Source organism: Acanthochromis polyacanthus, chromosome 1, assembly GCF_021347895.1.
Source record: "Acanthochromis polyacanthus isolate Apoly-LR-REF ecotype Palm Island chromosome 1, KAUST_Apoly_ChrSc, whole genome shotgun sequence".
NCBI lineage: Eukaryota > Metazoa > Chordata > Actinopteri > Pomacentridae > Acanthochromis > Acanthochromis polyacanthus.
The window spans coordinates 25,238,332-25,381,051 of record NC_067113.1 but is presented as its reverse complement, the minus strand read 5'-3'; the positions used below and the strand labels follow the sequence as shown (position 1 = coordinate 25,381,051).

General features: G+C 40.0%; 8 protein-coding genes, 1 long non-coding RNA gene and 1 pseudogene across 12 annotated transcripts in view; 4 read left to right on the top strand and 6 right to left on the bottom strand.

The window, feature by feature from the left end:
- LOC110962985 (interleukin-6 receptor subunit beta) overlaps positions 1-17,227 on the top strand; it is a 22,715-nt gene extending 5,488 nt beyond the window's left edge. Inside the window, exons 4-15 of one of the 3 annotated variants that reach the window (XM_022211138.2) lie at positions 1,447-1,610; positions 1,697-1,860; positions 2,104-2,269; positions 3,697-3,779; positions 4,143-4,374; positions 7,879-8,067; positions 8,217-8,321; positions 10,084-10,230; positions 11,747-11,878; positions 12,519-12,615; positions 12,780-12,861; positions 15,770-17,227. In XM_022211138.2, coding sequence (XP_022066830.1) covers positions 1,447-1,610; positions 1,697-1,860; positions 2,104-2,269; positions 3,697-3,779; positions 4,143-4,374; positions 7,879-8,067; positions 8,217-8,321; positions 10,084-10,230; positions 11,747-11,878; positions 12,519-12,615; positions 12,780-12,861; positions 15,770-16,390 — 2,182 coding nt within the window. In that variant the 3' untranslated portion in view covers positions 16,391-17,227. The remainder of the gene's footprint in view (positions 1-1,446; positions 1,611-1,696; positions 1,861-2,103; positions 2,270-3,696; positions 3,780-4,142; positions 4,375-7,878; positions 8,068-8,216; positions 8,322-10,083; positions 10,231-11,746; positions 11,879-12,518; positions 12,616-12,779; positions 12,862-15,769) is intronic. The other 2 variants (XM_022211139.2, XM_022211140.2) reach the window with 2 other exon arrangements.
- Positions 17,228-21,196: 3,969 nt separating this feature from the next.
- On the top strand, positions 21,197-43,317 carry plpp2a (phospholipid phosphatase 2a). The gene is made up of 6 exons (XM_022211147.2): positions 21,197-21,491; positions 38,259-38,410; positions 38,497-38,759; positions 39,768-39,825; positions 41,025-41,201; positions 42,091-43,317. The coding sequence occupies exons 1-6, from the start codon at positions 21,431-21,433 to the stop codon at positions 42,238-42,240; spliced, it is 861 nt and encodes a 286-aa protein (XP_022066839.1). The 5' UTR covers positions 21,197-21,430; the 3' UTR covers positions 42,241-43,317.
- Positions 43,318-50,586: 7,269 nt separating this feature from the next.
- On the bottom strand, positions 50,587-58,869 carry LOC110962979 (TLE family member 5-like; annotated as a pseudogene).
- A 2,377-nt stretch (positions 58,870-61,246) lies between these two features.
- gna11b (guanine nucleotide binding protein (G protein), alpha 11b (Gq class)) lies at positions 61,247-86,948 on the bottom strand. Of its 2 annotated transcripts, XM_022211149.2 has the most exons (8): positions 85,753-86,948; positions 75,332-75,516; positions 74,081-74,235; positions 72,471-72,599; positions 71,416-71,544; positions 68,949-69,078; positions 68,678-68,831; positions 61,247-66,205 (listed from the first exon to the last, which is right to left on the bottom strand). In XM_022211149.2, the coding sequence occupies exons 1-8, from the start codon at positions 85,886-85,888 to the stop codon at positions 66,015-66,017; spliced, it is 1,209 nt and encodes a 402-aa protein (XP_022066841.1). In that variant the 5' UTR covers positions 85,889-86,948; the 3' UTR covers positions 61,247-66,014. The 2 variants fall into 2 exon arrangements, with proteins under 2 accessions (XP_022066841.1, XP_022066840.1); XM_022211148.2 differs by lacking the exon at positions 72,471-72,599 and having other exon boundaries at positions 85,753-86,944.
- Positions 86,949-87,586: 638 nt separating this feature from the next.
- On the bottom strand, positions 87,587-93,634 carry LOC110962984 (uncharacterized). Its single transcript, XM_022211137.2, has 4 exons — positions 93,242-93,634; positions 90,822-91,370; positions 90,573-90,733; positions 87,587-89,671 (listed from the first exon to the last, which is right to left on the bottom strand). Exons 1-4 carry the CDS (start codon positions 93,404-93,406, stop codon positions 89,239-89,241), a joined length of 1,308 nt encoding a protein of 435 aa, XP_022066829.2. The 5' UTR covers positions 93,407-93,634; the 3' UTR covers positions 87,587-89,238.
- A 1,706-nt stretch (positions 93,635-95,340) lies between these two features.
- tpgs1 (tubulin polyglutamylase complex subunit 1) lies at positions 95,341-97,681 on the bottom strand. The gene is made up of 2 exons (XM_022211135.2): positions 97,235-97,681; positions 95,341-96,403 (listed from the first exon to the last, which is right to left on the bottom strand). Exons 1-2 carry the CDS (start codon positions 97,570-97,572, stop codon positions 95,746-95,748), a joined length of 996 nt encoding a protein of 331 aa, XP_022066827.1. The 5' UTR covers positions 97,573-97,681; the 3' UTR covers positions 95,341-95,745.
- Positions 97,682-97,874: 193 nt separating this feature from the next.
- On the top strand, positions 97,875-99,223 carry LOC127533650 (uncharacterized). The gene is made up of 2 exons (XR_007941419.1): positions 97,875-97,965; positions 98,690-99,223. It is a non-coding gene; the product is annotated as an uncharacterized LOC127533650 (long non-coding RNA).
- LOC110962981 (inositol-3-phosphate synthase 1-A) lies at positions 98,955-107,376 on the bottom strand. The gene is made up of 11 exons (XM_022211134.2): positions 107,198-107,376; positions 106,787-106,911; positions 106,092-106,253; positions 105,349-105,478; positions 104,865-105,058; positions 104,635-104,784; positions 103,791-104,006; positions 101,905-102,069; positions 101,700-101,813; positions 100,021-100,238; positions 98,955-99,865 (listed from the first exon to the last, which is right to left on the bottom strand). Exons 2-11 carry the CDS (start codon positions 106,898-106,900, stop codon positions 99,670-99,672), a joined length of 1,659 nt encoding a protein of 552 aa, XP_022066826.1. The 5' UTR covers positions 106,901-106,911; positions 107,198-107,376; the 3' UTR covers positions 98,955-99,669.
- Positions 107,377-110,831: 3,455 nt separating this feature from the next.
- LOC110951093 (programmed cell death protein 10) lies at positions 110,832-122,046 on the top strand. The gene is made up of 8 exons (XM_022194016.2): positions 110,832-110,975; positions 113,084-113,304; positions 113,956-114,009; positions 117,633-117,750; positions 117,974-118,100; positions 119,193-119,271; positions 119,382-119,464; positions 121,165-122,046. Exons 2-8 carry the CDS (start codon positions 113,215-113,217, stop codon positions 121,244-121,246), a joined length of 633 nt encoding a protein of 210 aa, XP_022049708.1. The 5' UTR covers positions 110,832-110,975; positions 113,084-113,214; the 3' UTR covers positions 121,247-122,046.
- Positions 122,047-124,099: 2,053 nt separating this feature from the next.
- LOC110951085 (uncharacterized) lies at positions 124,100-139,087 on the bottom strand. The gene is made up of 5 exons (XM_022194006.2): positions 138,826-139,087; positions 131,478-132,092; positions 129,602-129,932; positions 129,337-129,512; positions 124,100-128,836 (listed from the first exon to the last, which is right to left on the bottom strand). The coding sequence occupies exons 2-5, from the start codon at positions 132,071-132,073 to the stop codon at positions 128,605-128,607; spliced, it is 1,335 nt and encodes a 444-aa protein (XP_022049698.1). The 5' UTR covers positions 132,074-132,092; positions 138,826-139,087; the 3' UTR covers positions 124,100-128,604.
- Positions 139,088-142,720: the final 3,633 nt, after the last annotated feature.

Genomic DNA, 142,720 nt, shown 5'->3' with positions numbered 1-142,720 from the left:
TATATTCACATATATTAACCAAAAATTCTAATATTTTGTATGACCTCCTTTGGCCCTGATAACATCTCACTTTCTTTTATGTACCTTTCGGCAGTCTCTTTTGTTATAGTTTCTAGCTGTTCCCAGAGACTTGTTTCGGATTAAACTTATGTTCGATCTATTTTTGAATTCAGTAAATCCCAGATCTGTTCAATAGGATTCAAGTCTGGACTTTGACTTGGCCAGCCCATCACTTCCAGTCCTCCAGATTCCTTTTTCTTGGTCCAGTCATCTGTACAGCTTTGAAGTATGCTCATTGTCTTCTTGGCATATGAGCCCACAACTATTCAGGTTCAATCCAGAAGGGATTCCATGAAGCACCAAGATGCTGTGGTAGACCTTAGTGTTCATGATATCATCCATTTGAACTAATTTTCCCTTCCTGTTTCCACAAGTGGAACCTCACACCATAGTGGAATCTCCACCATGTTTTATGTTTGGGTTCAATGCATCTAATATCAAAACGTTCTCCAACTTTTCTGCATTCAGAGACTCAAAACTGAGCTAAAAGAACTTTCCTTAATCAGGAGACCAGAAACACACTTCCAAGCAAATTATACATTTGCTGCATGACTTCTGGGTTTTTACTGATGTTTTGTTTAAAACTTCTGCCCACTTTCAAGCGAGTGACAGAGAAACAAGTTCAGTTATTGCAAGTTTAATTTGCGTTATCAGTCTGTTTTATTATCAGTTAGATATTCTTCAGAGAGATGATGACAAACAGGTTTCATTTAGCCTTTTTGATCACAGTGAAATTCAACTTGAAGAGGCCTTTCGTAGTGCTGAAAAGAATTTTCCACTGAGCGGCTGCCGAACAGGAAACAGGCTGATACTGTCTTAGATGAGGGCAGTGATGGTTGGCACTGTCGCCTCACAGTGAGAAGAGTTCTGCAGGATGGCTGTTCTTTGTGCAGTTTGCACCACACTGTGCTCCTGTAGGTGTATTTGCAAGTTTGAGCTGGCATTATTATTTTTATTTTGTGTTTATCAGCTCTGAATCTACCACTGTGCAACGCCTTGACAGTGGTTTTGATGCAATTTAAAGATGAGAGCCACGCTGTCAGTTTTACAGACAACGCTGTGAGATGTTTCATTGCCCAACCCAAAATAAGCTGCCTCACAATGTTTTGAATGGAGATAACAATTCTAATATGTCTGCTTGCCATGTGTGTGTGTGTGTGTGTGTGTGTGTGTGTGTGTGTGTGTGTGTGTGTGTGTGTGTGTGTGTGTGTGTGTGTGTGTGTGTGTGTGTGTGTGTGTGTGTGTGTGTGTGGTCTTGTGATGTGCCTGCAAGGATATGTGTGCGTCTGAAACACGTGCATGACTGAACATGCATCTGTCTGGCTTGGTTGTTTTGTGCTGGTTATTTTTTACTCACTAATGAAGAGTGTTTCTGTGTTTGTGTAGAATCGGCTCTCCGAAGATGTTCACCTGCACCACGCGTGACACCAACTGCACCGTAGGACTCGGTAGCTCCACAGTGAGAATTATCTTCTGCATCACCATCACAGCACACAGTGGAGGTCGAAACATTTCATCCCTTCCTCGATGTCAGCCCGGCAGGACAGAAGGTGAGGCCGTCGTGCTTCCTCTGCTCATGCCATCGTCGTCCGTCTCATTCTTCTTCCTCACTTTTCTGCCCCCTTGTCTTCTTCAGTGATTTTGCCTCCAGCGATTTTGAACAGCGTAAAGCCTGTCCATGGCTCTTCTCAGTGTCTGAACATAAGCTGGAGCCGCAACTTGCTCGTCTTTCCCGTGTCTAAGTCCGAAATCAAAAACGGAAACCTGGATTCTCAAATCGAGTTCACTGTCCAGGGACAGGTGAGTCACTTCCTCAATATCCTCACATACAAAATCCCACACATGGGTGCCATTTTTCAAAGTTAATCAAAAAATTTCCAGTATTTAAACCCCAAGACATCCTTTTTCTCCTTCTTCTGGCTTTGTAGTACGTCACTTTTCTTGATATTGTAATGTTCCACGGATATTAAAATTTTCCTCAGCATTCTCAACAGGCAGAACAAATTAATCCTCACTGTGCTTCATCTTCTCCACCTTGTACAGCTTGACGTTCAGGTCAGAAATGTGACCGTGACGGATTACAGGATCCTGGTTTGTCTCTTCAGACCCGACACCTCATACATCGTCCGGCTTCGCCATCGTTACCAGGGCCCTGCCAGCCCGTGGAGCCCGTGGAGCAACGCACTTCAGGGAAGGACAGGAGAGGACGGTGAGCTGAGATGATACAGTCCTACATAATAATGAACCCAGTTCTGATTCATAGAAAGATGATAAAACAGAGAAGAGAAGGTGTGTGCATGTGATACTCATAATTTCTACAAGTTAAAAATAACACCTACATAAACATCTCATTCTTCTGTGCAGCATATTTTAGTCTAAAGAGAGCAGCTTCTTTAAGGAATACAATTGAAGCTGTCAATGTGTAAGCAAGACAGCAGAAAAGCAGCAGAAAACAAATAAGTCTGCACCTTTTTCCATCCAGTTTTGCTGTTTTGTCACTGTGTCACTGTTTTGCCGATGACATCCCACTTTATACCTAAAACAATCACCATTGTCACCAACTGCATCACAGAAATAAAGTCCTGGCTCCAAGAAACTTCCTCAAGCTAAATTGTGACAAGTCTGAAATCATCATAATCGGTCCAAAATCACCAAATCCATCTACAATATCTCCCTCAACACTGACAGTTCCCCTCACAACTCTACTCACGTCCCCTCACATCAGAAATTTCAGTGTCATCTTTGGCCAAACCCTAGCAAATCACTAAAACAACCTTCCTCCACTAAGATAAGATAAAATAAGATAAGATAAGATAAACTTTGATTCCTCAACAGGAAAATTCACATGTTACAGCAGTTGGATACAGATAAGGCAAGAAGAAGCATAAGAATTATGAAAGCAGTTATAAAAAAAAATAAAGCGGTAATTAAAAAGGTCTTGCAGAGTAGTAATAGGTAAATTTACATATGGATAAGTACAGTTATGGGATAGGCATGCATAGGGATAGGCACACATACGACAAGATGAACTGACATATTTTCAGGCATGGCATGGAGGATAATATACCCACAATTCTATTATTGCAGTCAAAAAACGTTCTTGGTGGAAAAGGCCATAGGTTAACATGATATTATTACACAGAGCTGTAAGAGAACAGTGCTTAAAGAAAGACCTGATCTATGACATAATGTATATAATCTTTGTTGCTCCATCTGAGTTGATAGAGACATGACAGGAAACAAGAAGGAAAAGAGAGAGCGTAGCTTGACAAACAACAAAAACACTTAGTACTATGAATATTTGTCCCCAAACCAAGAAAATCTGTGCCAGATTTGTTGATAATCCCGTGCCTGTTCCCTGATTCTGTCCCTGATATCCAGTCTTTTAGGAATCATACATCATCTATAAATAAACTGCAGCTTTTATAGCAGTCGTTATGAAATGCTGTCATGTTTCCCTCTTGTGTTTTTGGAGAAAGAGAAGCCTTAAGGGTAAAAACCACTGCAGCAGAAGGCAAATATGAATTATTTTCTTGTTTTCACAGCCGGAAGAAAGTGCCACTGTATTCCTTCCATGTCCTGGTGTGTCTCCTTTTATTTATTCTAATCATATTTTAATATGTTTCCACCTACCAGCTCCCTCTGCAGCACCAGTGTTCTGGAGACGAGTGAAACACACTAACAGAGATGGATGCAGGCTCATCACTTTGCTTTGGAAGGTGTGTGTTTGTGTGTTGAATCGTACGAGTCGTGAGTGCCGGTGTAATGTTTTCTGACTAGCGCTTCGAACTGTAGAGTTTACAGTTTAATAATCTTTGCGATTTGATTAGTTCTTAATCATCATCTCCCCAAATGCTGTCCCCTAATTTGTTTATGTGTCTCTCTTGGAACTACGCATTTATTGGATTGCTGTTTGATTCAGGTTGAGAGCAAAACATAGTCCACTAGAGAAAGAAAAAGAAAGAATAAACTCTCATAAGTCTGTGTTTATGCGCAGGATTTTCTGATTAAAATCTTCATCATATCACAGCACACTTACTTTAACTCTGTTTTTTTCTTTTCTTTGTGTTTTCACCATTCAGCCCTTGTCTCACTTTCTGGCCAACGGCAGAGTTCTCTCCTACAATGTGACTTGTTGGACAGAAGATGCTCAGGTTTTGAGCGATCACGGGAGTTGCAAAGATTTGCAGAGTTCAAGTACTTCCTGTAGCTTGTTACTACCTGCCAAACGTTGCTCCTGCACTCTGACGGCGTCCACCTCTGTAGGAACCTCACCACCAGCCCTAATGCTGCTCCCTGGAGCTTATGAGATAGGTAGGCCAGCAGTTGAACATTTGAGCACAGTCATGGCGGTCATTCCACCTCAATTCAAATACCCCATACCCTGATTTTTTTAAGTAGTGAATATTGTTTGAGTTGATCATATGTAGTCAAAGATAACATTAGTTTTTGAGCTAAAATTTTTTAAAGAGAGGTGGAATCCTGTTGATTTTGTGTGTCTTTTTTTTTGGCGTCCATCTGTAGAGCAGTTTTAAAGTGCCATAACTTTAGAAAAAAATGTAGCTACAGCCCTGAAAATGTTCAGGTTCATTGAAATGTACATGTGGTCCTTCATGGTGCAACCCTGCTTTGATAGAATAACACAAACCAATAATCTGATGTTGCAAATTTGTTAAAAAATGTCAATATTTCCGTCTACTTTGATATTCCACCAACCACAAAACCTTTATTTTCCATCCTATGAGGCAGATGTTTTTTTTTCTCCTGTGATTGGCACCAATAAGAGCTTTAAAATGTAGAATATGATGCCAGTCAGAGGCATACTTTATGAGAAAAAAGTATAAAAATTAGATGTTTTGCACTTATGGCCAACATCTGAACATGAATTTAGCAGGTATGATGGAGGAAACCAACTGGAAGAGTTACATTGTTCACTGGACTGACAGAAAAATATGGTTCCATCATTAAAGACCATGTCTACATGTTAATGTTCCTGAAAAATTTCAGGACTTTAGCTACATTTTTTCTCAAGCTATGACACTTTGAACATTGCTCCACAGATTGGCTCAAAGAAAACAATGCAAAAATCAGCATGACCCCATCTTTAGAAATTTTGAACTCAAAAACTAATATTTTCTGTGACCCCAGAATTACAATGTATGAGAAACAAACATCAGATGGTCAGGTGTAAACTTTAAAAAAAAAAAAACTGAGGTGGAAACACCTATGGATGCTAAACTGCATCAAGGGCAAAGACACATTGCAGAGTTACTAAACAGATTAGTTGAAATATTAGAAAATCCTTGACAGTCAAAGTGAATAGCATTGATTATATCATTACAGGGACACCTGTAGAGGGCGAGGATACAGTGAGCAACAAGTGTACAGTCAGACTGGGTCAGAATATTGCAATCTTATGGGTTATTCCTGGTATGCAGTAGATAGTGCCAACCAAAAGTGGTCCAAGGAAGGACAACTGGCGAACCAGCGAAGGGTATTCTATGGGATCCACTTCCTGTCCTGTCCTGCTGATGAACTAGTGTGTCAATGCTGACCCTCACAGAAAAATGGGCACATGAGCACCAGAACTGGACAACTGGGCAATGGAAGAAGATGGTCTGATCTAATGGACCACCTGGATGATGGCAGTTTGACAGTGATTGATTGTGTTTGCAATGTTCTGAGTCGAGAGTTCATGCTAGCAGTATTCCCTGTTGGCAGTTGTCATTTTTAGCAGGGTGATGCCCTCGGCCACACTACAGAAATAGACCGGGAATGATTTTGAGGCGTGTGACAAGGAGTCCAAAGTGTTGACTTGGCTTTCTAATTCCCTACATCTCAATACCATCATGCTTCTGTGAGATGAAAGCCAGCATTTCCAAGAAATATCATGCAGGTGGTTTTAATGTTGTGGCTGACTAGTGTAAATACACATCCGCACTTTTTGTTTGTGTCGTGATGAAAAACTGTAAACAATCAGTTGACCACAGGTATTGCAAAGATGTGTTAGTGCAGTAACAAGTCAAGTTAATTCATCAAAGTCTGCTTCACATACCTGTAGATATAAAGGTAAATTACACAACAATCACTTGGAACAATATATTAGCAACATTTTAGCTTAAGATTTCCCCCATTGCGCCTTTGTTAGCAAAAAGGTCATCATATAAAAGCGAAATGATTCATCATAATTCATTAAATCCCACCTGAGCAGTTATAATAATAAATCCTGTAATTACAAAGTGCTGACAGGTTACACTCCAGGGAGCAGCTGACAAATGCTTGTTACACGTCTGACAGAGAGGTTGATTTGTTTATGTTTAAGCAAACAATAACTGCTGCAAAACTTCTTAAACATATTTCCTCATTTGATGTGCAGCCGATGAAAGCAGTGAGCGTCCTTCATGATTACCAGTATAGCAGTTGTTAGAATGCCACTTCTTCTGAATTGTTACCTCCACAACTTTGTGCTGTTGGAACAAAAACTAGATACCTCTTAGACAAACTAATGTCCAACTTCTTTGTGTCTGACAACACGCCAATCAGGCTAGTGTTATGCGGCGATCATCCATGTTTGTGAGGCTCCTTCAAGGTCTCTGTCATTATTTTTCTGTTTTGTCCGACAATATGAATGGCTTCAAACAGAGACTGTCTGACACTGTGTGTTATGATCCCTGTTTGAAAGACGAGACAATACAGAAGAGAAGTGTGGTACAGTGCAAACAATGGAATGAAGAAACTTATTTATAAAACACATTTAACAAACAAGTGCTGGATAATAAAAACAGCAAACCATAAAACACAATGATGACAAGACAAACCTGAATAAAAAAGACAATGCAATAGTGAAGAATAAAAGATTCAGCACAATAAGACACGAAGTGCCAAGCTCCAAAGAGAAGAGTCTTTAGCTGCAACTTAAAAGTTTTTCACGTTTGACCAGTTTCTTACATGGAAGTACAAACTGCTCCAGACATCTCAGAACATCTGAGAGTTTCTAGTTGTTCCACCTCACTACTCCAACTTGATTGTGATCATGCAAGAGTTCTTCTAATTGTAATGGTGTCAACTCACTTAAAAACAACAAATAAAATCCTAAAATCCCTCCTGAACTGGACAGGAGGCCAATATTGGATGTTACATGAGATGACTGCTCTAGATTCACATACAAAACAATGAAATCATCTAACTGCGTGGTAGCAAAGGTAACTTTTCCAAAAGCTTAAAGTCCACCAAGCCAACCTGTCAATCACATTTCAAGGAGTTATCAAAAGTAGCAGTGCCTTCGGGGTCTTTCAAAGGGTCCAAATGACCAAAATCAAAGGTATCAGTATGATTTTCCTTAATATTGAGAAAGTTTAAACCCATCTAGACTTAAATATCTTTTCATTTCATTTCATTTTATTCTTTATTTCTTTCATTTGTAAAGTAAAAAGAGTGTTTTATGAAAATACAAACATTGTCTAACTAGAATGAAAGGGAGCAGAAAGAAGACATCTTTCAAAAAGCTCTACTGAGTCTTTGTAAAATAATGAACAAGTAGTATGAGAACCCTGTTCCCTGCTGTTTTATTAGCAGACAACAGTAAGAAGGTCCCATTATTGTAAGCATCGTTCAAAGTATTCTCTCACTAAGATTAAATTTCACCAAAAAGACCCACTAGTAATCCTACAGACCAACCAGGATACTTGAAAGTCTTGTACAATGTTTGTGGTGCAAACTTTATTTATATAATTAGTCATTTGCTCTGTATTTAGTTTGATTGATAGTTTGAATAATCATCCATTTGTAGCAACATCTTTCTCTTCTCCATCTCTTCAGAGCCTCCATCTCCGGGCCAAATCGCTGCAAGGCCGCTGGATGACGGCAGCATAGAAGTTAATTGGACGGCTCCCGTTAAGCAGCCAGTGAGCGGCTTTGTGGTGGAGTGGTTCGCCGTCACTGAGGAAAAAAGCAGCATCCTGCACTGGGAGAAAGTCAACAGCTCCTGCACAACGCTGGTCATCACAGGTAGTCAGGCAGTAACTGCAATTTGTGTTGTAATAGATGTTAGTAGTACTGAAATTACGAAGCAGTCGCCTCAGAACATCCTCATACTCAATTAAAAAGTTGCCAACTGATGTGCTGATCCCTTACAAGTGCTTTTCTTCTTGCTTTAGACGGAGTGAAGCCGATGGAGCGGTACGCTGTTTCTGTGAAAGCGCTATATGGTGAACAAGATGTTGGGAAAAACAAGACGATCCAGATTTACACAAGACAAGGAAGTGCGTTATCTTACGTCTCATGGCGAGCTTTTTGATTGTTGTTGGCCTTTTTTAGGATATTACTGAATTACTGTGTAAAAAGATCTCATGAAAACACCAAAGAGTCCATCCATCCATCCATCCATCCATCCATCATCTATACGCTGCATAATCCTCATTACAGTGCTGGAGTGTGTCCCAACTGACTTGTTTTTGGACTGTGGGAGAAAACCCACACATACACAAGGAAAACATGCAAACTCCACGCAGAAAGATCACAGGTCCAGGATGTGAACCAGGGATCTTCTAGCTGCGAGGCAACGGTGCTAACCAACGAGCACACCAAACAATGCATAGGTTGATTTGTTCAAAATGAAAGCTGACATAAATATAACAAAAAGAGGTCACAGATGTGTCATATCTTTTCATTTTTCCCCAAAAAGCTCTATAATTACCAAAAACATCTGCAGCACTGTTTTTATTTTAGCAAACATTACCCAAATGGCGCACTCATCAGGGACTATTTTCGGGTTTTTGTACTCCTGCGAGCATTTACATCAGCAGGATGATGTGTGTGGGTTTCATAAATAAACTCCAGAACAGCACTCGTGTTTCTCATAATGAACAAACATGTCACTCAGTGGAATTATTTTTCATTGGACTACAGTGGACATCGAAAAGGAAATATGAGTTTAGCTCTACTGGTGATAAAATACCAGTTTTATGTTGGTTTTAGTCATTTTTTGTTGGAATAGTTCAGAGTAAGAAAGAGAAGAAAGTATTGCAAAACTCTGCTGAAGATAAAAATCACAATGGTGTAATTTCAGCTGAAAATAGAAAGTATATGCTGAAAAAGTAATTTTAAAAAGGCCAAAAAGCAAAGATGCATTACTGATTGCACATTTTAAGATACTACTATTTGTTACTTCTTACTGTAATACTTTCCTGCTGGATTTACAAGAGTAGGAAAACATTTTCCTCCGTCCAACCACAGCTTTCATGAAGTGAACCTTTTAAAAGCTTCTTGTTAAGTGCTTTATAAATGGGATTTCATTCTCAACGGACCAAAATCGATTAAAGCTTGTTAGGCTGATATAAAAGCTGACGACTTCATGTGCACGTGATCGATCAGCTCATCACTGGTGAGCATGATGAGGCCAAATGTCAAAAATCTGGCCAGAAAAATAAGAATTTAAAGCTTTATAATTGATTCCAGATGCGGCTTTTGTAATACTTTTTGTTGGCTCAGTCATTGCTGCTAAGCTGACTAAGTCGTGACAATAATCCAGACCACAAGGAGGTGAGAAAAAAATAACCACAAACCAAAACTGTCTTCCTCTTCCCTTACAAACAAGGCAAACAGAGCTTAGTCAGATCTTACATTATTTGTAAGATTCTGCCTTTTAATGTGGGCCGTTGCTTTATTTGCTCAAATTATTTAATTACGCTGCAGGTCCTGACTGTCTGCTGTCACTGTGCACCTGCAGCCTGGAAAAACAAATAAATCAGTCTAATACTTGACTAATTTTTATCCTTTAGGCCAATTTAAATATTTAGGGTTGTCTTATTTTATTGTTTTGTTTGTTAATTTGTTTAAAATGTAAATGCTCCCATTACTTTAATTGTTATTGCTATTTTTTGGGCTAATTTTATTGCCTTATTTGTGTGCCCACATCTTTTATTCTCTTACTTGCTTGTATCGTAGAGAAAGCTGACATGTATTCAGAGTTTTTACAGATTTTAGCAGCATCACCAGCTCACTAAATGCTCTGTGTCCACGCAGCGCCATCAGCTGGTCCTGGTGTGAAAGTGCTGTGGATCGCCGGCAGCTCGGTGGAGCTCAGCTGGAGTGTTGTACCTGTGGAGCTGCTTCGCGGTTTCATCCGCAACTACAGTCTCAACTACACAACCAGAAACCAACCGGCAAGGAGTGAGTGATTCCAAACACTGAGGCACAGCAGGCCTACGCACAAATCCATTAAAAAGGCTGGCGGAAAGCGTCTATGTTAGGATATTTTAGTGTAATCTGAACATGAAACTGAAATATTTGGTTTAAAGTGACATTTCTCAGCTGCAATCAGATGGATTGCTGTCAGTAGTGGAAGAGATGTCTGAGTTGCACATGATGCTGAGGGTGGAAGAAGATTTAGATCAGCGCTGTCAAACTCATTTTAGTTCAGGGGCTACAGGCCAATTTGATCTTAAATGGGCTGGACCAGTAAAATCAGAGCAGAATAACTAAGAAATAACGACAACTCCAAATATTTCCCTTTGTTTTAGTGCAAAAAAAGTACAACTACATCCTGAAAATGTTCATATTGAATTTAATATCTTTTTGCAAAACATTATGAGCAACCTGAAATTTAAAAAAAAAAAGAAGTGCAATTTCAACAATATCATGCCTCAGTTTATCGTTTACACTTTTTGCAACTTACAGATCAGAGTGTATCTACAAAGGTACAAAACGTTTAGTGGCATTTGTCTGGAGGTGAACGATATAGTTTCTAATTTTATGATCAAAACATCTTGTCAAGATCTAGAGATTATTTTAAATTTGCATTCATTTCCACATCTCTGAACTGACACACCAAACAAACTATAGTTTTAAGGAAAAGGCTAAGTTACCCCCTTGCCCTGTAAATGTATGAAATTTATAGGTAAAAATTATACATAGAAGTTGTGGCGGTGCATGAACAATAAAGTTCCACCAAACCAAACTCTTTTGTACTGAAGCTGCTGACTGACCTTATATTGCACAATACCTTTAAATATTTTCACAGTAGGTATTCATTTTCACCTCTGTAATTTTTACACTGATTTAGTTTATTAACTAGCTGACTTAAAACACTGCTTCTTATTTGTCTTGTTGCATTTATTACCTATGACTGGCACCACTTTATAAAATCTGTATGTTACTGTTTTACTGTTACTCACTAAAACACCAAGTCACATTCCGTGTACGTAAAAACCCTACTTTGGCAATAAAACCTGATTCTGATTCTGAACGTGAAGGTACCAATATAGCATTGAAAAGTCCAGCTAAAATGAAAGCATTAGCAGCAAAATGTAGTTAAAGCCTTAAAGTAAAAACACCGCTTTGGTCCTTGTGAGCCTCTGGGATGAGAGTTGAAGCATCTATAAGAACTTAAAGAGAAGTTTAGTTGTTTTTTTTTACTGAAGTCTGTAGAATAAAAATGATCTGGATGACTGAGAATCTGCACAGATACACTACATTTTCCTAAAAACTGTGTCAAAGAAGGCAAGAATAAACAAGATTTTCTCATCTTTGAGTCCCTTTGAGGATAGCATTAACACTTAGAGCAAGAATACCTTTTAAAGGTTGTGAACATTTCTTGCAGTATTCAGTTTTCTGCCTATTTGTTCCATCTTGATGACTCTCTTACCTCATCATATTTTGTTAATTATGCCTGTTCTTGTTAATTCAGGTGTTTTTGTGCCTGGTCATGCTCACAGCTACACTCTGAAGAATCTGTCACCTGGTGACTACAAGATCTTCATGCGGGCCAACACTGACGCCGGCACCGGAGAAGCTGGGGCTTCGATTGACGTGCACATAGGTGACGTCTGGGGCACACATTCAAACAAACACTGTACCCTTAAATTTATACAAATATATGTATTGTTCTGTGTTTAACCCCTTAAACTTCAGTGTACTGCTGGCGGTACACCTACTAATTTGCATAGGAATTTCAAGAATGTCCGAAGGCTGCAAACGCGATTATACAAACACTATACACCGATGGAAAGCTTAGATTCTCATGAATCCGCAGGTATAAACCACTTTCAGATGCGATTACCACAGCGGGTGAGAAAAACACATTTGTCCGACAAAAACGAATATCCATCCATCCGTTCTCTATACACGGCTTCAACGGACACAGCGCAACTCACATTTCCGGGTTCATTATTACACACAGATGAAAATATTCCACAAAAAACGGCCATAATCCAACCTTTTACATCCGGACAACACAAGCCAGTAACATATTTTGTCCAAAACATGTCCTGAAGTCGGTATAAAATCCACGAATCGGTCGTTTTCAAGGAAATGCACCTCGCGATGCGCGTCCAATATTCCCTGTATTTTTCGTCATTTTTTTAAAATTTAAAAATAGAATATTAGCGATTTTTTTGTACTGAAAATGGCTGGAATTGACTGCCGCTTAAAGGGTTAACTCAACTTTTGTATGTGTGAAGGCTCTGAGGAAATCTCCATTTTGATGTATGTCGTCCTCCCACTCATGCTGACTTCGCTGGTGCTGGTGATGATGGCCTGTCTGGCGCAGAGTAAGATGTAAGATTTCTATCTCTGTGAAACAAACAGACACCAGAATGTACACAAAATCCTGCTTTTATGCTTCAGCCTTCTTTGCACAAAACAACATGGCTGAAAACTTTAGTTTGGAATGAGTTTTCTATTTCTTTTTATGTTTTTTTTTCTTTTTCTGTGATATTTAGAGTGAAACAGAAGCTGTGTCAAGACGTCCCCGATCCATCAAATAGCAGTTTGTCCCACTGGAATCCTAAAACTAATTTAGAGGTAATTTAAGTCTAGTTGTTTAACACTTTCTCTGTCCCGGAAAACCAAACATTTACTTAAAGGTCAAGTGTAGAGGATTTAGGAGGTTCTAAAAGCAGAAATGGAAAATACTATTCAATATTATGTTTTCTGTAGGGTATAATGACCTTAAAATGAGCCATTCAGCTCCTGTACCATCTACAGTAGCCCAGAATGGACAAACAAAGCACTGGTTCTAAGGAGGAACTTTTATGTTTTTACTTTAAAGCAACATCTAAAAAACTCTCTGCAAACTCTTCATAACATAGATGCCACTAAATCCCACACTAAATCACACACATTGGTCCTCTAAAGGAGTCTGCTCTTGGTGTTTTTTATTTTTTTGAAGAAATCACAAGAAAACTGACAGTGAATCGATCCCGCTCCTTTGTATTGTTTGTGTAGCTAAAGCCTTATATAAAGTCTCCTATTCCTGTCCGTCCTAGAGTTCCATGCTGTTCTAAAGAGCAAGCTGTTTTCGGAAATCAGCTATCTGTTTGTTTGGGGTTTTTTTTCTTTTTCTTTAAAGCTCGTGTCCGGAGTTTCCGTTTGTTTTCAATTTATGTATCATTGTTTAACAAAGCTTAAATGTGTTAGTCTAGTTCGATCCTATAATATAATGTTAGTATGACGCGATATGAAAATTTATTCATGAGCTCCGCCTTCCTCTCATAGGCCCCCATGTTATTCCAAAAAGCGCCGGTCGCTGCCGACCAATCAAGTTCGAGCTTCCGTTTGTCATGTTGTCAATCAACGGTTACGCGCACAGCAAGCAAGCCCATGCAGAGAGCTCAGTGAAGCTGACCCAGATCCCACAGCTGTGTGCGAGCTACGTACTACGCAACCGCGCGCACATTTGTTTTGCTTGTGGAGGAGAGAGCATCAGGGCTCAGCAACTTCCAGAAAAGTTACCGATCCCACGGCTTGTCAGGCCAAGAGACTGCAGGACGTTTTTTGGCTCGGGGTGCTCGCGTCGCTCCCCGACCACGGCCTCCATAGCCCGCTTGACGGCTTCGTTTTGATGCCCGACCTCTGGAGGAAGATGTTGGGGCGCCTGGGACATACTCTTCGTCAGAGGAGTCATGCAATTCTGAACTCTAGATAGAAATGAATAAACAATGTAACACATATACACGCATAAATGCACTAAGTTTGATAAACAACGTCATCGAGAGGGATACACGAGTGTAATCACATATTGAAACTTTACTCGTTCGTCCCAGCAGATTCATGTTATTCTGGTATTAGGACAAGTTAGACTCAATACAGAATTCTAACGTAATTCCTTTATTATTGACTAAATGTACTAAATGTAGAAGAGTGGAAAACAGCAAAACAGGCGAGATGCTGCAGCACTCCGGGCACTCCTCTCTCAGGTACTGTGCGCGTGCACAAATAAAGGGGCGAAATCAGAGGAAGGGAGGGTGGGACCACCAGTGTTTTGGGAGACGCTGCGATTCAAACTCCGGACACGAGCTTTAAGTGAAAGTATCTATTTGTGAGCCTTTCTTAAAGGTTCTGTCAGTAAAAAGTAGTGACCTGAGAAGTAAATTCTTGTGACTTGTCGATAATAAGGGAATACAACTAATTTGTCCATTAACTGTAGCACTTTGACACTAAAAGTAGGGATAGAAAAGCTAGTTTCTTTAATTAAAAATGCAGACAAGCTACAAGGAAGAGTCTCACCCCAGCATAGAATATCCAAACGAACAGAAAATATTAACAAGCAGTGAGAAAACTGATCTTTTACTGCTTTTATTCCTGTTGTTTCTTGTGTCTTAAAGTAAAAACTTAAACAGCATGAAGGATGGTTTGTAAAGTTAAGTTCAGTCTTAAGTGTGCAGTGTGGAACTTTTACCGCCCTCTTCTGGCATTTAGACTAATTACAACAATGGTACTGAAGCGCAGTTACGCCTCCGGTGGTTTTCCTTGATGTTGATTACTTTTGTTTTTAGACACAATTCCTCCACCTGAATGTCTGTTTTTAAATTAAAAAATTTTTTTATCTTGAGCATCATAAACTTTATTCTTAAGTTTTTCCACCATACTTCTTACGCCCGTCTTCAGCTGGAAAATCAACTACAGCTGACTGATGTGAAGCACAACAATTCTGATGCACCAGTGTAGAAACTTTGCTGCAGACACTAGATTTAAAGCATTTTATTTCTGTGAAATACAGACACATTATCTGGCACTGATGGACTTTATCAGCATTGATGTAAATACAACAAATGTTCATTTATACGTAAAGGTTCTGTACTCCAACTTTAGGTGTGACTGCACTCAAATTCTAAAATATTTGTGACTGTAATATTCTTTAAATAATTAAATACAAATCTTCAGCTTAGGCCCGATGTTTAAAATTATTCATAACCGTGCAAACCCTTTTCATAGAGGATCTCTGGTTCACCTTGGCAGTGGTAGTGCAGCTAGGACTAGAACAGAGCATCTACTAGAGGGGGTTTGTTATCTTAGTTCAGCATTTAGTCAGTCTGCTTTCTCAGTTAAACAGTGAAAAAGTGCAATTCCATCCCCATAAACATTACAGACTAAGGAAGATTTGCAATATATAAAACCAGCCTCAAGGTTTGACTGGAGTCACCACCAGTGATTACCTTTTATTTATTATCCTCCTCTTATTATCTCACTAATAGCTTTGCATTGTTTTATGAAATGCATTTATTGCTCTGTGGTTGCTCTCTCTCTGATGCAATTACTTTTAATCGTCCCTGCAAAAATGGATGAACAAACCAAACAAATTCTTCAACTTTTGCACAAAACGTCACCAACACTGGGTCACTAGATGGCAGCAATGGCATGATGTTTAGCCTGTGTGCTGGTACAGATTTAAAAACGGCTAAATTTCATGACTGTTTTCTTTTACTCTCAGAGTATGAAGCATCCCGTGGTGCCGGAGAAGCCTGAAATCAAATACTCGCAGTTGATTTTTCTTGGTGAGCTGCAGAACTCTGACCCGGATCAGGACCCCGCTTACCAGAGGGTCCAGACGTACTCCACCCTGAAATCTCCACTTCCAGTTGGAATATCAGAGAAGATGCTCACCAGAAGCTCAACCAAAACCAAGACGACCTCCGTCAAAGATCTCTCCACCTGTCCCTCCACCTACTCCAGCATCCTCCTCCCTCAGCATCCTCCTCCACCCTCCTACCGCAATCAGCCTGACTGGCAGCAAGCCTCCGTCAGCCGTAATAATGGAGTGACAGAGCCTCCCAGTTTACATTTAATTCCAACAGATGAACAGAGATCTCTCAGTCTTTGTCCCAAACAGCATCAAAACCCCTTTTCCTTCTTAAACTTTGACAAAGAGGTTGCTTCACCCAAACATCCTTTTACTCAAAGCAGCTTTAGCTCAGCGCTTTCTCTCCAACCCAACACCTTAACTCACCCTGATGACAGTTTTCCCGCGTCCTTTTCAAGTTTTCTTCCTTCTGTTTTTGTGGATATCTCCTATTGCCCTCTGGAGTGTGACCCTTACAGCCCTTCTGATTAGATTTTTTGGCTTTTAAGTTTTAAATATGCACAGTGGATGCTTATTCAGATGCAGATTTAGTGTTTTAATTCTTCTGTTTGATGGCTTCTTCAAATATAATCCGACTGTAATTGTAAGTTTCTAATTTGAGTGAGATTTTCCTTGAAGCTTATGTCTTAAATCAGCCAAAGTGGACTTTTAATTGTAAGAAAACATACACATAGATTGAACTGCAATTTGCTATTATTAGTTAATGTTGACTATTTTTCTGAGCTGTACAACGGATGCTTTCCATGTTGGACACTGGAATCTTTCTACAAATCTCCAACAATGTGAGCTGGCATCAGTAGGCATTTAAGAACTACTTCGATTTTTGGGGAAATAAATGCATTTATTTTCTTTCTGGCAGTAATTATCGAAAATATGATGCACTTTCGAGTGTGTACAGAAAAAAATTCACTAGATGAAATGTAAAATATATATTTTAGAGACACGGTTATTTGTGATTGATTGCTATATTTCTGAATGTGTTTGAGCCGTTATAAAGTTTGGAAAAATATTATTTTTGACATTTCACAGACACACATTTGATATATATATATGCACTGTATGTTTGAGCCAAAACTTAAATGCTGTGGAACGTACATAACACAATCTGCTACTTGCATAATTAACTTTGAGGATTCCTGTTTTATTTTTCTGCTTGAAGTGCACTGCCCTTTATGAATGTTGCTATTATACATCTGAAACCAACTCAAGATGCTACTAAAAGCTTTAATTTTGGGTTGTTGTTTGTGTGTGAATGTTCACCCGGCAGAAAAAAATATATAAATGGAGAACTTTTGATGTAACCTACAACCTGTCTGCATGTCTAATCTTCCTGTTTATTTCAGGTTATTTCTCTCCGCCAGCTGTTTCTGTTTGTTTGCACTTTTCTCCCTGATATATTACACATTTTTACACCCTTGCAGCTTTAATCTCTGGCTTCAGCAAGATGTGAAAACTCACAGACCTCTGAATCAGACCACTTTTGTACAGGTGGATGTCAAATTAAAGGAAAATCCAACATAAAGCATCTTAATACGGTGTTGAGCTACGACATGCTCCCATGCAGATTCAGTGCTGCCTTTTGTTTATTCTCCATGTCTCTGGAACTTTACTGGAGAGAAGACACAACATTCCTCAAGAAGATATTTCCTCATTAGATATTTTTATGATGCTGGTGGAAATCTGGCACGTTCATCCAAAAGTCTTTTATAGATGCTGAGTTTGGTTGAGATCTGATGGCTGCAAAAGTAAGAATCAGATGATTTCCATACTTCAAATCTTTCAGTGACCCCTTGTGCACTATGGATGGATCTTATCATTCTGTCAGTTCAGCTTTGTGTTGAGCCTTCCTTGTAAGTGGACCGATTTTTCTTTTAATTTGCGGCCCACCTATAGCGAAAACGCTGCTCACTGCTGGACTGTACAGCAAGACACCTTAACAGCAGTGCTTTTAAATGTGTTTACTTCAGAGCTGAAGTGGTGTTCGGCAGGGCCGGCCGCTGGCATAAAGGCTCTATGCCATTGTTTATAGCCACATCCACTAGAGGGGGCCACACCACAATAAGTGTGTGATTCGCATTTTGTCCCTGTCTTTATTCCAATAAAACATAAATTTGTTAATGCTGTTAATCATGTGCATGTGTGTTTTAACCCAATTACAAGCTGTGCACGTGATTTGGTAGTTGCCCTGTGCATGTTTTGGGGCCACAAAAAAATCTTGCTTTGGGCCACCAAAGTCCTAGGGCCGGCCCTGGTGTTCAGTTTGACATTCTTTGGACATTTAGGCATTAAAATATAATGTTTGAAACACCATTGTCACATGAAAACAGGGAATCTACCGTGTGATGATTCAGTGTTTGGACTTACTTCTTTTGTGTTTGAAGTTGCGTTTTCAGCCAAGCAGGTTATTTTTATTTATAGACCGGATCATTTAATCAGTATGTGTGCGAAAGATATTTTAACTTAGGCTTCAATTCAAGCGTCTCTGTAGAGCTGTAAACATGAACCTCAACCATTTTAATTTGATTATATGCGCCGGTGCTTTTCTTCCTTTCATATGCCAAAAATACAGTGCCTTGTGAAAGTATTCGGCCCCCTTGAACTTTTCAACCTTTCGCCACATTTCAGGCTTCAAACATAAAGATATAAAATTTTAATTTTTTGTCAAGAATCAACAACAATTGGGACATAATCGTGAAGTGGAATGAAATTTATTGGATATTTTATACTTTTTTAACAAATAAAAACCTGAAAAGTGGGGCGTGCAATATTATTCGGCCCCTTTACTTTCAGTGCAGCAAACTCACTCCAGAAGTTCAGTGAGGATCTCTGAATGATCCAATGTTGTCCTAAATGACTGATGATGATAAATAGAAACCACCTGTGTGTAATCAAGTCTCCATATAAATGCACCTGCTCTGTGATAGTCTCAGGGTTCTGTTTAAAGTGCAGAGAGCATCATGAAGACCAAGGAACACACCAGGCAGGTCCCAGATGCTGTTGTGGAGAAGTTTAAAGCCGGATTTGGATACAAAAAGATTTCCCAAGCTTTAAACATCTCAAGGAGCACTGTGCAAGCAATCATATTGAAATGGAAGGAGTATCAGACCACTGCAAATCTACCAAGACCCGGCCGTCCCTCTAAACTTTCACCTCAAACAAGGAGAAGACTGATCAGAGATGCAGCCAAGAGGCCCATGATCACTCTGGATGAACTGCAGAGATCTACAGCTGAGGTGGGAGAGTCTGTCCATAGGACAACAATCAGTCGTACACTGCACAAATCTGGCCTTTATGGAAGAGTGGCAAGAAGAAAGCCATTTCTCAAAGATATCCATAAAAAGTCTTGTTTAAAGTTTGCCACAAGCCACCTGGGAGACACAGCAAACATGTGGAAGAAGGTGCTCTGGTCAGATGAAAGCAAAATTGAACTTTTTGGCCACAATGCAAAACGATATGTTTGGCGTAAAAGCGACACAGCTCATCACCCTGAACACACCATCCCCACTGTCAAACATGGTGGTGGCAGCCTCATGGTTTGGGCCTGCTTTTCTTCAGCAGGGACAGGGAAGATGGTTCAAATTGATGGGGAAGATGAATGGAGCCAAATACAAGAGCATTCTGGAAGAAAACCTGTTGGAGTCTGCAAAAGACCTGAGACTGGGACGGAGATTTATCTTCCAACAGGACAATGATCCAAAACATAAAGCCAAATCTACAATGGAATGGTTCACAAATAAACGTATCCAGGTGTTAGAATGGCCAAGTCAACGTCCAGACCTGAATCCAATCGAGAATCTGTGGGCAGAGCTGAAGACTGCTGTTCACAAACGCTCTCCATCCAACCTCACTGAGCTCGAGCTGTTTTGCAAGGAAGAATGGGCAAGAATTTCAGTCTCTCGATGTGCAAAACCGATGGAGACATACCCCAAGCGACTTGCAGCTGTAATTGCAGCAAAAGGTGGTGCTACAAAGTATTAATGCAAGGGGGCCGAATAATTTTGCACGCCCCACTTTTCAGTTTTATATTTGTTAAAAAAGTTTAAAATTTCAAATAGATTTCATTCCACTTCACGATTGTGTCCCACTTGTTGTTGATTCTTGACAAAAAATTAAAATTTTATATCTTTATGTTTGAAGCCTGAAATGTGGCGAAAGGTTGAAAAGTTCAAGGGGGCCAAATACTTTCACAAGGCACTGTACATATCAAGGTTGAATGCTTTTTATAGGCATCGTAAATGTTGCAACAACTTTAAATATTGCTTTGAAGTCTTTGTTATAGCCAGTTCCAAGAAACACAAGCATGCCACTCCAGCTAAAGCCTCTTTATACTGGCCTCTAACATGTTTCAGGATTGATCATTAAAATTTTACAGATTACTTTTAAGGCATGAATTTGAAATCAGAAGAAATGAAATTGACTGAGTCGATTAGGTTTCTTTTAACTTCAGTTTAACAGATTTTATTAGGTTTTTTTTTGGTGTTGTTTCAAGTGTTTTTCAAAAAAAATTTGTTGGTTGTTGGCCTGTTGGTTTCATCCACCATGTTGTTGTTTTTTTAATCTGTATTTTAGACTTAAATTAAGCTGCTATTTCAGGACTTGTCTTGTTTTATTGTGCTGCACTGTGAAGCACTTTGTAACTGGTAAACAAGCCTTAAAAATAAAGATAATTATAATTACAATGATACTAATTATTATTGAATTATATACGTCATATATTAACCCTTAAAGTAACAATAGTTGGTCAATAAATGCAGGAGTAAAAAATGGAATATTTGAAACTTAAATGTAAGATAAATGCTTTAAACACAAATATTAACAAATTGTACTAAAGTAGCCTAAAGTACTTGAGTAACTGTACTTCTCAGCGTTGTAAATGGCTCTTAATCTGAAAAAAAGCATCCGTGTCATGGCGTTTTTATTAGTTGCCACAGTGGGAAATGTACGAATCAAATCATCCAAACAGGTTAGATCAGTTTTTGCTGTCACAGACTGAAAGCTTTATAATTAAAAATCAGCTGTCAGGTGTGTTGTTTATGTTGCGCCATAACTTTGACCAAAAAAATGCAATCACGTTGCACGATCGGAATTTCACAGCTTTGATTTGATTTATAGATTCGAAGCAGAGAAGGCGAAAGTAGAAATAAAGTTGTGGGAGGATTTTCCCGCAAGTCTAAAGGGAGACTTTGGGGGAAGCCAAATCCTCCTTCACCCTCTTGTAAATGTGCGGACAGACGCGCCCCCCTGTGCGTAAAAAGGGGGCAGGACAGACTGAAAGAGCGCGTCCTCTGCTGCTCACCTGAAACACGGCAGACACACACACAGACTGACTGACAGACAGACAGGAGGGCAGGTACTCGGAGGCGGAAGAAGGAGCAGGTCTATCTGATCTTCATAGTACTTTGTCCACCAGGTGTTTCTTAGATTCCAAAACTCCGCCGTGCGCTTTTCTTTCTACCTCCTTTCTAGAAAATCCAAAAAACGCGCTTTATTTATGAAAGACTCGGTGGAAACATGACGGAACACGGGAAGAAGCTGATTCTGATCGTGGTGGATATTCTTTGTGTCATTGCTGGTGAGTTTCTCCCCTTGTTCTCTGACAATATGGCTGAAAATATGGTTAGTTTCACTCTGTAGCTGATTCAATGTGAAACTTAACTCGAATAAATCAGTAACAAGACACAAAAAATGATTTTATGGAGACGTTTGTAAGTGAAGCACTAGGTTACCTAACAAGACTACATTCATAGACTCCAGATAATCCACATGTTGCTTCATGTCTCTCTGCAAGATTGGAACAAGTCCCTAACTAGTTTTGTGTCTTTTAAAAAAAAATAACTTAAATCATTTCCCGAGATCTTAAAGCTGACTTGCTCTCTCGCAAAAACAAGCAGATTTGGCAGTGATCTTAAAGTGTGCAACACTTTAAACTCCACAAGTCATCACCAGTGCCTATCTTGTTCAAACAAGCCGACCAGAATCTTTCACAACACTTACTAAGAATGCTGCTGGGACTTTTGCCTTTTTCTCTGGGTGTCACTGATTTCTCCACCTGAATCATTCGGGTTTAGATAGGACATGTGCATTCTTATCTCAGTGCCGTTGCCACAAAGTGCAGTTTTCTTCCATGTGTGTGCATCTCAAGGAAAAATGTCCACTCTCTGTGGATACATTCATACCTTTTGTCTTGTTTTTCTTCCTGCACTCAGTGGCCTCTTTTATTTTTTTTCTTTTTTAAAAGGTTTGGAGGAAGAGCAAAGATCATTGTCAATGAATTTCCCTCTCTGTGACAGTTTAAATCCTGTTTTGGAAATGCTAGGCCAGGTGTGTGTGTGTGTGTTTGTGTTGAGGGTGGGCTACAAAAACCGACTTGTTGTGACTTGCTCCGCACTCCGAAGTGGCATCTTCCATCAGTTAGTGTCACACCTTCAGACAAAGTGAGATTGCAGCAGAGACGATGAAAGATGAGAGGCAGACACTGATGCTGGATTCTCATTTGAGTTGATTTTTGTGCTTGTAGGTGGTAAAATATGGGGTTTAAAAGCAGAGGAATCCCTGTGAAAGCTCCAAAGACACTGATGGTTTCAGCGTTTGTCTTCTTTCTTTCTTTCTTTTTGCATCCAGTTGTGATCACATCTGGTGACTGACAGGAAGGAATGATAATGACCGCTCTGCTCTCTTCAAGTGTTCACCTTGGAGACCTCCACTGGCCCTGTTCTTATGCATTTTGTTGAGGAAAAAAGTAGAAGAACTCGGAGAATTTCTTATTTATTGGCCGATTTAATTTTTAAAAAAACATGACCCATTTTCACACCAACAGCTACAAGAGTCATCCCTCCCTCCGTGGATGAATGCAAACGTGTAGAAATAACTGCTGCTGATTCAACATTAAAGCACACATTTGTGAAATCAGAGATGAGGCATCATTTTTCAAGCGTTAATTATAATGACTAAGTTTCTCAGTTGACAAATCATTTGCGTGACTAATCATCTCACAATCCGATGTGAAAGTGAGACTTGTGTAAGGTGGCAGTCAGTCATATGGCTTTTTTGGAAGTGAAAGGGTTTGTTTTAAGATTCACCGGCGTTCTGGAGAAGTGTGACGATGATAGAAATCAGTCATGGTGGCTGTAGTCTGATCTCACTGTTGCAACATTTAGCAGGAAAGATGTACATTACCTGTAAATTCAGCTGCTGATAGATGAGATAATCAGAGAAAAATCCTTGTCTGTGCTGAAGGAAACACTTAAAACACAAATATGATTTATAATTCAAATTGAGGCTGCAAGCGATGTTGACATTGTTGACTAATCTATTAGTCAGTTTCTCAATTATCTGACCAGTTATTCGATCATTTTTCTGAGAAATGGGTGAAAAATGTCAATCAGTGTTTTCCAAAGCCCAAGATGACCTTCTCAAATGTCTTGCTTTGTCCACAACTCAAAGATTGTAAGTTTGCTTTCAGAGAGGAGGAAAGAAATCAGAAAAAAGCCACATTTAAGAAGGCTGCTTCAGAGATTTTAGACTTTTTTTCCTTGAGAAATGACTCCAATTCATGGATTAATTTTATAGTCAACAGCTAATTGATTAGGTATTGCAACTCTAATGGAATGACCGAATTACAGGTAAAACAATAAATCATTTAACTAATGAGCTGATTTAAAAGAAAACAAATCAACAACTGTTTTGAAGATCAGTTTGAGCTATGTTTATATCAAGAAAAATTGCTGGTTTCAGCTTCTCAATTGGTCAAATATGCTCTTTTTCCTTGTAGTTAATCTGGATTTTTGACTGTTGGTTTGTCAAAACTAGACTTCATTTGTCTCAGCACATTGGACTTGGGGAAATTGTGATTATTATTTTTCATATTATTCAAATGATGCTTAATAAGCTGAAAGGAAAGCATGTTGGTTGCAGCCATAAAACAGGATTTTGGATTCCAAGAGTCCTGACTGAAGTTGTCACACTATTTATTTCATTTGATCAACTGTCCCAAACTCCAAACGTTCAGCTTACTCTATATTCTACATGTAGTAAAGCAATAAATTGTCTTGTTTCAGAAATTTAAACTATCAAATGTGGGATGTTTTCACTGAAAAATGAGTAAAATGATTAAACGATAACTAAAATGGCTCTGAATTTAGTCAGCAATCTCGTGGATTAATTGAATAACTGGTTTGGTTTCACTAATTGGAGTGACAGAAAAAAAATAGCACATTAATACCAATATTAATCAATATATCTGTACTGTCATTGTGTATGGACAACACAAAACTGAAAGTGCAATCCTCATCTGTGAGAGAGCAATAAAAAAAGAGCTTATAAATAATGTGTATGAGATTAAGATGTCATGTAAATGTATTCTCCAGCTCTTCCTACGTGATTTATCCTCACATAAAGTTTACGAAAACAGACTTTTATTGCTGGAAAAAACAAACACTTTATCATCTGCATGTCTTTTTCTTCTCCATTGCTGTTTTTCGATTGCGCTAACCCTTCGCCCTCACAGCACTAATCTCCTGGTGCTCTGTGTGTTCCACTAAACTATCGTCAGGTTCGATCCTCCTCAGTTGCAGAAGTTGTGCGTGTGAGTGTGTGTATGTGTGTGTGAGATACGGCAGGAATGTGCTGAATGTCCACATTGTAACTTATCTGCAGTGGGTTTTATTCCTCTCTCTTCCTCCCTGCAGTCAAACCTCCATCCTGCCAGTATTTGTCACCACTGCACACAATAGATGGACATATATAACAACATATGCAAGTTGACAAAACAGTGACTTGTGCACTCGTGCAGAACCAGAAATCGAAGTTAGACGATATACAGTGTTTGCTCCATTTATGTACATCCTTTTTTTTTTTGTTTCACTTTCTGCATCTGTTCTTTTATATCTCTGGACTCTGACCTAAATATATATACCGTATATTCATGATATTTCCAACAACAAATCAGAGTTTTGCGTATCCTGCCAGGAATAGGTTAACATTTTTGGAGAAATACGCTTTGCCAAAAGTTAGACGAGAAGATCGATACGCTGATCACGTCTAAATAACAATCTATAGCCAGCAACGTGTCAGCTGAGTTTATTTTAGCTTAGCAAAGAACCTGGCAACCAGAAGGTTTCTTAAGAAAGAGCAATGCTTAAAAGGAAGAGTTTGACATTTTGGAAAGATGTTTATTCTAATTCTTGCCAAAAAGTAAATGAGAAAAACGGTACCACTCTCGCATGTGTACGGTGACGCTCAGCAAGTCTGGAAATGAAAGGAAACAGCCTGGATTTATGTAGAAATCTGCCCAACATCACCTCTAAAGCTCAGTTAAGATGTTAAATCTCAAGCTGTTGCAGAAACAGTGGTAGAGAAAGGCCGTTTTTCTTGGAGTCGTTCTCAGCTGTTGTGCAGAAATGACTAAGTGTTTATGAGAACTAAGCCGCCGTTTGCCAAGTTTCATATTTACAGCACAAATACAAGATAATCTGTGTAAAAAACCCTGAATGAATGTCTTTACAAAATGTCAAACTGCTTCTTCAAATGTTGCTCTTCTGTTTAGGACACGCTTGCGTTTCCATTTGTTGACCGCACAAACCTCAAGTAACCGCCTGAACTCACTGCTCTCAGCTTTGACGCCGTCTTGATGCTGTTTGTCTCATTTTTATTGCTGTTGGTGTGTAAAGAGAAACTGAAGAGCTTCATTTTATCCAGCTGTCTGTCAGCAAGAGCGAGTCCAGCTGTTGGGGCAGATTTTTAGCTCCGCAGAGGTCACTGAGGGTCACAGCTTCACCATCACTCTTTAATGACTGGACATGACTCTGGTTACTCCTTTTTGCTTTATCTGAAGAAGTGAACCAACGTTTTTTTAGATAAGCAGTTCAGAAACTGTTTTGGGAGCTTGGACGCTTCACTTCCACGTACATTTACACAACTGAGAGCGTTGTCATATCGGTAGTTAATCAAGAAGCCAATCTGTGAGAGAACACATTAAATATTTATTTGCTTTTAAGCTTAGGTGTTTTAATCCTCATAATATCTTTTAGTGTTAAAAATTTATGATTTTTAATCTTAGATTTGTTATCATATGAATTTTCTGAACTTGAAAACCTCTAAATACCATATGTTGCATTAATAATAAGGCATTACAAAAGAATTTTGAATAATTAAATTTACATTTTCAACTAAAATAAGATCTTACTGTAGGATAAAATTGGGTAAAGTGGTTAGAAATGTGAGTAAGTAGTGCAAAACATTGAAAAATGCTTTGTGAAAAATGAAGGATAAACATGATCAAATTCTATTTATGCTATTGGTTTGATTTTCTTATTTAAAATTATGAAATAAAAACAAAAAATCTTGTTTAAAATTCTGCATTTGGACATTTTATTGCAGATATTATATAATATTGTCTATCTAACAAGCTGTGACTTATGCTTATTTTCAATACTGACATTTATTTATTTGTTAATAATTGCTTTGTCCATAGGTAGTAAGAAAATGATTGGGAAAAAAATGCAGAAGCTGACAACTTATCACATCAAACAAAACCAAAATTTTAAACATATTCAATTTCCTGCCATAGAAATCTTGAAAACAGTTCATATTTATTTGACATTTTCTCTTGAAAACCTATTCTAATGATTAATCTGCAACATAATGGTTTCAGATTAACTTTCTGTTGACGGACTAACAGATTATTTCACTCACTGGATCTCCAAATGTGTGAAATGACACAGAAATGGCACAAAATTAACCTCCTGTCTTGGTGAAAACTAGCAAAAAGGAAGTGAAACTACGCATTGCTTGGGTCTTGTTTAAAGCGCTGTGAGAAGAAGTTTTGTGAGCGAACTGTCATGGAAAAGAGGCGACTGACAGCAGCTGTTGTTGTTTGTCTCTGCAGAATTTTATTTATGTGCCACTCTGACAATTTGCCGACATGTATGAGATGTTCCTCCAACTGTTCCCGACACATAAACGCTCACATACACTTTGTCTGCTTTTGCCAAATACGTGTCAGAGTTGAGTGGGAAGTGTTGACTTGTGCTCCTGACATTCCAGTGTGAAAATGGAAGAGAAACTTGGATGTGCATTGACATACGTCATACACACACTGGTTTTGTGTTGTGCAACTGAATTTATTGTAGTTTTAGAAGGTCAAATTGGTGCTGTGGCAGTTTTATTTGAGAGAGGAAGAATTATTTCAGTTTTTTTCTTTGTGCGCTGTAAAAACAAACCCAAAGAATCTACTTAATTACATTCACGCGGCAACACTCCTTTTGTTTGGGTAGACATTATGACAACTAATTACTTATAAAATTGGAGTCGTATTGCCTCATAATTGCAGGAGTGTGAAATGAGGGCATGTCTTTTGCAATATCACACACCTACTGCATGTTTCTAGCAATAATTGTAATAATGCAGTTAAAAAAAATGTAATGGCGATCTTCAAATTTCCTTTCAGAGCTTCTTTTTTTTAGCATCAGCAACCTTTTAGTTGCACCCTATACTGCACTCATGATCTCAAAGCTTCACTACTCTGAAATAAAGGTAGTGTGACCCACCGAATGTGGACATCAAGTATAAATCTACCATTTTTTTCACTGCACATGTCATGCAGTTTTTTTTACTTCCTCTTCTGCTATCTGCATGTAACAATTCTGAAAATTCCATTCAATATGGGAAACTTATAGAAACTTTCATGTTTTGCTATAGATTTGCATCAACAGAGCTCAACTGCCTTTGTGCAAATATTCTACCAAAACATTTCCTCGTTGCTATTTTGCAGGGGCACTGCTGCTGCATCCTGGGCTTAAATGGTTGTTATTGGTTTCCCCCCTATTGCAGAATGATAATGAGGTGCAGTCAGACCGTTCTCCAATAGATGCAAAACTATGAAGAATAGTCTGGCTGTCATATAAGCAAACAAGAAAAGCACTCAGAGAGTGCAGTATTCCCCCAAGAATGCTCAGTTATTGTATGATTTCTGATGTATGAAACCATAAAAAAGGGTGGTCCGCAAAAGTCGATTTGTAGTAAGATCGCAATCATGTGCTCCTAACTTGGAGTCTCAGTTACAGTGACACCATGCCGCTATCTCGCAATACTACATAAATAATTAACAAATCCAGACTATAAACTGCATCACTGCCAAAATCTTATCACTTGGTCCTTGTGTCATTTCTGACCTTCCCTGAAAATTTCATCTAAATCAGTTAATCCGTTTTTGAGTAATGCTGCTAACAGACAGAAAAACCAATGCAGATCATCACATAACTCTGTCGCTTTCCTTGGCGGAGTAATAAAAACAACAAAGAAACTGAACCATAAACAAAATGGAACAATGTAGAGCAACCCAGTAAACCTATATTCTTTGTTACAACTGACCTGAAAATCTCCTGACACACCTGTTCAGGCCCACAATACGCATCTACATAATCAGTATGACTCATTCAATTTTCTGATTCAGCGAATGTTTGTTTTGTCATAACACACAGGACATTATAATGGTTATTCCAATATGATGGGGTATATTTTCTGATATTTTTCTGTGTTTCAGACAACAAATGGGTGGTATAGGTAGAATTTACACATTATTATACATAGTAGTTCACTTATTGACAATGTTTTTTACTAATTGGGAATTGCTCAGGTGGTTAAGTGGGTCATCCACTAATTTTAAGGTTGGCGGTTCAATCCTGGCTCCTCCATGTGCTGAAGTGTCCTCAGGCGAGACACCAAACTAGAGAAGCAAATTTTGAACAATTTTCCAAAAACTGGCAACTGTACCAATCATAAGTCGATTAATTAGTAACAGAAAACTAACTAACTGGACAATATTCTGAGTCCTGATATGGTTATTTTGAATGCTATGGTCAATGCAGTGTTTAACTGTAAGAGTGTCCACCTGGTGGCAAAATCAGGTACTACAGCTAAAGTGCATGCAAGTTTAACTGCCCTAATGGTTAGCATGCTTTTCATATGTTTTTGTTCATTTAATTATTGATTGATCGATAATATCCCTGAACCAAACTCCAAGTAGCTTCCATTAGCGTATTTGTGTGAACACTTAGTAGAACGTTTAAGCTATTTACCTGCCTCCAAAAGCCTTTTTATAGTAAGTTTAATTAAAGGTCAAAGTCGCACTAATGCATAGTGTTAACTCACCCTCCATCTAAGCAGATAAGCACAAAAGAAGGCCATTGTTAAAAAAAGACCAGTCAATATCTGATGACACCTGGAATGACTCTATCAGGTATTATATTACAGGTTTTTATGTACATACAGTGTTTGCTTCATAAAGTCATTAGTGTTTTAGCTAATCGGAGCTCATAAAATTGACAATTTGCTGTTGTATATACAAGAAAAAGCCTCTTATCACTCATTGTTGTGTAGGAATTTCCCAGGGAAAATTCCCAGCCTCACAGGAAGCAATGCAGCAGCAGTTTTCCTGGATTTAGTAGAAGATGTTCCAGAAAGAACAAAAACTTTTTCAGCAAAACCTGTAACAGAAATCTCGACAGTGTTGCTTTCTTGCTGTTCTTTCTGAGGTCATTTCTGGGGAATGCAGTTTAGAGAAAAAAAAAACAGAAATGAGGATAAGAAAAGTTGCCAAAATAAACAAAAGAAGGCTTTCCGTAAGTCAAATATTGGTTTTCTGACCACCTCGGTGTGATGTGCAACACCAGTCACAAAACCCTGTTAGCCATCGAACTGCACAAATCTCACAGTCCACTGCTGACATTTGACATACAGGCCTCAGACAAATGTTCACACACATCGCCGTTACCCGTTTCTGATTCGGTTCCCAACAAAAGTCCCAGTTGTTCCATTTTTCCTCAAGTCGAGCGGCTCCTGGGAGTCCAACAGCGTGGCCCCCCCCGCAGCATGTGCTCATCTTGAGAGCTGAATAACAGGAACACTTCCCCCTTCCTGCTGGGTCAGAGGTCAAGGGGAAGTTGTACTTGTGTCTGATCCCAAATTCCATTGTGTTTATTTTCTCAAAGTGGAATCGGGGGTTTGCTCTTGCCAGAGGAGATTATGAAAGCGTAAAACAATACTTTCCCTTTTTCCTTTTTTATCTCTCCCGTGGACGTTTGTGTTACCGAAGACAAAAAGTCAGCAGAAACTCTGTGTGTGCGCGTCCGTCTTTCTTTGGAAACGAGGCGGGAGACCAATTATTACATTGTTTGCAGAGGTAAAGGTTTCTGGAGAAAGTAGAATTTGACGTGTAAAATGTCAGCAGGATGATGATGATGTTGCGGTCCACCAAAGTATTTCTGACAGTTTTGTCCAGCTGTGCTAAATACTTTACTCTAGTAGAAGTAATCTATATATCACATTACAAGCTAATACTGGAGTTTGGTGTCACTTTTGGGGATTTTTCCATTAGATAAAGAAGAAAAGGAAGGATCTGAGGAGGGACAGGGAAGGAAAGGAGTAATGAGGACGGAAAGAAAAAAAGAAGGGCGAAGGAAATCTTGTACAGGTTGATAACATTCTCTAAAACTTTCTAGATAAAGTTCAAAGTACAGTCTTTCAATAAGCTGCCAAAAGGATGTTTTGTGATTTCCTAAACATTTTGCACAAACAAGACTTTTTCTAATTCAAAAATCTGCCGTTTGAATTAGGTTCCAACTTGCAGATTGCCAGATAGCCGCTGCTGGTAAACCAGTTGCTGCGTAGATGACCTCTAAAGAGCAGAACTTGTGGTTTCAGAACGAGTGTGTTTCAATGTGTAGCATCTCCACTGGTTACCTAGCAACCTCGCTGCGTACGAACTGCATGCGACTTCCTCTAAAACCGCCTTTATACGTTTGTTTGTGTGGATTTCAGAGAATCAAGTGTTTTTCAGAGTTGTAAAGATGTCAGTAAGCAGATTTTTAAATTCTGTAGTCAGTCCACCTCTCGGCTCACTTAGAGTCATTAAGTCATCTTTAACCTCAATTTATTTGTCTGAGTTTGCTGATATTTTTAAATCACATTCGGAACTGTTTTAATTCGCATAAGCCTAAATGTTATCAGACCTTCATTCTCTTTTGTAAGCTTCAATGAGACCTCCTGGTTAAATGAATGGGGGGGAAAAAAACACAACACCAAAAAAACAGACATTTTCCCCTTAATGTCTCACAGATAAAGGTGGTTACTTCTCATTTACTTTTTACTTAAATGTCCAGAAAACATGTTGTCAAATCACAATGAGGAAGAGGAACTACAACTAGTACATTAAAAAAAAAGCAGTAATCAAGATTAAATGGACTAATAATGGAATTAAGCTACGCTGTTAAAAAATAGGATCCCATGAAAAATGCAACAGAAAACATTAGAACACTGTCAGATTCAAAAACACTTTTCAGAAATTGAGAGAATAAAGGTAAATATACATTATTTGCTGATTTAAATAGAGTATCAGTAATACAGTCTAATTTCATGGTCACACACTGTAAACGGGGGGGGGGGATTTTTGTTAAAGTATGTACTTTTTATGTGGACATTAATAGTTTTGGCCTGTAAATGTAAATTAATATATTTTTTGTGAATTTATTAGATATTATCTGTAAATTAACAAAACACAAAATCTGTAGAATAGCATTAAAAATATTAATCTTTCATATAAATAATTTTTCAATATTTTAAATGGACAATATTTTTTAAAATAATAATATTTTGCTGATTTAAATACAGTAAAAATAGTGTAATGTCCCACTCAAACACTGCAAAAGAACAAATTTTCACTTATAAAAAATACAGATTTTTGATGTGGACACTTAAAACAATAACAGATTAACATGTAAATTTATACTTTTTGCTATGATTTTTACTAGTTATCTGTAATTTTAGAAAACAGAGAGAAAATCTGTAAAACAACAGTATATTGTTCTAGATATTTTAAGCTAAAAACTGTTTTAAAAAAACATCTTATTTTACAGTACAAGCTAGACGAAGCATTGAAAACACATTTCTTCACACTGGCATTTTTTTGTATGTGATTATATCTCTTGGCTGTGATTCAGTAAATTTGAAAATAAATATCTCAAAGAAAGATGAGCTTTTTGCCGTTTATTAATTTTATCTTAGGAATATTATTGTTGGATTATCCCCTGGCCTCCTATCATTCTGAAATAGTGAGTATCCCTGCTCTACAGCATATTGAATTACTGAACTAAGTTGGGTAAATATATACTCAGTTATTTCCCATCGTATCTGTGTCAGAGCGCTGCAGTTGAACTTGTGGTCATTTCCTTCTCGTTTGATCAGAAAACATACAAACAGCCACATATGTAAAACATACATTGCATTCAATAATTAAGTTGTAATCTGCATTTGATAGAATTAAAAAAAAATAAAGTGAGTTGGTGACAAGAACTTAATAAAGAGGGAAATGCTGACATTCAGAAAAACAAAGTAGGAAGAATTTAAAATGTAAGTTTAAAGTGTATTTCGTTTAGGCATCCTTCAAGGAGAGATTTTTGGGTAAACTTGTGGAACGAATTCATCCTTTCAGCTTGACCCTGCCTCTGGTTTTGGAGGCCACCCCACCAGCTCAGTCCTACAACAACATACTAGACCTTCTGTAATAATGGAGCAGATAAAAACAGCCCGTCCTGCTCAGATAATAGAAACACTCCATGTTCTCAGCTCCCAGAGACTCCGAGTGCAGGTCTGATACCGAGGTGGGGGATGGACTTCCTCACTGGTTCTGCGGTTAAATAAGCTCAATGGTGGCTAACTTGTATGTTTTTGCCCAAATCCGTCCATTCACATCCCCGCCCTGGTGGTGTTCAGCCACTGGAGACTTGTGTCAAGCAAGCAGCCTCTTATCTAAATGTTATCCTTGCACCCTGCAGAATAAACACTGACTGGGCCTCACTTCAAAGAGGAGCTGAGAGCACGCTTGACCTGCTGGAATAATGAACTCTGAGATGTGAAGAATAAAGAGAGGGCTTCCTTTCATGATGAAATGAATTCTGTTTAATGAGGAAACTGCTTGTCATCAAAGATCATTAGCGGCGCTTGAAAAATATCGCATCAGCCATTAGATGTGTTTAAGTCTTCCTGTTAGAAAGAGCTGCACGTTCATCTTTATCTAGTACCATAAAGAGCGGGGTGCGGCTGACTGATCGGTGTTTAAAGACACAGTCAATGGAGAAAATATGTGCTTTTATGTTATGTCACAATGAAACACAATGCAGTGCTGCTCCCGAATCAGGTTTGACTGTTCGCAATGACGTTTCTTCTTTTGTTTTTAGTAGGAAGACCTCTGGTTTTACGCTGAGGGACTTGTGTGGCTTGTTAGCTGGTAACCTTTACCCACCAAAAAGTCCACAGTATGAAAACTGCGTCAACTGGGCCTTTATTTGCTTTTTGTAGGGCAGCAAACACATCATATATTAAATAGCTGTTAACCTTCTCAAAAATTGGAGGATAAATCTCGTCTTGGCTCTGAAAATCAATGCTCGGCCCTAAATATTTTGTAATGCGTGGTTCACAGATCCAGTGTTGAACCTCCTGACTTGCTTGCAGACTCATTTTGGCCGCCCCAGTTAACATCAGCCACATTCAACATTTAAAAGTTAAATCTGGATCATTACGATCATCATGCTACTGCTCGGAGCAGCAAGCAACACGAAAATAACTAACACTTGAGGCTAACTTAAGCTACAGATCTTAAAACTGAACACCAGTCCTTGCTGCCGGTGTTCACTGCATCTTCCTGACCATTTTCTCCCCTTGTTTAGCCCAACCACAAAGCATTATTAACTTTACAGCAAGTTGTTGCGCCACAGTCTCCATTTTGTTTACGTCTGCTTCATCATGAGGCGGTGCTGACTGCTGCCTCGGGTACAATTATCTAGATTACATCCTGTAGCGTGCGATGTGCCGTTATGTTCCAACCCTATCAACGTGCGTGTCTGTGATGTTTCTGTTGATGGTAAATGATGCAACTGGATTTCAAAACTTGTTAGTCTGAGCCTGGCATTAGGCCGATCGAGACACTTTATGGCTGAGTACAGAAACTTAATCCTCCCTTTTGGCAGCGATGTTTTGATCATGTCACTGCATCACATACAAACTCCCCACAAAGCCACGTTCCTTAAAGGCCAATAATACGAATATCACTCCACCTCAAGTCTTGTCGGTTGACCACATTATCATGTGGATAAACGAATGCTCGACTTGAAGAATCTGAATTGAATCAGAAATTTTCTGCTGCTGCTTCAAAGCTTCAACTTTATATTATTCAAAATTCCTTTTAAATAAATAATTCCATTAATTTGCTGAAAGTGTTTTTACTGTTTAGTAAACTCAGAACATTATGCAGAAAACACCGCAAAATGGAACCAGGGTCAATAAAAAGTGTAAAAGACTAGTAGATTTAGTAACTCAAAAAAATAGCTTCTCTTAAACAACCATGAGGAATGCATTCTCAGCTGAGATCATCAGATTTTGTTCAGTTGCATTTTATGGACAGCTAAAAGTGTATATTGACATATAGTAAACTGTTATCCCTCTTTGAATTTGTCATATGTACATGTCATGTGCTTGTATCTTTGGAGTGTATTCTCTTATAAATACACTTCACAGCTCACTAATTACTGTTAACTGCTCCTAACCAGTTTTCCAAACTTAATCATACATTACTGAGGGGTTAATCAACATTTACAAAGCTTAAATAAAAAAAAAAAAACTTAAACCTATATAGTTTACATCCATATTTTCTAGGTGGCATGCTTCTACTCTATATTCAACAAGAAAATAGCAGAATAATTGCTTACACATGAAAACGAAGATCCACTCATCGAAACACAACTGTTCAAAAACACCACAGGCTACATTTTAAAACAGTCTATAAACATACTGGGCTTTGCAAAAGTTCTGTTACACTCGGTTTCATGATCTTTAGAGATGTTTACATGTCGGAGTGAAAAATTCCATTAAACAAACTGAAAGTTCTACCTTATAGGCAGGTGTCCTTAATACAATTTTTTTCTCCGGTGAAGTTGTATCAAGATGGAAGTCAAAAGAGTTGAGATATCTGCTCTCCTTTGTGCTGAACATCAGCCGGATGACCGTCCACAGAGTCGCAGAGAGGCTAAAGAATGGTGAAGATCTTTCAGGTCTTCACCATTCTTGAAAGCTCACTGAAAGATCTTCACCTTTCTTGAGCCTCGCCACGACTCTGTGGACGGTCATCCGGCTGATGTTCAGCTGCTTGGCTCTGTCAGACTTGTTGTGGCCAGCATGAAGGAGAGCAGATATCTCAACTCTTTTGACTTCCATCTTGATACAACTTCACTGGAGAAAAAAATTGTATTAAGGACACCTGCCTATAAGGTAGAACTTTCAGTTTGTTTAATGGAATTTTTCACTCTGACATGTAAACGTCTCTAAAGATCATGAAACCGAGTGTAACAGAATTTTTGCAAAGCCCGGTATCTACACTAAAATTTATGTTAATGGTGCACTTTTAGCTTTTAACTATTTGAGCAAGCATCATTTAAAACCACGGAGCTTCATTTTAATCAGAAGTGATCAGAAAAAGATTCCAGATGTGGTGTTCAGAGTGAAATACTGATGCTCAAAAAGTCACTTGTACTACAATGTGCACACATTTTCACAAAATCTGCCTACAAATTAAGCATTAGTGTGAGCACAAATGCATCAAAAAAATATTATACATTGCCTATAAAAGAAATGATTCACCCCCTTTGTAAGTTTTCTCATTTTGTGGCATTTCAACATTGGATTCTTTTCAATAAAATGAGTGTTTTTAACAAACAAATTCACCAAAAGAGACTCTTTCGTGTCTAAGTGAAAACACATTTTTACAAAGTGGTGTCTATTAATTGAAATTAAATGTAAAATAAGTGACTGCATAATTATTCACCCCCTTCCAGTCGGTATTTAGCAAATGCACCACAATTACAGCATTGAGGCTGTGTGGATAGGTCTTAATCAGCCTCGCACATCTGGACAAAATAAACAATTCCCCCTCAGGAATCAAAAAAGTATTTCTGATTCTGAAATGTTGCCCCACTTTTCTTTGCAAAGCCCTTCAAACTCCATCAGGTTACACAGGGATCATGAGTAAACACCCCTTGTCAAGTCTGCTCAGTTTTTAAACTGCTCTTGGCAGCTTTATATGATTTATCTGAAATATTTCTTCCATTTCCTAATGATGAATTTAAGTGCACTCCCAAAGATATTCCGGAACTTGGGAATTTTCTTGTATCCATCCCATGATTTATGCTTTTCGGAAACTTTTCCGCTGAGCTGCTTGAAGTGTTCTTCTGTCTTCATGGTTGAATTATAACCAGGAGTACTGATTCACCAGTGGCTTGACCTTCCAGATGCAGGTTTCTTTATACTAAAATCACTTCAGACACATTCACTGCACTTAAATGATCTCAATTCAAGTAAGTGTGTGACGTCTAGCACCAATTGGCTGCACCTGTGTTGAATTAGGTGAGTCACTGTAAAGAGGGACGAATACTTATGCAATCACTTATTTTGCATTATATATTTTGAATTAACTGAATTTACTTTGTAGAAATCTGTTCTCATTTTGAAATGAAACAATCTTTTTGGAGTAAATTCCTCACAAAATGTCAGACAAAGCAATTAAAGGCAAAGACTTTTTTTTATTTCCACTGTGTACGTGACATATTCTAATAAAATGTGGAATGCTACTTTTTCTTGTAGTCTTTTATCGCCACAGTTTCTTTCTCGTACATAGCAGCGGAGAGGAAACACCGGCTGTAAATGATCACACCTGACACTCTGCCGCAGTGATCTCACACTTAATTTACGCTCTTAACCACAAGACATCCACACATGTTCACATGACATCAGTGGCCCAAAAATCACCTGTGTGGAACCTGTTTTTCTTTCTGTAGTTTCCCGTCTTCTCGTGCTTTCGTTCGGTCCTGCTCGTCACACTCTGGAGGAAGGAAGCAATCCGTATTTTGGAGGGCAGCTCTTGTGCCATTACACCAATAAATATACGGCTCCTGCTTGAGAAAACAAACCCCATCCATTTCTCGCTGTTATTGGCTTCAGTGGGTTCAGCGGGAAGCTCTTGAAAACAGGAAAACTATTTAAGGGTCGTAGTGTAGAGAGTTTCTGACATTCGCCCCGCAGATTGAACTATTGTCCCGCTCAGATTTAAGAGACAGCTTTATGTCATCCTGCTGCTGACTCTTCTGTTTGCACAGCAAGAAACTGCCTCAAGTTTTTACTGCCTGTCTCTCACTTTCACTTCACTGCCTGTCTTTCACAAAAACACCAGCCAGTTCTCATTACAGCCACATAAACACGAGCATTTCTGAAAACGTCTGCGTGTTAAAAACCCATCTTTATCTGTCAGGAGTGTGCGTATGAGCATGTTTGCATGAGTCCGGCTCCACTCTTCAGCTCCCAGGACCTTCAAAGTGCAAACAGTGCCCCGATGTCAAAGGTCACGGTTGTGGTGTCCCGTGCGTTGCCATGGTGGCAGGCAGTTCCTCTATAAAGAGCGAACATGACCTGAAGGGGTGAAGCTGTTGCCACTGATGACAAATTCATTCACTGTGCAGATTCTGGAGCCAAAAGACAAGTCGGTCAGTGTGTTTTTAGCTGTTTCCTGAGCCGCAGATCATTGTGCTGCGGTTTACTTCAAGATCAGGAACAATACAGTGTGGTTCCTAAAGGCTGCAGTATCACTGTTTCATCTCAGTGTTCAGTTTAAACAGAAAAACAATTTCTTGTGCCATGCATCACCTCCACACAGTTCCTAAATGCAGTTCTTGTTTAAGCGCTGCTTTTGCATCCATTTATTTTTGGTTGTTTTTTCAGTGCAAACCTCAGTCGCATTGTCTAGTAGCATATTGTATTATCTGTTGTATGTTTTCTTTGTGGTTTTATGTTGAACCACTTCTTTGTTTGTCTTGTGGACAGCGGGATAACTCAAAAACTAAACAAAATTTTAATCTGGTGGAAAAAGTGATTTGCTTTTGGTACAGATTAAGGGACAAAACGCTTTAATAAGTACAGTTTTTGCTTTTAATTTTCACTCTTCAGCAGTGCTTGGATTAGTTTGTAATTCAACCGCTTAACATCAACCCTTGAAATGGAATTTTAATATTTTGCCTACCAAAATCTAAAGCTTATAGCGATAAAACACATGCATTAGACTTTAGTTTCGGATAATGTGCTTGTTTAGCAGTGTGGCTACAACCAGCTCTAACAGGTCTCTGGCAACATGCTGGCTGTCAGGAAAGTTTGACTAGTATTGACTTGTAATATTCAAATTTCATCCTGTCTGTGCTCATGAAATCAACACACCGTCATCTCTTCTTCTTCTTTTTTTTTTCTCCAGCGGCTCTGCCCTCAGGCATTCTCACGCTGATGTTCAGTCCTTACCAGAGAGGAATCTACTGCGATGACAAGACCATCAGCTACCCCTACAGGAGAGACACCATCTCCCACGGAGCCATGGCAGCCGTCACCATCACCTGCTCCATAGTCATTGTGAGTCCTGAAGTCTCACCTGTCTGAGCCCATAAAGAAAAACGCAAAGATTCCTGTTGATTCAATCGTCTCCCTTCGCTTCTCAGATCACTACAGGAGAGGCGTATCTGGTCCACACCAAACGTCTGCACTCCAACTCCCACTTCAACCAGTACCTGTCGGCTCTCTACAAGGTGGTGGGGACCTACATGTTTGGAGCAGCCGTCAGCCAGTCGCTGACCGACCTGGCAAAGTTCACCATAGGTCGCCCTCGTCCGAACTTCTTATCCGTGTGCGCTCCGGTCAGCTGTACCGGATACATGCTGCAGATCAACTGTACCGGAAACCCACGCAATGTGACTGAATCCAGGTGGGCTGACAACACTGTACCTCTACCACCACTATAGACAGAGTAAAGGGAGGATGGGCTGAAAAATGTTGTCATGAACACCTAATATTTATCAGTTAAGTTCATATAAAGTGTATTAAACAGGAAGAACCTGAATCAAGTCAAAGGTACACTCATCTTCTAACTAGTTATCATTTAAAATCTTTCAGATTTGCTCTTTTAATACCAGATTTACCAGATATGTTTGACTTTAAAAAATGTACACATTTTGTGGATGATATAAGCCATTTAGAATAGTAACTAATGGTTTTTCTCATCATTTAATTCATATAAAAGTGATACAATATGGAAAAAATTAGGTTTTCTAAACCCCTTGTCATTTACCAACTGCTATTTTATAATTATTACATCAGATTCTCACATTTGACAGGCTGTTGTCTGCAAATATTCTGCATTTTTCTTCAATAAAAATTTTAAATAACCAGTCTCTTTCTAAATAATCCCTTCCACCATGCATGAATTGAGTGCCTATTGTGAGGATAAAGATGTTTTACGAGGTTTTATCAAATCTTGATGACTCCGATTGTAACTAAAATGAATGAAAATCAGTAACTGCTTTGGGCGTCATCTCCACATAAATTAAGTGATTAAATGTTAAAAACAATCACAGATGTCTATTGCAAGTTACCCAAAGCGATGATTTAAGATCTTTTACTTTTTACTTTCCTAAGAACATTCAGTCAATGGTGATGTCATGTAGAAAAAAATGGAAACTAAATCCTCTGAGGAAAAAAGATGATCATTTCATTGGTTTTGCTAATGCACAAGAGGTATTACATCAAAAATTCTTAGTATCAATTAGATTTTCGGTGTAGCTGGGTTCAAATGTACAGAGTGCATCTAATTGCAGGTTTGCAAACTGACAAATGTGTCGAACTCAAATCCTTACACATATGTATTATCCCCCCATATCGTATTAATCGAAGACTAAACTTTTTTCTGCATTAATGCTGCCGTTTTGCTCCTCAGGTTGTCCTTCTACTCCGGCCACTCGTCCTTCGGGATGTACTGCATGCTCTTTCTGTCGGTGAGTGCATCGTCGTTACGTGAGATTTGAAATGCTCTGAAATGCCTGTTTACCAAAAACACACAGGAGTGAGCAAAAACAGGAGAAGGTGGTCAACGCAGACACACGGCTCCGGTTTAAAAACACCATTGTTGTGAAACTACACACTGTACAATGGCCGGAAAGTGACAGATTTAATGTCAGAGTTTTCAGGGGTGAAATACCAAAAGACTGCTTCAGCTGCTTATGTGTTTATTATGTGAACTTCTTGCCACAGGAGGGAAGGATTCTGCATTGAAACAAGGCTGTATGCAGGCGTCCAGAAAGCTCAGCTGGCTGAGCGGGCGACCCATGAACAGGGGCTATAGTCCCAGTAACAGCGGTCTTGGGTTTAAGTCCATCCCATGACCATTTACTGCACGTCATTCCCCCACTCTGCTACCCACTGTTCATGTCTCTCTCACTGTCCACTGTCCTATATAATAAAGGCAAAAAGAAGAAAAAAACAAGGCTGTATGCATTTAGTACTGTTTGTATCTTGTAGTCGGTATTAAAATTAAGAGTGATGGTGATAAGAATATAATAGGGGTATTGGTCAAATATATATGTATTTCACTGTATTCAACCCTGTAAAACCCACTGCTGCAAAAATACATCAGCTTAGTTTTTTAAATTATTTTCTGTTATGTATGTATGTATTATTTTGGTTTATTCTTTCTCTATATATATATTTATATATATGTTTTGTTTGTATTTTTTATTTATTTTTTTCTATCTTTGGGTCTTACAGGGTTAAGGACATTTATTATGCAGAAAAGATTATTTTATGCCATCAAAAAAACCAAAAACAAGTGGAGGTTGTTTTTTTTCCTGACTAGATCCTTGCTTGTGTTCTATCTAGTCTCAGATGTACGTCAATTTGTATAAAATCAAATTGCAGAATTGTAAGTTGCAGGAAAGAACAAAACCCTGTGAAAAATGTTTAAAAACTATCATTTTTAAAACCCTTTTAGACTAATTTAAGCATCACATTGAAGTGAGATGTTCCTATATCAACAGTACAATAACTGAAAGTGAGAAATAATAGAAAACTTCAAATGGAAATAATCTGAAGTATGTGACATGTTTATGTGTGAGAGATTCCTGAAGACTGAAAACACATGTTTAAATGGCATTTTACAAATCCAAGCTGATTTAAAAGTCTCTATATTTGTGTGCAGCTCTACATCCAGGCCAGAATGCAGGGAAAGTGGACGAGGCTGGTGAGACCCACCATCCAGTTCTTCTTGGTGGCGTTTGCGGTGTATGTTGCCTACACGAGAGTTTCTGACTACAAACATCACTACAGTGACGTCCTGGTTGGGCTGCTGCAGGGAGCTCTCATCGCCGTGCTCACGGTGAGTTAATTCAAGACTCACCGGTTTGAAAAACACAGATTTTTAGATAGTTTTAGACAGTTTAAAAGCACCTATATGGCGTTAAAGATGAGGATATTTATGTAGTTATACTATCTCAATGTTTCAGCATGTAAAGTTCTGCTGTGATTTTTTTTTTTTCCATCATTCTTTGCTCCAATCAGAATCTAAAGTCCCTGCAGAACCTTCTCCTCTTCACCCTTAGATTAGACAAAACAGAAGTATAGTTTAGTTTTAGACAATATATTAGTTTTGGTGAACTTGTATTTAGGTGATTTTATTTTTTTTTGTCACGTTTTCAAGTTCAGGTTAATCATCAGGAAGTCACCAGACAGGAATAAACCCGTGTGAAACCAGGGTGTTTTCCACTACTCATACTACCGTACTGTAGTAGACCAGTAAAACAGTTTATTTTGTGCCAGGACACACTGTAGTATGTCAAATGCAATATGCCAAAACTACCTGGATGTCCTACTACACCTGGCTGCATTTTGCACAATGCAAGCTTGCATGTTTTTAACCAGTCTGACCCATAATCCTTTGCATAGTGGAAGAGGTCATAGTGTCCTACACTTGATACTTCAGAACGATACTTTAGAATGATACTTGATACTTTAGAATGATTTTAAATAATACATTTTAAAATAATTTTAAATGCCCTAATTTTGAATTTCTCCCTTCTTTTTTTGTCCTGGTGGTGATGTCTGGAAAAACTGCACATTTAACTGTTTCTTAAGTAGAGTATTCTTCCTTTTTATTCCTAGTGGTGATTTCAGGCAAAAACTGTAAACGAAAGTGTTTCTCAAGTAGCATTAACAGTGTCTTTTTGTCACTTTAAAGTTGAAATCCTCACTTGTTTTTGCTCTTCCAGGTCCGATATGTGTCTGATTTCTTCAAGCAGCGTCCTCCACGCTGCACGCGACCTGACGCAGCAGAGATCGAACACCTCGAATGCAAACCGAGGCCGCAGCCTTCAGACTCGCGGCAGGAAAACCATTACAACTGCTCTGGAACTGTATGAGCTCCTCACCACAGCTACTCTCACTGACCCGGGCCGACAGTCTCCTAACAGCAGCTCCGCTACCAAAGGACCTGTACAGAACAAATAAAAAAAAAAAGAAAAAACATACAGCGCAATCCACAACTATGAAAACTTGGGATTCCCAAAACCTGTTGGAACAGAAGCCCCACCGGCTGCATGTCTTTCAGTTTGGGTGTGTGTGTGTTACAAAAATATGCCTGATTTATGGTGTTTTTTTTTGTTTTGTGTTTTTATTTTGTATGCGCATGTTGGTTTGTGCAATGATCCTAACGATGTCTTTTTCTTAATTGTCTCCTGCCAGACGAGTGAAACAGATTTGTGTTGGACGATTCATGCTGTGAGTTGAGCTAAAAAGTGACTGACTGCTAAAGAAATCTGTCAAATTTCAAAAACTCCAATCACAGATTTTTCTGTCCTTCAGTGGAGAGACAAAAGCTTTCCACTTTGTTACAGTCCAATTAGACTGTTGCTATGTTATCTACACTGGAGCTAGATTGTATCTGCCTGTCCCTGACACTTATCTATCATGTTTTCTCTGCAGATATCTATATTTTACTGTCTTCAGAAGAAGTGTAACGACAAACTGCTTCCACTGACATTTAGTATACTTACACGATAATGTATAGTGCTAACATTTTTATTTTGTTTATAACTACTCTATCTAATAAATTGTGTAGCTTTTTAAGAATTTATTACCACTAATTTGCTGTGACATTACAGTGAAAGCTTCTGAGCTGACAACATTTTTCTGTCTGTTTTTATTTTGTCAAGACAAACTTTACTTTTTAAAGATCGGAAAAGGACAAACAGAGACATTACAGGGACAAAGTCATCCCATAAACTCAGTATTTTCAGTTTCCTTGCACCTCCAGTGCTTCTGGAACCATTTCAAGTTGAACGTAAAGTAAATACACCTTCATGAACCTCTTCCTTCCTTTATTATAACACTGTGTGTAATCCATTGTGAAACTGTACAGAATGTAATCATTTATTTCCTTCTGTCTGTCAGTTGTTGTTTTTTTTCGTCAGTACTTTTTCCATAAATACTAGCCAACATGCTCAGCGTCTATGTTCTTACTTCAAGAAATGTAAAGGAATCATTTTCTGTGACTGTCAGGAAGGGAATGCTTTAGTTTTGGGGGTTTTTTTGGATTCATGGAGCTATTCTCTGCTGTGTTCCTACTGAAAACAGTACGGCACGGTGACGCAGGGTTCAAGTCTGAACCTGCTGCTGACGGTTGTGGGATTCCTCACAGCCAGAGGAATGGGGCTGTTGGGCCACATGAGAAGTGTTTATCACAAAAGGTGGGAAGGTAAGTATTATTCTCATGACAGAAGGATTGTTCTTACAGAATCATGTCAAGCTCTACTGAAAATTAGATCAACTGACCCAAATTACAAAACAGTTCTTAGTTACCTTTACTAACAGGTCGTCCTTGTCTCATTTTCTGAAGTTTTCAAATCTTTTTCAAGAGAAGCAGCATTGTGACTCTGGATAGTCTGCAGAACACGCTATTGTTCGATCAGTCAAGCAGATAGTAACTCTGGCACAAGTCCAAAAAGATTCAATCTAGAGATGGAGTCCCTGGAAGCCAGTCCAGGGAATTACTTTTCAGTTAATTTCAGGGTTTGTACACATGTACATGGGAGTTTTTCAATCTTTTCACTCTTTTTTTCCACATGCAAACCCAGTTTTAGGTCCCTGAAAATTGACCTCTTGGAAAACTTTCAAAGTGAAGTTTGTGGTGTAGACTACAAGGACTGGATTTTTGGTTTGCGATATAATCTTTCATTTACTCGAGGACATTTGGATGTAGTGGTGGACTTGGTCAAAATAATCCCAATACTAAACTGGCTTTTAATATTGGGGACTTATCACGTTTGCACATTAATATAGAGTTAGTCTTGCACTGTATTGAGGAACAGATGTTTTGATGTGCTATTGTTGATAGCTTTCTGAAAAAAGAACAGTTGTGCAACCTTTTGATCAACCCCATCAGCCACAACATTAAAAACACTGATAACTGAAGTGAATAGCATTGCTCATTTGTGGAATTGGAATGTTCTTGGCCTTGGTGTTCATGTGGATGTTACTTTTGCACATAACACCCACTTAAACATTGTTAAAAATGGTAAATGGTTGTATTTATATAGCGCTTTTATCCAAAGCGCTTTACATGATACGTCACATTCACACACTCACACACTGATGGCGGAAGCTGCCATGCAAGGCACTAACCACGACCCACCAGGAGCAGTTAGGGGTTCGGTGTCTTGCTCAGGGACACCTTGACATGAGCTCAACGGGTCCAGTTACAAGACGGCCACTCTACCCACTTTAGCTTTAGCTTTAGCTTTAGCTGCACTTTCACCACTGATGGATCATTTTTATATTAAAATAGCTGCACTTCCTTTGTATATTTGGTTGTTTCTTATGTTGCTGCTGTTTCATTGCAATTATATTTTAATAATATCACTTTAAATACAGATAATTGAAAAGAAAAAAACTGGCTCTGAAATACTCAATGAACTGATACGTCATCTAGTGTTAAACTGAATAAGAATTCTTAATAATTTAAAATGTAACTGACTGAGCTGTATTAATTAAATCGAGATATTTCAAATTGAAAGAAACATTAACTGAAAGATTTCAGTCAATTAAACCTTAAATTCATTTACCTAAGAAAACCATCCTTTAATGTCTTACCTTAAAATGACCTACATTTTAAAAAAATATAGGTGTAAAGTAAAAGTTTCACACTACAGATGAATCACTGATGACCATTTAATGGCATTAACTCAATTGTTATGAGGAAACATATCCATTCCTAATGTTTCTATCAAATATGTTTGTCTATAAAATATACTGGACATCAATAAAAATGTCTGCATAGTAAAATATATGAAGTCCATCTGCATTTATACATCATATTGATGTTTAAATAATGGGAACTGCAGCCCACGTTCAGTCAAGTTAGCGGAATTACAGATAAACGTTTCCAGGGTTCTCTTACAAAATAAAAGCCGTGATTTGTTTAACGGAAAAATTACATGATTTCAAAAATGTGACTTTGAAAATGTAAATCAAACTGTAATAAGCGTTAGCTCGCTGCTCCACTTGCTCTGAATATTTTTGTTCTCGTCTTTGTCAAGCCCAAACGAAAAATTAATCCATATTCTGGCTACATTACTGACAACAGCATCCATGGAGTGACCGGAAGTTAGCCGACCTCGCGGAAGTGCTAATGAGGTCTGCTCTGGCAGGGATTATTACCGTCACACATGAAGCTTTGAAAATAAATCTTCTACAAGACACAGAGCTGTAGGTCCGTTTTAGTGTGAGGTCTAATGTTTCTCTGTGTGACTGTGTCTGACTTCCACTCATAAAATCCTCCTGTTTACTGCGAGCTGCAGCCATAGATGTATATCTATCTACTGATTCATATCTATGCACACTAGTCTGGTCCCATACAGTCTCGATGATGACGTTTCACGAGTACGTGAGAACGCAAGGACAGTTACGTACTGAGTAACGACCATATTCTTCTTACCGCAAAGATACAAAGCTGCTCGTTTTCTCCTCCAGCATCAGGAAACGTCTTCAAAGCTTCTTCAAATATAAACTAAATACAATCAAAAGATCAAACTCACGTCACTGGTGCGTTCAGGTGCACTCGGACAACGAAGTTGCGTTCAGGTGTGTAGGAAATTGGACCATCAGTAATGTAAATTTCCAATGAATTTTTTTTTTTTTTTTTTTTTTGGGGGGGGGGGGTACACGGAGTGGTCAATCAGATCACAGCTCCCCCCACCCAACCGCCCCCGTTGACCCCACGGCAGATCCTCCACTTCTAAGAGAGTATTTATTTTTGAAAGAATTGTAGCAGTTTATTATTATTAGTATATATTAATGTTATTTTTACTTGTAACTTGGTTGAGTCTTCCTCCTAACACAATCGTCCACAGAGCTATTTGACAGCAGCTATTTTGGCATGAAATAATGGATAAATGCAAGTGCTACTAATCACATTAACTCGGGCTGTTTAAGTTTCATTACAGTCTCAATTAATGTCACTAATAACTGTTCACCTACTATTTGATGTCAAAATAGCTGCTGTGAAAAAGTCTTTTATCTGCGATTCTGGCAACAAGCTGTAAACATAACAGTGAGCTACTAATTCATTAAATTGGAACAGCAAACTGTCGATTTACACAGCAGTCATTTGCCACCTGATGTGTAGTCACTTTACTTTCAGCTGTGTTTGATCCTTAACTCCTGAGGACAGCATCCTACTGCAAAATGGTAACTATTTTTGTTGTGCCAAAAGCATATAATTGGATTTTGCTGCTTTTTTCTGCAAACAAGAAGGACAAGTGCAATGAAAATGAACCATTTGGTAAAATTTAATATAAAAGTACCGATTAGCGCAGCTCTAATGTTCCAAGGTTGGAGTCATATGCCAACTCATCCCGTGAGATGTTACTAATCCAACTGGAATTTGAATCAGATACTACTCACAAACTTTTATGTAAGTGAGCTAGGAGTGTCAAACTTCATGCCACAAAAATTTTGTCCAGCTGGAGAGGAGTTGCCCAGAAAACTAAATATTTATCCGAGCTTGCAAAAGTTACAGTTTTTGATGTCCTTCAATGTTGCTTTTTTGTCCTTCAGACTGTCCTTTTCCCCCACATGCACCACAACCAAACACAAATGACCACTCTCAATCACATCTTTTATTTGTAAGGCACCAGAGAAGCTTCCTTACTGCTAAAAGGTTGATTCATTCTCATTAGAGTACACAGTTGCTTGTTTACATCTTTGTTTTTGTTTTTTTTGTTTTTTTTGCCCCAGGTATTTTTAAAATGAGACCGTGTTCATAAACACATTTAACTGTTTTTCGTTTGCACAAAAAAGGATAAAACATTTACAAACCTAGAAAACAATGTTAAGTGTTACAGCCTACTGAGAGAATGAATTGGAGAGAAAAAACAGGAAAAAACGACATGGTATACAACATTGTGCCTCTCTTACTGTAGGCTTGTAATGCACACATACAACACCAAAGTCTTCCATGATACACACACATTAAAAAGCAGCTTTGAAACATACAAAAATGCTTTAAAAAATATGTATATTGATATATTCATATGTATACAAATTGGCCCTTCACAGCAAAACACACATACCATTCACATGTCTGAGTTTTGCCAAAGGAGGTTTTTTTTTTCTATAGAGACTGACATCAGTATAAAGAGCGCAAATGACTGATCTGTTCTCGTGCTCCATATATTAAAGTCAGAATCTCCAGGGAGGGAACTCTTCAGCTCCCCAACACTAGCACAGACAGGAAGAAGAAAAACAAAAGAGCATTGAACTTAAGTGCTTTTCAACTTAAAATACAGAGGAAAGGTTTAAGCTTGGATTTCGGACTTGCTCAGACATTAAAGGTTAAGTTGCCAAAGCTCTGGAACAGACAACAGGGGAGTGACGTCTGTGGTCTATCTGTGGTCGGCCCGTAGCAGGAAATGAAAAAGGGAAGAGAGCAAACAATGAAGTGATTGTGAGCACGACAGACAGGCTCTTTAGATGCTTTGTGTTCACCTGCATTATCATCGTGGCACTAATAATCGGTGAAGGAGCGCTGCTGCCCTCTGCTGCCTAAATGAGGACATTTCTCAACCATAAACTTCAGCTGTGTCCCACTTCCAGACTAACTGCAAGCATTTTGAATACAGTTTTAGCAGGTGGTAGACAAGAAAATGTAAAGGCACTATGTGTAAGAATGTGAAGTCATTTATATGTGATAATCCCTTTTGTATTCACTGATGTGGCAACACATAGTAACTTAACCCATAAGAACCCCATACCCATTTTTCCTTAGAAGACTTAATGAGTTAAGGTCAGACATAAAGCTTTACAAGGAAGAGAATGGGGGCACTCAAAGTGTTCGTTACACTGGTGTCACCGTGGGTTTTTATGGGTTAAAAACTGAGACCTTCCTCAGCTGTCTTTCTAAGTGGAGGTCGGAGGATGAATTTTCCAATGAAAACTAGAGGATGGGATGTTTATGCTCGCTCCAGCCTCAGTGCTGTTCTTCCTCTCCCCTCCAGTGCCAACAGTGTGCAACACAAGCTAGCGCTGGCTTGGAAGTAGACTCTGCTAACATCAACAAAGGACTGGCTCCCAGCACAACACAGACTCCAACATAAACTCCACAAAGGAACAAAAAAACTTTTATCTAGGGAAGCCCGTCTGGCCAAATGGGAGTGTGACCGACGTCGAGGGAAAACTAGGGTCAACACTGGCGGGGCGTCTGACTCATGAAGAGACACAATCTTAGTAGCAACAGGTGACTGCAGTTCAAATAATGGCTATCCGTGTCATTAAGAGTGGTTTTCTGAATGTTACCCAGAGAACCTTTAACTTCAGAGACAGCAATATGTGTGTGTTCAATAACAGTAATAGTCATCTTTTGTTTTCCAGGAATTCTTTCAACAATTATTTGTCTTTTTTCCAGCTGTAAACAGCTGCTGCTTTTTCTGCGTGTACTGCACTGTGGGAGCTCAGAAAGAATCAACAAAACCTTCAAAAATCAAACAGACTGTCTTGAGTATACTTCATTTTTTCACTTCTCCAGTCTGAGCACTCTACAAATGGTAAACTGGTCCTGAACCCTTATTATTTTGAGTTTAAGCCCATTTCAGGCTTTTAGATCTCGACTTAGACGTCCAATTTAATTTCATTAGTGTAGTTTTATATGGAGCTATATTAGACCTAAAAAAAGGGGAAAAAATCTTTATACTCAAATGGAGCTGAGAAATATAGCTAAAACTTAAAAATAATAATATTGTCCAATATTAACATAGATATGGTGACTGTATGCAAACATCACATGTACTGTATAACCCAATATTACTGCTGAACATTCCATCAGATCCAATGTGTTACACGTTTTAAAAAAATAGAATGACAGACATATTTGTAAAACAGTGGCATATTGATATCATGAAATATAACCATATAAGATGTCTGAATATGTGACAGGTGCTGTAACTGCTGTCTGTGTCCATATTGTGCTAAGGTGATAAAGTACGAGTGAAATAGCAAAATTATTGTCAAGTGCTGAGCTTAATTCATCAGGATTCAGACTAAAGTGTTGATTTTTCAGTTAATTGTATGGCAGACACTTTTGTCCCACAATGCAGTGCACAAAAGAAACATGGCAGCTGGTAACAGGTAGATAAAAAGAAAAGATGATGGTGAGAAGGCTCAGAACAAAATACGTTCCTATTAGAACAAAGCGGTACATTAAAGTATCCAGATGATATATACAGAACAGAATTAGTATGTGGTGGGACACAGCTTGTATAGTTTTTGAAAATGGGGCCAATCATTTGCTCACTTACACAAATTCTGGTTGTGATAAAATGTGATGCTGTCGCTTACAGAGCTTTAGCACTCACCCAGGACACATTCTTCAAATGAACTGGGAAATTTAACATGGAACCTCTCCTTACAATCACGCAAATCTCATAAAACGGGAAAAGACAGGTGTTGGATACGGTCTCGGTGTAAACTGAAGAGCTCTGACAACTTACAGGAATACAGTACTGCTCTGCATGTCACAACCACCCGGTTCTGAAATTTAGATCCTGTTCAAGTTTCATTTAAGAGTGGACCAGAGCGGGAAGGCACAAGCAGGGAAGAGTGGGTGGACGAGGAAAATACAAAAGGTGCTTAAGAAGAAAAGTTAAATTAAACAAGTGTCTTCTTCTTTCCGTCACATTCACGTCAACACGCAGACACTCTTAAGGTCTAATTACAGCCTGTCTTACTTGACGAAAACATGTCAAATAAATGTGTTTTTTTTCCAGAGCTTTAATTCTTGTCATTTAAAGACGAGTCATGGGTCCAATCCAACTGTAAGCGCACATAGCAGCAGCCAGCTAGGCCTAGAAAAAACACAAATTAACTCCCAAGCTGCGGTAATCCTTACCATTGTACAAAACTATAGAGTTAATGGAATAAAATCCCATTCTCTGAAACGAGGTACGCAGCTCAGGTAATGCATCCAGTGGTTGGCCCAAAAATGCAAAATAACTGTGGACCAAATCAGGTGGTTTATAATCAAAGGGCTTCAATGCACCTGACAAGTGAAATGTCCCTTTAAAACCATTACGCTTCTCACCAGGCTATATTTTTGGCTCTGAGAGATGATCATGGGCCATTACTGACCAGAAAGCCTCCATTCAACATTTTCCATTTTGGGAAAAAAAACAGCTGATGGAAGCTAATCTACAATAAAAAATGGAAAGAAATATGTAAGAACTGCTTATTGTAAACTGGCAGACAGCAGCCAGTAGGAAACAATTCAGAGGGACTACAGAGGAAAAATAAACAGATCTGATAACAAAAAGTCCAGAAGTCAGAAAAAATAAATCTGTGAGAGGCAGATCCATGTACAGGAGACTGCAGTCGGGTTTCATCCTCAGCTCTCTCTCTCCAAATGGGAAAAACATTTATCTTGGTGAAGCCTAACAACAATGGCTTACACTAAAAAAGCGCTGTTTTAAAGTCTAGAGCCTGACCCGAGTCTATTACCACTAAATAATAAGAACATTTAACTCTCAGTCATTTAGGAGTTCCATCCCTACTGCACATCCAAAAAAGTTTCTGCTCCGTCCTCTTTGCTCGTCATCATCCCTGCAGTTACTCTCCTACATCGACACTCAGCAGACAGGCAGCCAGACTTACATCAATCTCCATTTACAGTTACAGTTTAACCTTCTTTTTTTCGACACCTAAGACAACCCCCATGCCACCCTCCTCCAAACCTCCTCCTGCATCTGCACTAGTCTGACTTGTCCCCGTCCTCCCCTCTGGGCGCCCTCTCTGCAGCGTCTCTGGCCTTGTCCTCCTTCGCCACCTGGGGCTGGCCGTGGGAGTAGTTGGCCAGGATGGAGGAGAGGGAGAGCAGGCGGGCTGGAGGAGACGGCGGGCAGGGTGGGCGGGGTGAGTCCCAGGGGCAGGGGTGTCACCGGCAGGGCCAGGCCCTGGAGCTGGGACAGGTGTTGCACCTGGAGCTGTTGCTACAAATATATAACAGTAAAGACACAGTGAGTTTAAGACTATAAGACTGAGTTCTACATTTGTAAAAACAGAAAAATGCCCAATTGCTGTTGGGAGAACCACAGACTATGATGCACAGTGTCTCTGTCTTGAGTACATTTGAAGGATGAATTATCACATTTGACGTTTATTTGAAAAATTGCATGTTTAGAAGTTGAACAAAGAAAAACTATGAATATATTCAGAGATTATGCATTGTTTAAATCAGTTTTTTCTGTTTTTTAAAGTGACAAATACTCCTTACCTATAATAAACTTGTGTAATTATTGCACAAAATATAGATTTATGTGTGCGATCCATATCTGTATTCCCTATCTATATTAGCATTATGATCTCCTCTCTTGGTTAAGATACATGAGCTGACATATAAAACATATAAAGCTAAAAATAGTTGTGCTGCAGGGTTAATACATCATTAAATATAAAAACAGTGACAGCGATTGACGAAGTAGTGAGATGTTTTACTTAGAAAAAGTAACCATGCAGCCATGTAAAATATATGCCATTCCAAGTAAATGTCTCACAAGAAAAATCCTTTTTAAATTCCACATTCAGCAGCAAATGTAGTTAAATTATGAAAGTAAAAGTATTAGTTTGGTGTCAAAAGGGAGAAGACATGAGAAAAACTAAATTCCCATCACCAAATCTGCTTTCAATTTTTGGACTGTTTCTATAATATCAGATTTTTGATATTATGGATCATTTGAATATTTATTATAAGAAACAGAGACAAAATCACAATTTGGTAGAGCTGCTAACAACTTAGACATCTCAAATGTGACCCCTAATACACACAGATTTTTGGAAGACATCAGAACCTCCAAAAAGTTTAAACTACTTGTTTAATCTTTAACAACTAGCATTTTTAAAAATTTGCTCTATAATCCATTGTGTCAAATCTTCAACTTCAAACTAATTAAAGCTGTCAAATAAATGTAGTCGCGTGGAAAGGACAACACTTCTCTCTGAAATGTAGTGGAGTGGAAGTAGAAAGCAGCAGAAATAGAAATGTTCAAGCAGAAGTACAGAACTTGAGCAAATGCACTTATTTTCCCAAACGAAAACTGGCATTAAACACAAGCAATCACAGATTTATTTCCTTCTTTAAAGAAACAAAACGGTGTACATGTACAGACAGTGACATGTATGAGGACGGTGCTCAGGTCATGTGTCCTGCTGACGCTGACACACCGGCTGGAATGACGGCAGATTGTCTCTGGCAGTCTGACGAAGCCAGAACATCACGACACAACATCGGGTGAACACTGACAGCGACAACAGAGCATGACAAAACTCAGCCACACCGCTCACCCGTATGATGGAGTTCATCTCAGGAGGTGTGACCTGCTTGGCTCTCTCTATGGCGCCCATGACTTGCTGTTGATGCTGAAACAAAGACGTCACACGCTCGTACACAAATTTGCAAGTGTTCTGACATGGCTTAAATAAAGAAAGACAAAAATGACTGACAAAAAGCTTGTTTCTTATATTAATAACAGAAGAAACAGTTGAAATATTAAGATTGTCCAATCTTACTAAACACTTAATTGCATTTTTTAGGTATTAGTAGTGATGATCGGGTAAGTGACATGTAGTAAAAACATGCAGTGGAACATTTCCAACTGGACAGAAACTGTTATCCAATGCAGGTGAACGTTAGAAACATTAAGGCGTTACTGTCATTACCTCCTGTGACAGGTAAGGCAGCACCTGAGCACAGATTCCATTCAGTCTCTTGACTATTTCAGCCTATAAAGCAAAAACAAGAAAACATGAGGCCAGAATAACAGGCTGCCAAACCTAAGCTACTAGAAGAAGAATGCACAAGGAGACATGGATTACCTGTTTGTGCATTTCGATGTTCAGGCCCGTAGGACATTTCATAGTACTAAAATGAACAGAGGATGGCAAAGACGATAATTAAAACCAACGGAAACTCTACTTTCTATAGCTTTTTATATACTACACACAAACTAGCAATCCTTCTGGATAATAATATTTTCTTATATGTGAGTATTTTATACTCTAAGTGGATGATCTGTTGAAAACTGTAGGTGTTTCTATTTTCATGTGATCTGTAGTTGATCACTGGTCCATGGCTCATCATGTAGTGAATGAACCTGACAAGGTAACAAAGCAAAACGCGCCCACAGATTTGTAATTATGTTCAACTTAACTAACAAACAGAGACGATGTAGATATTCTAGATATACTAAAAAGACTTTCATTCATATTTAATAGGAGGTCAGATGAAAGCTACACGTCGCTGAGAGTCGAAGTCGCACTTACCATGATATAGTGACGCTGCATCTCGGACTTTTCAGAGGCCAGTTTGTCACACTCCAACTTCAAACTGAGCAGGAACAGAAATACATGAACTATATTACAATAAACAATAAAGGTAAAGTTGAAAAGGTGTTCTGTGGAGGAAGAGTTTGACATTTGAGGATGATTCACGTCAGAATACACACAAAAAAGCCACAACATTAAAACCACTGACAGGTGAGGAGGATGGCAACAATACTATGGTCCATCCCAGCAGGGCAATGTGCCCAGCTACACTCAAAAAGCTGCTCAAGAGTCATGATAAGGAGCTAAAGATGTTAACACAGCCTCCAATTTGCCCTCTTCCAATCCACCAAGCATCTGAGGGACGCACAGGAAGAAGCATCAATGTCAAAGTTTTACACCAAAAAAAAAAAAAAAGAGGTCCCACGTCCATGTCCTGACAGGTTAGAGGTGTTTTGCAGCACAAGGATCACCTACACCATTGCTACATCTTCTTCTAAATCACTTTTGAAGACATTTTCATGTCAGAAGGCGTTCGTCTAAATGTTCAGTTTCCTTTTCAGCTATTTAGACTGCATTTTGTTCTTGCCAACACATTTGAGCTTTACTTTAGGTTTAAATGAACCCACTGTTTTTAGATTTTGAACTGTGTTTTATTTTCAGTCTTTTGTTTGTCATGCATTGTTTTGAATGTTTAGTCCTCTTTCACTTGATTGTATTTTATTGTGTGTATCTCCTTTCGCTGTAAACACTTATTATTATTATTATTATTATCACCATCGTAGCTGATAGGTGTAGACATGAGTGTGGTACTTATCCTCTCATCTAGATTCCAGCAAAAAGAGAATGAGCCTATTTCCTGAAATGTCAAACTATTTGTGTACATGCCCTTATTCTAATACTAGTGAGTAAAATTAGATGGCATTCAAAACATTTTTTCTGGGTTGCAAAATGTGTTTTTTTAAGGCAGTAACTTTAACCAACATATTCCTTCCCGTGACTACTGCAAATACAGGTACATGATGCACTAAATTTGAACACATCATCTTAAAATCTAACTAGGACACACCTAAGTAAAGGCGAGAAGACAGACAGAAGGTGGCACAAAACTGAGCTCAGAGTGTAGATGAGAAAATGAATTCCATGCCCTTCTCAAATGAGATGCATTTCTGAAAAATAAGCCTTGAACAGAGCGTTTCCCTCTAAGCAGTTTTTCCCATAATAATAAAACTGTGGGGAAATGTTTCCGTCTGAATTTTATTAAACTAAGCGTGCAGTGGCTGTGTTACTGCATACCTGTGGTACTGTGCTTGGAGAACTGGAACTCATCTTTAAAGCGGTCACAGGAATCAGAAGTGGTGAACTTGAGAGGTTGACCGGACTGAGAGGACGGCCGCAAAACACAACATGATGAGTTCTTTAAATTCTCAGAGCCATGAATTATCCACAAATATCCTCGCAATCTAACCTAAGAAATTTATTCCTCCCTTGTAGCCGTAGTTTGGATTTGCAACATTGCTTTACCATTACAGCTAGAGGTAAACAATCCTTTGCAGACTGCAGGACACTTGTATCATGTTTCCTCCCTGCTGCTGAGTGTGTATGTGTTAATGAAAGTGTATTTGGGTTTGTTTAGAAACAGCAGTTTGACCTCTGAGATTAACCCCTTGAGAGGATAGCCAGAATGAAGGTCGGCCTGAACTGAGCCTCACGTCTGAGTCCGCAGCACAAAATGAGATAAAGGAGGAGACTAATAGCACGCTGCTATCAACCAGAGCTGCAAGGACGCCCACAGATGTCTTAAAGGAACTGAAATTAAACATATGTCGGCACAGAAACACCAGCTCAGCTCTTTCGGCACCCGCAAAGTGTGCCGTTTGAGGAATTGTGTTTACAGAAGGCTAAGTGAGCCCATGCTGACCATATGCGAGAGGTATTTAGAGGCTGCATTAGAAGTCTGGTTATGTATAGACTACACTTAAACCATCAGTCCAAAGCCGTAATCCAGGATTTATCTAGTTCCCTAAACCTCATTACTCTCTAAATAAGTGGCACAAGGGCAAGAGGTTTCCAGCTGGATTATGGGACTCAGAGAAGATGGAGTCATGCGGGTGCAAAGACGTCAAAACTCTTGCGCTCGAAACACAACACATGCGGTGAAGTGCAAAAGTAGTGCTGAAACTTCAGAGGAACTGCTGTGACGTGTGGTACTGAGAGGTGGCACAGGCTCAAGGAACCATAAATTACCTGAGAAATATTTAAAAAAAACCCTGCTGGATCAATCTACACTTCATGTAGAGTTATTAGGCAAGTGATATTCTAATGTCATCAGAACTTATAAGCACATTTTCCAATTCAAAACATCACAAACTTGCATGCTTGTTGGATTTTATCTCTTCAGGAAATATGCATTCGTGAAATGAGGGAGGAAGTGAACTAAAGTGAGTAAACTTGTATATTAAAGGTGTGCTTATTTATCAGGCAGCTTCTGGCTTTATTTAAAAATAAAGAGAAAGAGATGTAATGATGCACAAAAGACAAAAATTGTATGATACTTCTTAATGCAACTATGCCATTGAGGCATGACCACTGGACAACCAAATGTTTTGTTGTGAACAGTCAACAGTGTCCATGAAAAGAGTTGAGAAAAAATCAAACATGAAGCTTCTATGAACCCCTTTTTCCTCCAATGTCACCATTTTCCAGAACTGCACGCCACTTGGAGAGGCCAGAAACTGTCAAGTGAGACAGTAGATAAGCAGTAAGAGGTAATAATAAAAGGGTGAAACATGACCACCGTTGAACAAGATTCAAAACTTAAAAGTGGTTAAGACTGGGCAAGAAATAGCTTCAAGGCAGATAGCTAAAGGTTTCATGGACAGATGAAATGATTGATTCTTGACGGACCACAGGAAGGAGTCAAGGCCATGATCTCTATGGTGGACAATGCTAGCTGCTCGGCTGACCTGCCAGCGACCTCAAAGCTGACCGAACAGTGACCTGGCCCCCTTCGTCACCTGGCCTAAATTCTGTTAAGAACTTTAGTGAAAGTGATCGTCGCAGGTTAAGAAACTGACAGACTCACAGGGTGGAAGGTTCATGGCAGGATTGAAAATGACAGATATATTGGTTCCACTGAAACTTCTGAAAAAAATGTAATTTAGGTGTTCTTTCGAGTTACTTATTTGTGACACTTACTATAAAATTGGCACAAAACAAATGAGTTTGGAAAAATCGTTGCATTTAGTGGCTTAATAATTGTGCACACTAACTCAAAACGAAAACATTCAGGTTTGAGCTTTATTAACAGACAGCATTGTATATTTTCAATAAAACATTAATCGTGAGGAACACAATTTGTCTCATAACTGTGCACACAAGCAGTGTTTAAGATATTTAATCAACTGTTCTGTTTTAATTACTCACTTTTTCTGGTTCAGAAAATGTCAAAATGACTATATTGTTCTGCTATATGCACTCTAGTATCTGAAGGTGTACTTTGAGCTCAGGGACATTTTGGAAGCTAAAACATGAATTTATGAATCATGAAAATAACCAATAAACTTATTAATAAAAACAAAGGGTTGGTTAAAACTCTCCAAAAATACACAATGAATATCTGTTGGAACTTGAAGATCTCACAGTAAAACATTAACAAAGCATTATCTTACCATGACCTTATACGAACACACAACACCCCGATGTGAATGTTTGCTGCTGTGTGTTTGTTTCTAAATACAGTTTGCATGGCATCAGTTGGTCATAATTCTTACAGTATGATAACAGTAGAAGAGAACAGGTGTAACCTTAGATTAATGTGACCCTTGCTTCCTCAATTAGTCATTTAGCAAATAACATCTCAGAATATACTGGAAAATCCCAGTCATAATGTCTCTGGTTTGTTCCAGCAACAGGCCAAAATTCAAAGCATTAGATGGTTACAAAATGGATATACTCTCATTTTGCAGAACATAATGGGAGAAAATGTTGACAAAACGCCGTCTACAGCACATGTAGCAGAGCAGATTGTGGTGCGGAGTCGAGTTGCATCTTTACCGTAAGCTGTCAACTAGTTTGTGAAGCGCAGTGCAGAAAAATTAATAAATGACTCAATCATTTTCCATGTCTAATATTGCTCTAACATTAGATATATGTGCACATATGCATAAAGAATATTATCTGACATGTCACATGAGTTGGTTCGAAGCAGAGAGACCTGTAATTTCTGTAATATTTTATGGTCCAGATTTTAGTGGACACCTCAAAAGTGAGACCAGTAGGAGAGTTAGATAACTCTCACTCCATACCCTTTACATAAATGTGTCTTTTTTTACTCTACAAAAATCAGTATCATCCACAAAAACCCACTATTAGCTGGACTGTAATCAATTGTAATAATTTAAGCTTAATGCATTTTTCCTATCAGATATTAATACTAAGTGATGTCCAGATGATTGATCCATTATTGTGGGAGTGTTTGCAGTGTTTTTGAAGCTATGGTTTCACAAAGGGTCCTTTTCTTCACTGGGGTCGTTGTTTACAGTGACTATTTAATACTGTTAACTGGCCTTAGTTGGCTATGAAAGTAATCTGCAGGTCAGGTAGGGTGTTTTTTGTCTTAATGAGCAGTAACTTGCCTCATTTAGCTTCAAAAACAACCAGTATTATTGCTCCCAATTTCGTTTATGGGTGACAAAAATTTCAATTGAACATTTTAGAGATCAGATCTTTCTCTACTGGGTGCCCAAACATATATTTTGAAATTAATGCAAACTTAAATTTGCGTAGTTTGTTCAGAAATGGGTCTAACCGATCGAATACTTCAGAATAGCTCACCAACTTCTTCTCACTGAGCCCAGCATCAACTTAAATTAGCTATTTTGAGTAATGCTAGCTAACGACATGCTGTGTTTTTAGCTAAATGCGAGCAAATAAGTGTCATAGCTAGCATGTATGGTAATTTCAAGTTTTGAAGCTGTCGTCATTTCTACATTATATTGGATATATAAGCTGGTGAGGAGATGCAGGGAGGTCTGGATTGTGAGAAGCTGACAGCTACCCGCAGCAGCAGCGCTAAGTATCAGCTGTGTGTGCTAGCTAGCGTTAGCTCAGCCTGCTCACTTTGCTCAGTTTCCACCCGGGACAAGTTCAACTAGCCAACTTACCGAGTGCCTGGATTGAGGAAACATCATGTCAGCAGTGTGTTTCGCCGTGTTCCCTTGGTCTAATCGAAAGTACCAGGCTAGCTGGCTAGGCTAACAGGTCCCCAGATAATATTAAATGATTGGAGACGCTATTCGCACTTTGTACTCTGTCATCCTTTAAATAACGTTAGCTAACGTCTAAGCAGCGGGAGCCGAAGATCGTCTTGTGGTGCTCGCAGTCGGACAAACCGCCGCCTCCGAGGATGTGGAACAATAAAGGAAAAACAAAAAGCCCCTTCAAAGGAACATCAGGTTTTTTTGGAATAACGTTAACGCTGCGCCTCCCCGGGGGAAACCCTGGATTGTTGACACATGAGCCCCCGACTTTCCTCTGCTTTGAAGAGAAGAGCAGCATCACCCGGAAAACAAACCGAGCAGCGGAGGAGCGGGCGCCCCGTGTGACACAGAGCTGAACTGACCGGCGCGTCGCTGCAGCCAGGGCCGGAGACAGAGAGCCGGGGGCCGGGGAGCGCAGCCTGGGGACCCCCCGGGTTGGATGGTCAAAAAAGTGAGCGAGAAACTCACACATTCAGGGTGGCTCGGCAGGTATTTAGCAAGTGGTAAAGTAAGCAAGTAAATAAAAAATAAATAAATAAAAGATTTTTGTCAAATTATTTAAAACAGAACAAAACATTCAAAGCAATTTAACTGTGAAATAAATCAATTACCCCTCCTATATACTCATTATTATTAGTTCTCTTTTCACATTGCACCTTTTGTACTTTTAATACTCTAATTTTAATCTTCTTTTTTATTGTAAATACCACCAATTTGCACCTTATTATAAATACAAACAATTTTTGCACACCTCTGTAAATACAGCATTTTTGACATCTTTTAAAATAGCTATTTCTTCAAACAGCATAATTTGCATGCCAATTGCATGCTCTTTTGTAAATGTTTCTTCATATATGTTGTGTGTAACATGAGCTATTGGCTTATTGGATACCATGAATTTCTCCAAGGGATGACTAAAGAATCTATCTATCTATCTATCTATCTATCTATCTATCTATCTATCTATCTATCTATCTATCTATCTATCTATCTATCTATCTATCAAAATATACAGACACCCCTTTGGATGCCCACCTATATTATCCAATGCATCTATAAAAAGAAAGAAAATGTATTAGATATCAACCACAGCACTCAAAAAGCAAAAATTCATCTGCATCATCATACAGGTGTCGTGCCAAAAATGACAATCATCTGACAAAAACTGATTGCAAGCTTCTTGTCAAAGCTTTATTTCCCACTTTATATGTGTCTATAGCTGCTTTTATCGGGGTCAAAAATTCCTAACATATAAATATACATGACTTAATGTAACAGTTTTGTGAAACTTCAAAGTTTGTGTAACTGAATAATTGTGACATCTCCTCCCAAAATGTTGACAGCTTTATAGCATAATCAGGTGAGATGTTTAGGCTTTGTGTGTTTGGTATGTCTAATATTCACTTTACAGTGCCTTTAATCGCAATAACATTTCAGTTAGACTGTAGGACCTGCCATAACTTTTATGCATTTTTATGCAAGTGGAAAAACCGTGTGTTGAAATGGTTCTTCATGGCTATAATCAGCTTGGTAAAAACAAACTGATTGCCACAAATCATGCAGAATCATAGCGCATGCTGATGATTTTTATCTAACTTGTTTGTAATCGTTTGTATACATCTGCAAGCAATTTAATTAGGGACATTATGTATAGTTTAAGGACATTCTATATAAACTGACATGTATGTTGAGCTGGATTTTCAACCAAGTTACAAAAAATCCCAGCGTTACTGTGGTTCGGTTGTGTTTTTGTTTGTTCTAAACAAACAACACATTTTTGTAAATTATAAGGAAATTTATATCACTGAATTACAGCATTAACCAAGCTGGCTCTTGCTTTATTATCAAAGGGTGTTCTCATGCATGGTAGAAAGGGCCTACATCAGCTCCTCATGTTAAATTACAATATTTTAACTTCATTTTGTGGCTGTGCACACATAACAATAAGGACCCATTAGTTAGTTTTTGCCCCCAACCAGTTTACTCCCATTTATCTAACCCTGATCATGCTAATGTTTACTGCTGCAGTTAAATAGAACAAGGTACTTAAGCACTGACTTGTTTTAATAAGCATCATGTGATCCAAACAAGACACCCATTTACTACATTAGATTGAGTTTTTGCTCAATTTGACACTTGAGAAATTAAAGAAAAAGTCTCTCTAGTGGTATTTGTTTTAGAGATTAGTTTTTTTAGAGATATGTGACCTTAATTACTGTCTTGAAATTATAAAAGTAGTTGTAATAGACCCAGTTATCTCAGGCTTACATAGAAAATCATGAAACCCACTCAACAGACACCATCAGCAAGTATAGGAACAAATTTATTTCAATTTAAAACAGATACCTTGTCATTATGTTTCTCTCTTAGAAGGCGGCAATGATCATAAGTCATGTTTGAATGAGGATCAGGCAACAGTGGTTGAAACAAATACATGAAACACATAAAAAAATATGGCAAGAGTTATGTAAATCAGTAATCGATAATAACCAACTGATTGAACCCCCTTCATCAAGGGCTCTGCTTCAATAAAACATCCAAGCCCTCACTTCCAACACAAAATAAACAGCACATGCAATTATAATTACAGTTTCTTAAAAAACAGCAGATTATCTTTTAAATCTTCAATCTTAAATACAGAATAAAGTCTTTGTGTGTACTTAATCATCTATCCTTTTAGTCTCCGGTGTGTTTTATTTAAAAAGGGGGACCATCTCAGGCGGCGGTCCTTCTGATAATGACCACAGCGTTGGCACTTAGAGAGAGCCTGGCTCTAGAGAGAGTGGGGTTGGCACACTCAGTATAATACATAATTTACATTTGGTTTACATACAAAATAAAGAAAAAAAAACAGCATTTTATACACACCACTACACAGTTGACCTTCAGGTTTCATTGGAGTGAGGAAAAAATAAATCAAGTGGTCCTAAATAATAGTGTTTTGGTAATGTCAAAGAAAAAAAAATTGCAAAGAAAGGGAGCAAGCTTTAAGTTGAGTATGCACCAACTTCATACTGATGTCTAAAAGATAAGTTTGATTTCACTTAATCCAACATCAAGCCTGCAGGAAGGGGCACCACATGACGACGGCCACCCAAAGGTGACAGATCGCAGTCTGAAAATCATATCAAGTGACCAGCATCCTCATCTTTTCAAGGCAATGAAAGGCAATAAATAAGTGTCGTAGTGAAAAACCAGCTCAGTCTTTTCACCGGCTAAAAATGAAAATCGGACAAGAGTGAAAGAAGGAGATTGAATTTCATACAGACTTGCCTTCCCTCTCAAATATGTTGAGATAAAAATGTGTCCAAAAAAAAAAAAAAAAAACAACACTGTGCAACACTGGGGCTGCTAACACGCTACCAAAACCCACACTAACAGCCACTCGGCCCTTCACCATGTGCCAGAGTTGTAGAGTCAAGTTTTTAAAAAAAATACATGGTTTGTCACCATTTAAAGTGAGCTGCACTCAACACACAGTAAATATTAAAACGACTACTGATAAATACTCGGGTATGCATACTGGGTTATCGTTCCACTTTAATACTGGCTCTCTGATCCTCTTATGACAGCAGTCTATCGGTTGGCCGTTTGCTTCCTCAGCGTGGGGTTAGTGTCATTTTCAGCAGAAATGGTGGCAGTTAAGGACCATGCTGGTGCTTTATTTACAAAATATTTCAGCCGTGGTTTTCTGTAGTGTTCAGACTTTACATTGCTAATTAGCATTTTTAAGGAATATATTAAATGTTAACATTAAAATGCGAATTTAAAGCAGCTTCACAGCAGCACGAACAAAATCTGTCACTGCTTGGCATGAATTAAATTGACTTTTGCTTTTGATTAATGGCTCCCAAAATGATTTAAAGAAACTGCATATGAAAAGGCATCATGCTGAATCCGATGCCTTCGAATTCTTGCAAAAATTTGAAAGTGGCAACAGTGCTATTTTGAAAAAAAAAAAGTGGTAAATTCACATTAACCTTCATGCAACTTGTAGGTTTCAGCTGAAATATATGCAAAGACACCAGCATGGTCTTTGAAAATTGCTTGGCTCTCATCTACAATTCAAATACTTGGGGAAACATGCAATACTCATCCTGGTAGTAGTGTCTTTACTGATAAGTGTTTCTATACTGCACGGGGTATTACAGGTAACACTGCGATACCAATGCAAACAAATGAAATGTAGTGAAGATCAGAGAGGTGCCAAAAGGACCAGATACCTAAAGAAATACATAAAGAAAACTGCCTAGTGTTGGTAAACTCTCTACACACACACCTTACGTTTGCATTAACACCCTGCCTATACTTCTTATAGCACATACTGCGAGTAATCTCCGTTTATAAACAAGTATTAGTAGTGGATGACTTGGTTCACTGTGGTCCTGTACTCCACTCCCCGCTGTCTGATGCACTGTGATAGCCCTTAATGAGGATGAAGGGTAAGTCACCTGTAGAAAAGGTCAAAGACCAAAAAAGTATATCTGCACTTCACTGGCACTATTCAAAGCAAGCCTCAAAAAACCGGAAATTAACGATGCAAAAAACCGACAACAGAATTTTTCGTGTTAAATTACAAACAGCAAGCATGGACCGCATAGGTCTTCAATCACTGATAAAAAAGTCCACCTATGTTCGTACTGTACATTTTTCTAGGTATGCATTACAGCGCTGCATCTATAAACCGAGAGGAAAGAAGAGTTTTTTTTTTCCTTTTTGAAACCAAAACAAAAATGAAAGAAAAAAAAAAAGAAACAAATGTGAGGGCTCCTAAAGAAATCAAACAGTATTATAATGGATGGAGATGTGATGGCAAGTACAACTGGAAATGTCTCAATAAGAAATAGAAAGCAGAGATAAAGTCCTTACTATACCAGACATTCAATTTTTTTTTGTTGTTTTGTGTTTTTTTTTTTTAACAGCAGTTCAGACTCAAGTAGGCTCCATTGTGAGAAAAGGAGCACTTCAACATGACAGAATCAAAAGCAGTCAAATTATCAACACCTTCAAACCTGGTCCATAAATTATATAAATAAAAAAAATCTTTAATTACTCTTAAAATCATCTTGTCACCATACTGTGAAGATTTTTTTAACCAGCCCTAGATAGTATTACTCTGGAGCCAGAGCTGTTGCAGTAGTGTGGTGTTCTGAGGCTGGCTGGGAGGAACCTCTTTTCTCTGGCTACTGCCGCTTGCCATTGGCTTCCTCATCACCACTCAGCTCTGTGTAGTCCTATTAATCAAGTGAACAAAACCCATAATCACAGTATCAATACTACCATAAATTCATAGGAAAAAAAACGGTATGCTAATGAAAGAAGTTGATACTTTTTAGTTACTTTTTTTGTTTGTTTTTTGCCAAAGATGGTGTACCACAGAGCGTTTTTTTTTGTACAGGAGTGTTTTGTGTATATGTATTTACAAACAAATATACACAAACAACATTTGCAGACTTCAGAGTGCGTTTTCTGTGAAAGGTTTCGTAGCCCCCTTCCTCTCATCACTCAACAGCAAGCAATCTTTTTAGAAACAAAGTGACTACACAGTAAAAAAAAAAAAAAAAAAAAGAAGGTAAACAGAAGCACATCCTGATATAATGGATGACTGTGTCACCGTCAGGAAGTGTGTCTGATTGGACGGCTGAGTGACGCAGGTGTGACGTCATCAGAGATGTTCCCGCATGGATTCTGCTCACACCCGGCGTGGGGGCGTGTTTCATTTACAGCTGTTGCTCTGTTGAATAAGCTACTTGCAGCCCGAGCTGCAGATGTGCTCTGTGGGCTGATTAACACTGATGACATCACACTCCCTCCGCATCCGCCTTCCACCAATCAGAGCGGAGCCGTGTCAAAAAGCAGGGTTCCTCTCACCCGCTACTAGCGTTTTGTAATGAGGGCGCGTGATCAGTGGAGCCAGATGTTGTGACGGTCACACGGAAGATTGTCCCTGTGAATCCATACAGAAAAACATCTGGAGGAGGGAAGCGTGTGATTAACCTAAACATGAAAAAAACAACAGATCTTAAAAGGATACTTATGTCAAGTAAATTTCTGGTTGCTTCTTTTTTCGATTTTTTTTTTTTTTGTTTTGCAAAAATTTTTATAGATTTTCTTAGCGTTTCTTACCATCTTTCCATTTAGCCAGTATTTGTTAAATAGAATTAGACGTAGCAACAAATTTCTATTGTTAAAAACATCTTTAAAAAATCTCGGCAATGAATAGATTTTGATTAGCTATGTCTTGCCCCCCTCGTGCTTTTGTCTTAAGTGTGTTTACATATGCATTTACTTCATAATATATACTTCTATTTTTTGCGACTGCGATGCTCACACCGGTGGGTACATTCATAGATGCGAGGTGGAGACCGAATCCTCTGCCCTGACCCGTTGTTTCTGGTGTGCGACCTCACATCCTGACTTGAGTCACTCTTGATTTTCTCTTCTTCAGCACCGCTGGTTCTTGGATGGCGTCAGGAGATACAGTACTCGCTTCCTTCCACAATGGCGGGAGCACAGAAAGGAGATGGCGGAGGATCTGATCTCACACTGCTGAGAGTCAACTCCGAAGGGCCACGGGGTTTGATGCCGCTATTCACCAAAACACAGCTCCTCGCTAATCAATGCTGCCCCAAATACACACACACACACACGCACAGACACACGCCAAAATCCCCTCCAGTCACTGTACAGCCCGTGTGAAAGGTTTGTGTGCCAGATAAAATGCGCCAGAGCCAGCAGTCGAGGCCAAATCTGACACACGGAGCAGCTTTGGGAGGACCGAAGACTCTGACACAACAAGCTGCCAAGAGAAGGGGGAAGAGGCTTTGGTGAAAGAGGAGGGGCACGTTCGCAGGTGGGAGGGTCTGTGAATTCACTGTACTGGAAAGGAGAAGAAGAAGAAGAAGGAAAAAAAAGCAACGGTTCTGTTGGAGTGTGTGCGAGAGTGTGTGTGTGTCTGTGTGCGTGTGTGAGCCGGAGTGGTGTGCTGTGTAATGCATGTGGAGTTGACGGCACATTCCCAAAAAGGTGTGCATTTGTGCAATGGGGAGGAGATGTGCATCGTACGTGAGCCCTCACACCAAGTTGTACTCTTTGAGATTGAGCTGTAGGATGGTGTCTTTGACAGCTGCAAACACAAAGCGGATGTTCTCAGTGTCCGTGGCACAAGTGAAGTGAGAGTAGATGATCTTGTCGCTGTCTGGGTTTAAGTCCACAAACATCTTGAGGATGAACTCCCGCGCTGCCTGTGCATCTCTCTGGGGACCTTAAGAAGTTAGAGACACACAAGTACATGTAAACACTCATACATTGCCTTTGAAACGCTTCATAATATCTGCATCTACTGTGTAACACACTTAAGTACTTTCACACTTGTCATTTGATGGTTTTTCCATATGAAGTTAAAAAAAAAAAAAAACAGATGCCTTTCAGTTCTCAACGGTTTCCTGTTCAAACTGATTAATGTACGGAAGCTTTCCAATTTCTGACTAGGAAATATAAAAGAGAAATTGGATTTCCTACTCAGTAATTCAAGTATGGTTTCTCAACCTCACCATAGAACAGCTTTTCTACTGATATTGAGTTTAAAGCCTTTAAAAAAATCAAAGTTGTTTTCCCTTGCTGACATGTCCATATGTTGTTTTTATACTAAAAGACACATTGTGTGAAATAATATAGTCAATGCCATGGCTGAGCGTTTCCGTCTAGGAAAATGCACCATCTCAACGGTCTGAAAAACACGGATTCAGACATCTGTAGTTTCATATGCAACAACCATTAGGAACCAATCCTCTCAGCTTGCAGATGGGGTGTTCTGTCTCAATATACTGCTTAGAATCAGTTTCTGGTTTAATCTTGTATGACTGAATTGCTCCTATATTACAACTTGCCATTATGTAGCGTTGAATGGTTTTGTTGTGTTTGAGCAGAGCTTTAGGTGAGTCTGTGTGCTCGAGCTACAGCAAGTAGAAAGGAATGCAGGAAGAGGATCAAAGATCTGCACTACTAAAGGAAACAACAGCGCAGAGCTCCATCTACGCCATTTTAAGGCAGGATGGGAATGTTTTCATGGCAGCACCTTCTTGATATATAACTGGAGTTTCAAGGGTGCAATCACTGCCCAAAGAAGTCCTTTACTGTCTAAAAGCATGACACAATGTACCTTTTGTTTTTTCATTAAGTGAACCACATGTATGTTCATGTGTATTTGTCGATTCCAGAAAAGCAACAAAGCAAACCTGGAGATAGCCATGCATTTTTTCCTATTCTGCACACAGAATGCGCAGCAGTTAAGAATAAGGTAATTTAAAGGTCTAATTTCCAGTTCTGAGGTACATCTACCATTTTCTATACACCACTTAACCCTCTATAGGGGACAGACAACCAAGCGCACTCATATTCACACCTACAGGCAATTTAGAATCACCAGTCAACCTCAGCATGCCTTTGGACTGTGGGAAGAAGCTGGAACACCTGATGAGAACCCCCACAGCACAGGGAGAACATGCAAACTCCACACAGAAAGGTCCCAGGCCGGAGCTTCTCGGTGTGAGGCGACAGTGCTAACCACTGAGCACCTGTGCAACCCAGGCGTAAACTAACCGTGACGTCACCCGTTGGTTTCAACGCCGAGAAAATGAAGCCCGGATTTTGCTACTTCCTGGTCGCCGTTTTGGATTTTTTGGAGCCAGTGACATAAAAAGCGTCATCAAACAGACTGGACCGGAGAGCAACTAGGGGCAGGATTGGCTGAGGACTCTCTTATCCCGCCCACATTTTACCGCAGAGGCTTCTGTTGCTGTCTATCAAGTATAGCCACGCCCCCTGGCTCCGCCAACTTTTAACGATTTATTTAAAATTCAGTATTGATTTATTTTAAGATCGGCCACCTGATCTCTCATTTTGGCCATGAAAACTAACGGGGAAAAAATCCTGAGCTGTAGAAAATCAGTCTATCAAATTTAATTTTTTCCAAAAATGAATTGGGGTCTATGGAGAAAAAGCTTTTTGGAGCCAACCCTAGCAGACGGCGTGATATTGCAAGTTTTTGACACTTCCGGGTGGGCTTCAATTCTGGAGCCAGATGCTACGTCCACTATATATACAGTCTATGGTGCAACCCTGCTGAGCTACAGCTTACCTCTTCCACTGGACAGTTTTGGTGGAGGAGCCAGCACGGTGTACAAGGTGAAGTGTTTTACTCAATGTTTATCTATCGTCACGAACACACGCCCTTTGAACTGCATGCGGCCCTGTCACTGTAATTGTGGCTGTCCGTCACTGCATGCTTATCATTTTATAGATAAAATTGATTAAAAACGGCTAGTTTAGCCAGCTACTTATCAACAACCTTTCCCCCATTAGAGTGGCTGATAACAATGGCCAGGAAGTAGGCGGGGATTTGACAAAACATTTTGAAGTTATGGTAAAATGTAAAGCTTAAATCGCTCGAGACCCAGAGACGCCTATTTAAGCGGTCTCAGTTCGATCAGCTGGTCCACGCAGATTCAAAATGGTATAAAACAAAGTCTGGTCAAATTACAGTAAACAGGTCAGGTGGGAATGCAAGTGGAGTAGCATGGAGACAGACAATAATCTGACAGACAACCAGGATGTGCTTTCACATCCTCATGTGATGGTCAATAAATAGCGAAAGAAAAAAAAAGCCCATAATCAGACCAAAATTTCTAGAGGGAACCAAACATCAATAATAGGTTCAACATTTAGATGATCTCACCATCAAATTCAGGAAAGTAGTCCACCAAGTGTGAGTAGGAAATCTTCTCCTCGAGCAGGTCCTTCTTGTTGAGGAAGAGGATGACGGAGGAGTTTTGAAACCAGGGGTAGGTAATGATAGTCCTGAACAGAGCCTTACTCTCCTCCATACGGTTCTGATGTGCAACAATGGGAGTGAAAGAACAAAAGTAATCAGATTTATGATGTTTGGCTTACTGGAGTTTTCTTTTTCATATTACTGCACATACAGTACAAGCTTTCTGTCCACTTACCTCATTGTCGGACTCCACCAGGACCTGGTCATACTCACTCAGCGCCACAAGAAACATAATGGAGGTGACATTCTCAAAGCAGTGGATCCACTTCCTCCTCTCTGACCTCTGACCCCCCACATCCACCATCCTGATGATAAGATGAAGGTGAAGAGGAGGATAAGTGAAAAAGCAGGAAGGGAAATGATTAGCATGTAAGTCTGGGTGGCCTAGTTAATGTTAAGCGATCTATTTAAAGATCAGACGACTAACAGTGATCAGTGCTAAACAGGTTAAACAAAAGTTTAAGCTCCCAGTATTCCCAATTCCCCGGAATAGCTCTAAGAACTACTTTTTGCCATTTTGATAACAGGTTTTGAATCCATCAAGACAGATTCAGTAGCATTATCTGATTCACAGGTTGTGAATCCTGTGAATCTGTGCTATTACAATAAAATGCACATGTTGCAGATGAACTCTAGAAAAAAATCCATTTTGTTGCTTTAGATTTGTCCCTAGTTTAGTAGTCCTCAAGACAGCTTCTAGTCTTCCTTCAACATTTTCAGCACATGACCTAAATAAAGATAGAGCCTCTCATCCAGGGACTCATGAAAGCATATTTTTATTATAATTTAAGGAGACATCAGAAGTAGGCCTATCACCTAATTTTCGGTCCTGACCATTTGTTAAAATGGTCTGAACCCAATTCCATTAACTTAATTGTAAATATGTCTGAGAAAAAAGGAACGCCTGATGGATTCAACACCTTCAGAAGAGGATTAAAAATGTTTCAGAGCAAATGTGGACACATCTTGCAGTGTGAAGATGCATTTATTGTTTTAAGTATGAGAGTCATGCATGCCACCATGAAAGCTTCCTGTTTCAGACAGATCTGGGATCAGTTTTCAGAAGAGCACCACTCAGTTTAGGAAATTGTGCTATTTTTGTCATTTGCTGAAAGCCTATGCAATATCTCAAACCAAAAACTACAAAAATCTAACAGATATCAGTTTTTTTAAGGCTCACTATATATATATATATATTGTAAATTATATTCTGATTTGTCCACATAAAAGTTTGATTTCACAGCAAAATGGGACAATATCTTCTATAGAAGTGCACATGCAATCTCTTCTACTTCTTATCTAATTCAATTATATCTGTACAAAAACCTGTCAACATGCAGGAAGCTGATTATTGTGCATCCAGTGGTCTTAGATATGTTATAGAAACACTTTACTGGAATTACTAAACTGAGTGGCATTTATTTTTAAATCCTTTATGGTCATATAAGGAGTCAACATTCTATCCGAGCAGATCAGGCTGTACTTCTGTTTAAGCGTTTTGGTGAAAGACGAAGATCACAACACATTCTTTTTCCTACTACACAGCTTTCTCAGCGTTTCTTGGTGTGTGTAATAAAGTACCATATAACAAACACTTGTCAAGTCTTGAAACACACGTGGAGCAGACAAATGGGAACTTAAAATGAAGGACAGAAGAAGAAGCAGAGAGGAGTGCAAGGACAAAGGACAGACAGAGGACAGGAGGCAGAGTTGAAAAGACAAAAAAAAAAATCCAGGGGGTAAGCTAAAAACTGGCATAAAAAGTGTATGTGCCTGCAATAGACAGGCTGGTGACCGCAGAAGCCATTCATAGACAGCACTCAAACACCGACAGATTATGTGAGTCCTCATAAGGTTTCAGGTTACCTGAGCTTCTCCTTGACAAGGTCACCCTTCGCTCATCAGGGATTTCAGGCCCCAGTTTCATTAAGTCTTCATTTGAGACAACTGATTCAGTAAAACCTTTAACGTAAAGCCACCTTTTCCTGTCAAAGCAGCATATAAATGCCGTTTGTAAAATTCCATGCCTAGTTTTGTGTATTTTTGTGCGCCTCTGGATGCACAGGTGCTTGCCTTCGGACCAGGTGTAAGACTCTCTGAGAAAGCTGCACAAATCAGCTAAAATTCACAATGCAATGGTGCCCCCTGGTGGTGGCCCAGTCCACTGTGGTCCACAGAGACCCAGGGCCAATATAGGCCCTGCAGGACCTGCTGCCCAAAATAACATTCCTCCACCGCGGAGAGGACGACCTCGTTTCTTCTGCCAGCCGGAGAGGAGAGGAGGAGAGGAGGAGGAAAAGAGGAGGTGACCCATTTACAGGGACCGGGCACCAGAATGTAGGACTTTCTGTTCATTAGAGGGTTGTGATTTGTGGTACGATTGTTTCTTGGTGGCAGCAGGTAAGTCTGACTACGGAGAGATTTAAAATGGTGATGACTTGGAATTTTTATGACTGTGTGGAAGAGTTAAGAAGAGCAGGGAGGAGAAACAGAAATCAAAAGTTGAGGGCTACAAGTTGCTTGGGGAGGACAAAAAGTTGGTTTATTTGGGGCCCAAAAAACAAAACAAAAAAAACACATTGAATGAATTATTGATGTGACAAAACACGGAGGGACGTAGCCACAACAGGGCATCTTTCTACCTGAAAATGATGCTTTGCAAGTCGAAGGGGTACTCTATGATTCCTGTAGTGGGAATGCGCACCCTGAGTACATCCTGCTGAGTGGGAAGATAGTTGGAATCTGCAATACGATCCAGATCCGAAAGATAACTACAGGCAGACCAGTCAGGAATAAAGGAGGGACAAAGAGGGAAAAAACAGACAGAAAAACAATTATATAAAGCGTGACAGGGAATTACCGCAACCCGTCTGCCATTCCAGGAAAGTGAGGACGAGTCCTGTCGAGGAAGATTCACAGAGAAGGCCACATCACAGAAACAAAGAGGTGTCAGTGCCACTGCTCCACCTACACTGCCTTTACATAAACCTTTTAAATTTTTAAGATTAGCCATCAACTTCTTACTGGAGTTTATTCCATTTAGAACATAAATCAATTAACACTGACGTCAAGTGTTGTGTGGATTATGGTGCGGACAGTGAGGTGGCATCAGTGGCAACAGCAGTGACTTCGGCAGCAGAAACAGCAGCACTTGTATCAGATGAAGAAGGATTGGACAAGTCTGACATCGAGGATTGCAGGAAACATATTCTCTTGCATTTCCAAAGGCTTAATTTTACATTATTTCAAACTGTGTCCAATTGTCTCGCACATTTTAGAATGAATTCCTGGAGAATCTTTGACATCACTGCCTAATGCGTCTTCATCTTGTATTTCGTAGCTGCTCCCCACACACTTCAGTGCAGCATGTCTGGCCTTAGGTTTTATCCTGGGGCCAGAATCTCAGCACGATCCTAAACACAAACCACTGATATCTAATCAGGTTAAATGCAGTATGATTTGTATTTACCCCAGCTCAGACTATCAATTTGGGGGCTTTTGATAGTTTCTAACTCATCTTATACTGCCATAAGCAGGATGCAAGAAATCTTTCCCTCTTTAGGCCTTTTTTTTTTTTTATAAAATGACTACAATAAATTTTCCCCCCACTGAGCCACTATGTTTCTATGCTGACAGTCATCAGTGGTTTATGTCCTCTAGCCATGGTGATGCTGCAGTCCGGGTGCCTTAGGGGTACCTGAAGATGACGTTCTCCAGGTCAAATGGGTACTCTATTATACCCGTGGTGGGAACACGGACCCTCAGCACATCCTGCTGGGTGGGAACGTATCCCTCCGCAGTCACACGGTCTATATCGCTAAGGTAACTGGAGATATACATGAGCAGCGTGGATAACACTCAAATGCAGACATATTCAATGATAATTCATTTTCTCATGCAGAAAAAAATACACATCTTACACATTTAACATCTCACTGCAAACACAGCGCACACACCTGCATGCATGCAGACTGAAGAGAAAAATTAAACAGCAGTACAGCCAGAGCACAACCAGGGGGCACTATAAAGTGAGTCAACTGCCTTTGGCCATGTAGCTTGGGATCACAATATAGTTGTGGCAAAAATAAATAAATAAATCACTACAGAAGAGGAGGCTGACACATTTGGCCACAAACAATAAGGTGAAAACACAATAGGTGCTCACTGTGCCAAGCTTACCTTTATCTATGGATAGGAGCGTATTAAGCACAAAGCTGAACCTGAAAATGCTCGAGTTGTCTTCACTAGCGTGTACATACGTAATGGAAACTATTGGGAAGTATTGAAACAAAAATCTTGAATAAAATGTTGTTGAAATAAGAGTGTATTTATTTATTATTCAGATAGCAGGTTCACTGCTGGTCTCTATATTAGCTGGCAGCAAATTCAGGGTAAGGAAACTTCAGTGACGTATAGCACCACCAACAAATCCTGTAGTTCCTGACAACTGGAGATAAAGTAATTAAATAACATCAATTTAAAGCCAAATAGCACTTGCAATCTTGTACCCATGCGTTGTAGACTTTTGATATCAGATAGTAAAATTGTGAAAGAGGATTTTGCAATTTGTCAGCCAATACTGCATGTGAAGAGACGGCTAATGTGCTGCCCCGCCCAGCATACATTACAAAACCCACAAGATAATTAAGCACAGAGCATGCACACAACAACGTGACACCAAGCACACATCACAGAACCACAACTGTGTGTGTGTGTGTCTCATACACATAAAATCAAAGGGTCATGTCCACCAAAATCATACAGATATTTCTCAAATTACCATGGGAGTATCTAGCTGTGGATAGTGAAACAATGAAAGCAAGAAAAAACATTTGTCTTTCTTTGATTTCGGTGAACTGAGCCTTTAAACTTAATCTGCATGCATACACGTTTATCTCACATTGATGAAAGCACAGACACACCCACATCATTTAATTCCTGCATGCATGTGTGGTTGCCGTAAACACTCACGCCCACTGCCATTCACTCCATTAAAGACCACATGACTGTTTTACGCAGGTTTGGAAACCGAGACATTTTATCCTTCATCGTCAATTGTGTCTCTATCTATTTTATTTTTAGATTTGCAAAAGGAGCCCAAACAAATCTTTGAAAACTTTAGCATTCTGCAAAAGCTAATATGTAACAAAAGTTCCCAAACCAGCATCGCAGACACATGGCCACAAAAATTGCATAAGCACACACGCAGATTGTGTCAGACACCCATAAATACCATTCTTAAATCCTAGGCAGACATCATGCTCATTGTGCACACAGAGACACACATACAGAGATGGACAGACGTACTATTTAGTGGAGTCAGAGAGCTGGTACTCTCTGCGGCGGTCGTAGGCCTCCTGGATCCCCGGGTCAGCCCACAGGCTTTTGATAGCTGCGATGTAGGGGTGGTCAAATCCATTGATCTTCTCAATATCCACTTCCTTCACAAGCATGGCATTAGACTGGAAAGACACGGCAGCAGAGAAGATTTAAGATGAATGACACAACAGGACGAACAAGAAGAAATACCAGATTTGATAAGTTATTTCCATCGATTTTAAGCAGAAGACATCGGAGCTATCTGTAAATATCTTTCCTCACTGTCTGTTCAGACCTTGCGGCCGATCCCAACCACCCACCTATTCTACTTATTCCAAAGATAATGCTTCTGCTAGACAAACTAAATGCATCACTTCTTGCATGCCAGAAGTCTTTCCAAGGCAGGGACCTCAAAGCTGCAGTTGGTCTAAGCCTGAAAAATGACGTGAAGAGGTTCTAGGTTGATAAACGAGGAAGTATGAGCAGCTAAATTAATATTTATTTAAGAAGGCCATCAACACTGTTAAGAATTTGTCCAGAATGTTTCTACCTTTTCATTGCACACTTGAATATTTTTGAGGCCTTCTTTTCAAGGGTGACCAAGTGCAAAGAGTGTCTACTTTTGAGGACACCCACACTAAATCCTTGTCAATACACACAGCCGCAATACTCGATTAAAGAAGAGGTGATCCATGTGTTAACTTGTTTCAAATATGTTTTTGGCATGGTGAAAAATTCTCTGCTTTAGATAAAAACAGTTTAAAACTGTCAAATAACTAGGACAAACTAAAGAGCAGGGTCATGTGTACACATACGTACAATACTAAACACGAGGCCTTTCTTTGACAGCATTACATAAATTTAAGACTGACTTTAGGTAAAAGGAATGGATTGAAAAAAAACAGAAAAGTCAAAAAATATAATAATGGCATACATTGTGTAAAAAAATACTGTTTTATTATTTTTTGTGAAACATAACAAATTACATAATACAATCCTGCAACATGGAACCAAATAAGAACAAAGGAGACTGTCTTCCTATTCTCGTCACTGTGGTATATATAAATATAAAGTGAGTTTCATATGGCAAAGAAAAAAAACGACACATTTTTGGGACAGTTAAACAGCTTGCAGCTCCTACCACAACATTTGTGCTGTTGGACTTCCTACCGAGTATTTCTGGTTTTGCATCCATTCTATGGTGTTGAACAAAATCTATCTACTTTGGCCAATTCTTACCCGGTTCTGTTCAAATTTGTAGGGGATCTTGAGGGTCTCAGTGGCGCGGATCATGGACTGCATGGAGGTGAAGATGTTTTGGTAAACAAGCCGAATGAAGCCTCTTTTGTCTTCATCGGAGTAGCCCGCTCCATGGATGATCCTCATTTGTTTGATGAAGGTGCTTTTGCCACTTTCTCCCGTACCTGGACAGGACACAGAAAGACAGCAGCAAAAATTACATTGAGGGCACAGTGGGATCGCAATGTAAGGCCTGGTGCAAGGATAGAAACAAGCTGAAAAAAAAAAAAAAAGGCCAAGAGGCAAGACAGACGACCACTGCAAGCCTGAATACAGGCATCCAGACCGTTCTGTTTGATTCACCTCATGTACAAAGCAAAGTCCTGGTACATAGTTTTATGGTTTACATAATGTACAACATGCTACAAAATAAAGATGTCAAAACAAAGACAGTCTTAAAGGAGAAAGTAAGAGAAGGCATTACAGTTTTGGTTATTAAACAATCAGAAAAAGCAGGAAAAGACTGATTTCTGTCAAAAAAGCCAACACAAACTATATACCTTTAGTGAATACAGAATGGCAATGGAACAGAGTTCAGGCAAAGCACATAAGGAATAAAAGTATTCTTGACAAAAGTACCATATAAAGTCATGTTTTCACACCATAGTGCACAATGGTACATAAAAACACAAATACTTGGTACTGAAAGTATGCAAAATCAAGTTAATGGGGCCTCAGATCATTTCCAGGTGGTGCCGTTGTCGTTTTAAACTCTCTGGAAAGGATGAAAGAAAAACAAGCACAGAGAAGTTTTTATGATTTCTGTTAACTTTGGTTACTGAGTGGTTTCCTTGTCTAATATCTATGAGCATCCTAAAGCCGTGTCTAAACAGATAAAAGCCAAGAGCAGCACTAGAAAAATTGAGTTTTAGGCCATCTATGTTTTGGAAGTGCTTAAAGGTCAATACACCATCACTTTTTGTGAAGATGTAGGGCAAGACTTGTCAAGTTCTGCCTGGGAAAAGGTAGAAATGCGCAGACATTGCATTTTGAATTATTCCAACATTTTCTGTCAAATTTCTGCAACTTCCACTGAGCTCACCGTTAGGTATTAAGAGTCTAGACATTGACAGTAACAGTTAAAGTATTACGAACACTTTTTAGTTTAGGACAATAGAGTTCAAGTGCATCACCAGCTAAGGCCTCCAAAATGACAATGAAGATTTATAGTTTTAACAAAAAGAGAACATTACAAGCTTCATGAAGGTAGGACTTATGGCAGGGCTAACAGTATTAATTCATTTTGAAATTAGACTTCTTGTTTGTGCCAAGATCATGAGCACAAGCGAAATCTGTAACCCAAGACAGATGCTCTGTGAACGGCAAAAAAAGTCAAAAGAAATTCCAGAAGAGATCCAAGAACGTGCACATTCACTTATTTCACTTAATTAATAAGCAAGGAAAATCAACACAACCTGGTACAAATGAACGCTTCTCTCACAATGCCATTAATGTGGGATGTTCATCGAAGTCAGCATTACGAATCCCTCTTCTGAAATTCCAAGTTGATTAGCTAAACTGGTTATGACTGCAGATATGTCAAAGCTTCTTTGTTCAATGTCAGGAAGCTGTCCCACAGTTAAATGAACAAATCAGAAACATTTCTAGGAAAAAGAAGGGGGATGGGTGGGGGGGGGGGGATATGAAGTAATCTAATGAAGATGATTAGGAGAACTCGCTCTGTGTTTTAATGCTGAGCTGCCTCTGCCAAAAGGTGACAGCAGGGGTCGTTGTCAAAGGGTTGCATTCCTTTAGTGATCCTCCTCTGCCCTCCTGAGTCCATATCTGGGTGTAGGATCACTGCAATATTTTAAGTGGTGTAAGGTTTCCAGATTTACACACATGTTCAGAAGGCTAAGAAAAGACTTGATTATAGGCATAGATGTCAGTGTTAAAATCACAATCTCTGCATCCGGTAAAACAACCGTATTTAAGCTGCAAATAATGATTGCAACATAAACCCGCACTTGCTGGGGGGTCTGTTGGGCCTAACCCACATTTCGCACAAGTCCTCTATGTTCTACATACTGCCTCGAAACACCAGCCTCAGGCCATGGACAAAAAAAAAGAAATAAGCTGATGGCATTTCAGTCCTCAGTCATATCAAAAGGGATCCAGCACATCCATAATATCTGCAAAACTGAAAGGGAAAGACGAGGTGGAAAAAACACACATACACTCATCTCACCACCACCTACATTCAAGGTTTTTGAAGAGCAGCCATATTTCCGTTACCATAGCAACCCCTCCTCTGTCTCCCTCTCTTTTCGTTCCTGTGTTTTTTTTTCTCCTTTTTTTTTCCAAACCCCTCCCATCCGCCCCTTCTCTCTCCTCTCTTTCGTAGCAGACAGTAAATATAACTGTGAGCCCCTCAGGCTTGCTGTGTGCTCTTCATCTTCTGGTGTACCACAGAGAAGAAGGGCCTCGGCTTCACAGAAAATTTGGGGAGGGGAGGGGAGCTGGTCTGAGGTCAGTAACGGGTTCTAACACCGAAAGACCGCAAAAAGGTTGGGAGAGAGAGAGAGAGATAGCCGCTGCTCTGCTGATGCAGGAAGAAATGCCTTAATCTCAAATACAAGTTTTGGGTTTCAACTCTCTGTCCATAAGGGGAAATAACCCTCCTCCATGCCCTCTTCCAACAAAATGTCCAATTTTGGAGAACAGAGACTAGATAGACTCTACCGCTCAGTAAGAAGGTATTATCTTCATCTTTTCTCCCGGACGAATCAATGCATCGCAGTGAAGGCTACACACTGGGGCCTAGAAGGTAGTCGGCCTAATAAAAACCGTTCATCTAGCTAACAAACGGAGTCAAATACAGAGTGTGTGTTCTTTGTAATGTGCTGCAGTGCTAGTGACTGCAGAGCTGCTACAGTAAAGGAGCAAGAAGATCACTCCTCAGCTTAATGTCTGATTTATTTCTCGTGACCTCGTCACAAGATCTCCCTCCGCTGTGTTCTCTTAACTATCGTGTCCCTCTTTCACCAGACAACACACTACGAGTCTCTGTCTTCCCTTTTTCCTCCCCAGATTGTACCAGCTTCAGCTACAACCATTTCCATGCCCTCGCCAACTCTCCCCCACAAATACACTCTCTTCCCCTCTCCCCTCCTCCCTTTCATCACAACCCCTCCTAACCTCCCTGAGGCAAGAAATATGCCTCTCCATTCTCATCCCTCTCTGTCAAGAATTTTGGATATTCATAACTAGAATCCATCCATTCTTTTTTGGTAATGACCTAGAAAAAGGAGGTCACCTTTTAATAGCTCACACACTACTTCGGTTTGATAACGCTTTCTGTCCTAAGCAGCAACGAGTGTGAGAGAGAAAGAGAGCTGAGATTATGTCCCAATGCAACAGTGCAAGGTACACTACGCAGCCCACACACTAGTCTTTTGTGGAGCCGATGTGTTTCTTGGAACAGCACTAGAAGTCTCAGTCAAGGGTAACCTGATGACAACAAGCATACAATTAAACCTTGCTCTGGATACCCAAATTAAGAAGAAATAGCTAAATGAAAACGTCATGTAAATAGTATAACTATCCATCATGTAAAGGCGCCAAACGCCTCACCTGTATCCTCCGCTGCCTGGCTAGCTTTCATAAGCCTTTACATAACGCGACTGATGTCAGCTTGTGACACAACACCTGATAGATTTGACACACTGCTGTCTTGGTGCAGCAGTTTTGGTTCAGCCACACTGTCTGGTTATCTCCCTGTGTGTGCGTGTGTGTGTGTGAGTGAAAGACCCGCTTCGTTTATACTGTCTGCCGATATCCTATAATTCTTCCCTCCTGCCTCAAATACAGGCATGGGTGATCACAAAAGGCCTCACGCACAAGCCTGGCCACCTCTGCTAAACCTGGCTTCCCCCTGCAATACCTACCACTGCTTTTCATGAACATGAGACTATCAGCATCACTGCAAACCATCATGCAAATACGCACATAGATAAAATGGTCCGCCGGTGAGAACGGTGTTAGCTTATCTGGGTTTATGAAGCATCCTATCAGGCAGCACATGAATCCAATCTCAGCGCAGAGGAAACATTTGCATAGATACAGCAGAGGTTAAGGTGTAATCAAAACCTCAGAAACGAGCATCATGCAGGTGTTAGCATTTTTATCTGAACCCTGGAAAGATGCTGTATGAATCAGACAGGCAGAAGGCTAACTAAACTGAAGCGTGGGTCTAAATCTTTCACTAAATTCATCGAGGAAACTGGACTCTTTTGGGTGTACAAAGGAAAGACAAGGCAGCCTGGAGCTAGACAGGACACACACCACCTGCCCTACCAACTGTGGACAGAACCTGTGGTCAACGTCAAGACATGGATTTTACTTCCACTGTTAGGGCCTTATTCTTCCCTTTTTCTTGCAATAAACCTGGGCCGTGCAGATTGTACACAGCTTCAAAAAATACACAGCAACAGGGACCGTTTCTCTTTCAGGTCTGCGGCTGCTTGCTGTCAGTGTCTATTGTGTTTCTTGCTGTCGGGATCTGGGCATAACACTACTGCTTTGTGCGGATGTGTCTGCGTTTGCTGAGTGCGCCACGTACGTGGGTGTCAGAGCTGTAAATCGCCCATACATGCTATAGCATGCACTGCACATAATACACACACTGGCAAGCTCACATCTTCATCTGACCACCTTAGGATGGCTGTGTCTGTTTACCAGCGAGTATGCGCTGTATGAGTGTCGTTCTAGTCGAGTGGGAGTGGGCGAGCAAAAAAAAAAAAAAAAAAAAAACATGCTTCACAAAAGATTGGAGCGAACAGCAGTATTTTAGTTTGCAATACACATAATGTGCTCAGCTGCTCAAAGTAAGACCAGCCAAATCCTTGATGCTGACATTATTTCTTAAGCCACTGCACTTATTTTTGGGAATCTCATAATGGAGATTCTGAGAGATAATATCAGTGTGTCCACACATGGGCAGAAAACGTTAGCAGATATCCGCTCCACTGATTTAATGCATCCACTTTAGAAACCATTTTTAAAATTGCCAAGTGTAAGCAGGGTCTAGCTTTCCAAATTCAACTTGAAATAGGGTAAAAAAAAATGAATTGACAGAAGTTGAAACAGTATGATCAGAGAGAAGTGAGGGTTTTACTGTACACGGCAGCTGGTGGGAGTAAACAGGAATGAACACGCCGCCCTGTCACCACAGAGCGGGCTGAAGATACTGGCAGTGAACAGAAAGGCAGGCTACGTCCCCGTCCTGTCTGGGGACCGGGGTAGCAGCAGTATGTGGGACAGGAACCATCCAGCCTCATTCACCCTCATATCCCCAGAGAACCAGCCATGACCCCATTTAAGAGCGTGTGTGTGTGTTCATCTGTGCGCAAGTGAGCAAAATGAGCAACTATGTAAAAGACACAGTGTCATATAGACGGGCAAAGAGCGTATGCAAAGTGAGGCTTACAAGAGGCCTTAACCTTTACTGACTTTACAACCAGAGACGTGAAAGGAGTTTGGATGGCGACATGACCTATGTTCTGTGATGGAGAACAAACTGTGGCTGTGCACTTTACCGTGACTTCAATATTAATAAAGTATGCAATTTTACTGTCAGAGACAAGAAATGAAACTAGCCACTTGTCATTTTATACAAAGAGAAATTAAACAAAACCAATGCAATCCAGTCTCAAGAGCATATCTGACATTAAACCTGACATGAATCTGTAGATTATTTTCCCCATTAATTGATAAGCTGCTTGGTCTACAAGATGACAGAAAATGGGAAAAAGTGTCAATGTTCCCCAAAGTCTGAGATGACGCCCTCTAAATTCTTGTTTTCTGCACAAGCCAAAGAGATTCAATTTATTTTCATAGAAGAATTAAGAAACCAGAAAATATTCAAATTCAAGAAGCTGGAATCAAAGTTTTTTTTCCTTAGTAAAATATTCAAATCTCTATTGATTCTAAAAAATTGTTCAGAGTTAATTTAATATTGTACAACTAACTGTTAAATTTAAAGTCAACTAGTAGTCAAATTTAAAATTCGACAACTAATCGCTGTAGCTAATCACACTCAATAATGAACATATCGGAACAAACTGAAGTATTTGACAAACCAACAGCAATTTCTCCCAAGGCTTCACTGACATCGATTTTTATGATGTCACCAAAAGAAAACCGCACAAATATTACAGGCCTTTTGAAGCCAAGAAGAATGATAAATAAATGACATGAACTTCTGTTTGTTCAAAACAGTAATAAAAACAAACTTTGCGCCAATGCCGGTATGTGGAACCTTTGTTGCATGGCATTCCTTCTCTCTTAACCCTTGTGTCTTTTCATCTGTACACTTTGAGCTACCTCACAAATGCTTAAACCTTTGAACGAGTGTAATGCTGACTCTCCCTATGGGCCACATTTAAACACGTTTGGAGAAAAATGGACAAGCACTGAATAATCATTGTCCTTAGCAGTAGAAGTATTAACACTGCACTCCATCAGGTAGTGATGTAAAATAGCACTTTTACCAGAGAGAGCAGATTCTTTCCCAAAATTAGTGTCAACATACAACAGCTGACTAGCTTACTGTCTTTTTGTAAAATGCTTAAAAGTTAACGATTCCTTAATTAGCAAATACAAAGAATATTTATCAAACATTAGCAGATTTTGCATCATGAAGAAAAATGAGTATCAGCCTATATATGGTTTTCAGATTTTTAACTCCCATAAATGCAGAACATGTCTCACGATGGTTTCCATATTTAAAGGCTGTAGATCTGACCGTGATAAGGAGGATTTCAGGAATATCTGGCCATCCGCATAGCTCCACATTTACTGGCATTAAAAGCACTGTACTCGCACACATACACAGACACACACAACCACAGAGGAGTAGAGCTAGAACATCTCTATTGCCATATATGATCAAAATAAGACGGCTTGGCAAGAGAAGTAAGGTCAGCAATAAACATCTGAGCCTAACCCCTGATCCCCTTCCTGGTTCAATAAGACCGTTCCTCTAAAGGATGTCTTAACCTGCTAACTAGAAAGTACGACTGATGCAGGTAGGATCAGCAGCAACAATTAAATCAACGAGGACTTGGCGAATGACCGTACATCAAACCGACGTTCATCACCAACATAATGTGCTAGACAAATTCTCTAATGACCAAAAATGCCTTCCTGACGTCATCATAGAGATGTTTTAGTGATCGCTGGGCTTTCCGTTTCTCATGTTCCACGTCAAACCCACATTTTCATGAGAAGTGAATGCCAACTGCTCCACTGACAGCTTGACTGGGAGCATAATGTCAAGCACTCCAAAAACTCTGAAGCTACCATCTCACTTTACTGACCGTTCGCGCGCTCCAGCAGTTCATTTACCCAATGCAGCAGAGGCCACAGCTCCTGGCCCACTGTGTTTTGACCAAGTAGAGGCAAACCACTGGTCTGTGGAGCAGGAAGCTGTCGGTATGGCCTGATATGGCACTCAGTGACAGGCAGCCAGACTGTGGGCACTGCTGCAGTCCTGGCAGAGCAGATATTTCCTGAACAAGCAGCTAAACTTAATGTTAAAACCTTAACCTACATCATTTAATGTAACATTCACTCTCACTGTATTCTCTTTCTGGGAACACTGTGTCTGAGCCTGGTGTAAACTGTAACCAAACCTCATAACTGTTCTGTCAAGACATGGCTATTTTGGCAGTGGATCCTGGCCACAGTACATCCTGCCAGGAAGGGAGAGGGACACTGAAGGAGGGGGGACCTGAATTAGTGAGAGAAAAACTTTGATGCGAGAGGAATACAGCGTAGAGCTATAGTAGGTGCTGCATTAATCAAGAACTTAAACAATGAGCATATTAATCAATTTGCGCACTCCAGTTCCAGATTCTCAAATGTGACAATTTGCTGCAGTTTTCTTTATTCCCTATTAAGAGAAAATCTTCATAGTTTGGACTTCTGGTTAAACAAAAGAAGAAAATTTAAAATCCTTGGGCTTAGGAATGTGTCATTTTCAAGCATTTGTTGTCTGTTTCTAGTGCTGAGCTGCAATTAACAACAATTTTCAGTATGGTTCAATGCCGCTTATTCGTTTAAGATTGATTAGTTTGGTCGAAAATGCAGTAAAATTTCTACCACAGGTTTTCAGCTCCCAAAGGGGATGTCTTCTAACATCTTATTCTGTTGTTGATTCATCATTTTCAGCTCTATCCTTTCTCTAATAAATCCATGTTTGGTACTAATGGTACAGCAGTAAGGAGTGACACATTAGGTATGAAAACTAAAACTGAGCTCTTGGGTTCACTGCTGCGAGATCAGCTGAAATGTACAACATATCGCCTGTATTTGCACTGAACTGCAGGGTTAGTAATGACAGAACAACTCCCACAACATTGAGCTGAGATGGAGCTCAATATCATTTTCCCTCTCCGTGCAAGTAAAAACACAGCTGATGAGAGGACGGCTGTGTCTCGGCAGAGCAAGCACGCCACTAACCACAGGATTGGTGGTGCTCCTCGTGCAAGATTCCAAATTATTTGCAGTGGTCAGGTCATCACCTTGCATCGTAGGCCATCAGATTAATGAGAGGCAAATTGCAAAGCGCTACATAACGCAGCCATTTTGGAACATGGGGGTTAAACGCTCAGAAATAGAGATCGTCTTCTTCCTCCAGTGAGGTGTGGAGAGGCAGGCAGCTCACCGAGGGCCTGAGAATAATGCCAGGGGATAATAGGAGTCAGTGACATCTCAAAGTCTGAGCGGCAGATGTGTTTAACCAAGCCTATTAAGACCTGGACTAATCCTGCCTTACACGTCCTTATCCAGGCGTCCACTGACAGCCTTAACTCACACAGGACAGTTCACGTACAGCATGACTGACTGCAGTTCTTGCTTGCTTTCTGTCTTGTACACTGACAGATGTTTCATAATGCCCGCTGTCAAATTCAGAGTTATACTGGAGACAGTAAGAGAGAAACTAAAGCACAGCGAGTGTAAAACAAAAAGAGGCTAGTGTTTCGAGGGAGCATAAATGATTGCCTGAAACCACTCAGTCAACCCATCCCTTCACTGATCATCTGGCACAAGAAATGTGATTGCAGCAAATCGTTTGAAAACTGCTGCACAGAACACACGCCCCTCTTCACCTGCTCACCTTGGCAGGCAGGTAGAACAGAGTGCGACAGCGATTAAAATGTGTAACAGAGAATAGAATCTGTCCCATCAATGGTATAGCTCTGGTATGGCCTACTTTACCGAGCTGAGGTATTCAGCAGGGAAATAAAAGAAGACACACATGTCAAATAACGGAGGCTGCTTTTGGTGAGTGAGAAATGGGAGCAAACGTTTTGAAACTAAGGATGCAACCTAGATAATTCTAATTGTCCTAAAAATGGACACCTGTTTTTTTTCCTCTCTCTCCAAGACACACTATATGTTGTTTTTGAACAGCCAGTGGGCCACATCATGCACACGCAGTTAGCTTCTTAAAAGATGCATGGATGCAAAATGCATTTTTCCAGAGAGGAATTGCAAATCCATTTGTGATGAAGCATGGCCTACTGTGCTTTTTTGTGTCCACAGAACTATGAATCAATGCAGTACAGAGCAACTTATTCAACAGCAGCTCCCACCTGCCCACACACCAGCTATAAAAATAGCTAACCTACTCAGCTAGACTCCAGGATGAGGGGGCAAATCCCTCAGTATCCTAGCCCTCTGGAAGGGTAGATCTGTGACACTGGGTGCACACTAATAAATGAGAGAAATGCAGCGGTGAATGAATGGACACCATGCAAGGTCTGGCTGAGGCACCTGAAGGCTCATCCAGTTGTGCGAATGTTATGCAACCTGCTGAGAGCCACAATGCAAAGCAATCCAAAACTGCTGCTGCTTCTACTACCGACTGACCATCTTTTAAGTAGCACCAGCTAACGCACCACACTGACAGATCTGAAGCTGGGCAACTGGTTAGCTTGAGGGCTAGTCAGTGATGTCCAACTGGCCCACTTGACTAGCATGTGGTCGCCTGTAAACGGTGACATCTTAGCAACTTCGATGCCAAATGAGCTGTTCTCTGCACACCAATGCCAATGCATGCACTCGAATAAATAGACAGCGTAACCTGTTAGACTGTTTTTGCAGATACACACCTGGACACGCTAAATAATCAATTTTTAACCCTGCAAGCTACACGACAATGAAAGCATATCGGTCTAGAAAAAAATCATGCTTTAACGTTGCTCTAACTGAAACCAGGCGCCCAGCTAGCAACCCTAACTAGTAGCATTATCTGCTAGCATTGCCAAGAAGGCCCAAAAAAGGATAGTTGCCCATATAACGACACAAAACATGACAATTAAAAGGGGTTATTCCGCAATTTGCGTGCTACGTACCGAGAAGTAGTAATTTCAGCTCTCTCCTGGAGTCTCGCTTGTCTCGGCGGAGTTGTTTGTCAATTTCTGCATTGATTCGTTTCGACTCCTTCGCCTCTTCGCTCAGGCAGCAAGCCATCATGGACTCCAGAGTCATCCCCTCTGGTTTTGGCAGCCCGGTTTAGACGGGACCCGACTGACACTTTGCCCACGATTTCAGCTTATCCCGAATCCCCGGGTCCTCGCTTCGGTCTGAGGCGAGGAGGTGGTCTTCTAACGTCGGGGTTGGCTGGCTGGCTTGGACGGATGGATGGATGGATGGATAGACGGGACTGGGGGGGAGGGGAGGGGAGACAAGCCAGGGGCCTCGCTGTCAAGTTGTCCCCCCAGCCGAGAACAACTGCGACTTCGCCCAGGCGTTCTCGGCTAATTCACGGGAGAGATTCACACAGAGGAAGGAGGCAGCCAGGGAAGACGGTGAGGGCCTCTCCCCCGAGATGCTCTGCCTTTAATACGGCTAATGTTACAGCAAGATTAGCTATTTGTTTATATCATTAAGCCCTCTGAGCTCCAATGCTAGCTTCTTTTTTTTGTGGCCTCCGATTTAAATCACAATCCGCCAAAAAAGTGGCTCAAAACTGCAGTGTCGCGACATCCAAACCCGTAACAGCTGATATCTATGCACAGTTAGCTAGCTAGTTCGAGCTAAAATAAACTCGAAGAGCCGCTGTGGGTAAGCTAACGTTAGTGTGGTAACGGTTATTGCACTATCCGCGCCGCAGCCCCGTTTTCTCGGCGACTACTAGCTAAATCAGACACTACCGAAGCTGCCCTGCTAGCCCGCTAGCTTCCCGGCTAACGCTGAGTCGAAGCCGCAGTGATTGAAGCAGCAGCCTGGTTGAAGGAATTTATCCGCCTAGCTAGCGATAACAGGACAGCACCCCCATCACATCCTGACTCATATTTTTTACGGTTAAAAATACGAGGCTACGACAACCAGCCCTGAAATATTGGGAGGAGGAAAGAAAAAAACTGCGTGCCGGACCGGCGGCTTTAGCTGGAGACGTATTCACTTCAAACAGATGGCTTTCGGGTTGCTCGTCGCTGGAACAAGGTGGGCACAGTCCGGGATGATGCCAAGCGAGGAGGAGGAGGATACTGTGGAGCTGACTGACAGGCGGACGATTGCATGGAGCAGGTTCGTGGAAGACCAATTGAATGAGCAAGGCGGGTCTCGGGGTGGGATCTGACTCCCGAGCATTCAAGTTAGGTCGATGAGATGCAAAACCTAATATGTACGGGTTGATTTTTACACAAGTTCTTGCATCGCATGTTAGATCGCTGCTAAATTAAGTTAATTTCCAACACAACATCCTGGACAGTTTTCTGCAAATATCTTTCAATATGTGATGCACACATAGTAATAAGACATTGCAATAGCCAGACAGTCATCATTCCATCAATAACCTGCAGTATAATGCAGGCAGCAGCACACAAGACAAATAATCTGTGGTGACTGTGGTGATGTGAGCTGGGATAGCAGCGACATCGTGTGGCCCTTACAGCACAATTGCATATAACATCTGTTGACTATAATATGAGGATGTTCGGCATTCAGAAATAAAAGTGATCTGCATACGCAAAAGTACAAAGCTGTCTCAATTCTGTTTTATGTATCATGTTTAGTTTTTGAGTTTCGCTGTCTTTTGGGAAACCTGGTGCAGCTTGCAAATAAATGTTAAAATGACTTCTCCATGCAGTGCGTCGAGTATTCAATGTAATGTCTATGAGGTAATGTGCAATGCCACTGTTTGGGTCCAAGTGCCCTGAAAGTAGTACAAGAAAAAACCCACAATATTTTCTGTTTTTCTTTTTCCCACCTGTGTAATAATCAAAACTGACAATGCAATATTGTTTTTCTGTGCTACACATTGTGACATGAAAAAATACATAAATTTTCACCACAACACTGAAATAATTGACCAACATCACCAATTTTGTTGCAAACTGCAATGACAATAAATACGTTCTATAACTCTATTTGGAAAGAATTTATGATTCTCAAATGAAGTGCATCTCTATCAAGAATAAGAAGGGAAAGATTAAATAAAGCAGTTTGGAACTGTAACATTGCTAAAGGCATCCAAAATGTATTTTTTAAACTATAGATGGCATTCATATCTGACTTTGTAACCATCATAGATAGTTATGTGGTGCTGATTAAATAGTTCATTGCAAAACACTGCAGAAGAGTACCTGTTTTGAGTCCACATCATCATTTCTGTAGCCAAAATATTTTCCATACAACTAATGTGATTCTTCTTGTAACCAAATCTTCCTTGTCAGAGTTTGTCTGATGTTCTTTGTGTATTTTCCTATGCACACGTGGAGCCTCCTACACAAACTCTATGTTGTGTGAATACAGTTTAAATATCAGTGATGTTGTTTGAGATAATCTGCAATAATTCACATAGCATATCCTTGTGCATGTATCCATGGCAGTGTCAATGCTGAAATGACATATTTTCCAGCCTTGGTGGCAAGTTTTCAAAATGCACAATGAAACACCAACAAAATCAAGAGAAAACCACATACACCAAACTCATATAATCATAAATAAAACTTGAATCTTGATGCAATGATGCACTACAAAAATGTACAAAATACGTGAGAACAATCTAAACAACATATACATAAAAATGTCTTAATATAGAAGGCAATATTTTTGGATGGATTTAAAATGGGACAATTATTATTTAACTCTTCTGACCTAAATCCATACATGAGGTAGCCTAGCCGTGCTAGACCCATGCTCTGAAGACGCAAGGGTCTAGGCACGCTCGACAGGGAGGGAGGCGGGCTAAAAGGTTGTCTATCAAATCACTCTGCAGCAATTGGGTAGGTATACAACCAATCAGTGCAACAAATAGGCTCCTAGAGCGCCGGAAATCAGAGGATGCGGTAGTTCGGTGAAGCCTTATTTATACAGTCAATGGGTGAAGCTCAAGTATATTACAGACATGCTAACAGAAAGATTATTCAGAGTCGGTGCTAATGGAGCTCAACTACTGTTGTCGTTTTTGTTGTCGACCCTGGCAGAGAATTAAATTCGTTGCCGTGGGTTGTCTAGCGCGGCTAGGCTAGTTGTTTCCGGTTGTTTCTGTCAGAATCGTCGCGCCTCTGTCGTCACTTAGTTACGCCCGCCTTCTGACTCTACACTTCATGGTGATTGGTCCGGCCAGTTTTAGGAGAATCCAGCCTCGAGCCTTATGGAGGGTAACTAGACCCACCCTGGTAGAGAATTAAATTCGTTGCCGTGGGTTGTCTAGCTCGGCTAGGCTATACATGAGGCACACTTGCATTTCTGTAACACGCCTACAGTTAGCTTAAGGATGCGTGTTAATATTAGAATGGCAGAATAAGTGACAGACTGAGATTCATACAGCAGAGTCATGCTGGTAGTGTAACAAAAATGTAAATGTTTACAAGGATCACTTCAGTCCTTCATCAATCAATCTGCTGTTCAAAATAGTCACAGAAGAGGCGTCTAACCTCTTCAGCATTACTCTGGTCCATGCTGGTGGAGAGGAGCTGCTTGTGGCTGGGTTGGGGGCTCTCTGCCTCAGCCACCTCCACCTGCCACTCTGCTTTGAAAGCATCCCCGTGGGACTCGCACATGTTGTGCAGAATGCAGCAAGCCAGGATCATGGTGGGCACCACGTCTAGCCCACAGTCGTTCCTCTTGCTCAGGCACTGCCAGCGGGCCCTCAGCCTCAGCAGCGCCTCCTCAGAAACACGCAGCGCTCTGCTGAGCTGCTGATTAAACAGCTGCTGAGGCTCCGTCAGCGCTGTGCGACTCGCCCTCCGGCTCTTTTCCTCAGGATAGGCCTTCATCAGCCAGCTCTGCAGAGGGTAGCAGGCCTCACCCAGCAGCACATACCTAGACAGAACAAAAAGGTTTCGTTCAGCTATTCTGTGAAGTACACAGCTTTTATCTAGTAAAGACGGATTTGCTTCCATGTCCACTAGAAATATTTAAACAGAATCATGATGATTCACACACTTGGTTTTCACAATCTCTTTAGAATTAATTGTGTAATCCTTTAGTCTACAAATTGAAAAGAATAAATAAAAAGAGAAGAATGCCATCAAATTTTCAAAAGGCAGAACTGATATCTTCAAACATCTCCTTTCAACAATCAATTTAGTCTGTTTACTGTGAGAGAAATAAAGAAAAGCAGAAAATCGCCCCAATATCAGAAGCAAAACTATAAAAAAATTTTTAAAAAAAAATCGCTCTAAAAGGGAAAACTGAATAATCAGTAACTGATTTCCTAAACTGCAGATTTTTATTTTTTCTTGACCCGTTCATTAATTCAGCTCAATCTGCTGTCCACCATAAACATGCATTGTTTGTTAAGTAGAGAGATAAATGACAAAAAGGCTGAGTGAAAAACCCGACATACACAGGAAAAACTAGCAGCTTGTTGCTTTCCTTTAAGAGGAAAATGATCCATTCAACCTTTATTTAAACTCAGCTGGAGATGTGGAGGCCTCATTTACAACATAGCCGATTAGGAAAATAAAATATGTAGACACAAAAATAAGGAACTTGTATAACGATACCAACGGAAAAATTAAAAAGCAAAAAGTATGACAAATTGTACCATGAAAACAAAGATACTGTTAGATCAAAGAAGAACAGTGTTTTAGAGCTTACAAATGTTCTCCATGTGCTATAAAATTTCCAGCAAATCAGAGGTGGTCGAGCACAAACTGTTGTAAAAGTTTGATGATTTTACTGTCAGTTTGACAGCGAACTATCGAGCTGTAAACTCCACCTGAGTGTCTTCCCCATGAAGACAGGTGGTGGGACAGGTGACAGTCCACCTTCTGCAGCTGTGGCCCACAGCGACGAGTTCTGGAAGATGTCTGCTGGATCCGTTCCACCTGGAAAGCTGGCACAAACATCCCAGAACTGTCCCCGGCCGCTAACGGCAACCTAGAAAGGAGACAGAAAGAGGCAAGGAATCAAAATTTAACTGAACAGCGGCAGTATCTGGAGTAGCATAGATGGGTGCTTCTTCTACCTGAGACAGCACTGAGAGCCAGCCGGCAGGGTTGGCGTAGTCGGACGCGTTGTTTGACGGAGTGATGATAGCCGTGTGTAGAGTTGCGATGGCAGCGACACAGTGAGGAAAACCCCAGTAGGACTGGAAGAGCTGAGCTGAATCCTGCAGCTCCTGCTCATTGGGTGCTCGCAGGTAAACGGAGCTGAGGAGCGCTACGATAGCGTGACACATGTCTCTGACACACCTGCACACCGTCGACTTCCCCACGCCGAACAGGGTGCTGATGGTCCGGTACTCGATGTTGGACGCGAGGCGCCACAGAGCCACGGCTACACGCTTCTCCACCGGCAGCGCCAGGCGGAAGCTGGTGTCCTGTCGGGCCAGACGAGGCCTCAGCTTGTCACAGAGGTAGAAGAAGGTCTCCCGGCTCATGCGGAACTTATCCAGCCAATCATAGGGCTGGAATTCTGTCATCACCACGCGCTCCCACCAATCGGTGCTCGGAGTGTTGGTCCAGGGACGCGTGCGGATGCGGCCGTTGGAGCGGATGCCTCCTGCTATCATCATCTGGAGAGAAAGAGATGAAAATGGAAGAGGTTTCAATAAGTCAATTTGTGTTTCATAACAGGTCCAGTGAGACTGTTTTCGAATGTCTAGAGTTTGTCATTATTTTCCTCTTAAACAGTAAAATGTTTCTTTAAACCATATCTGTAGCCATATTTAATCTCCATAATTTGAATGGTTGGTGACAAAAACAACTAGATCTCTTTAATTGCTTATGGAACAAAACTAAATAAAAAAATCAAACCATATATTTGTATGTCTTTTAATTCACTTATTTATTTTGCATATTTGAGGCTTGATTTTTGTTTTACTGTTAGCCTAATGCCAAAGGAAATCTTTTCTTAGACTGTTGTGACAATTTCTGATTCATTTATGTGCATTTTCAAGCACAAATGTTAAAATGCCAATTGTACATTTTCAGTCAAAATTAAGATGACATGCTGCACTCTGGGAGATTTTTTGGACATTTCTACAGATCAGAAAAATGATTATGCACAAACTAGGCAGATTAATCAGGACAGCTCAGGTATCTGGTTTTATTTATTTCTTTATCTTTCTACTTTATGTTAACGAACACTTTTGTGCTTATAGATTTCTTTTTAAAATATGTTAAGGGGAAGAAACAAACTCTAAATCATGAACATAGTAGTGGTGCCTGGATATGTTTCACAAAAAAATGGAATTCACAATGTCCAAAAAAATAGTCTGGAGATATTATAGCCCAGAAAGTGTTCTTAGGATAATGTGTCTACATTTACAAGGCCTTGTTGTGAAAGATGCCACGGTATTTAACATCCTTATTTGAGTTTTCAGAGCGAATGAACAAGTTGCTTTCAGCTAACCGCTGTGATTTATTATCTTTGTCTCTTCAGCAAAAGAGTCTTGATGAATGAAATTTGTCAGCAAAGTTTAACTGGTATGGCAAGTTGATGTGCTATTAATTACTAAGGTTTTATTTCTACAGGACTTTTTATACAAATAAAATGCAACACAAATTGCTTTACAGACTACTAAAAACCAGATTTCCCATGCTTTAAAATTGGTGTAACGTGTGCTCTATTTCTGGTATTAGTCAACACTTGCGCATCTAAGTTCTGAGGTAGTTGTTGTTGAGATAAAGGGATGTCTCCATACTGACCTGAGAGCAAAACAGTCTCACATATCATATATTAGGTGTTCTAGAGCAGAGATCTTTTTCTCTCTCTCAGCAGGTTATTTGCAACGGTAACTTTATTATTCATTTAGATGCCTTCTTCTCATAAGTACATAACAGGGGCTTCAGCTGGAAGCTAAAATTTGGCAGCCTTGATCTAGCTCAGTAGTTTGCAGACAGTATGACTTTGCAAAGTGGAAAAAGATGGCAAGTTCCAGGAGCAAATTAAACAGTGAGTAAGCTTTCTTAATGTAGAAATGCTGCTTCAGACTCTTTTGCACCCTAGAGACAAAGTAAAACATTATATTGTTCAGCTGTAGATATTCTGATCTGTCAGTTGTAATGTGTAAATGATAAACTGAGGTATAATATTGTTGAAAAAGAGCATATTTTAATGAAGAAATTTCAGATTGTTCATAATGTTTTGCAAAAAGATAGTTCAATAATATGAACATTTTCAGAATGCACTTTTTTGCACTAAAACAAAGGGACATATTAGTGATTTACAGGTTATTATGCAGCGATTTTATTGGTCCACTTGAGATCAAATTCGTTTGTACGTAAATTTTCTTTAGACCCTCCAGTTTAATCCTGTAGGAAACTGTCATCCACGTACAAGTAGAGTCTAAAGGAACATGCAAATAAAATTATTATGCTTGTGTCTGGGGCTGTGTCTGGGGCTGTGTCTGGTATAAATGGATATAGAGAGGGATGGACTGACCATGAGCATCCTCCTCTGTCTCTGGAAGAAGTACTGTCGGTGTCTGATGCGTCTTTGGATCTCGCTGCGTCTCTGGATGTTTGCATCGTTGACGTCTCTCCTGCGCTTCAGCAGCATGTAAGTCACGAGGAACATTAAAGAACGAAGCTGCTCCTCTTCCTCCATTCTGACTGAATCAACCGGGGTTAAACGCGACAGTCATGAAGTTACAGAAACGAGAGTAACACAGCAGAACGCTCAAACATCATGGTGGCTCCTGCTCTCATCATTTGAGCCGAGCCCACACATAGATATATACAAACACTTGTATATATCTATGAGCCCACAGAGCAAAACAAACCAGGACACTTCCGCGTTCTGCCTGTTGGTGCCAATGACGTATTGGTTGGTGCTGAGCGGTGCTGCCGCCTAGTGGCTGAAATGTGGCACTGATTTCAACAAAGCTGCAGCAGAGAAAAATGTCAAATACGTCACTTAATGTGCCCACTTAAATTCATGCAACTGTTTTTTTAAGATGCACCAGTAAACAGGAGCTTTAAAAAATATGTTTACATTTAGCTTAGTAACTTTCTTGCCTTTCAGGGAAGGAAAGATGACAAACACATCAGTCAGTGAAATCAAAAACAGTATGCCATTTGCAATATTAATTTCTCAGCAGATTGTGCAATATTAGTTTGTGCCATGTGCAATATTTGAATTTTAGGTGCACTATTTAATTACCATGTATAATATTGCTTTTATTGTATGACTTAATAATAGTAATTGTAATAGCAGCTGTTTTTCTGTTAGACACCGTGTCTCATGTTATGTATTTTATTTCTGAGCACAAGAATTGACTAAATGTTTTCTTTGGGATTAATAAAGTTCTATCATATCGTGCCGTATTGTATTGTGTCAGAACTTATCTTATCGACCCAGTGGTGTCACTACATTGTCTCAGATTTTGGGACCCAATACAAAGCTAAAATATCAATTTAAAAGTCAAATATTTTGTCTGAAGTTAGAAAATTGAATTTATTTACAGACCAAAGAATTTTCAAAATGTAAATTCACTGAGGAATCTTTCACATTTTGTTTTGTTGTTGTTCTCCAAGAGTAGCTTTGTTGATTTAAGGAGTAGGAACATTTTCCCAACTCATGAAAGACCATTTAATCTTTAAGTTTATCGCGAACATCTAAAATTACTACATCTGGTGGCTGTTGTTTTCACGAGAAGGACCGGAAAATTTGCGATCTGAATGATCTAAAACTGTTAGTGGAATAAAATATAAAATATTTGCCGTAGAGACGTAGTGAAGCAGATTTAGAAAGTTGAATACAATGGAAACACTATCATTTTCATTTTATGGAAATTTCTACTCCTACTCCACTAAAGTAAATCTGCTTAGTTACATTAAAACAATAAATAGACCTTAAAAAACTATTTCAAAGGATGCTCTGTCTGATATTTTACCAGACTGACTGATAACAGCTGCATATGATCAAATATAGTATGGATTCAAAGAATGTTTTCCTCTTAAACGATCCTTTAGCATCGGTGTGTCGACTGGATTATCTCTCTGTGCTGCCCTGCGAGCATTTATTTTGTGATTTGATCATTTAATTACTGATGAGAGAAAAGTTTGTGAAACTTGGGCATCAAAACTTCAGTGGAACTGCGTCTATTTTTAGTCTAGACATCTTAATTGATCTTTTATCAGTATGATACTACAGTTTTCTTTCTTTATCAGTGCATGGATAGAAAATCTGGGTTGTTTGGGAAGTTTGTTAAGTCGTTTTCCCTTGGGAAGCTGCAGTTTTGCTCGGTCTCTTTTATTTTTCGATCCAAGTGAAGGTTTTTGGTCTTTTTTTGCGCACATCACACATGATGATGGCCTTTTAATTCCTTGTCTGTAAACTTCTTTCTCTGCTCCAGCTTGTCAGTGTTGGCTAATTTGTGATGTGAGCACTTTCTTTGCTTTTTTTGCCCCTAAATGAAACTACCTGAGGTAAAAATACAAGTTCAAATAAATAAGTGAACATCAGTTTTCAATTTGAACTCTCCTTTAGAGTTAAGTCAACTCCTTACTGACAGCCCAACAAAAGACAGAAGCGAGAAGTTTGAATAGAAAAAAGTGAATTTATTACAGCTATGTGGGCTTCACAGGATCTAGAGGAGAGAGTGTTGCTTTCTAATCCAAGGATTTCATGTTAGGTTGAACAACAAGAGAAACTATCAGGATAAATATGGATTTTGAGGACAGAATGCAGTCAAAGAAAGGATTTTCTTTTCTTTCACACAGCACACATACAGTCACAGCAGACGATTGAGTACGATTTCTCATTAGTGCCATATTAAAAAGTCAACAAACATATTTTACACAGGAAACACTGGGTTTAGTGACAGTCTTGAGAAGAAGTCATGTCTATTTTAAATTTGCTATTTGGGCAGCAGCATGTTAGAGGTTACAGAAGGTGAAGAGATTTACTGTAAATTGCTAAACATTCAACAATCATAACAAAACTTAGGACACAACTTTCACTCGAGTGATGTAGAGTTCTGCGGCTGCGTTTTCAAACTCCTTTGCGTCCATGTCGCCACCAGGCCCTCGCGTCTGTCCTCCAGCCATGGCCTGAGCCAGCTTGTAGGGGGAGATCTTGGCACTGGCCTCCAGGTAGCGGATCGCCTTCGCATTATTCTCCAAACAGGAACTAGCTTTAGTATTGGCGTTAACACAGCAGTTTGCATCAGGGCCCTGGGAAGTCTCCAGGGCTTCCTTTAGGGTCCCTAGCACGGCCAGGCACAGCGCCCGCGACGCAGGCCCTTCGTCTGGGCAGCACACCTCAGCGTACAGCCTCTGAGCCTGCCGGATGTAGTCTGAGAAAACGGCACAGGTGACCACACCGTGACGGAAAACGTCGTACGGGACGGCCTCATGGTCCTGGCAGTGGAGGCGACGGAGGAGCGGGGCGGAGGTGGAGGCAGGGACCCCACCTTCACTGCACAAACACTGCAGAGTCTGAGTGTACAGGCCTCCTCGCACTCCTCCTCCGCCTCCTCCTCCTTCTCCGGTGGGGCTGTCGGTGCCTTCAGGGCCTTCAGGAGCTTCGCCGGCAGGTCTTCGAGGCCCAGTGAGGTTTAGGAGGTCGTAGGCCACACGGACGTTGTTGCTGAAGGCGGATCTGGGTGGAAAATGGAATAAAAGAGAGGAAATCATTAGTTAAACTATAGAACCGTGGCAGAACATTTCTCATTAGATTTAATCCAAAAGCTCCGATAAAAAACATCATTGCTACCAAAACAATGAGCTTTATTTCACTGTATCAATAGCAGTATCCAAATCAAGGGTAGGATGATGAGGCAGTTTTTAATCTTTCATCCTACTTCAATGTTTTCAATAGAGATATAATATCTATGTCATTATATTATGCCATTGTTAATCAAACAATGAGCTGTGGGGAATGTACAGGAGTGACAGGAGCAAGTTTCTGGGGAAAAGGTGTTGAATTTCTTTAATCACTTTTTAATCAAATAACATATTAAATTCCATTCATCCACAAAGTATTAAGGTGGTGATCTGAAAGACAGAGATCTCATAACTTAGATACATAAAACTGCCATGTCATGATCTTAATGATAAATACTGTATTGTTATAATTTCCATAGACATCAGTACAGAGATGACAAGACAAATTATAAAGCTGCTTGGTTTAAATGTATTGGAATTATAGAACTAGGTGTTTCTGTGCATCTTCCAGCAAAATGAACCTAAAACAGATGCTTCTTAGTAGATTTCAGGGCAAGCTGCTGAACTCATAACCTTTTATTTAGAGTCAAAGCCCTTGATGAGGACACAAAAATGCTCAAACGTTCATCTGTTTGCTCAATAATGAATGAAGCAGTGAGCTCCGGACTCTTCTTTATGGTCCAGCCTGTCAAACTGCTCCCCACTGACCCACCATCTGTCTCTACGGTTCCATTCAGGACCGTGGACCTGTGAAAGCCGCCCTCACCTCTGGGAGTGATGCGCCAGCCGCAGGTGCCACAGCGCCCGGTTCAGATGCTGCTGCTCCTGCGCGCCTGCGCCCAGAGACCCGGAGTTCAGCGGCTCCTCGTCGCCGCATCCAGCGGTGCCGGTGTCCGTCACGGAGGCGAGGTTGCAGAAGTGGTCGGCCAGGAACCCGATGGGATCATCCGATCTGGCCTCGACCATCTTCAGGATGGCACCGCGGAGCAGCTCTCCGACGCCCGCCTGCGACAGAAACTCCCTGTCGCTGTCCGATTTGGTGGCTTTGCCCACGGGCATCCCCGCGGAAGTCACCCCGGACCGGCGCTTCTCCTTGTCCGCCATTGTTGTTGGCGTCCCGTGTCGCAGCAACGGCAGTGGAAGTGATGAAACAGGAAACGGAGTCGAAACCGTCGCAAATCAGTTGATTTTCAGCAGCTGAAAAATCAGACGTCACAGCTACTGAAATCCTCTGGCTCTAAAATGGCTCCAAACATGGCGAATACTGAAGACAATGAGTTCAAAACGGCTTAATTGTAAGACCAATGCCTTCTCTAATATACTAATATTTGCGTATTTCACCTAAATAATCATTGAAGAGTCCTGTAAAACCCCGTCACTGCCCTCTATCGGTCAGACTTTGTGCGTAAAGTGCGCACAGGGGAGGGTTCTGAAGATTCAGGTCCCTCTGGACAAAATGTGCAAATGTAGAGTCGGGTCAAAGACCAGAAACTGAAGGTCAGTAAGATGTCGGACCATCATTTGCATCATGTTGCGCCTATTGTCTGTGACCTACAGAGTTTATGAGGTTGTTCATTTTGGCTTGTGGAAGTATCTAAGACACTGACTGATAAGCCAACAGTGTCCTTGTCTTTCTCTTGTCGTGTGCCATGTATTTTATTGTCACAGGTCAGGGAGTGTCTCTGTACTGGTCATGTTATCTGATCCGATGTCCTTTAAACCAGGCCTGACTAGGATGTAGATTAACTCACTGGTTGAGAATTTGACACCAGCTGAATGTCTCAAATACAAATTAGATTTGATTTTACTATGCAAAACCTGCCCCCAGATCGCACCCATTTAATGACATGGAAATGTTTTAGTGGGGCACAGGCTGTTCTAAAACATTTTGATAAGAATACAAAGCAAATGTTGCACAACAAATCGGCAGCTTTCAGGGTGGCGGCTTGCTGTCACCTGTTCGTGGTCTTTGATCATGTTTTAATATTAAAGAATCCAATGGCATATTTTGTAGAACTTCTCCATCGTCAGTCACACCACTGATGCGTCCCTGTGTTCAATAGGATGTGTATTAGGACATTATTGGTGAAGATAGAATGTAAAGATGCAAAATTTCTTAAATGTCACATTTAACACAAGTACCTGTACAATAACTTATGATATGACAGCCTTCCATTTAAGTTTGGCACTTTTTAATGTTAATAAATGTGATTTATTCCAGCCATTGGGCAAAACTGGGCAAGAAGATGGGACCAACCTTGCACATGCTGCTAGAACATCCCAACTACAACCACTTTAGAATCACCAATTACCCTACAGAGATCTCATCTGTATGTTTACTAGAACCGAGATATTAATTTGGTCTCTTATTTATTTGTTTTCTGTGTCTCATACACAATCAATGCACATAAAGAAAACTGTAATCTAATGGGCTACTCAATAAGTTCAAATCTAAAAATACAAACACGATTAAGGTCACAAACAGATTAAGTTCAAACAACAGCATGTTTATTGTACATAAATAGCCCGTGTCACACAAAAACATCAGCATGCCTACAAAAAGCAGCGGTAGATATTAACCCAGTTATTTCAGAGAGATGCCTCTCATTCAGGCTCATGTGCCGCACATTCCAACAACAAATACAGCAGCGAGATGATCCGTTCTCACAGCTTTGAGATCAGTGCCATGTTTACTTGTACAACATATTAAACTAGTGCAAAGATATATACAGTACAGCTGTGCTTTATATCTGCACCGAGCATTGGAAAAAGTCTTAAATAAAAATATAAGAACACTAAACAAACAGTTTTAATTGCAAACAATATTTAGCACACCTACTTGCCTTAAAAACTGTGAAATATATTTTAACAAAATTGCCTGGCTTGAAAAATTCTATACACTATGGAGACATAGATGAGTGCAATCTATGGGCTTCACACACAGCAGACTTTTGTTAAAGGTCAATAAATATAGATCAGATATATATTAATACTGACACCATGTATGATCTGCCTATTTTGCTGCAACAATTTATGGAACTAAATCTTACTGAAAGACTACGGTTTTAAATTAATCTTTTACGGAACTTTACATAGTGCGTTCTTGTATAACGATAGCTTAATCGGTCAGGGCCTTTGTTCTTACTAAACATGGTGATATGTTGTTTCAGTGTTGTTTGGGCTGCAGTGTTTTGTTTTATGTCATAATGCACACGCTGCATCATCCACATGCGCATATATCCCATTTGTTAGAGGTATATGATTCCCGTTGGTGAGAGGAACCTTTTTCAGAGAAGCCACATCGCCGTTCGTGTAGGTCGCATGTGGAGGCAGGAAGTTTCTCTGCAGCTTGTGTTCCAGCAGCATGTGGTTCTGAGGAGGAAGACCAAGGCAGGCTCTGAAAAAGACAAGGAGGGAGACCGTCTGTAACTAAATGAAACTATAAAACTTCACACATATGTATAACACATGGGTTGTGAAAAGCAGCATTCTTCCGTTAAAAGAACAAGGCAAGCTTTTGGGGAATTTCCCCAGCCTCAAACTGATCCGTACCTCATGATGTTTTCTATGCTGGCCCTCTGGCGGAAGAAGGCATTGACGACCGGGGTCCCCGACGGGACCAGAGGGGCTTTACAGAGAAAGGAGAGCAGTGCTAAGACACTGTGAAAAGACTGGAAGTCCTCCTCCCCCTGAGGCTGGACATTGATACGCTGGCAAAGCTCTGTGAGGATCACCAGGTCTAAAATGATTGGGCTGGCTAGCAGAGAGTCCTGTTGCAAAGAAAAAGAGATGACGTTAGTGCAATGATGTATAAAATTGAAGGACAACGCGTCTACATCATCCCATGTACATGTGAACATTGCCTTATTTGTCACCGTTTGTTTTTGGTACTACCACTAAGAGTCACCAAAGTTTACATTTTGAAAAATTTTACACATGCTAGTTTGAATGTCAGCTACACTGATGAAATTATTTTGTTGGCTGTTCATAGATCAATGTAAAAATAGTAAGATTTAAACAAGTGGTGGGATGTGATTAATCACATTTTTGTCATAGTAATATTTGGCACAATAAGCAAAGTTTTTCAATTCAAATAAATTTTGGTTGACAACAACAAAAATGTTTATGTTTCATTTATAATTACCTGCATTTCTCATTTCTCTACTACATTCACAGATTACTGTGAACTCGAAGTGCAATTACAGCAGTTATATTCAACATTTTAAGACTTTGTAAACTTAAGCACATTCAATAGCCTATTATGGGCTGGCTACACTGTTTGCCAGTACCAGGACTGTTGTAGCTAATGTATGGTACGCCACCCTGGAGCTCATTTGCATGGTTTCATTTGTGCAAATGCAGCACGAAGAGCCGATGTCCGACACATAGCGAAACTTTTGCTAAATGTCTAAACCAGCCGTCGTTGAACTCAAAGCAGGACAGATTTAGCAGCTTATTTCTTGCCTCAAACGCTTTCAGAAATACTTTTTGCTGAACAGTTTTCAGAATAAAAGAGAAAGTTCACTCAGTGCGTCCTGTGCATCTTCTTCGCAGCTGGCAGACAGACTTTAAGCGCATCACTGCCACCTATTGGTCTGGAGTGTGCATCAGTGTTACCGGTGTACCAGAAATTAGGAAACTGAGTAAGGTACAATTAAATGCGATATTTTTTTCACACATTATTTTTTCTGTAATAAATTATTCGTGATTAACATGTTTAAGTTACAACTTAACTTTAATGCAAAAAAATTGGTGCAGAAGTTTATTCATGTATTGCAAAATTGTTTTTCTGCCACTGGAGGGTGCCAAAGTTGAGCACAAAAAAAGCATAAGGTCTGTTTTTTTTTTTTAAAATGACTGTATTAAAAAGCCATTTGTTTTGTTGTGAATGCTCATAAATGATACTAAAATCCCGTAATTTGGTGCAGATATTATTGACATGTTTTTGTAGCAATGGTTGTGGGTTACAGTTGACACAAAACCACTTTAGTATGTCAGTGACCTGCATCGGTCTGTTTGAATTAGCTCTCAGGCTTGTTAAGGAGGATTAACAGGAAGCTGCAGCACTCCTGAGCCTCCCTTGTCTACAGCTACCATCAAATGAAGACAAAAGCTCTCAATGTTATATTTAGCCAGCAATTAGCAGCTCTGACTCTAAGACAATTGTTCTATTATTGTAGTTTTACTCGTTTCTGATGTTGTTCACAGGAATAGATGAATTGATAGCTGACCTCACAGGTGTTGTGCAGTGCGATCGTATTTTTTCCTCCCATCATTATTTCTGAAGTGTACTCATCCATGGCACGCTTGCTGTCTCCCACGCAAGGGACATACTTAATAACCACCTGAAATAAAACAGAAACGGGTAATAAGTTTGATGAGTTTTCCGCAAGCTTCTACATTGGAGCTTTTTCTGCGTCTGTGTTTCTTACTCACACAGTGGTCAGGTTTCTCTCCAGGCTGGTACAGTATGGGGTTGGACTGGACCATATCATCCACCACATTGCTCTTGGAGATCTCTTTGGAGCGAAACTGCTGCGGAGCCGACAGGTTTTTCCCGTCGTTGTTGCCGAGGTGATTGTAGCTGACGATGGAGGTTGGCTGTCAAAGGGAGAGTCACGTATTAAAATCTCTGTGTATATTCTCAGTCATCCAGGTCACGGTGATCCTAGGAGCTTCTGTTAAAAGCAACTTTTGGGTTCTTGTTTAAGAACCTCCTTTACTCTTGACTCTACTCGATGTTTAGAAGATAAAATAATGCAGTTGGTTAGGAGTGTTGCAGTTTTCCTACCAGCAAGAAGTATAATGTTAATAGTTTATGCTTTCAAATGTAAAATTATAGTAGCACTTTTGAAGTTTTGTAAGATTTTTAATGTTATTTCTGTTGTTAGCATTTGACACTTAATGGTGCATTTTTCAATTTAGTACACATTTCATTCATAGTGTAATTTACACTTTATTGTGCATTTTGTATCTGAGTACATTTTCTATTATGTTTATTTTTTTCTATTGTGGTGGTGGTTACTTTATGCTTTTTACTTACAACCTTAACAACAGCATACAAAATCAATAAAGTATTTCTGTTCTTTTCTATTCTCCACCATTTGTGATGTTTCACATGTGTTCTTAGAGCCCTTTCCCCCTCCCAACTCATCACACGCAGCCGTATTGTCACATTTTAACACATTTAGTACCCTTTAGAGTAATTTTTCAACACACAGGAGGGGTTCAAATAAACTTATAAAAACCATAAATGCCACAAAAGGCAACATGAGTCCTTGTCCAAATCTCTGCTTTTGCCATCCCTGTCACTCCTTTTCAGGCAACGAGAAGTTTTTCTGCTGACACATGATTACTGTTGTGAAAGACTGTATCTTAACCCAAATCACAATCTTTTTCGAAACTTAACCAAGCACGTTTGGCACCTAAATCTAAGCAAACAGCAAGTGAAAACAAGACTTAAGTCAGAAAAAAATGTTCCAACACAGGACAAAAGTCAATCTCCTGTATTAAAGTTCTGTGACTTGCACTACCAACCCTTTAGGCTCTTTTAAATTGGAAAGACTTTTTACGTTTATCAGAATACGACACTTGAATACCGATGTACTTCACACCCTGGGAAAGAGAACAAGGTCAGTGTGTTTGATAAATTTTAAACTAGATGCTATTTAACACTGCCAACCACACAGAACAGGACACCGTTATGTAATGATATACAAGGCGTAGCAATTCTGGGATCATTTTGTGTTCAGACTGTCTGTGTTTTAGTTTGCTCATGTTTTGAACATAGAATGTGGATGTTTCAATAATTCATACAGCAGTTTTAAACACTACATGGTACACACATGGTAGTATTTAGGTGGGTGGTAGGGATGTTTAAACAAATCGTCCTGTAGCAATTACTGCTTTATTGATTAATGAGAGAATTAGTGCACTAAAGATAAGACTGATGCCAATTCATAACCTTATTTTCCTATTTAAAGTTCTATTATTCTACTGATTTTTTTGTGGGTGTGTTTGTTTAGTAATATTTTTGATCAGTTAAAGCGGCTGTATCTGATTTAAATTTTTAAAGCGTGCATCTGGATAATTAGATATATTTTTCCTTAATTTATGATGTGAACAGTTCTTGTATTTGAGCTGATTTATTATAGGCTGTTTTTTGGGAGGAAGTATGATGTTTACCAGCTTAAATTGCACTTAATCATTAACCTAGTGTTGATTTATTGTTCTTATTTCTGCTTATTTTCCTATGACCTTTCAGAGAAGCGGCTCAATCTCAGTAATCCTCCGTCATCCAATCCATGTTTTCGCTCTCTTACCTTGATACCTGCGCTGACCAGGAAGTCCACCAGCACCGACTTGATCTTGGTCTGACCAGATTTAAAGTCGTCGCCACCGATGAACACGCCTCTCTGCATGGCCAGCTCGACAGCACCGGGGACGAAAGTGTTCTGCGGGGAGCCGTTGATGTAGGCGCAGCCCTCCAGTATACTGGCCACAGCAAACAGAGTGGAGGGAGAAACTTCTGCTCCAACCTGACGGATGGAAGAACAAACAAAGCGATGATGGCTGTTACTGAGTGCATCATGATGTCACACGAAGGAGCCAAGCTTGAGTCACAAGACTACTTTCCCCCCCCAGGACCCTCTTTACATCATCTCAGTGGCGTTACTCTATTGTCGACTTCATGCCTATCCTAAATTGAGCTATTTGCTGAGGATCATAAGTCTGTGAAATGGACTATTATCATTGCTGACAGCAGTACAAGCATGCTCAAGGCGGGAGATAAAATAAAAAACTTAACCGAGAGGGACAAACCATAATTTTCTTCCCCTGATCTGATATAAAAAGGAATTGCTGACTGCTTCAGACTCATTAAGGCATTTCATTTACAAATCCACAGTGCGTGTTAGAAGAGCTAATCTTTTCATCCTCTAAGCTTTATTAATCACTGAATGTAATGGAGGATTACTGTTTGGTCTCCAGCATTACGAAGAAATTAAAGTTGAATGGGTGATTCATGATGACTACCAGCCGGCAACACAGTTTAGGCTGGTTCAAGGACAGTTAAATATTTACTCCTTTTCCAGTATTGAGATTTCTACTGACAGCTGCTTCAGAACTTCAGGACTGAAATCTCATTTTCGCCTCTTCTGCTCTCACCTGGATTGCAGCCAGCAGGTTCTTGGCAGTGTCGTTGACTCCAGGTACGACATCGCAGAAGCGCTCTGTGTTGGCTGTCCACAAAACGATGACTTTGTCCACACCGCTGGACTGACGGAAATCCCTAATGTCTGCTCTGATCCGCTCCACCTGGAATCATCATTTACTCTGCAAGTCAAATTCCAACAGAAAAGCAGAATAAATAAAAGCAGAGTCGAGACTTTTATTACCTGCTCTGCCATCGTCCCAGTGAGGACATTGTCTGCCCGGCTCTCCTGGTTTGCAGCGATGAATTCTGGGATATAGATGGAGGGTCTGGGTTTCAGGCAGCTCATGTACGGTCGCAGCTGCTCTTGTAGTGACCAGTCCAGCACCTCAGCTCGCTCCATCGCGCTGCCCAGATCTTTAGCGGAGATATCCCAACCTAAAAAAAAACCCCACAGAAATGGGTTCAAATTAATTAAAAATGTGCTGGCTGAGATGTCAGTCATTTTCTAGAACTAAAAGGGCAAAAGCTTGATATGCAAATCCATTTCATCTTATAATGGGCATTATAAATGACCTGCCTGTTAAAGGTCTGCAGACTCGACTGCACTGGAAAAGACCACTACAGCACATCTCTAACCTTTATGCAGAAACTCTCTGGCCTCTGTGCACTTCACTTTACATCTCTTTCACTTTTAAAGCCTTGAGCTGACTCTGAATCGCTCCTACCGTCAAAGACAATATCATTAGGGTGCACCATAGGCAGGAGGTCACGGAAGGGCACGTTGACTTCGCCCTCGAGCCCCGATCCGATGCAAACAGTAGACGCCTGCAGGAGGGAGCCGTAGTAGTTTGCTTTCTAAAGAATGAGGGGGAGAGAGGAAAGTCATTTTTCAGGTTTTAAAGTGTATTAAATCACATGAGCCAGAGTAAACTCAGCAAAATGGAAAGCGGCTCATGGAGCTGAAAATGTCTGCCCATATAAGGGGAAATCCCTCAGACCCGAGTAAGTTAAGCTCTGAACGCTCCGCTGAACATGTCAGGTCTAACCAGCTTGTAATGAGTCTCTACCACTATATCAGGGGACATACAGTCGGCTATATTTATAAAATAGGACAAAAGCTTCTCGATTAGCTCCCTAGTGGTACCCTCAGGTTTTCACATCCTAAAATAGTGTGGTTATAAAGAGTTCATCCACTCTCCGGAGCTATTTTTCACTTTAAAATCTAAAAAAAAAGAGTCATGTTTCATGCTATAGCTACTTAACTATGGGATGTTTTATACAAGTGGTGGCCATTTTCCAAGAAAACCATTAGCTTTTTACAGCATCTAGGCAGCTTGTGGTTGCATTCATATCAACAGACCACAGAGTGAACATCATGTGAACTCTTCATCTCAACTATCACCAAATTGCAGGTTGTTTTTCCCCCATTAGCAGTCTGAATGTGGCATGGCTGACTCAGTCCACTCACCTTCTCTCCAGTCTTGGTCCTCCAGGTGAGGCTCAGCTTGTTGGCCAGTACTGCTGCTGTGACTGTGGTCCCGTTGTTGCCTCCCCAACCCACCAGCATCACACCCAGCCGGGGCACCTGCCGCTCAGTACGAAATGTCATCTCAGTGGTGTGCGGGGTCACCTGTATCTCACACAAAGCAGGGTTAGTGGGAGACTGAACAGATGACACACACAGACATAGCGAGTACACTCAAATAAAGCCAACTGATTTACAAAAAGAGGTGAAGGAAAGTGCACACAAGTTTAAGGAAAGTACTGATAGTTTACAACCAGACTTAAAAATAAAGTGGATTCACTTGAAGAACCATCATTAGCATATCTTTATTTTTTTAATGGTTACAGTTGGGGCATATCTTAGCCTTAAATTGATGTTTTTTTGGAGATCAGTCATGGAAAATGCAAAATATGTGCGTTTTCCTTTTCCCTTTGAAAGTTGCAGCATGATGCTTTGGAGTGAAGGCAAAATTTCATTAATCCTAAACATAATTCTTGCAGTATCTAACAGAATGATGTTAGTTACTCATGATGTGAGTATTTTTTTACACTGTGTTGCCAATATGGTGACAATACATCTCTATGCTACACCCTTTTTGATAGTATTTCATGTATTAAGTGTCCAGTTCTACATCTACAACCGCACAAAAAATAACTTACCGTGACTTTGTTCCCATCTCTGTGCACTGATGTGGTCTGGTAGGAATATTTAGCCTCAATGTGGGAGTCTGTGTACTTCACATTGGGACTGTTGATGGTGATGTTCATGGACATGACAGCAGAATCTACAAATAAGCAGGAGCAGCAACATACCATTCATTGTCTCTGTGGACAGCTGCCAGAGATTCGTCATTTCCTTAACACGTCATGTTTCAATGAAGCCATGCTATTTTTATACATTTTTTTTTTATTTCCAAACCGAGTTATCTCTGTCTTTCATGTCCAACCAGCTGTTACGATTTTCTGACCACTTCCTGAAATAGTTTTTGGCTTTAAAGCTGACAAACAGACGAGTTAATACATAAATTACGCGCGAACACGATAGGAAACTAAACCCGGAAGCTGCCTCACCTGGTATGTTTCAGTAGCGTTTAAGAAGACAGTTTCGTTTTCGACAGTTCTTGGTCTGTTCGGCTGGAAACGTGTGGTCCTGTTCGGTATAAAAGTGCCGGGTAGAGGAGAGGTCCTGCGCTCGGATGATTATCCTCAGTGGCCGGATGGCTCCTTTGAGCCAATCAGCTTCCTCCACCGCTCTTATGTAATGCGTGAGGAAGGAGAGGTCTGCCAGCCGCGTGGCAACAGCAGCGAATAGCAGCTCCTCTTTCCACTCAGGTGTCCTCCGATTAAAATTTTCCATTCTAGAGAGCTCTGGCGACAATCCACCAAGTTCCTCATAGCTCTGAAGAGATGCGGGCGTTTCTAGTGTTTTCCAGATGAATGGAAGGCAGTAGAATGGCAGTCCTATAAAAATAAAGAATGCTACTGCTTTTTATTCAAAAACATCTTTATGCATTAATCTGTAATTTCAGTTTACTGTATGTAAAAACATTATTTTTCATGCTCTGGGTCAATTGCGAATTTTTTTTTTTAAAGATTTTGCTTCCTTCTTTTAGACTAGTAGAGAGAAACAGCAAATTAAATGTCAAACTATTCCAAATTGTGTCACCTCTGCATCATTTCCAGCTCCACATTTAGAACATTTTTCTCATATGTGAGATTGTGAGATCATAAACAAATACTCTGGAAAAAAAAAAAACATTGACAAAAACAGGCCCTAAAGTAGAATGCCAGTTCAGCAAAGGTAAATACATTTGTTCATTTCATCCATCCATCTATTATCTATATACCACTTAATCCTCATTAGGGTCATGGTGTGTGTGTGTGTGTGTGTGTGTGTGTGTGTGTGTGTGTGTGTGTGTGTGTGTGTGTGTGTGTGTGTGTGTGTGTGTGTGTGTGTGTGTGTGTGTGTACTTGTTTCTGCTATACCGGTGGGGACTTTGACCTGACTATTTGCTATAAAGGTGGGGACTTGTCTTACGGTGGGGACCTAAAATGAGGTTCCCACGGGTGGCAACACCGTTTTCTTGGCCATATTGTTGTTAATAAAAAATGTAAAAGTGCAAAAACGTTTGTTTAGGGTTAGGCATTGATTTGGTGATGGTTAAGGTTAGGGTTAGGGTAAGGGTTAGGAGTTAGATATGAATGGGAGTCAATGGTATGTCCCCACCGGTATAGAAAAACAAACATGTGTGTGTGTGTGTGTGTGTGTGTGTGTGTGTGTGTGTGTGTGTGTGTGTGTGTGTGTGTGTGTGTGTGTGTCTGTGTGTGTCTGTGTGTGTGTGTCGGGGGGGGGGGTCTGGAATCTATCCCATCTGCCTTGACCATTTGGGGTGAAAGTGGGGATTGAGGGGTGTGTTGAATATAGCAGATTGGATTGGGGTGGGGATAGCAGGATAGCAGATGGAGAGCAGGCAATACAAACAGAACAATGAACTTCTGATGACTGACATCAGTGAAACAAAATTGTGTACATCTGTGAACCAATCAGCCTAACTGCATTAACATTGTTGTAAAATTGTCCATAGACATCAGAATTAACTCAGTTTTGCTGTGTTTATCTTCATGTCTGCATCATGGCTCCGCATGGAAAACAATTACCAGAGGAATTGAATAATCCCATTTACAGGCTTCACAGGGTTAGAAAAGGATACAAGATGATCGGTGACTAACTAAAAGTCATTTCAAATGCAGCTGAATTGGTGATAAGGAAGTAAGAATGAGTCATAGAACCACTAATCAGCACCACAGTGGTCATCTTTTAAAAACTGAAAACAATTACATTGAAGAAAAACACTCGTTGCTATTTTTTTGTCACAAAACTGCAAAATTAAACTTTGCTAAAGAAAATGAAAAGAAGGCTGATAAGTATTGAGAGTACATCCTTCAGTCAGATGAGACCAAGATAAAATTTTTAAACATGTTTGTGGGGAACCTGCTCAGGACTGCCACAGCGAATGCTTAGTCATGACAGTGAAGTGCTATGGTCTGAGTGCAATAATATGCATGAAAAAGGTGAAGAGGACATTTATAGATGGCACCATGAATACCAAAATACTGGCTGACAAGATGACTCCCAGTCTGTAGAAGACTTGCAGAATTTCATGATTTCATTGTGGTAAAGATACAAAGCACAGTGCTAAAATTGTAGAAGACTTTCTAAAGAAGGACAAAATGAGAACTGCAACCTGACCAAGTATGCTGAATGACTTGAACACCTTCAGAGTATTTTAAAGAACAAGTTAGAGCGAGGGAACTCATCCCCTCCAGCAATTAGCGGCTGAAAAGAAATGTGTCTGAAGAAAAGCAGAACATCTCTCCACAAATTTATGCTACACTGGTTTCCTCCATGCAGAAGAGAATTGAATCTGCCATTAAAAAAGAAGTGGAAATATGAAGCAATTAAAAAAATAATAGATTCGAATCTGAGTAATGAAATTGTTCCAACTTTTGCAGCATTGATTTCCTACTGTGGGGCCTATAGTTTTAATAATGTAATTTTTAACTGTTAAATTTCTTCCTTTTAGTTTTATCTATAAAGGCCATTTTCTCAAAATGAGTTTTGTCTCCAACTCTGAGTCAGAAATCTCCACTTCAGTAACATTTACACGCACCAAACTTTCCAATTTTACTCCCATCTAACTTATGAAAGTTTTTCAGACATACAGTTATATATCAGTAGCAGCCTGATTTATTGAATATTTAATTCCAAAAAACATGGCTGAAAGGATTTCCCCCCCAGTCTGCTGTTGATATACAGCATTTTGTGATTAATGTAGCTACTTGTACATGTACCCTGAGGGCTTCATCCATTTACTCAGAGCTGAAACTCCTCTGACCGATCACAGTGACACTATCCAGACTGCTCAATAGGCAGCCAGTAAAATGATCTCTACGTTCCTCTAAAATAAGATAACAGATGGGACCCTTGACCTTTTGACAAGCTCAAAATGTAAGGAGAAGATATGGACATATGGTCATTAGGTACAATGGGGATGTGCATCTTGGTTACACTTAGTAAAAACTTCAGGGAGAAACACCACCTCATTTTGCTAGATGTACAGAACCAAAAAAAGACGGTTTATCTTGTTTCCTCACTGCTGTGATATTTTCTTTACTTAGCTTTCTCACGCTTTCTGTACATTAGAGGTTACCTGAGTTGGAAACTACATTGTAATAGTGTGTACTCTTACATCTCACTCAAATCCAACACCAGACAAATACTTGAAAGAATTGGGGCATTTTGTGTTGCTATTTTAAAATAAATATTCCACCAATCTAGCATTGTGTTTTTATCCATTCAAATAGAGACTATCGTCATTGCAAAGGTTTTAACAGACGGCTTCGTTCATATATTAGTTATAGATTAATTTCTAGAACATTTTAGTCCAAAAATACTTAAAACAATATGTTTTCTGGCTTTTGACAGTATTTTCTAATTTATATATATATATATGTGTGTGTGTGTGTGTGTGTGTGTGTGTGTGTGTGTGTGTGTGTGTGTGTGTGTGTGTGTGTGTGAGTATCAGTCAAATAAAACAGTGGTGTGCTACTTATAAAAATTTTCACAAACCAACTCAAAAATGCTCAACAACAAAAATCAATCGAAGTGACGTCGCAGTTGTTCCATCCGCCCGCTCTCTGATTGGCTGTTGTGTGTTTACGTAGCAACGGTCCGGAAGATGTCGCTCGGGCCAGTCCTAAAAAACTTCCGCCTTAAGTTGTAAAGAAAACACAGCAGCTAAAAGGCGATCGACGGCGTAACCAGCCCGTTTAAGAAGTCAGACCAAAGGTAGATACCAGTGCACACTTGACACTCACACGCTTAATTACACACCCGTCCTACAGCGGTCTGTCGACGTGTTTTAGCTCAACGGCAAATACAAATCCACAATTTGATGGAGCTAGCGCGTAAGCTACGTTGTTCACTGCTAGCAGTTCGCTACCATCGATTCGCTCGGCCACAGGCCTCAAGTGGATGTCTTTATGTCTTAATCGCGCTAAATATGCCTTTTTACCCAGCCAGTTATTGTTCTGACAGTGGATTTTGATAGCCCGTCACCCTACATAAAACAGCAAACCTGATTTAGCGTTACATTAGCTACTTAGTTAGCTTTGCCCAGTTAGCTTAGTAGCACTTACCTGGGGCTGTCTGCATCCATTTAGCTAGTTAAACAGTCACTTTAGCGTGCCAGTTAGCCAGCCATCGTGTGAGTAACTCTGGTAGAGAATTTGTAATATTTGATCAACGTTATGACAAATCTTTGGATGTTTAAAATCGTGGTCATGTCGTGAATTTCACACGTACTTGAAAAGACTAGCCAAAACCCTGAAATGCCCTAGTAAGCTAGTAACTAAGCTACACTTGCCAAACATTTCTTATCCAGTCTTGTGTTTTTGTCTAATAATACATACTGATATCAGTGTATCAAAACAGTCAATAAACAGAAGGGTGTTGTCTTGCTTGCAACAAGTCCATCTTGTTTCCATGATGTTGAAATTGCCCTACATTTAAGTCTGGTCATTTAAACCTTGCTGTCATCAGCCAGGTAACAGATAACTGTGCCACACCCCTTCTTCAAGTTAAACAAACCAACAAGTTATCTCTTCCTGTTGACTAACTGGCATAGCATAGCTAAATTATAGTCTAGGTGGGTATGTCATTATCAATAGGTCATGTAATAAGGAACAAGATGTGGCATACTTTTGGTATTATAGTAGCAGATAATAACCTTTACTAATCTATCTACATAGGCTTATTGTTTGTCCTTTGACTGTCCAACAGTGATAATTTTAAATGACCTATTTTTTTGATAAATAATAAATTTAACCACTTTAATCTGTTTGTTAAGGTACACGGGTGATTATTAACAATATTAACACAGTATGTCAATCACCACAAATAGAAATAAATGAGGATAAGGACTGATCCCTCCTTAATACACATTAATAAGGAAAGCTAGACAAATCTGTAGGAGCACATAGGACAACCAGTGGAAAACCGCCACACTGTACCGAGGTTAAGCTTTCTAGGGGATGGCCTCCTGGACTAGGCATCACCAGACAGAGACCCTGCGCTGGCCTCAAGTCTACAGCCCTCAGAGCAGGCTATTGGGAATGTGTTGCTTAGATGGAGGTGGTGGGAGATGCACAGCAGGGTCATGCATGTTTCTAGGTTGCATAACCTGTATGGACTTGCAAGATCAACTACCTGTCTGCCATGTGCCACAACCTCCACTAGGTGAGATCTGCCGGTGCAGATGGGGTTAATGAGATGCCCAGGTGACTGTGGACTAGTACACCTCAGGAGACCGGCAGGGAAGCTATTGTGAGAGTGATAGATGTTGTAGGGCTGCCATTATTGAGGGATTTATAGTGGAGGGAGAATGCTGGGATTTGATCATGCAGCTGAACTTTGCATTTCTGTTAGTTGCTAACATGCCAGTTTGCATCTTAAGCATTTCTGTCAAACTAGCAAACCTTAAGGAGCAATTTTCTCATTGCTATTGATGAAGTCCAGTGTCAAGTACACATCTGGTATCGGTGCACACTCAAATGTGAAATCTGTGCAGCTCATTGCATGAAACTTACCAAAGTCATTTTATGTAAGTTAACAAGAGGCCAGGAATGAATGTGCCGCCAGTCAGCAGCTACCTGTAATTGAATGAATCTAATTGTGAGCAGGAAGAGGGAATTTTGTAATGCCACTGATGAATAAACTGTACTTAATATCATTCAGTCTCATCATAGGCAATACAGGATCAGTGGCAGAAGACAAGGTGGGTTAGATCAATGCATCCCTACCAGCCAATTTATGTGTGTAGGTCAGTGTCTATATAGCACGTTGTTGGAACTTACTTCATCAATACTCCTCTGTTGTCTTTCAAACTTTTCCTCCAGGCTCTTGTCACTCTGGAGCTTGAGTGGGTTTCAGAGTGTGTGTGAGTGTGAGTGGGTGAGTGCATGTGTGAGTGTGTGTGAGCTGCAGTTTCCTCCTCACTGTTTCAACAAGAGCTGCTCCTCCCTGGAGGATGACAATGGAGGAGATGAAGAATGAAGCGGAGACAAACTCCATGGTATCCATGACGCTGTACGCCGTGATGTACCCAGTTTTCAATGAGGTACAACATCAAATGTCGACGAAAGAAACTTCTGTGTTCCCTTGCAAAGAAAAACAAACGTTGCAGAGTGCAATGAGGGAGACGTGATATTAGTTTGGCTGTAATGTAGTCAGGTAACATGAGTGAATGGTTCGGTTATGTGAAGATGTTTAGTCACAGGAGGAAAAACTACTATAAGATTGTTTTCCATTCCAGTTTAATGTAACTTAATATATTTGACAGATTATCCATATGGAAGCTGAGGCTAAAGGAATAGAGTTAAGACAGCAGGAGCAAAATGCTACACAGTGTGATTTACATTTGTATTAGACTGATAAAAATGTATTTTCATGAAAACCAAAAGTGCAACCAGACTAAATTTTACTATATTCTGTAATTTATTTCCTCAAAGGACAATGATTTGATTGCTGAACTGGAGGATCAGAAATTGGAAACCAATTTTTGTGTTATTTTCCAAGTAAAATGAAAAAGCTGACGCCAGCTGAACCTGTGCCTGCCTTTTTAACATAATCATATCTAGCTTGGCGCACAGCTGCATTTTAAACCTGTAAAGCTTCCATTCATATGCTTGGTGACACAGTAAGGTGATTTTTGCAGTGACGTGTGGTCTTTCTTATTCCCCCCCCCCCCCCCCCCCCCCCCCCCCATTAGCTGGAGAGGATCAACCTTTCAGCAGCTCAGACACTAAGAGCAGCCTTCATAAAGGTAGGACTGTGCATTAATCAAGTAACCTGACACATAAAATACCAATATTATCAATGCATTTTATTGACCCTTCGGTTCTTCAGTTCGCTCTTTGAGGACACTATGGCAGACATCATGTGCTCGCTTTGGATTGGACTGTGGTTGAAATGGACAGAAGCTTCCAGATTTAGCATGACGTGATACCAAAAATTGGTCCAGATGTTGCCTGATGCAAATTTATTTCATAGAAATGCCAAAAACAATACCGCGTTGTGTTGTAAAAATGGAAGTGAAATGATTACATGGAACAACAGCTGCTTGCTTCCTCTGTACAGTCAACAGGGGTTTACTGTCTAAAAAGAGGTAACAAGCACTGACAGCTAGCGATTTTAAAAATTGCTCTCAAAATCGCCACGTTTATTGAACAGAAATAACAATGGCACATTATAACGCAAACTGTTGATTTGCAATAGCAGGCTGCCACATATTCAGCCTCACTTCCGAGTTCAGCTTTGACTTTTTGCGCCTGCCATAGTTTGCACATTTTCTGAGAGACACTGGCAACGGTGTCGAAGTACTCAGTGGCTGTTTTACTTCCAGAAAAAGTAGTCAATCTAATTTTGTGACTGCTTGTGTTTGTGATGCTAATTTAAAGCGCTTACTTTGGTAAGTACAGAGCTTTTGTAAAGAGTAAAGGTGATAACTAGTGCGAAGAAAACACATCTCAAGTATACCTCCTTTAGTCGTTTTCCAGTTCCTCTTGTGGTTTTATCATCTCCTGCAGTCTTTTTTAACCACATTCTGTCGATGTCTGTCACCATTTTTCGCTTGCAATCTTTCAAATTGATTCACTTGCCGAAAAAAGGACGAAAAAAGCACAACAATATCATTAATTAGCTTTGAGCAGAGAAATCTTGTTACCAACGCCACACTTCCTTCCTCGTTTGCACCTTCTGTGGCATTTGGCTCCGAAAAGTGTGAACATTCTCCTTGAAAAAATAAGAAAAGCAAATGGGACTAATGTGAAGCACAATCTCTGAAGGGGAGTGACGGTAAAATGGAGCATGTGATAGACGGGAAATGTCAACAGTCATGCAGGTGTTGTATCAGGCTTTTGATTTAACAGTCGATCTACACTCAACAAAAATATAAACGCAACACTTTTGTTTTTGCTCCCATTTTTTATGAGATGAACTCAAAGATCGAAAACTTTTTCCACATACACAATATCACCATTTCTCTCAAATGTTGTTCACAAATCTGTCTAAATCTGTGATAGTGAGCACTTCTCCTTTGCTGAGATAATCCATCCCACCTCACAGGTGTGCCATATCAAGATGCTGATTAGACACCATGATTAGTGCACAGGTGTGCCTTAGACTGCCCACAATAAAAGGCAGAGCTCGAGGTAGAATTGTTGCTCCTTCGTGTTGATGGAGACAGTTAAGGTGGTCTGGACTAGGGCTGCAGCTATCGATTATTATGGTAATCAAGCATTCTATTGCTTATTCTGGCGATTAATCGAGTAATCGGATTCTGCGCTTGGCATGTGCATTACAGCATCAAAAGCAGAAGTGAGCGCGTTGTGCTACGGAAATAACCATCCTGGCGGAACATGAGCAGACATCTGTGGCGTATTGTGCATATATAGTATATTACAGGGGTACTCAACTAAAACTCAAAGCCATGGAAACCCGACATGTATTAAGTTGGTGATGTAGAAATCGCATAAATATGATTTTACGTTTGGTCTGTTTAAAGTGCTGGAACTGCAGCTGATAGAACACAGAAAACTGATTAGTTTTTTAGTATTTATTACAGAGAATGTTCAGTCAGTATCATTAGTTTCACTTTGATTTGGGCACAAAGTGATTTCCGTCATTATGAGACAGTGTTAGACCTAAATGCACCCCAGTGCAATATCATGTTTGAATATACGAAGTTTGATAGTTTTATTGTGCAGCTGACAGTTAAAAATAATCGGCTGCATTGAGCGGTAAAATCAATGCATTATGCACATTTACCCAGCGTTCCTGTCTTACGTCATTTCCAGTTACAACGGTTTATTTTTCTCCTTGTTCTCCATTAAAACAACCTGTTTGCAATCGGTTCATTTTGTGCAGAAAATTGGTCAAATGATGTGTTAAACACTCCTGTTTGCGTGGACGAATTTGAAGCAGGAAGTCTGCGTTCACAAAAAAAGTTGATAACTCCGACTGAGGTTTTAGTTTTTGTCGAGCCGACTCGCACAAAGAAAGCCTAACTATGTCAAACTGCCTTCATAGTTCAGTCCTCTGACCTGTTTAAATGCCTTAAACACTAGAAAAGCTGCACTGGTTAAAATAGAAGCTAGGACTGCAACTAACGATAAATCGATGAACTGTCTGAGCATGATACGTCATCAAAAGCGGAAGTGAGCGCGCAATGCAACAGAAATCTCAGAAATCTCAGATGATTCATCGATTCATCATTAGTTGCAGTCCTAATAGAAGCATCCTGTCTTAGTTTAAAATCCCCTTAGACTTTCTTGATTATAGGTCGGGGTCTGTATAGGAGGAATCTGGTTCCGGACTTGGACCGCGGTCTGCCACCTGGGATCTAGTATGTAATGGATTAAACAAAGCCTCGATTTAGAGAATTTTCGTAATCGGATAACTCGAGGAATTGTTTCAGCCCTAGTCTGGACATCTTTAGGTTCCCTGCTGGACTCCTGTTGTTGGAGATTTTCTGTCCTCAGGGAGGACACCAGGTTGGACCCACAACCTACTGGAGGGGTTACATATCTCATCTGGCCTGGGAACATCTTTGGATCCCCCTGGAGGAACTGGAAAATGTTCCTGTAGTGAGGGATATCTGAAATGCCCTTCTTAGCTTGTTGCCACTGTGACCTAATTCTGGATAGGTAGAAGAAAATAAATTACACCTTAATTTTATGTTGGGATTTTGCCTCGAACATTTTGCCAGTCTTACATTTGTTATTGGTTCTGTATTAGGTTTATATAAAATTCATGAGAGCACCTCATTTTTCACGATTTAGATTCACATCAGTTGACTCAGAAGGTATTAAAAGGTCTGCAAAGTTGCCGTTATTCAAACTAGTGTGGTGATTTTCGAAGCAATATCCGCCTATAGTCGGGGCTCTGCTAATGTCTACACACTGCTCTGATTGCACTGGAATAATAAAAGCGCAGTGGCCATAGATTGCCTCTATACCGCTACAGATGAGCAGTTGTGCTCACAGTGTGTGCCGATGAAATATTAATGAAGGAGAAGCAGCTTTGTCGTTATACAAACCAAAGGGAGATGTGATCACCTTACAGCTGTTTTACTATGACATTTGTGGGTCTTTTGTTCACTTGTCTCTCTGATTAGTCTCTCTGCTGCCCCCGCTGCTTCCTGGCTGGTGTAATTCAAGGTTGAATTATTCAGGAGGAGAGCTTTTGTGCATTCATCTGAACTGCTCACAGCGGACACCTGACATTCAATAAAGTTCTGGCTTTGTTCTCTGTAGCTCCAGCTAAGCTTCCTCTCGCTTTTATTGGAAAAGACAAACTGAGCTTTAGTTGTTTTTTTATTTTTTCCTCGTATATGTGTTGCTTGTTGGTCTTCCTCACCCGGCATGCGTAATTCTGCTTTTTTGTCAGGCGGAGAGGGAGAACCCTGGCCTGACTCAGGACATTATAATGAAGATCTTGGAGAAAAAGAACGTCCAAATCAACTTCACCGAATCCCTACTGCGCATGGCAGCTGATGATGTGGAAGGTGAGCATATTAGAGAAAGAGGCAGCGAGATATTACGGCAGCGATTGCCGTTTGTGGCGGTGAAATGATTGTTTTTGCACCTAATTGCGATCATTATAATCTTCAGTTTATCGGGTGCGCAGTTACAGTATGTTGTGACCTCACCAGCTGCATGCCCTGTCTGTGTCGAGTATCTAAATGATCGAGACCCTGGAAATGTTCCAAACACCTTTTTTTCCTGCAGAGTTCATGATTGACCGACCTGAGCAGGAGTTCCAGGACCTAAATGAGAAGGCCAGAGCCCTGAAACACATCCTCAGCAAAATCCCCGATGAGATCAATGACAGAGTACGCTTCCTACAAACTATCAAGTGAGTGTGAGCAGCAGACACCCCCACACACACACACACTCACACACAAAGCTGTTTTAAAACACAAGTGCACACTGCGGTTAGAAATAAATATAGCAGTTTACACATTACCAACAAATCTGTCCCACAGGGCGCAGTGTTCAGGCCCTTAACTCCAGTCTCTCCAGTGTTGCACAGCAGGGGCATCAATTTGGAGCTAAAATGCAATCTGGGAATTAATCTCTTGCCTGGTAATGTTTAGTTTCATCGACTTGGATTATATCCTGCATTTGAGCAAATATTTTCCCAATATAAGACACAAGATAACTCGCAGCGCTGGAGTTAGCTGGTTGTTTCTCTGTAGAAACAGACGGGTTCGAATTTATTGGTGTTTGAGGATTTGTAAAGTGTGCGCACATAAATAGCGACGAGAGAGATCTTGGATGTGCAATTCATGGCTCTAGATGGCAATAGCAGCATAAAATGGAGCAAATTAAGGTCAACACACACCTACTCCAACTCCTCCTAGACATGTGTTCCTTCCATTAACTTGGCATCCCAACGTGCTGGCTGGATTAGTGCCCTGGTCGCATCTCAGTGAAAATCGTGACGGCAGTTTTACTAATTTGGATCCGTAACATTTGCTTTCAACGCGGCACATGTTTGAACTGTATGCGGTTGTACGGGTGAAACGAGTTTTGAAATGTTTTGCATTCGAAAGCCAGCCGTTATTGTTGGAGACGGTGCAAAACACAACACTGTTCTCAGTGTACGATTGTTGATTTATTGCAATTTGATTTTTGCGAGTAGGATAACGGTACTCATTTTTTTTAGACCATCATCCCCGAGAGACATTCTTTGTGTTGCACTGGTCTCTATGCATTTCAGTTGAACTGATTAGGAGGTAATAAATGATTAAAGAGAGTTAGAAAGCACAGTACAGCTGACCATGTAGGTGTGAAAGTAGAGTTTGTCTGTTTGTCTGACACACTTGGAAAGGTTTTAGACTTGGAGGTTCATAGAGAGCGTGAATCCTTCTTTACTTTGACCGTTTACACCTCTTGTTTGAATTTGACTCGTGATTTCCTGTGTTCTCCTGCTTTTTGCTTCCAGAGACATAGCCAGCGCCATTAAAGAGCTCCTGGACACAGTCAATAATGTCATTAAGAAGTATCAGTACCAGAATCGCAGAGTGAGTAGTAATTGAATATGTGCATTTGTAATTGTTTTTACATTTTATTCTTATTATTTGTTTCTAATTACTGTCTTATTTTTTGTTTTGATTTATTTTTGCTTGCCAAGGCCCTGGAGCACCAGAAAAAGGAGTTTGTGAAATACTCCAAAAGTTTCAGCGACACCCTCAAAACATACTTCAAAGACGGAAAGTAAGTTTAACCTTAAGCCCACATATTGTGCCTCAGCTCCGCATTGCACTGTTCGTTGTAGAAAAATGGTGTCAAAGGACTGGGATGGAAAGAGTGACAGGTACGGGGGCAGATTTTTTTTTTTTTTCAGTTTTTGTTTTTGGAGGTTAAAAACTCCCTTCAGCTCAACTGTATTTCCGTGATGCCAGGTTAGAGCTGAAATAATTAACCAAATGGCGTATTTTGTTGATTAAATAATGCCTTTGAGGTCATTTGAAAAGAGTTCGCTATTGTTGGAGTCTAACAGGTGGTCAGATGGTTACCTTTCACTGTTGTAATCAAGACGCTGCTTCCTCGTTCTGATAATTTAATGTTCTAAGTGAAATCACGATTAAGTGATTGATTTAAAAATAACTAGGGCTGCAACTAACGACGTGTTGAGTAGTCGTCTGAGCACGCTACGTCCTCAAAAGCGGAAGTGAGCGCGCAATGCAACAGAAATCAGCGTCCGACCGGAGCGTGGAACATGGACGGACGTCGGGGCTACGTCGGGGCTGCATCGTGCATGTATTATGTATGCATGATGCAGCGCGGATGTCCGCGTTTAGATACAGCTGTATAGTAAACGCTGACATCCGTGTTTACGATAGATCGCGGATGTCCGTGCTGCATCGTGCATACATAATACATGCACGATGCAGCGCCGATGTCCGTCTGTGTTCCGCGCTCCGGTCGGACGCTGATTTGTTGCATTGGGCGCTCACTTCCGCTTCTGATGACGTATCGTGCTCAGACGATTACTCAACGCGTCGTTAGTTGCAGCCCTAAAATTAATGTGTGGATTTAATTTTTTTTTCCCTTCTAGAAGAGATCAGAAAGCAAATTCTGCATTATTTTGTTAAGTCTGATTTACAGTGTGATAAGTAGGGCAGGACAGATTGTGCCTGTGGGCATTTTCTGCTCTTGTCACATTTTTCACTCACTCTGGGCTCATTTTTCATCGCTTTGAAAGCAGCACAACACAGCTAGAAGCAGAGATAATTTAAAAAATATCTTTTGCACAATATTAAAACGTTATAATGCCATCAATCACAAAAACATTTAAAAAAAAAAAGTTGAACTTGTTTGATTACATACTTTACAAACATTGCAGAAACTTGGAATAATGTGACATTTGTCCCACAGTTGTTGTCAATACTGTAAAAAAAAAAAAAACACATGGTGGCTCTGTATACTTTAGATTTTCTACTGCTTGCATTTTAATTATTTCTGTATTTCCTGTTTGCTGTGTGTGAGCACAGCCTGCAGTTCAGCCGAAAAATCCCTGAAGTTTTGTCATGTCACTGTTGGCCACAGCTGAGTCACTAATGGCTTTCCAGCTGCACCTGAGAGGGCACAATTTTTTGTTTTTAGCAGATTATGGTTCGAGTAAACAATTTATTTTTGGTGAATTTTTAAACAGTGAATCTGTACATTTAGATTTGGTTAATTCAGCTCCTTATACATACACGGTATCATCCTCCCTTGTAGAGAGGACAAAGAGGAGCAAGAGCAGGAACGTTTGCAGTCGGTTATTTGTTAACAAGGTCTATGGTTTGACTTTGAATGACTCGACCAGCCAGAACCAGCTGGGCCCCGTTTTTTCCCTGCTAATGCTTTCCCAGCTGTTGAAATGGCGTCTGCGAGCTTTTCTCTCAAGCTGTAATTTTCTGTGTTCCCAGGGCAATAAACGTCTTCATCAGTGCAAACCGGCTCATCCACCAAACCAACCTCATACTGCAGACCTTCAAAACCGTGGCCTAGCCCTCCACGTCCACCCCCTCAGAGACCACAGCGTCCCCTCCCACCCCCCCACAACGTCCTGCGGGGGAGCAACTGCTAGAATGGCGGAAGCTTGAAGAGCGCCTCACCCATATATGTAAATTAGAGTTGATTTTAGGGTCGGGGGGCGATTTCATTGGAGTCGAGATTCTAGATTCCAGTTCAAGAGGCTGAAAAGTGCCATTTGTGTTTTTCAGTGAGGATTTCCCAGTCTTGAAATGGAACTGAATGGGGCCCAAAGTCTTGGTTAATTGATTTTATTTGGACAGTTTTAATTTATAACCCCGGTCTTGTTGGGAGGTGGTGAGGCGAGTTGTTTATTAAAGACTAATTGCCATTTTTCTAATATATTCATGTTGATCATTTTACTTTTAGCTTTTCAGTCATGGCTACACATCTGAGACTGCACCCAGTAGGGGTGAGTCTCAGGCGTCTATACTGGTTTTCTCTTCTTGCCTCCTATTTTGTGTCATTTTTGCCATGGTCTGTATGCGCAGGATTGACAAAAGCACCTGACTGCAGGCGAAAAAACAGTCACGAGGAGAGGAAGCAGTGTTGGACATTTGAGGCAGACTCAGATTTCGTTTCTCTTTATTATCAGAAGAAAGCCAAATGACTTCCAGCACAGTGTGCGCCTTACCAAGTCCTGTAACATTCCCTCCTCTCAGAGTGTAATGAAGTGGAACCAGTCCCTGCTGTTGGGGGGATGTAGAGAGAGAAATGAAAGTTCTGTATTTAACTGATATCTGGTTGCAAATGTTCAATAAATAGTTTCCAAATGATGATGCTTTTTTAAATGTGTCCGAGTCCCAATATGTGTGAAGTGGCTTCTTTCCCCTGAGGAAGTGGAGAGTGCTGAGGGAGGTTTTAGAATTTGGAAAATCTGTTCTCTTTTACGCAGATCTCTCAAAAACTGATTTGTCTCTAACTTAGAACTCCAGCGATGTAGCTTTGCACTTCTATAACAGTCTGTGTTTGACTGGATGATCTATAATTCATTTGTAATCGAAAACTGAGAAAAAAAACTTCTCTGAAAATATAATTCAGGTGTCAGAATCGAAAAACCAGTTAAACTTTAGACTGTCTTCTTTATCTTGATATAGATCCTGTGCTTGCATAATGTTCCACTCAAATAGAACGGCTCTTCTGTCATCTTGGTTTTTATTTTGACATTTTCACACTTCTGCGTCTTGTCAGCCTTTCATTTGTGGCCTGTCCTAAACTAGAAATTTACAACAACCAAAAGTAGAGAGTTTTGTGACTTTATGTATTTTATTTAGAAGCAGAAGAAATACCCAAGTAACTTCCATTTTTGGTTTCCAAATAGGTGTCAGAATCAAAAAAGAAAAGCACTCAGAAAGTGCAGTACTCCGTCAAGGCTGCTCAGTCGTATCATTTCCAACGGCTGATTTAATTTGTGTCAGAAATCAGAGCAATATAGAATGTGGCCATTTAATATAGATGTACCCACAAACAAAATGATCCTGCGCTGAGCACAGGCGTGTGCTATGCATGTTTTCCGGGTTACCGAATCATGTGACCTAAACGTAGTGGGAGGCAGGAATTTATGGGACTCGGAAACACCCCTATGGGCTACGGAGATCTGATAACCTCATTTCAATGCACAGACAATGGACATGGCGTGTCATAGTAAGCTGTTGGACTGCTGGTAAAGCTTCTTAGCATTGATCCTACCAGTTTCTAGAGCTCCACAGGAGAGACAAACATTTCCCTTTCCAGCATTCGGTGTTTTGAAGATGGCTACTGTTGGACACACTGATTCAGAATCTCCCAAAGGTGCTCAGTTAGGTTGAGATCTGGTGACTCTGTTGGTCAAAGTACATGATTCACTGAAGGTAATGCTCATTAAACATTCACCCCTCATGCCCAACAGATGAGAGCAATATCATTCTAGAAGAGACAACTGCCATAGAAATGTTTTAGCATATAATAAAAGTGATCACTTAGAACAACTTTGCACTGATTTGCATCAACTCTCCCCTTTAAAGGGGAAAGTGGATCCAAACTTTGACAGAAAAATCCCTCTTCCAGCTCCCTTCACAATTCAGGCTTTTCCTTAAAAAATTGCCACCTGTCTGACCACACATCCAAATTTTTTTCATTTTTCCTCATGGTTATACATTAGAGAAACAAACTGGGGCTGCAGTTTAATATAATCCAAGAAATATTTCCCTTAATGTGTGCAATTTTAACTAGATTGGAGCATAAAACAGGAGTCAAATCAAAGCAGATATAGTTTGCTTTATCTGTGGTGTTGCTTTGCTTCTTTTGTGCAACATGCAAAACTACAGAAGTAGCAAATTGGGTCCTTGTCCTGTATCAGAACCGGCAGCCGAGCATCTAATAGTGTTATTTATCCTGACCTGCTAAAACAACCTTGTGAAATATGTCTCAGCTACAAGTCAGCAGGCTTATCATGTATGTAACGTCAGCGGCGCATTTTATCTCCAATTTCACCGCCCTTGATTCTGTTAAGCATGCACAGTCTCACCAGCAGATGCTTCCTAACTGTACCAGGTCATTTCCTTGATACTGCTCTTTGTTGAAATATTGTTGTTTAGCTCCCTGGGGCACTGGGACAGGAACATTTCCAGCGTTGCCTGGAAACAACATAGCAGCAAACCATGAAATTGCTAAGGGACTGAAAGGCTCCAGAATAGCTCTGTCAAAGGAAAGGAGGGGGGTCCTCATCCCCTCTTCCTGCAGTCTGATAGTTAGGCTCAGTTTGTTTTGTAAAAAACCCCAGATCCTTGTTGTTTCTCAGATATCTATGATGTGCAGATGTCAAAGAAAACATCCGCTGACACCGACATGTTTGCATAAAAATAAGTTTATTACAAAGAAGACCAGCATCAATCAGGCATAGATACCCAGGACCATTCTCAGCTGATAGGAAGAACTCAGCTTGAATCACAGAAATAATCAACTTTTATAGGTTTGTGTATGGAAAGTTCACTTAACATTTTTCATCGGGAACGGGTCCCACTTTTCTCCACATAAGGAGCACCAGTCCATGATGTCCCAGTGCAGGCCCCAGAAGTCACATAAACATCCCAAACCTCTTGTATAAATAAAATATATCACTGGTCAGATACATCTTCTTTCTGAGGAAACTTTGTGAGTCTGGTGAGGAAAGGAAATAATTTAAGGCCTGTAATTGCAAAAAGTGGCACTAATCCATTAAAAATAACTCAATTTCACGTTAATATTACATGTCCGACTGTTACGTGACCAGGAGTTTAACTACCATATCGGTTTTAATCTACAACAATTCACTATATTTCTTCACATTTTATCTTAAAAGGAATTGTTGGAGCCATTATTTATGTTTATTATGTTTCTTTATTTTTACTATGTACTGGCCATATATTAAGTTTTGTCTTGATCTGTAGGGGGAGCTAGGGTCCTGGGTTTTAAAAGCTCCAGGTAATTAGGCCAGGTGTGCCGGATGGAGAGCAAACAGTTTTTGACTGTGCCAGCGTGGCAGACAGGTTTGTTTGTTCGTATTTCAAAGTTAAAGGAAATGTTTTACTTAAATGGACAATGGTTAAAGGAATAAACGGATTAATATATCCAACTGATGTTTTTATTAACAGTGAGTCAACAGTGTGATCCGTTCTGTTAATGAATAACCTTAAATGCACAGAAAAAGAATAAAGATAAGCTTAACTTTGCCCTGAGGCGATTTTATGGTGGCAGGAAAAGCAGTATGTGAATCCACTAGAATGACCTGGTTTTCTGCATGAGTTGGTCATAAAATGTTCTTTTTAAGTGCAGATGAGCACAATGCGCCTAATCAAACAACACACCCACCAAGCCATCACAGTGATTTCATAACCGCTCTCGAGCCACCACTAACCCCAAACTCATTAGCTGCAGACCAGATTTCTTCTTGAGGAGTTCTGGACGGTTCTTTGTTCGATCGTGCTCTTAGGTAGTTGGTTATGACTGTTACTTTTAGGTCACCTCACATTAGTGAACTGTACAGACCCCAGAGGCAGTAAATTAACCCTTTAATCATGGTGCTGCCTCCACTGAACTTCATGTTTGAGATTATTTTTTTGTGCTGCATTTCATAAGTCTGCAAAACATTTTTTGAACTGCCCATCCAGGTGCTTTTTGGCAAACCTCCTGCGCATTTTGTGGTTGTTTTCTACAGAGCAGCACATTCCTCCATGGTGTCCTGTGTGGCTTCCACCAACCATGGATCATGTTTTGCTAACTCAAGAACAGAGATGCTACATGACTCTAGTGATCCTTTAATACTCCAGCCTCTGGAGTCATCTGAGCTGGGCGGCCACTGTTTGTTCGTTATTTTAACTTGAAGACGGGACCATGAGAAGAAAAATCCAAGCACATCTACACATCTGTCAAACAGTATTAATACAGTCATTTGGGATTTGAAACCTACCAAGCCGAGAGATGCTAAATATTCCACAAGGTTTTCAGGATTCTCAGTGGTGAGGCAAAATCTCAGCCACACTTAAAAGTAGAAAAATCCTCCAGGAATTTAATAGAACTTTGAAATTAACTAAATAAACCACATTTCTTTACAGAGTCCACAGAGCATGCCTTCAGCACTGATAATTCAGTTTGACTTTTATCAAAGTGGTTAAGTGAATGCAGAAAAAATGTTGCAATATTTCAATATATGCAAAATATGTTTTCAAAAAGTGCAAAAAAAAAAAAAATCCAGATTCACCCTAAGCTTTATTGAAATCTGAAAGAAGTCTAAAGAAGGTAATTGAGAGTTGAGGAGATGACAGTCATGATGGTGTTTAACAAAGAGGGATATAGGAAATGAAATGCATTAAAACCTAAAAGAATATAACAGCATGTTTCCATCAAGTACTTCAAAGAATGAGGCAGAAAGCGGTATTCACAGTGGTTTAACAATCATTTCTGAAGCTGAGCACAAAATACAGCAGACTGGCTTCTCAAAAGAATCAGGAGTTTACCCACCTCACAGAAGGGGAAAATCTGTAAATGAACAAATGAACAAACTTTCTTATCGGCTTTGATGCTCTCAAAGTATTTATGGAGTTGTAGTGCGTGCCAAATCAAACTTGGCCTTTCCAGAAATACCAGCTGCTTAAACTTCCGTCGTCCGTGTTGAATCAGTCAGCCACTAGCTTAGCAGTGGATACTGTACAGATATCTATAGTTCAAAAACAATGTTCATTCCCTCATTGAACCATCTGAACTCGGAATGTACAGAGGTATTGAAGCCTCATTCACAACATAGCCTAATATGTTAAAAAAAAATAGAGGTACACACACACAAATACCCTTCAACAACCCTTCTCCATGTATCAAAATAACACATTTCCAAGTGCTTTTTTCAATGGAAATAATCTCTAAATGCCTCAGGATGACTCAGATGTAACTCCTCCTCATTTTTCCTCGCCCACAACTCTGCTCAAACACTAAAAAAAAACTACTCGACGCTACACAATGGTAAGTTGTTAGAATGAACATGTAAGAATTGGAAATCGATTTTGAATTAGAATGACACAGGAAACCCTGTAACTGTTCAAGTAGACAGGATTGGTTATTGAGGCTTGCGATGTATGAAACCCAGCCGATGTTTTTAACACTGTCATTGTTACACTGCAGTTTCAAAGTGGAAATGCTCAGCCACAACCTTCACTGCTTATTTTGCTCATGGTGCGCCTTCCAGCATATAAAACTTGATTTTCACTAATGGAAGTCTTTGAAATGATTAAAAAAAGACTAAGCAAAATTACTAAAATACCAAACTTATTAAGAACAAATAGAACATTTAAAAGTTACAGCAAATTAATCAACTAAAACCAAAAGAACTGGAGTTGAAAACTTAAGTATAAAAATGATTCAAGCTTTAGATTGTCCTGCAGGTTATTCCAGGCTACAGGTGTACAGTGAGAGAAGCTGGATTTTATACAACATAAGTCTTTTGAGCATTTCTGGTAAGGGCTCATATCAAAAGACAGCATCAAGGTAACATCAGAGGGTGAAAACCCAAGACGGGCCTTGTAAGTAAATAAAGCTCACAATGCAGCTCCCAGTGATTTGTACTATAATTACTGCTTTGGAGTGCATTCATTTAGAAGTTTAGAATCCCAGTTGACACATGCATGTATCAAATTTCACCTTAATCCAAGTGTTTTTAAAGAATGCATTTTCCTGTAAAAGAAACCGGTTTGCTCACATGATATTATGTATCCTCAAGACATCCCCTCAAACTGTGCAAACGTTACTGAACCTCTGATTTGTGAAACCATGAGATCCGGACTTCAGTGTGTCAAATGCACAAGAAAGACACAAGTTATTTTGGCAAAATGACTGCAAAACTGTCAAATTGTGCATCACGGCTCTGACGCTTGATGCAGTTATGAGTCCACACTGTCCCTGCTGTCCTGCCCCCCACTGAAAATCTCCACAAACCAAGCATGAACGGTGCAGGGAAAAAGTCCACTAGGAAGTTTATGTGTCAGGAACAGCATCTGGCTGCTATTGAGGGTATTTATGGAATATTTGTAGAGTTGCTCGTATTTTCAGTCAAACATTAATGATGATCATGGCTTTCCTGATTCGTTAAATGATATGCTACGACGCATGAACATCGTAACGTCACAAACAGGGAGGGAGCAACTGAACAGCTGATTGAACCGTAAATTAATGTTCAAATTCACTTAAAAAAACAAACAAACAAAAAAACCAATAATGACAATTCATTGTTTCCATAGTGGAGTATCTCGCTTCTCCTTTTTAATAATTTTTTGGCCCTCTTGAACTCAGTTACAGCTCAGGCCTTAAGGTGAATATTGGTATTGGAATAAACATTATAACAGCTAAACAGTACCGTTTTTCTACTGCCACTGTCAGCATTGTAGAAATGTTGATGTTCTGAAGTCTAAACTCCAAACATGGCAATAATTTTAGTCATGTTTCCATGTAAATGTACAGTAAAACATGCTAAATGTTAGTTACAGTGGAAAGAAACGACCGCGCTGACTATACAGCAGCACCCACATGAGTTTGAATGCTGAGGATAGCATGCCTGGTGTGAAAGGGTGTGGAGGCTCGGAGTTATATATTTGAATATTCATAACGCCAGCCTGGTGGTCAAGCTGGAGGTTTTCTATTACAACAACCTCTGCAATTCTGTAAAAGTGTAGCATCAACAGTGTTCAGTTCAGGGCAGTGGTGGCTCTGAAGTGCAAAATATGACAACAATTCAGAAAACAAATAGCAGTAGTAGACAATCACAAATGTCCCTGCTAAATCTGAGGGTGCACATTCACATTGAACCCGTTCAACAAGCATCCATCTGCCCATCAGCTCTGCTTGTCCGAGTGCAGCAGCCCCACTCTCTGTAGCACCCTGTCCACATTTGGAATCAGTTTTTCCTGAAAATCCCACAACCTTTTGTCTACGTGAAGCTGCTCCAGCGTTAAAGACCCCTGCAGAGCCATGCGAACGTGAATGATCCGACAAACGTGTGGTGGAACCTTGTACCGCCGTCCAAAATTCTTGAGCACTTCATGCACCGAGGTCTGCTCCACCATCCTGCAATGCACAGAGACATCAATGAAAAAGTGCATTTGGATTCTGACGCATAGTATGTTACAGTACCTTTTGTGTCAACGGTGTGATGGAAAATAATGGTTCATGTTGAATTATTCACATAGTGTATATACATTTATAAAAAGCAGAAATTGCCAATAGTGAATGGGGTATTGTACTAAAATGTGACGTCTCTAGTGTGACCACGTTTTTTGAATATGAAAATCAGAGACAGTGCAAGCTGTGTTCAACCAGCCAGGCGTTTTCATAACAACATTTATCAGCTGGTATGAGTTTACTGTTTTGGCGCATGAGTAAACTACCCTTTCCACTTCACGGTTTAGCACCAATGTATCTGTTCAAGCTCTTGCATGCTGCATTTAAATGTAATTCAGTTTTTTCTGAATTTGAAGAATGTTTTGTTATAAGAAAAGTTTTACAAATGAAAAAAAACTAAGATAGGGTTTGAACATGTGTCCTGAGCGCATGACTCTTCAGCCTACCTCGGTTGAATTATCAGCTTGTGTGGATGGTATATGTTTCTGTCAGGATCCTCTTTGTAGATGTGCTCCAGAATATTAATTCCCGGCACATTGTTCCACTGAGGCAGGTGAAACCTTCCGCTTGGCTCAGAGTGTTTCTTGGGGAAGATGTGGTTCTCAATTAAGAACACCCCCGTCTAAAGAATGTAGAAAAAAGAATGTAAACACAAATATGACACTAAAATAGGCATACATAATATTTGTCTTCCTGTAACGTTTACCCTACATTTGGTTGCTGTGCTTGCAGCGTGTTCATCAGAGACATGAGGTTGTTGTGTTGATAAGGCATTATGATCTCATCTATGTCGTTCAGCAGGACGTAGCGTGAACGCTCCATCGACCTGTAGATGCACTCATTCAGCGTGGTGAGCTGGCCGAAGTAGTGCACGTCTCCTCCCGATTGAGAGAAGAGCCAGCCGCTAGACGGATTCAGATACTTGTCGATGGGCCAGGAGATCACTTCCAGGAAACCTTCCTGGCTGTAACTGTGCAACAGACGGCTGAGTTCTGGGCTGCAGCTGGTGTTATAGATCACCACTCTGTCCACGCCCAGCAACCTGGGGCCAAAGTGAAGCAAAGGTTTCAATCACTTCAAAATATCGAACAAATACATGTTTTTCATGCAGGTACATTCTGTTTAATGCCAAAATACCTCTCAAAAATGTGCATACATACCAAAAAAAATCTACCATTTTAAGATAATGTGGCAATTTTTTAAAATTATTTTCTAACTATGCCTTTCACATTCAAACAGTCATTTCATCTATTAGAACTCTAATGCCTAAAAACTGCCAGTGGATTTGAAAGGTGGAATTTTGGGGGAAAAAAGTGCCAACTGTTTATCAGAGCCAGAATCTATAAAAACAGAAATAATCATCACATTTTTAACATGTGACAAAAATTTAACTCCTAAGTCAATCAATCAATCAAATTTTATTTATAAAGCGCTTTCCAACAGCCAAAAGGAGCACAAGGCGCTTAACAGAGTAAAATAAAATAAATAAGTAAAACATTTAAGAAACACACAGTTCTAAAAGAAGCTAAGCGTCAAACGCTACATGGAACAATGCGTTTTCAGACGACATTTAATTCTGAAATAGACTGTAAATGCGATGGAAGAGAGTTCCAAAGCTTAGGGCCAAGAACGGCAAAAGAGGGGTCACCATACTTTTTATATCTTGCCCTGGGGACAACCAAGGAGGTGTGGCTAGACAAGCGTGGAGTCCTGGCAGGTGGGTGAATTGGCAACAGCTCTGAGATGTAGTCCATTTATGGCCCATTTATGGCCATAAACACGAACAACAGGACCTTGTACTGGACTCTAAAGCGCACCGGGAGCCAGAAATAATCATCAGATTTTCATCTTTCTGACGGTCCTTGAACTGCCTACCTGTTACATGCACTCCACAGGGAAACGTCACCAAATCTAAGCTCAAAATGATCAAAATCCCTCTCATTTAAAAAAATAACTAGATTCTATAAAAAACAAAAACTCACGTGACAAAAATTCAGGCACTTTTTGGCTGAACTGAAAGCTGTGTTTACACAAAGGAAATAGGACACAAATATGGAAACAAATAATGTAAGCAACAAAATATCTGTTACCATTTTTTTCCCCACTATTGATAACATCCATAAAATCCTGAAAAACTGTTCATGCTGATTCCAGTTTTTGTAAAATTGAGAATTAAATACATACAATTTCCATCATTTTTCCCCTCATATATGACATTATAACTTTGTTTTACGGCATAAATAACTTTTCTCTACTACTAGCCATGGTTGCACTCCTTCCATAACGGTGCAGTGTGAAGCAGATATACACCTTTCAAGTGGCATAGTTCTTTTTACTTTGAGTACAAACTGCAGCTACCTTTACAAGACATGTTCTGTTGCAATATGCGCACGATTGGGACATAGTACTTCACCATAACTTTGCGCCTTAAACTTTGACCACCTTGCTCATATATCCGTTGTCGTATGTGGTGCAAAATGAGCTGTAATCCGACTGTGCTTTTTTACCCAATCAACCCTCACACAAGACACTGCTAAATGCTGCTAAATCCTAACAGTGTGGTTTGTGGTGTTTTTGCTGTGCTGACCTGTACATCTCCAGAGTCTGTGCAACCTGCAGCACATTGTTGTAGCCCCCAAACAGGTTGGAGATGCAGACTGTGAAGTTAAACTTCATCTTTTGTTTACCATTGGTCTTCTGGTTCCTTATAGGAAGCCAGCTCAGGTTAGATGTTCTCTCGGCGTCCGGTTCAGTCAGGAGAGTGACATGAGTAGCGTGGCAGTTTTTAGGAATCCAACACATGACGTCTGTGGTGACAAAGGGGAAGCCAAAGTTGTCACTGTGTTGTAAGATTGTCGTCGGAGTTGTTGTGCCTATATGGTCTCCACAGCAGAAAAGGCAGTGAAGTGGTTGGATGGAGTCTCTCCTGAATAAGCCAATGATGCGAATATCCAAACCATCCACTCTCTGGTCCATGTAGGCCGACACCAGGAAGTGTTTGGTGTTTGTGAGCGGGGTGATGGTGTTATTAGAGACCCACAGCGGGCACTCAGCTGGAGGCCAACGTGGCTTCGGGATTGGTCTGTCTGTCCTGGATGTTTTCAAGCTGAGGACGAAGATGAAGATGTATGTGGCGACGAAGAGGAGGAGAAACTTCCCTTTGAAGTTTTTTGCCTTCTCCATCTGATCACTGAATCCCAACCTGAGGCAGAATTTGAAATCACAGAGAGGTTACACATTTGAAAAGCAAAGAGAACACACTGTTAATACTAAAGCTGGGCTAATCTGTTTAAAAAAAAATGCGTCGTTTTGGTTGTCAGATGTTTTGGTGACCTCAGAGTTTATCACAGGGAGTTAACCAGCCAATGAACTGACTGTGCTTAGAACAAGGTCAGAGAAAGGCGGAAAGATTCTTAAAGGAACTCCGCAATGAAGTCAAACAGTCGTTCATCTTTATTCACGTCTATTTAACTTCTGACAGGCAAAATTAAATCTGTATTTGATCTCAAGAACAAACACTTTCTTATATACACACACACAAGAGGCAAAAATCAAAAAGATACAGTAGAAATGCAGGAGATTTAAAGTAAGTCCATCGTCCATGAAAACCTCAATTTCCCTCAAGCACTAAAGAGTTCAGGCATCTACACTCTAGACACACTTTAATTGGCAAATTTTTTTCCTGCATAGAGGGATTTTGAAGGTTTTAGCAAGTGCAAAAACTACTGAGAATTACACATTTCATTCATTTCTTGAACCAGTTTTGTTAAATGCGGCTTCATTTACACAACCGGGTTTGTTGATAAAAGCAGGGAGATGTGAAAACTTTACTGTACATGTGCTAATCGGTCTAATAGTCACCCCTCAAAGGCCCATTTTGAGCCCTGAAAAATGTAAAAGGATGCATTTCACGTGCCACCTGGGGGTTGTTTTTGTGCTAAAATGCCTCGATGGCTTGTTATATGTGGGTAAGATGATTAAAAATTCAGATATCAGAACATTAAATCAAAAGCAGATGACAGGATTTAACTCCTAAGTCAATCAATCAATCAATTAATCAAATTTTATTTATAAAGCGCTTTCCAACAGCCAAAAGGAGCACAAGGCGCTTAACAGAGTAAATTAAAAAAATAAGTAAAAGCATTTAAGAAACACACATTTCTAAAAGAAGCTAAGCGTCAAATGCTACACGGAACAAGTCCGTTTTCAGACGACATTTAAAAACATTTAATTCTGAAATAGACTGTAAATGAGATGGAAGAGAGTTCCAAAGCTTAGGGCCAAGAACGGCAAAAGAGGGGTCACCATACTTTTTATATCTTGCCCTGGGGACAACCAAGGAGGTGTGGCTAGACAAGCGTGGAGTCCTGACAGGTGGGTAAGCTGACAAAAGCTCTGAGATGTAGGCCGTTTATGTCCCGTTTATGGCCATAAACACGAACAACAGGACTTTGTACTGGACTCTAAAGCGCACCGGGAGCCAGTGGAGCGCTTTAAGGACCAGGGTGATGCACGAGTATTTTGAGGAGTTGGAGATGAAACGTGCTGTTGCGTTTTGAACCAACTTAAGTTTACGGAGGAGTGAGTGATCAAGCATTTTGGAAGCACAGACTAAACACACTATCTCCCCCATGAACGACATGACAAGCTAGATTTGAAGTGTTTCCTTACATGCCAATTTTAGCTGCTATTATTTGACTTTGGTGCAATTTGTTGGAAAACTATACTTGATTCTTCTGATTTTTCAGTTAAAAAAAAACAACAACTTTATTATTCTTGCTTGGCCTCTTTTGATGACTGAAATGTTCGGTTCTTACTCGTGCTGTGTGAGCGAAGTTGTTCAGGAAATGAGTAATTCTTTATCTGGCAGTCATTAAGTGTTCCAAGGCTATCAGTGTAAATTTTACAGCGCTGAGGTACTGCTTTGTGTCAATACATGCCCACACAAGTGCTGCTTGGATTTCTGCCTTCTTCATCCATACTTAAAGACGAACGTCACACTCCGTTTTTCTTTAACGGCAGATCAATAAATAAATTTAATAATAAAAACATAAACTAAAGGAAGTGGCAGGATCCAAATCACAGCAGTTGCAACAAAAATTTCAGATGAAACATTGTGGTGCTACAGAGAATACAAAGTTTGATTGTTGTAAAGAAGTGTGCTCGTTTGGCACTGTAGGGTTTTGATGGTGATAAGCCTCTACAAACTGAATGAACCAAACTGCATCAAAAATCACAATTTACTGATGTCCACACACAAAAAATCTGCATCTCCCCAACCAGCAACAGAGACAACAGAGTCACCAAGGTGCAGTGGACCCCCTCCTTCTCACATACCACACTGATCCCTCACCTGGAACTTTGTACCTGCAGTCTCCTCCCACCCCAGTGAAATTAATCTGACAACATTTACACAACACAAATGACTGTAGCCTGATGCAGATTAAAGAAAACCTATAACAAACTGAAGAAATACTAAACAGAAGTCAAACTTGGCAGAAATCCCCCGATAAGCCTCTAAGCCAGCAGATCTTAAAAGTCATTAAGATCCTTCCTTTGCATGACATTAATGTCAAATCAAACTATCCAACAGATCTTTTTCTACAACAGTCACTTTGACATGAAATAGTAGGTAAATACAGATACAGACATTTTCATATACTGCATTAAAAATCAGAATGGTGAATCTTGACAACAGTGCTAGATTAACTGCAGTCATTTAACTAGTCGTGAGAATCAAGTACCTTTTTGCATGCACAGCTGAATGGCCAAACAGGATGTGTCTAATGCACTAATGTACATGCGGTCGTCCAACAAAGTGGCGATGATTTCCTGTTTCTGCAATCTAACAGAATCTCACCTTACAGCAAATATTGCACTATGGAAAAGTCTTATTGTAACACAGGGAAAACATTTGCTTTACAGGCCCACTGAACTTCCAACAGGTGTTCTAACTTACATTATAACTAGTCCCATGCTCAGGTGGCTACAGACCCTTTTCACAGCAGACATTTTGACTTGTCCTAGCAGGAAAAGCACAGGTGTAATCGAGAGCAGCAACAATGGCAGAGCTCCATTAAATGCCCGATTATACCATGCCAACCAGCAAGTGTGCACAGTTGACATTTTAGTTTGGCACAGAAGGAAAAGAAAAGATGTTTGTTTTCCTAAGATTAAAAGGATTAAAGTTATCCATGTATTGTGCTTTCTACGTCACTACCATGACATACTGGGACACCATCTGAACCTTCAAACGTGGGCTTCAAAGGTATATTGTCTTCACAAAAATCTGCCAAACTACACCATTTATCAAAGTCAGAAGCTCAACAAACAGGAAAAAAAGGACAGATTTCTAAATTTACTGCAGATCTTGAATAACTTCACAGTGATGTGCCCTTCTGTTAGGAAAATTATTATTCATGCTGCAAAAATTGACAAAAATGAAAAGACTGGCTCCAACGAGACTCTTCAGAAACAAAGAATTCTGTGCTCCTCACGCCAATTGTGAAGCTGCTAGCGACTCAGCTATGACCAACAGTCATGCGACAAAAGTTCTGGGACTTTTTAGCTGTACTCAGCTGAACTGCAGGCTGTGTATACACAGAGCAGCTTGGAAGTCTGAAAACAAAATAAAAATGTACGTTGTAAAATATCTGTAGTATGTAGAGCCACCATCCTCCACCATTTTTCTAACAACTGTGTGCATCTGGTAAAATGTTACCCACTGAATCCATATTTTCAGTATTTATCAAAAAGAAACTAATCAAAAGCAATCTACTTTTGTCTTTTGTTATTTATGCCATTATAACTAGCTTATACTGCACGACAGACATTTTTGAGTTGTCCCTCAGAGTAATAATTGAGCTGTTTTTACAGGGTTGCAGGACTTGTGCAGTAAAAAGAGAGGCCACAGTGAGTAAAAATGTAATAGATTATTAGAGCTGAGCCACTGTTAACACACTTTGCCTCATCTGTGTTTTCCCTGCTATTGGTTAAAATGTCTACGGGGGAAAAGCACTCACAAACCAGGAACTATGGCAGATGGCGAAACAAACAAACTAAAGGCCAAATGAAAATCACTGAGTCCAAAAAATGCAATTCATAAACGGGGAAGCAGTGTAATCCTGTGAGCAATGTAATCCAGGGGAAAGGAGGGAACAGAGACGGGAACAAGGTGAGTCCAAGACGATGAGTCAGCGACAACTGAGAGCAATGGCCGGGCTTAAATACAGAGGGGAGGACCAGGTGAAATGAATCTGAGCTGATTGCATCAGGTGACAACAATCAGGGACCAAGTGCAGAGAAAGCAGGGAGCAGCAGACAGAGAGACCAGACAACACAGAAGGAAAAAACAGGAAAAGGTACCAACAGATGCAGAATCCTGACAGCAGGGGGTACATCTATAGAATAAATATCTGACCATCGGTCCTATTCTTAGCCTCTTCCAAGATTACCCCCATAGCAAAATGATAAGGTGTAGTCAGACCATTCTACACAGCACCAGACAGATATTCCTAATTGATCCCAAATTGTGAAAATCTTGCATTACAGCAGCTAAATTTAAAAGGAAACCCAACAAATAGCATATTAAGCTAAAAATAAATCAAATAAATAGGTTACAAAATAAAATATCTCATCATATAGTTTCAGTTTAAAAAGCGCTGGTATGTTAGTTTAGTGTTGTCCCCCAATTACAAATGAAACAAATAAAATTAAATCCATTAATTCAGACTTGTGTACTCTGTTGAGGGAAAGGCTCTTAACATATGTATATATCAGTGTGAATGCATTCATGTATTATTCTACCCCGAAAAGTCGATGATTATTGAGTTAGCCAGGCATAAATAAATCTATGAGTGGGTCTAGTTCACTCATTGAAGTCTTTAGGTTGGTTTTGAGGTCCTTGGCTTTATTTTTCCCCATGGAGGAAGGTCCAATATGTGACGGGTGACGTCAGTGGTGCCTTTTACAACAGATTGTCAGTTTACAATATAATCATGAGCAAATAACAATGTCCATGTGACCTAAATCTATAGACAGGAGAGATAAGCTCAACACTAGTTGTGCACCAACCAATAACTCGACCAAACAGAGCCTTTTTTTGTGACTCATTTGCTCCTCACTTATTGCAAGCTGAAAAAGGTCAAAGGTTCTTTATTGTCATATCATTCCACATTTGCACATACAGCAATAGAAACTTGGACCTTGGTCCCGGTTTCAGCCAGGACTACTTCCTGTAGTCACAATACTTCAAAACCACCAGTTACAAGTGACAATCTGCTCTTTATGAGTAACTTCTGCTACCCATGAGGAAAAATTGTTCAGAAATCTGCAGCTATCCGATAAACAACAGCACAGTCTCACAAACCACAGGCCACATTCATTGCACAACATTCTGAGACAAGACTAGACTAGAGTCTAAATGGTATGATCAGATATTTTAAGCAATTTTCAAACTATTTGTGTGCTGACACTGATCCTTTCAGGAAGGATAGTTTATCTCAACACACGCTTGAAAAAAAAGAAGTTGTTTTTAATATATACAGACCAATGAAGCTACAAATTCCAACTTATCATTGATGCAAAATCAGTTTGTGCTTTTAAGAACAATGTTTATAAGATTGAACAAAATCTTTAATGACACAAATTTGAGCCTCTTAAAGTCAGGGTCCCTGCTTGGTACTATCCCCTCACTTGCTGCACTCTTGAGGCTGGTAGTAAGTGCTCATCCGGGCTGATCATTGTTGCTATAAAGCCTGGCTGCGGATTCCACTCGGGGTGAGATTCTAAAATCTTCAATGACAGTTCGCCTGGCTGGACTGTTTCACCTTGTCTTTGTTAGTTAGATTCCTGACAATATTTACTTTCATTTCTTCCTCTGTACCTGTTCCCGAGCGATATGCTGGCGACATGGGGACCTGCCAGGTGTTCGTCAAGCAGGTCTCCTTGGTATTTGAGCTACAACTCGCCACATACAGCTCTGACCGCTCATTAAATTCTGAGAAACTGCCATGTTCTTTCTCTATTATTCTACATTGCAACAAATGAATGCAGCCTTATGGCTCTGCTGCTTACAGTTGCGGGAAATGGAGTAGAAAAATAGTGGAGATTTGCATCGATGTGAAATAATTAAGCTTTTAAAAATTTTGCCTCAAGACGTCTTGGCATACACAACAGGTGGTGGAACATGTGGCAGTAAGAGCTTTGTGGTGGAACTTTGCATTACCATAGGAGCAGCAGTGAAGAATTTACTGTACACGGAGAAACATTTAAAGTCATAACACTAAAACAACAGGTTCTTCATGTTTATAATCCAAAAGGCCTGTTTCTAAAGGTAAACAGGACGGTGCTGTCTGTCTCATAAAGCTCTGGGATGCTTTCTGCAGCAGGCGTAATCCAGCTTACTTTGCTTACAGAGCGCCACACTGCTGACCTCTGTGTGAAATACTTCTAAAAGTTTCTTGTCGTTTTGCTTTTATTGCGTGTTGCAAAGTTTGAAGAAGGTCGGATGAACAGTTATTGAACAAAACGAACACACAAGCAGAGATACCTTCGTGTGTTAATGAGATGTCATGGTTTTTCTGAGCAATTTTTCTCAGAGTAGATTACTTGGTGGTATCGTAATGGCCAGGTCCTTGCATTTGAGCAGGGTACAAATACAAAATCAGGGCACTGTGATGTGAATTTCCAAATAGAGAATATAATACATCTGAATTTAATTCAAATGCTGCAATAATATCTTAGAGCTGGAAAAGTACTGCAAATGCTATGAGTGTATTAAATGTAAAAAATACATTTTACAGTAAGTACTGAGACCGCTGTATAACTAAACTATACAAATATTAGTAGAGCTGGATGAAGGAATACTGTAAATATTGGACTTTAAGTCGATTTGTAATAGTTTGAGAAAGAATATAAAGACTGTATTGACTCACTCGAGGCTGTTAAGTGTAGGCAGCGTGCTTCCTCCGGTTGCTGGGCTTCAGATTAATGTTTGGCTCCGGCTTTTCAGCAAGTGTACTTGGATCCGTCCTTCGGCGCTTTGTTCCCGACTCACAATTTATCTTTTCACTCTGGGTGTGCTTTCTCGTATCAGGGCGTGACCAGCAACGTCAGGGGACGTTCGGGAGACGAAAACGTAAGCCTGCGTACAGGTGATAAAACCACGACGAGAAAGCCTCGTTATAAACAGAATTCGCAGACGTCAAAGGTAAAGTTTGCTGCTCAGCTGCTATCAATTAAACGCAAACAGTAAGTGACCACAGACGTATGAAATGCATGTCAAAGTGGGATTCTCTCAAAGCTGCACACTCTACGAGTTACATTTTGTAGAAATAATTTGTAATTTTATTCCTTAAATATATAAACTTTATTACAGACACAGTGGTCCAACTTGCATAAAGAAAATCTGTAAAATTACCATTTTTTTTCTACAAAATTCAGTTTTTTGATTTGATTGAAGGAATTTTAAAGAAAGTACAAACTTTCACTTACATAACATTGAAACTAAAAGTTATTTATAAAGCCACTGAAGTAAACCATCAACACCATGAATCCACACTTGACAGTTTTTTTCTTCAGGAGGAAATTATATTATATGGAAGCCCGTTTCCGCCACTTGAAAAAAAAAAGTCAAATGCTATCTCATAATTATGAGATACTAAGTCATAATTATGACTTTCTAACTCATAATTATGACTTTCTATTTCATAATTATGACTTACGATCTAATAATTCTGACTTTGTATCTCATAATTCTGACTTTGTATCTCATAATTATGACTTTGTATCTCATAATTATAAGATAGCATTTGACTTTTTTTTCCCAAGTGGCAGAAACAGGCTTCGATAATATGATGTGGAGCAGCTCATGTGATTTGGAATTTACACACTTCCTTGAGAGGTGTTTTTGTCAGGGGTAACTTAGTTGCAAGTGACTTTTCGGACACAGATACAATTTATTATTTTCCATATAATATTTGATATATTGCCAAAAAAGAAATATGTCATGATTATCTCAACTTAATAAAAAGAACACAATCAAAACAATTTTGAATAAGCTTATTTTACAATTATTTAGCTAATTAGAAAGTGGTTATTATGAAATTCAGACAGTTATTTAGTTGACATTTTAGTGACAGCCAGTCATTTTTTTATTATTATTAAGTGACTGTTTCCAGAATAAATAAGCATGGAATTTGTAAAGACATGATCATAAGTTTTGGCATCCATGTTATTGAGACTTAGACTCCCAGAACAAGCACAACCCTTCACGCAAGTAACAGTCCCAAACGTCACTGGCCCACCCATGACAATTGCCCAAGATGTAGGTTTGACCTCCAAACTTCCTAAACCCCATTCTGATCAAGCATCAACTGGATGCAGCGGAATAAGTTTGATTCACAGAGACCCCCCTGCACAACCCCAGGTACCCAAAAGATCCACTGGCAACATCCTGGTGCCAGATCCCACAGGACACCGAGAGGCCTATGGGCCTGTTGTCCAGGCCCAGGGGTTCAGAGCTTTTTGATGACAAAAAGGGGAACGACACAAAATTGGACCTGACATCAATCAAAATAGGAAGTACAAAAATTTCCAATAACAAAACACTCTATAAGAGCAAAAGACGATTATATACAAAAATATGATAAATCAGTCTGAGTGCCACAAGGAAATAATAACATACAAGCAATTGTCCAGGAATATCTTGGTGACATTGCACATGCATTATGTCATATCGCACAAAAGGTGAGGTTTTTCTTTTTGTTATTGGTCTCATTGTGGCGTGAGAAAAGCTATTGTAGAACCAGAAGAGAATATTGTATCTCATTGACCTGAATGCCTATATCAGTGATAAATCAAATTTTCACTTGCTTGAAAAGTCCTCTTTAAGGCACAGTTATTCAGCTTTTGATTTAAGCAACACACGTTCCCCCATGGCTGCGCAGTGGATCAGTGGTTAGTGCCGTCGCCTCTAGAAGATCCAGTATGTGTCCCGGCCTGGGCTTGGGATCTTTCTATGTGGAGTTTGCGTGTTCTCCCTGAGCATGCGTGGGTTTTCTCAGGGTTTTCTGGCTTCCTCTCACAGTCCAAAAACATGCTGAGGTTAACTGGTGATTCTAAATTGTCCGTACGTGTGAATGTGAGTGTGCTTGTGTGTATGTGTAGCCCTGTAATAGACTGGTGACCTGTCCAGGTGTCCCCTGCCTTCACCCTAAGTCAGCTGGGATAGAGTCCAGCCCCCCGCGACCCTAATGAGGATTAAATGTTGTGTAGATGATGATGGATGGATGGATGTTTCCCCATGTGCATATTACAAAAACAATCTATTTGACTTGAAACATGCATTAAAAATATAATCCATGTATTCAATTGCAAATAGTTTTGTGTTCCCATTTCTCGGCACATTTGTAGACCTTCACTGCATTTCCTGTATCACATGCTAGACCTAACCACCGTGTGGTTCTTAATTTCTTTACACCCCCATACAAACTGCAGTTCCATCAGCTCATTTGTAGACCTTCACTGCATTTCCTGTATCATACGCTAGACCTAACCACCATGTGGTTCCTTATTTCCTTACACCCCCATACAAACTGCAGTTCTATAACAGTTTGTCCTACATTTTGTAACTTCACTTTGTTTCTTGTGCCATGATTCGATTTTAATGAGGCATATATGATTCACGTCATGATGAAAAACAAATGTAAAATTGCAACTATTAGACAAAACATTCAGATTTTGTGCTGTGGTTTTCATTTAGATATGACACTGATGCATTAAAAGCCGATGAAAATGGCAGTTTAGGATGTAATGATTAATTTTTTTGAGGGAAGGAAGTGGGTTGTTTCTCTGGCAAACAGAAAACTTTGATATGTGTATGATTTAAAAAAAAAGTGAAGTCAGGTACTGGTCAAACGGTGCAAAAAACAGGATCTTGTGTCTCACCTGTTCTGCACAGAAACACGCAACAAAGATTCCTTTATGCTGGATCTGGATGCTGGAACACTCAAATATATAGATTTTCAATAACAGTCAGCAGAATAACACATATTGTAGCCTGCAGGAGGCAAAACTAGAGGAACCAAGGAAGCTAGCAAAAGGCTGTGGTAAGCTGACAATATAAAAATGAAACAGAAAGAGGACATAGCAATGTAGAAATACTGACCTACACTAGCAGATCATTCCTTGCATTGTCACACCATAGCTTGATGAGCTGATCATTAAAAGTTTGACGACTGATTTTGAAAATACTCTTTAATTCTTGATTAGAAAATACCAGACAAACATTTTCAGGGAAGGTTTTTGCTCGTCAGGCAGGGTTTCTGATTAGTTTGCCAGGTGATTCTATTTAGAGGAAAACCTACTTAAAGAGGTAGCTCCATATTAGTAAGTCACAGCTCCGGCAGTATGAGCTGTGACTTAATAATAGTCAAGAGGTCAGAAACCGACTGAGATATTGCAACGACTGAAGCAATATCATGGAACTATGCAGAGATTTGTGAGTGATTCAGAGTTTGGTCACCCATAGCTTAATCTTTCAATACATTAATAGTAAGAAAAAGGGCAGCTATAAAAGAAAAATGTTTGCAGTGGGTTCAGAAACATATAAAGACCAAAACTCACACAGTGCCAGTCATCCTGAATGACTTAGCTACACTGTGTAGTCCAAGATGGATGGAGTTCTGGATGGGTGGTGAGTATCGCACTGTTACAACAAGACTGCAATGCCAGCAAAACAGTTGGAGGAACGATGCGGGCAGGAATATCAAGAAGTGAGATATGCAGAGGTCACTTTGGGGTGTCAAACTGACCTCTGCAGGAGTTCCC

What these genes read in the sequence shown, in the direction of transcription:
- LOC110951093 (XM_022194016.2), top strand. Translation starts at nt 113,215, where the DNA reads ATGACAATGGAGGAGATGAAGAATGAAGCGGAGACAAACTCCATGGTA. An exon ending in TGTACCCAGTTTTCAATGAG is followed by an intron (nt 113,305 to 113,955) that starts GTACAACATCAA and finishes CCCCCCCATTAG; the next exon opens with CTGGAGAGGATCAACCTTTC. An exon ending in CGCTTCCTACAAACTATCAA is followed by an intron (nt 118,101 to 119,192) that starts GTGAGTGTGAGC and finishes TTTTGCTTCCAG; the next exon opens with AGACATAGCCAGCGCCATTA.
- gna11b (XM_022211149.2), bottom strand. Translation starts at nt 85,888, where the DNA reads ATGACTCTGGAGTCCATGATGGCTTGCTGCCTGAGCGAAGAGGCGAAG. An exon ending in CTGGAGAACGTCATCTTCAG is followed by an intron (nt 71,545 to 72,470) that starts GTACCCCTAAGG and finishes GTCTGCCTGTAG; the next exon opens with TTATCTTTCGGATCTGGATC. An exon ending in TTGCAAAGCATCATTTTCAG is followed by an intron (nt 69,079 to 71,415) that starts GTAGAAAGATGC and finishes TCTTATCATCAG; the next exon opens with GATGGTGGATGTGGGGGGTC.
- LOC110951085 (XM_022194006.2), bottom strand. Translation starts at nt 132,073, where the DNA reads ATGGAGAAGGCAAAAAACTTCAAAGGGAAGTTTCTCCTCCTCTTCGTC. An exon ending in TGCAAGCACAGCAACCAAAT is followed by an intron (nt 129,513 to 129,601) that starts GTAGGGTAAACG and finishes TACATTCTTTAG; the next exon opens with ACGGGGGTGTTCTTAATTGA. An exon ending in AAGCTGATAATTCAACCGAG is followed by an intron (nt 128,837 to 129,336) that starts GTAGGCTGAAGA and finishes TGTGCATTGCAG; the next exon opens with GATGGTGGAGCAGACCTCGG.
- tpgs1 (XM_022211135.2), bottom strand. Translation starts at nt 97,572, where the DNA reads ATGGCGGACAAGGAGAAGCGCCGGTCCGGGGTGACTTCCGCGGGGATG. An exon ending in CTGGCGCATCACTCCCAGAG is followed by an intron (nt 96,404 to 97,234) that starts GTGAGGGCGGCT and finishes TTTTCCACCCAG; the next exon opens with ATCCGCCTTCAGCAACAACG.
- LOC110962984 (XM_022211137.2), bottom strand. Translation starts at nt 93,406, where the DNA reads ATGGAGGAAGAGGAGCAGCTTCGTTCTTTAATGTTCCTCGTGACTTAC. An exon ending in GACAGAGGAGGATGCTCATG is followed by an intron (nt 91,371 to 93,241) that starts GTCAGTCCATCC and finishes CTTTCTCTCCAG; the next exon opens with ATGATGATAGCAGGAGGCAT. An exon ending in TTCATGGGGAAGACACTCAG is followed by an intron (nt 89,672 to 90,572) that starts GTGGAGTTTACA and finishes TGTTCTGTCTAG; the next exon opens with GTATGTGCTGCTGGGTGAGG.
- plpp2a (XM_022211147.2), top strand. Translation starts at nt 21,431, where the DNA reads ATGACGGAACACGGGAAGAAGCTGATTCTGATCGTGGTGGATATTCTT. An exon ending in TCACCTGCTCCATAGTCATT is followed by an intron (nt 38,411 to 38,496) that starts GTGAGTCCTGAA and finishes TTCGCTTCTCAG; the next exon opens with ATCACTACAGGAGAGGCGTA. An exon ending in CGCAATGTGACTGAATCCAG is followed by an intron (nt 38,760 to 39,767) that starts GTGGGCTGACAA and finishes TTTGCTCCTCAG; the next exon opens with GTTGTCCTTCTACTCCGGCC.
- LOC110962981 (XM_022211134.2), bottom strand. Translation starts at nt 106,900, where the DNA reads ATGTCCATGAACATCACCATCAACAGTCCCAATGTGAAGTACACAGAC. An exon ending in CTGGGACGATGGCAGAGCAG is followed by an intron (nt 104,785 to 104,864) that starts GTAATAAAAGTC and finishes TGATGATTCCAG; the next exon opens with GTGGAGCGGATCAGAGCAGA. An exon ending in CACTGCACAACACCTGTGAG is followed by an intron (nt 100,239 to 101,699) that starts GTCAGCTATCAA and finishes TCTTTGCAACAG; the next exon opens with GACTCTCTGCTAGCCAGCCC.